This window comes from Asterias rubens, chromosome 17 (assembly GCF_902459465.1).
Source record: "Asterias rubens chromosome 17, eAstRub1.3, whole genome shotgun sequence".
Taxonomy (NCBI): Eukaryota; Metazoa; Echinodermata; class Asteroidea; order Forcipulatida; family Asteriidae; genus Asterias; species Asterias rubens.
Genome location: NC_047078.1, coordinates 5,229,029 through 5,373,207, shown reverse-complemented (window position 1 = coordinate 5,373,207; position 144,179 = coordinate 5,229,029). Strand labels below are relative to the sequence as shown.

General features: G+C 39.1%; 4 protein-coding genes and 3 long non-coding RNA genes across 16 annotated transcripts; 4 read left to right on the top strand and 3 right to left on the bottom strand.

Moving 5' to 3' along the window:
- The first annotated feature begins 40,633 nt into the window (after nt 1-40,633).
- LOC117301355 lies at nt 40,634-52,815 on the top strand. The gene is made up of 2 exons (XR_004520299.1): nt 40,634-40,682; nt 52,775-52,815. It is a non-coding gene; the product is annotated as an uncharacterized LOC117301355 (long non-coding RNA).
- Nucleotides 52,816-64,575: 11,760 nt separating this feature from the next.
- LOC117301353 lies at nt 64,576-67,020 on the top strand. Its single transcript, XM_033785279.1, has 2 exons — nt 64,576-64,787; nt 65,493-67,020. Exon 2 carries the CDS (start codon nt 65,508-65,510, stop codon nt 66,552-66,554), a length of 1,047 nt encoding a protein of 348 aa, XP_033641170.1. The 5' UTR covers nt 64,576-64,787; nt 65,493-65,507; the 3' UTR covers nt 66,555-67,020.
- A 254-nt stretch (nt 67,021-67,274) lies between these two features.
- On the bottom strand, nt 67,275-83,616 carry LOC117301354. Of its 10 annotated transcripts, XR_004520296.1 has the most exons (8): nt 76,613-76,900; nt 75,865-76,050; nt 74,837-75,205; nt 74,259-74,430; nt 73,497-73,609; nt 68,914-68,992; nt 68,552-68,719; nt 67,275-68,175 (listed from the first exon to the last, which is right to left on the bottom strand). XR_004520296.1 is itself a non-coding variant. In XM_033785283.1 (6 exons), the coding sequence occupies exon 6, from the start codon at nt 71,398-71,400 to the stop codon at nt 70,408-70,410; it is 993 nt and encodes a 330-aa protein (XP_033641174.1). In that variant the 5' UTR covers nt 71,401-73,609; nt 74,259-74,430; nt 74,837-75,205; nt 75,399-75,475; nt 75,865-76,050; nt 76,613-76,928; the 3' UTR covers nt 70,152-70,407. The 10 variants fall into 10 exon arrangements, 5 of the variants coding, with proteins under 5 accessions (XP_033641174.1, XP_033641172.1, XP_033641173.1 ...); XR_004520295.1 differs by lacking the exon at nt 68,914-68,992 and having other exon boundaries at nt 71,188-73,609; nt 76,613-76,904; XR_004520297.1 differs by lacking the exon at nt 68,914-68,992 and having other exon boundaries at nt 76,613-76,898.
- Nucleotides 83,617-95,069: 11,453 nt separating this feature from the next.
- On the bottom strand, nt 95,070-97,399 carry LOC117301352. The gene is made up of 3 exons (XR_004520293.1): nt 96,465-97,399; nt 95,621-95,733; nt 95,070-95,198 (listed from the first exon to the last, which is right to left on the bottom strand). It is a non-coding gene; the product is annotated as an uncharacterized LOC117301352 (long non-coding RNA).
- Nucleotides 97,400-112,194: 14,795 nt separating this feature from the next.
- LOC117301374 lies at nt 112,195-119,022 on the top strand. The gene is made up of 6 exons (XM_033785310.1): nt 112,195-113,162; nt 113,269-113,667; nt 114,823-115,065; nt 116,043-116,195; nt 118,264-118,379; nt 118,473-119,022. Exons 1-6 carry the CDS (start codon nt 113,144-113,146, stop codon nt 118,599-118,601), a joined length of 1,059 nt encoding a protein of 352 aa, XP_033641201.1. The 5' UTR covers nt 112,195-113,143; the 3' UTR covers nt 118,602-119,022.
- Nucleotides 119,023-119,645: 623 nt separating this feature from the next.
- Nucleotides 119,646-130,010, bottom strand: LOC117301375. Its single transcript, XR_004520303.1, has 2 exons — nt 129,640-130,010; nt 119,646-120,860 (listed from the first exon to the last, which is right to left on the bottom strand). It is a non-coding gene; the product is annotated as an uncharacterized LOC117301375 (long non-coding RNA).
- Nucleotides 130,011-137,694: 7,684 nt separating this feature from the next.
- On the top strand, nt 137,695-143,830 carry LOC117301610. The gene is made up of 4 exons (XM_033785633.1): nt 137,695-138,117; nt 139,342-139,584; nt 140,607-140,759; nt 142,094-143,830. The coding sequence occupies exons 1-4, from the start codon at nt 137,736-137,738 to the stop codon at nt 142,270-142,272; spliced, it is 957 nt and encodes a 318-aa protein (XP_033641524.1). The 5' UTR covers nt 137,695-137,735; the 3' UTR covers nt 142,273-143,830.
- The last annotated feature ends 349 nt before the right edge of the window (nt 143,831-144,179 follow it).

Below are 144,179 nucleotides of genomic sequence, written 5' to 3'. Positions count from 1 at the left end.
CGTGTACTTTTCGGATGGAACGAAAAAGCTGAGTAAAAACATCACTGCGTGCGCGTGTCTTTGGTAACGCAGCAGGTGTTACTGCAAGAAGGCATAGTAAAATTACTAGCATTCGGCTTCTACAGTTGAAATTGTTTGTTTTGAAAGTTGTTTCTTTCAATCAAAATGACAAAGTTCTATGTTTTTCATTCGTGCAATGGTGCGAATATGTTCATTCGTTGAAAGCTGGAATGTTCCATTCAACTCGGCTCCGCCTCGTTGAATAGAACATTCCATCTTTCAACGAATGAACATATTCGCACCATTGCACTCATAAACATTCATTATGTGTATAATATTTCACACTTACCCATAGCGGAATTATTATTATTATACAGAATGCAAGCACAGGTACTGTAATGACAGCGGGTAACACAGCTGGAGATGTTTTTACACAATCGCATCCGGTAATATGTGACTCTTCTGTCGGTTTCGGAACTAAACAAAGAAGCAGGGAGGCAACAAACAAAAAACACAAAAAACCGTAAGACATCTGGGCTAGTTACAATCCCGGAAAAATATGCTTGGGCCACCCGATCGCAACGCGACAATTAACATTTACTCTCCGTCCCCCCGCGCTCGATGTTGATTGGAACCAGAGTTAAAGACCGCGCAATGAAAGCCACTATTGAAAGGGGCACAGGGGCGTTCATAATTTAACTTTTGTTGACCGCTTTTATTTTAATCGAATTCTCCAATAAATAATCTAAAGTTAGTTTACACTGTATTAGCTCGTGTATTTTTCAGAACCCGCTACGAAAACATGACTGGAACTGCCTCTAGCTGCCGGGCAACCTCGGTAGTCTAGTTGGTAAGACACTGCTCTAGAATTGCAAGGGTCGTGGGTTCGAATCCGGCCTGATTAATATGCCTGTGTTTTTTTCACAGGACTCGGGAAAGTACTGAATTTTTAGTGCTAACCTACATCGGTGTATTGGGTAAAAACCAAAAATAATAGTCTTTATCCCCGATGCAAATTTAACATCAAGTTTAAGCTCATGTAATGTTTCCAATTGCTTTTTTTTTGTAAGTTACAAACAGTGTGGACACTGTGCATTGCTGTTTGTAAAAACCGACTGGTGACAAATGCACAACTTTAGAAGCTTATCGCCTGCTGCGTGTATTTATGCTACTCTCACACTTGGGCGAATATTCTTGCGATTATGAATAATATTTGAAACTCGCGATGAATTCGGCCAAAAGTTGCGATTTGATGGTGAATATGTTCTCGGTTGTCCTTAAACCTCTCCTTACCAATATCTAACGCATAACACGCACGCTTTACCAACAGTACCAATGTCTTACCAATGCTTACGAAAATCAATGGGGAATTAGCGTCTTCACAACATTCGCTGATATTTAGGGAGCGCTTCGTATTGCCCCTCTCACAGAGTGGCGAATGTTCTTGCGAAGACGAATATTTGATTTTCGCGTTGAATTCGTCCAAAGTGGCGGTTGGATAGTGAATATTTTTATCTCGGTCTCACCCCCCGATCGTCCTCGGTCGGTCCTCTCCCTTACCAATGATTTACGAATATATTACGAATCCTTACCAACGCTTGTCAATGGCTTTACGAACGTTGCCAACGCTTATGCACGCTTTCCCAACGTTACCAATGGTTACGAAAATCGACGGCGAATGACCATTTTCGCAACATTCGCTGAAATTTAGAAACCGGTCGGGGAATAATTTGTAAACGTTCCGAATTTTGTTACCAACGCTTACGAAGACACGGCGAATGTTGCGAAGTTTGAGCGATGGTCAAATATTTCCTTCCGTTAGCATATTCGCTAGCATATTTGCCGTGTGAGAGATTGACCGATCTTCGTAAGGAGGTGGATAATGACTTCTCGGGGAGCTTATGACCAAAAATTAAGTCCCGAAGAAAATAAATGATTAGAACATGCCACCTAGCTAGATACCTAAATAAGACTCTCAGGAACAAGAAAAACCATGTTTGCAACCTGTCGACGTGGCAGAGGGCGGCCATCTTGGATTTCAAAATGGACGCCATTTAAGTTATATTTTTCTTTAACTTTGGCTGTGAATGTCGTCAAATCATGATTTTTGAGGCTAAAATTACATTAGCCATTAAACAAAGGCAAAAAAGGGGTACAGCTGAATTGTTTCAGATGGTGGCCATCTTGGAATTCAAAATGGCTGCCTTTTTATTTATATTTTTCGTTAAATTTGGTAATGATTGTAAAATCCTGTTAATGGTGACTAAAGTAACATTCGCAATGACTATAAGGCTATACAAGCTAGCATTAATATATGTATAATATATATATATCAAATAATAAACCACAAGGGAAACTGACTGGGAACATTTGTTTTAAATGATTTTGGATTGAACAAAGAAAATTGACTAGAGCGGGATTTGAACCAACGACCTCCGGTTTAACGTGCCGGCGCTCTACCAACTGAGCTATCTAGCCCTATGTTGGTGGTCTCCCAATTTTGTCAATATCTTTGTTCAGGGGTGCCTGTCAGAAGCCATTAAACCGCAAACTGCCGTGTAGCCAGGGATCACACCCGGGTAACGATACAACCTGGGAAGCGGCAGACAGGGGATCACCTTAAGGGGATGCGACTTTTTTATATCAGATATCAAATAATAAACCACAAGGGAAACTGACTGGGAACATTTGTTTTAAATGATTTTGGATTGAACAAAGAAAATTGACTAGAGCGGGATTTGAACCAACGACCTCCGGTTTAACGTGCCGGCGCTCTACCAACTGAGCTATCTAGCCCTATGTTGGTGGTCTCCCAATTTTGTCAATATCTTTGTTCGGGGGTGCCTGTCAGAAGCCATTAAACCGCAAACTGCCGTGTAGCCAGGGATCACACCCGGGTAACGATACAACCTGGGAAGCGGCAGACAGGGGATCACCTTAAGGGGATGCGACTTTTTTATATCAGATATCAAATAATAAACCACAAGGGAAACTGACTGGGAACATTTGTTTTAAATGATTTTGGATTGAACAAAGAAAATTGACTAGAGCGGGATTTGAACCAACGACCTCCGGTTTAACGTGCCGGCGCTCTACCAACTGAGCTATCTAGCCCTATGTTGGTGGTCTCCCAATTTTGTCAATATCTTTGTTCGGGGGTGCCTGTCAGAAGCCATTAAACCGCAAACTGCCGTGTAGCCAGGGATCACACCCGGGTAACGATACAACCTGGGAAGCGGCAGACAGGGGATCACCTTAAGGGGATGCGACTTTTTTATATCAGATATCAAATAATAAACCACAAGGGAAACTGACTGGGAACATTTGTTTTAAATGATTTTGGATTGAACAAAGAAAATTGACTAGAGCGGGATTTGAACCAACGACCTCCGGTTTAACGTGCCGGCGCTCTACCAACTGAGCTATCTAGCCCTATGTTGGTGGTCTCCCAATTTTGTCAATATCTTTGTTCGGGGGTGCCTGTCAGAAGCCATTAAACCGCAAACTGCCGTGTAGCCAGGGATCACACCCGGGTAACGATACAACCTGGGAAGCGGCAGACAGGGGATCACCTTAAGGGGATGCGACTTTTTTATATCAGATATCAAATAATAAACCACAAGGGAAACTGACTGGGAACATTTGTTTTAAATGATTTTGGATTGAACAAAGAAAATTGACTAGAGCGGGATTTGAACCAACGACCTCCGGTTTAACGTGCCGGCGCTCTACCAACTGAGCTATCTAGCCCTATGTTGGTGGTCTCCCAATTTTGTCAATATCTTTGTTCGGGGGTGCCTGTCAGAAGCCATTAAACCGCAAACTGCCGTGTAGCCAGGGATCACATATATATATATATAAAACCAAATTAAACAATCATCTGGTTACGGCGGCCATTTTAAATTTCAAAACTGCCATCAAATGCATTTTTGCCCGTATCATCGTCTATGAGTCTCACAAAAACTTGGTGTTGTTTTCTATACAAATGTTCAATGAACCCAATTAGAACAATATATTGGATCATTTGGTTTAAGAAGCCATCTTGAGTTTCAAATTGGCCGCCAATAAAATGTGCTTGTTTGACATATCTTGATGTGTGGAGACTCATACATACGGGCAAGTTTTACGGGTCAGCAAGTCCAATAAAAACACATCCATCACAGCTAACTCTGACAAACTGGCCCAGATCTTGCCCAGAAATGACAGGCCCTGGCTTGGTCTGGGCCAGTTGATGATATATTGGCCTGACCTGACCGCAACGGTTCAGTTGCTGAAAGATCTGGGCCATGTTTGGACTAGACCAGCTCAGATCAAGATCAGAATGCCAAAGAATGGCAGATCTTGGCATGGTACTGCTAGACTAGGTAAACCTAATGTTAGGTCTGCGTCAGGTCATGCCACACACGTTTAGATGGCGTCAGACCTGACCCAGCTGTGGCCAGGCTGTAATGTTAATATTAGATTTGTGCCAGGAATGACAACACCTGATCTGGGTTAGGTTTGACCAGAACATGACGTCATATGATCAGTTTTTGGCCTGGTCAAACTAGGTATCCAACTGTTAGATCGGTGTCAGATCTGGCCACACCTGGTCAGAGTTTTAAATTCGGGCCAGGTTTGGCCGGGCAGAGGAATCTTGAGGTAAAATCTGTGCCAGGGCTAGCAACACAAGATCAGAGAATAACAGATCTGGGACAGCTGTATTGCCACAACTGATCATGTTGCCATACTTGTTTAGGGACCGGGAAACAATACTTTTTGACCTAGTGTAGGCTAGACATGATTTAAATCATGTCTAGCCTACACTAGGTCACATGATGTCAGATCTGGGCTAGGTGTGGCCAGATCAGGAATCCAAACGTAAAATCTATGCTAGATCTGGTCACATCAGGACTAGATCTGGTCACATCAGGACAGATGACGTAATTGTACCTTACGAGGTCTGGCAACACTAGCCAGATGATGTTAGATCAGCAGGACTTGGCACACAATAATATCATTAAGTCAGCTATGGGCCAGGTCTACGTCTAAGTACAAAATAATCTGATTGTTGTCCAATATGGCCTGGGTCTGGCTACACCAGAACCTGACTACGTTAGATGTTCACCCGATGAACCAAATGGATGGTGTAGGCCTTCATTGTCTGGCCATTTCCAGTCAAATGCCAGATCTGACCCTTGCCCAAAACACCCCTTTGATTATTGGTGTATAACCACGATAGCACATTCTTTGAGTAGGTTCAGCCAGATCTTGCAAAGATCTGAAACCATCAGATCAGGTGTGGCAAGACCTGGCATAGATCTACACTAATTTTCCAGGCTCGTTCACTTCTGGCCAAGATCTGACGCCATCTGACCTGGTTTGGTGGAAACACCTTGCCCAGAATTGCCATTATCTGAGCTGATGTGGCCAGAACAGGCACAGATCTAGAAATATCTGATACATTGTGGCCAAACCTAGCACAGGTCTGACATCAAGATTTATTGACCTGGCCTACCTCGGCCCAAATGTGATTTCAATTGACCCGGTATGTCCAGACCTGGCACAGATCTAACAAGATCTGACCTGACTTGGCTTAACCAAACCAGACCCAGATCTAATTCGGAATCGGTTAGTCTGGTCAGGCTCAGATATATCAGTAGCTGGCCAAGACCAAGCCAGGGCCTGTCGCTTCTGGGCAAGATCTGGAGCCAGTTTGTCAGCTGTGATGAATATGTTTTTATTTGGTTTGTTGAACAGTAAAACTTGCCAGTATACCTGCATCTATGCGTCTCCACAGACCAAGATATGTCGAACAAGCACATTTAATTGGAAGCCATTTTGAAGTTAAAGATGGCTTTTTAAACCAAATGATCCAATATAACCATCCAAATGGGTTCATTGACCCTGCCATTGACCATGCAAACATGGGTATAGACACCAACACCAAGTTTCTGTGAGGCTCATAGACCGTGATACAGGCAAAAATGCATTTGATAGGCGGCAATTTTGAAATTCAAAATGGCGGCCTCAACTTAATGATTCAATATTTTATTATATTGGTGTTATATGTATTCATTATGTTAATGCTAAAATCCCGGCCAAAAAGCTTGGGCCACCCTTTCCTAACGTTGTATACAACAATTCCCTGTGCACTTCTCATTCACATTCAAAACATTTGTCCCCCGCCCCCCGCTCCCACTCAATGTTGACTGTAACTCAGAACACAATCGGCAATTGGAACCAACATTGAAAGGGGGCAGGGGGCCCAACGAGATATGGCCGGAATTGTAGCTTGTATAGCTTGATAGTCATTGCGAATGTTACTTTAGTCACCAAAACACAGGATTTTACAACAACATTGCCAAAGTTATGGAAACAAATACATAAAAAAGGCGGCCATTTTGAATTCCAAGATGGCCGCCATCTGAAACAATTCAGTTGTACCTTTTATTGCTATATATGTAATTCTAGCCACAAAAATCACCGTTTTATGACATTCACAGCCAAAGTTGAAGGAAAAATATAACTTAAATGGTGGCCATTTTGAAATCCAAGATGGCCGCCATCTGCAAGATTTTCAAATTTGTCAACATGTATTTTCTTGTTTTGTAGGACCTAAAGAAGGTATCTAGCTAGGTGGCATCTTCTAATCATTTATTTTCTACGGATCACCATAAGCTCCTGGACCATAGTGAAGACACGGCGAATGTTGCGAAGTTTGGGGGATTGTTAAATATTTCCGTTTTTAAGCACATTTGCTAACATATTCCCCCCAGTGTGAGAGTAGCATTAAAGTGACACAGTGCTAGATTCGTTGGAATTTGTTTGGCTACACATAGAAAAAGAAGAACGGGAAAAGGAACCAAGTGTGACCAAGGCTTGTGCTAATTATTGTTATTCTATGTCTTTCCATCTGCATCTAGCGTGGCTGATTTGTTTGGAAATTTTGATAAGTCGTACTTAACACTGGGCAACGGCAGCCAATGTATCACCTCAAAAACCTTGACCAAAAACATTGAACAATAACAACATATTTTTATATAGAGACAAACGGTTTAGCTCTACCTACCATCAGTTCCGACAATCTGTCTAGATTTAATGACAGTCACTGTGACGTTTCCAAGCTTACTGGTGTTTGTTACACACATGAAGGTTGGGTTATTATCTTCCAGCGAAGCCTTAAGTGTTGACTTGGAGTTAAACGTGGCGTCATACTGGAAACAATCTGGTTGGAAAAGAAAATTTATGAAATTTGTAAACTTGCTTGTTCCAAATAACTAAAAGAATAAAGTAAAGCTGTTGAAAATGAGGTGACTATAGTGACAATTATGGAAATACAGGATTCAGTAACACCCAAAAGAAGATCATTACTGTTGTCTTTAGAAAAATCACAGAGAGGACGATTGTCCCCGAGCACAAAAACCGCTTCCCTCAGACATTAGAATAATCAATTATTAATAATGTGTCGATCCAAACTGATCCAAACTGTGTCGCTCCAAACTGATCCTAACTGTAGATTATCGGCTCGAAGTTTATTATATCGATACTCTTCTTAATTTAAAAAATTAACTTGAACGAAGTTTGACTCGGAGTTAACATAATATTTGGTTCTACGTTCGACGCAGCTAACTTTGCTTCAGTTGATCGGAGAAATAAAGCTGCCCAGTTTTAGACCTTGTGTTCTTGCTTGTTTCGCCATTGGCGACGCCTTCGCATTTCAGGGCCTTGTTCATTTCAGAGCAAGTCATTTTGTTGCAAGTCAAGTCAAGTCAACAGTCAATATTTTGCTAGTCCAAGTCCAGTCAAAAGTCAAGTCATTATTGGTCACCAAGAACAAAGAGCTAACTCCAGTTATAGCTTTTTCTCCCGTACTGCATCTCTTTAGAACTCCTTGCCTGGTGCACGTTTCCCTTCATTCCATGATCTTCCATCTTCAATTCCCACCTTCAGCTCCACTGTGTTTTTGCATGTCTATGTTTTCTTCCTTGTAGCCCTCAACCTACAGTGGCTTTAAGCCTTGTTTTAGGCAAACTTGAATACAAAAAAGTCAAGTTCAGTCGAGTCACAAGATACTTTGTCCAAACACAATGCAAGTCATAATCATTCTGTGGAGGGGGGTGACGAACGAGGCCTAAAATAATTTGAAACCTCGAAACATCAGTGGGTTCGGATTGACTCTTTAATTTGGTAACTGTAATTGGAAGTCGGAAAAGCAACCGACCAGCGACGGAGGCATTAGAATGGCATAACAAAGTTAACAGTAAACAATTAACAAGTAAAAGAGAAAAGAGAAAATAAAAGAAATCATTAGTATGATAAATACATGCAGTGTGTGTGCACCAAAATCTATCCAATTAGGTAAAATACTGAGTGTGAAATAATGCAACTCTCAATTAATTAATTTGCAACCCTTCTGTTTTGAAATATCCACCTGTATCTGTAAGACCTGTATTAAACAATTATATCCAGCAGTACAGTTAGTTTCTACCAGTCAAAACAATATACATGGGATTATCCAGATCTTGTCCTAAAACCCTTAAGAATTATCAGAACAATATATAGATTTATTCTAAAGTCTTAAAGTCATCAGCTTAATAATAATAGACAACCTTCTCCAAATAATACACCATGGCAAGCTAATTAACACACTATGTCAATACATGTACCAATTTCACAAGTCTACCAATGACGTAGAGGGCGCTGTTGTAGCATAACTAGACTATGGATCACCACGTCAAAATATGCCCACATTGCTCAATCAACTTAGACTTAATACGTATAACTGTACTGTAAATTACCCATTTCACAGATGCATTAACTACAGGAATTATTTCACCACATACAATAAACCTCAGGCTCGTGTTAAATAAACGCACATGTACCAGCAGAGCGCGGTTGCTATGGACGGCGCCATGACAGTTTTATCTACTTTACAACTTTGACTGAACTTTAATTACTGAAAAATAAAATACAATCCAGAGCTTGAATGGGCTGATGGATAAATCTAAATGATGTTTGTTATACCCGGTTTATTGCCCTAAAGTTTATATATTTAAATCACACTTGCAAAAAGAAGAAAGTTTACCTGTAATTGGAAGTCGGAAAAGCAACCGACCAGCGACGGAGGCATTAGAATGGCATAACCAAACTCCGCCGCATGGTGGCGCCCTCCTAACTCACCGTCTGCCTCTCGCTGCCTCAAGGACGGCACAACGCTGCCTCCACATCTTCTCCCACACAAATTTGTCGTCGCCCCGACGACAAGTCAAAACTTTATCGCTAAACTTTAAAACACTTAAAAACTTTTGTCAAACAAGTTAACAGTTAAATACAACACCTTTAAGAGTAACACACAACTGCTTTAAACTCCTCACTTTAAACTCCTACTTTAAACTTCTACTTTAAACTTCTCAACTCAACTGTTCTGGCAAGACTTTACTAGTGAGTAGATAAATGCACATACAATTATTATCACAATTTTGGAAAACTAAGCAAGGTTGAAATGCCCATGGGTCCTTTGAGCTTCCTCACCTCAACTGTTCTTATTCCAGTGATAAATACGACAGTATTTTGTCACACATTCCAATTCAGTTCTGTTTCCACATGTAATTGGGGATTGGAGCAGCAATAGTTCATACTGATAATTAGTCTGTATCTGAGCTACTCAAGTCTTTCTCAGTAGTGGCTGCCATCATATCTTTGACTTGAGTTAATAAGCGAACAACATTAGAAAACTGGTACCTACTTGGGGGTTTTCCTTTCGTCGTGCGGTTGGAGCGTCTCGGTTTCCTGGGCACTCCTGCGGCTGCCATAGCTTCGGTAGTCGTCTCAGCACTCCCAGTTGTGTCAGTTGGTGACATCTGTGGTCCTTCCACAGATGAGATGTCATGGGTAGTTCTGAGGATAAAGTTCTCACCTGGTGCACAGAGCTGATCTGCTGCAAGGGGCTCGTCTGAAGAAGAGGAGGCTGGAACTGCTACAAGGGGCTCGTCTGAAGGAGAGGAGGCTGGAACTGCTACAAGGGGCTCGTCTGAAGGAGAGGGGGCTGGAACTACTGCAAGGGGCTCGTCTGAAGGAGAGGAGGCTGGAACTGCTACAAGGGGCTCGTCTGAAAGAGAAGAGGCTGGAACTGCTACAAGGGGCTCGTCTGAAGGAGAAGAGGCTGGAACTGCTACAAGGGGCTCGTCTGAAGGAGAGGGGGCTGGAACTACTGCAAGGGACTTGTCTGAAGGAGAGGGGGCTGGAACTACTGCAAGGGGCTCGTCTGAAGGAGAAGAGGCTGGTATGGGGGCGTTGGAGGGTGGCTGTTTGGGAAGGGTTAGTGTCACTCCCCAGTTGTCATCGCTCGTTGATGATGAGGTTACACCATCAATAGTGTTATCGTCTTCTGTGCTCGGGGTGGTTGGGGGTCTGGCATCCCAAGGGCAATGTTTCAGCTCACAGCGATGAAGCACTTTTTGTCGTCCACTTGAGTTTCGCACCACATAAACTGGTTGTCCTTTGAAAGGCTGTTTCACTTTCATGTATGGGTCGGTTTCCCAATAGTCCTGAATCTTTGCCCTTCCTCTGTGAGATCGGTCTCGGACTAATACGAATTCTCCTGTACAAAGGGGCCTCTCAAACACATCTTTCTCAAATGCAGAAGTTCTTAATTCTACCTTCTTGTCTAAGTTCGCTGTAGCAAGGGCCCGCGCCTTATCAAGATTCTCACAATGCTTTTTAGCGAAGGAGCCAGCACTGACGCCGCTGAGTTGAGAACGATCCACTCCAAGAACAAGGTGCTGGGGTAAGCGAGCATTCCTCCCGAACATCAAGTAGAAGGGTTCGTAACCAGTACTAGAATGTTTTGTGTTATTGTAGACTGTCACTAAATGAGGAATAGAGTCGGTCCATCTTGTCTTCTTATGGGTTGGCAGGGCAACAAGCAAGTTATGGAGCGTTCTGTTAAATCTTTCACATTGCCCATTGCCCTGGGGGTGGTATGGTGTGGTGTGGGACTGTCCGATGCCATACAACGTGCAAAGCTCCTGCACTACCTGAGCGAGAAAACACTTTCCATTGTCAGAATGCAGACGCAACGGAGCACCAAATGGTATGATGAGATGTTTCACCAGCATTTTGGCGACAGTCTGTGCACGTTGATCCTTTGTAGGGATTGCCCAAGTGTACTTCGTGAAGATGTCTGTGAGTACAAGTACATTTTCATACCCATCAGATGACTGCTCCAGTACAGTAAAGTCCATAGCCACTACCTCAAGGGGAGCTGTGGCACGTAGAGTTCCCAGTGGGGGCCGAGTAGCACGAGTAGGACATCTGCTTACACTGCATCTTTCACACTGGTGACACCAAGTGTGGACGGAGATTTCCATTCTTTGCCAGTAGAAGAGGGGTTGTATCAGCTTCAGGGTTCGCTTTACGCCAAAGTGTCCTGCATTATCATGAAAAAGAGTCAAGATCTCCTCGTGTAGTCGGGCAGGGGTCACCAATCGTTCACACATACCGTCTCCTTGCAATATAGAACGTCGGTACAGGACTTCATTTTTGAAGAAGAGTTGGTTCATATGTTTAAGAACTGAAACAACGTCACTTGGTTCGTTCTGCCTCTCTTGTTCTGATGGACGTCTTTGTCTCTTTACGTAGGGGATGACCCGTTGGAGAATGAAATCTTCATCTTGTAAACTTCTCAGCATCTTTGCAGAATAGCCCGGTAAACTTTGGCTGCCTTCGTCAGTAGTTACTTGGATTTGATGGGCCAACATCTGAGGAAATTCTGTGGTTACACCAACTGGACCACAAGTGGCGCGGATGGTACAAGATGATAGCTCAGCATCTGGGGTGGACTGTAAATTGAGAGCTGCATCAACTGGTCGTGTGTCAAGTCGCGAAAGGGCATCTGGCGCTTGATTCGTTCGTCCAGGACGGTATTCTAGTTTGAAGTCAAATGCTGACAACTGCTGTACCCACCGCATCTCAGCTGCACTCAGGTTTGCGGTATCCAAGTATTTGAGGGGATTGTGATCAGTGAGAATGATGCACTTGTTTCCAAACAAGTAATCCCGGAATGCCTGACACACGGCCCAGCGTACGCCCAACAACTCCAACTTGAATGCCGAGTAATTTTTATCGTTCTTCTCTGCTGGTCGTAGTGATCGTGAGGCATAGGCTACCACTGACTTTGAGCCATCGCGTTGTTGTTGTGAGAGCACGGCACCAAGCCCTTTACTGCTTGCATCTGTTTCCACTGTAAATGGTAGCGAGAAGTCTGCAAACCTCAACACCGGGGCTTCAATCAACTTTGACTTTAGTGACTGTATCGCCGAATGTGCCGCCTCGTCAAGTTCTATTCTCCTCTGTCCGTCTCTGATTTTTCCTTTACGCGATGTCCCTGTGAGATATTTGAGAAGTGGTGCAGTGACGCTAGAATATCGGTGAATGAACTTGCGAAAGAACCCAGTGAAGCCAAGGAACGATCGCAGATCTGTGACAGTTGTTGGCACTGGCCAGTCTTTTACTACTGCAATCTTACCAGGGTCTGGCTTCACCCCATCTCCGGCCACGATAAGGTGTCCAAGATATTTCACTTGAGTTTTGAAGAAGTCACACTTTGAAAATTTCAGCTTTAAACCGTGTTTTTGTAATCGCTGAAATACCATTTCGAGACGCTGTAAATGTTCCTCATAACTGGCGGAATATACTATGATATCATCAAGGTATATTAAAAGACTCTGCAAGGCTTCATCACCAAAACATCGCTGCATCAACCTCTGGAACGTTGCTGGACTATTGCAGAGGCCGAAGGGCATGCGGGTGTACTCCCACAGCCCAAAAGGCGTTGTGAAGGCAGTCTTTTGGATGTCACTCTCTTCCATGGTAACTTGGTAGAATCCAGACGTCAGATCCATGGTGCTGAAATACTTTGCATTCCCAAGGGCCTAAAGAGACTCATTGATTCGGGGCAACGGAAATGCGTTCTTCGTCGTCAAACTATTAAGTCTCCTGTAATCCACGCATAAGCGAATTGAGTGGTCTTTTTTCCGCACGACTACAATCGGGGATGCCCATGGGCTTGAGCTTTCTCGGATGATCCCTTTGTCAAGCAGCTCATGGATGTGTGCCCTGACTTCTTTGTATTGTGATGGTGGAAGTGACCGGTATCGCTGACTAATGGGGGAGGCATCACCTGTATCAATGCGATGTCTGACGGTGTCAGTGTGGCCCAAGTCACCATCGTTCTTCGAGAATACACTGTCATACTTCTGGAGCAGCTTTTCGAATCTTGAAGCCTCTTCGTGTGAAAATTGATCTCCCAACTTCAGATCATGCAAAAATGACGGTGTATCATTCTTGTCAGACGTAGACATCGAAGAACAATTCACTGAGTTTTGCTTCATGTTATACTCGTGGGTTTCGTCCTCCGGTGTAATGAGTTCTCCGTTATATAGAGTACCGATGCAGGTATGACCTGGTAAGACAACATCTCGATCTGTGTCGTTCGCTACAATGAAGGAGAACTTTCCCCCATGGACACTGACTAATGACCTATTCAATTGAATACCATTGGGGAGATTGGATGATTCACCAGATTCCAATACTGCAACGTACGCTGTGTTATCTGGACCCGGGCTGGCTGAGGCTTGTAAAATCATCATCTGTTTGGCAGGGATTATAACAGCTGGTCCCCGACGGAGATATGCTCTACTAATCTGATTTTGGTTCGATGTAAATTCTTCACGTTTCTGCACTGTCTGCATTGCACTCTCCCACACTTTGTGATTGTCATGTGGCTCAATCTTCTTCAGATGGGTCTGTCCCTGAGATGTCATGAATTTGCTCCAACATTCCTTCAGGACGTTCATTCCAATAATACCTGATGCCATGGTTGATACCCGGGAGTCCTCAATGACGAGCACCACCCTGGATGGAACAGTGATGTCAAAGACTGAGATGTTGGTTTCAAAAACTCCAGTGTATGGTATGGAAGTGCCATTGGCTGATACCAGCTGGAAATACTCTGGTACGCTCATCAGTTGTATACCTCTTGGCTTGAAGTGTGTGACGTAGAAATTGTTGGTGATAGTTGTCACCATAGAACCAGTGTCCAAAAGACAAGGCACCTGTTGCTCACCAAAGAGTGCATTGACAGTAAAACAATCAGCAGTCGCCTTGGTCATAAATTCTCTTGTATTACAGTTAAGCAAGCCGTCACTTTTCCCCCTGGCTGTCTGGCTCGAAACAGACAAGGGAGCTAGTTTCCCATCTCATTCTTACGGCTCTGGGTGAATCGCTGACCGGGATACGACTGCTGGGGAGGTGTCGGGTGTGTCGGGAAAACATTTCTTGGCTGGCGGCGAGGGGCCGGGCAGTTACGAGCAAAATGCCCGAACTGGTCGCAGTTGTAACATCTGGGTGGGGATGGAGATTCGGGTCCGCCTTGCCAGTGTTGGGGCCCGCTGCTGGGGAAGGAGACATTGGCATGACTCGTGATGGCATCTAGTTTGTTGAGAATTCTCTTCGTCTGCTCCTCCAAACAGGTGACTCTGTCTCTTGAGTTTTCTAGAACCTGCAGAGCGGATGCGCTTCGAGGTGTGGTTTGATGATGAGCATGTTCGCGTTCATCTCTCTTCACTGCCCAGTTCTTCAGCTCGCAGAATGAAATCTCGGAAGTTCGGTCAAGGAGATCCCTGCATGAGTGACGCAGTCCCTCTGTCTCGATCCCATCCACGAATTGTTCCTTAATGATTGTGTCAGGGGTTTTGTACAGGCCTGGATCCTTTTTCTGCAATCGATGAAAGAGTCTCTCTAAGTCAATAGCATACTGGCGGATTGACTCACCTTGGCGTTGTCGGCGTTGCAAGAATTGGCGTTGTAGTTCCCCACTCGTAAGTGATTCTCCGTATGAGGACTGAAGATACTCCAAACAATCCTGGGCGCTTTTCCCACCAGAGAGGAGGGACCTTACTTCGATCTTTGGGCCGGCACGCAGGTAATCCAGCAAAAACTGTCCCCTCTGGTCAAGTGGCACGTTGTATCGTTGGAATGCGTTTTTCATTGACGATACAAATTCTTCTACTGTAACCGATTTTATGGAGGAATCTTCTCTGCCTTCGAAGGTGTGAAGCTTCCGATCAGGTGCCATCACGACATGTGTGAGACTGGGGGCTGTTGAAGGAGATATCTGTGGTTTTTGCTCTCTGATAACGACGGAGTAGACATGGTCCTCCCAGCTGTCTTCAGGGGGTAGAATCATGTTGTCTACCTTGGGTAGCACCACTTCCTCACCATCCTTATCGATATAAGTGACGCCGATGGCACCCTCGAAATAGTCCTCCAGCGACTGTAGTGAGAGCTTTCCTTGCTGAAGAGGGAACCGAAGAGACTTTCCACCATCCTTGCTGACTTTTACAGTAGCACTCATTTCAACAGCTTATTTACACAAGACCTGCAGCACACAGGACGGGACAAACTTTGATACCATTCAATGCCTACAACATCGCTTTTGTTGTTTGAAATTACAGCAGTCAATCCCACTTCTGACACGTGTGGAGGGGGGTGACGAACGAGGCCTAAAATAATTTGAAACCTCGAAACATCAGTGGGTTCGGATTGACTCTTTAATTTGGTAACTGTAATTGGAAGTCGGAAAAGCAACCGACCAGCGACGGAGGCATTAGAATGGCATAACAAAGTTAACAGTAAACAATTAACAAGTAAAAGAGAAAAGAGAAAATAAAAGAAATCATTAGTATGATAAATACATGCAGTGTGTGTGCACCAAAATCTATCCAATTAGGTAAAATACTGAGTGTGAAATAATGCAACTCTCAATTAATTAATTTGCAACCCTTCTGTTTTGAAATATACACCTGTATCTGTAAGACCTGTATTAAACAATTATATCCAGCAGTACAGTTAGTTTCTACCAGTCAAAACAATATACATGGGATTATCCAGATCTTGTCCTAAAACCCTTAAGAATTATCAGAACAATATATAGATTTATTCTAAAGTCTTAAAGTCATCAGCTTAATAATAATAGACAACCTTCTCCAAATAATACACCATGGCAAGCTAATTAACACACTATGTCAATACATGTACCAATTTCACAAGTCTACCAATGACGTAGAGGGCGCTGTTGTAGCATAACTAGACTATGGATCACCACGTCAAAATATGCCCACATTGCTCAATCAACTTAGACTTAATACGTATAACTGTACTGTAAATTACCCATTTCACAGATGCATTAACTACAGGAATTATTTCACCACATACAATAAACCTCAGGCTCGTGTTAAATAAACGCACATGTACCAGCAGAGCGCGGTTGCTATGGACGGCGCCATGACAGTTTTATCTACTTTACAACTTTGACTGAACTTTAATTACTGAAAAATAAAATACAATCCAGAGCTTGAATGGGCTGATGGATAAATCTAAATGATGTTTGTTATACCCGGTTTATTGCCCTAAAGTTGATATATTTAAATCACACTTGCAAAAAGAAGAAAGTTTACCTGTAATTGGAAGTCGGAAAAGCAACCGACCAGCGACGGAGGCATTAGAATGGCATAACCAAACTCCGCCGCATGGTGGCGCCCTCCTAACTCACCGTCTGCCTCTCGCTGCCTCAAGGACGGCACAACGCTGCCTCCACAATTCAAATAGCACACTGTGTTGTCCAGAAGCAGTTTGGGTCAGGCGTCAACCAAATCTTGAAATAACGAGTTTCAGACTTTTGAAATTGCATATAGTTTACTTTCTCTTTGAACATTCACAATAAGCAGCCCGTTTGAAAACTTGCTTTTGAAGTGGAATATCTACACGGAAGTGAAGTTCGCAAACTTGCACTTTTGGACGGTCTTATCAACTATTGTTGCCATGAACAACCAATTGTTCATCAACAACCATTCAACCATTTTATGGACTCATGATTTGGGGAACAGTTGTACAGAACTTCCTTTGATATTAACTCTTCGTGACCTAACGACCGGTCGACGACCACTAGCACTGGCGGCCTTGCACTTAGTATGATACTACAGCGCAGAGAAAGAGTCCTGTACAGGGCTAGGTCGACCCGTGTCGACCACGCACTTAAGGAAAGTATTTTGCATGAAATACAACCGGAACGAGCTTGAGACTAGACTCCACGGCCGTTGTCCAGCAATGTTGAATAACAAATTGGCACATGACCAACAGTTGTCCAAGCAATCGACTATAAAGACATAACTGTTGATAAAAATGTCCACAGCCTCGTCCAATTTGTTATGCCATGTTAACTTGTAGGCCCTATTTGTATACTTACAAAATGCATTTTGGTGCAAGTTCAATGAAGGACTTACCTGTTTCTGAGCCAATAATGCAGGATACTTGTTCAATATAAGGTTTAACGTGAATTTCCTCCCATGTGTTTGTCGTTGAAGACAAGCGGAACCAGGAGATGTTCACAGCCGGCTTTGTATGTTCGACACTGCAGGTCAATTCGAGAGCCTTTTTTCCGGAAGGTACTTCAACTTCGCATAACGGTAGATCCCTACTACATCCACTAACAGCAGGTCGTTTTGTCTTGCAGGACACTGCAACAACCAATTATTAAATGTGAAATTATGTAAATTGTGCATGTTGGTGTATTGACAGGGCTATTTCTGATAAAATACAAGGCAACGTGTTCCTTCAACCAATTATTATTATTATTATTATTAATTTTTTTTTTTGATACTGCGATTGAGTTCTCTTTGACCCAGATTGCAGCCACGTTGGATTGTTGCCAAAATGGGTGCCAGTGAGCGTACTTTTTTATTTACAGGAATGAAGAGGCTATTAAGTAGCCTGCACTCTGAAAAAGAAGTGTAAAAACTTGCTGAGTAAATGTGCTGGGTACGAAAGTTGAGTACCTTCTTACGCAATGTTGGGCAACGAGGCGATTTGGCTAGTGCCCTCGAGAAGGTAACTTGTACCTGTTTAAGTTGCATAAAACAATTAGCCAGTGAAAGCAACTTAGGTGTACAAAAACACGTTTCCTCGCCCCAGGGTCAAGTTTACCTTGCGACGTACTAAAAGTTGCTCTTTTTGTGGTAAAATGTTGCACGTAATTGGGTAAACTGCTCCTCGTGGAAACCATTTTACCCATAATGCAAAGTGCACATTACACACACACGGACGTATCGTACAAGTCTTATGGCACAAGTCATAATCAAAGATGGAAGGGGTGGACGTAATTCTGATGTTGCAGGTCGTTGATGTCTGATGTTCATTTAACCACGGTTGTCAAGAGAGAATTTTGGCTTTATGGTAGTTAGTCTGTTTGAGGAACAACAGTCTGTTGAAGGGAGAAATGCATCACCAGAAAAAGACGCGGATAGTAGCTTCAACAATTTCGTCAATAACAGGTCTGGCAAAACCAACCGGCTCTTTTCAGAGCCAACACAGCTTCTAAAAAGAGATTGTTACATATAGTCTGCTCGCAAGACTTTTGTGTTCGTGTTTCACCCCCTGAATGTACACAAACTCTCCGGTTGTTTTATGCAAGGTGATTATTAGGTTGTGATCACCATAGATTAATCGGAAATTATACTGTCCAGTCCAATTCAATGTATATGGCTTTTTTTAAATGTCTTATTAGTGTCCGTGTTTGCTGCAAAATATGCATTACTTCTTTTTCACTTAACACTAGGGGTTATGATGCTCAACTACTGAGTAAATGGGTCGTCGATTGTTGGGTACATTTTGACACAACAAAGTTGTGTAAGAAATTTGACGCATAGTTGGGTAGCCGTTTTACACAGAAATTGAGTAAATTACGACGCAACCCCTGTTGCGTAGCGTTTTACCCTCCAAACGACCATGTTCCCTCTTGAACACCACAAAGAGTAAAATGTTATGCAACATTAGGTATTTTTTTCTTAGAGTGTGGGGTCGATATCACAAAAGAATAAGACCAGTACTAACTTAGGACTAGTCCTAGGAGATATTAAAAACATAGGGACGAGTTATGACAAGTAACTCGTCCTAATTCGAGATAAAACTTTAGTCTTAACTCTGCGAAATCCACCCCTCATCTTTCATCTTTCCTGTTTGGCAACAATAAACAAAGTGTAGGCTATTGACAGCACCTAGGCTAGATTTGGCCAGACGTTGTTTTACACACAATGCGGTATGGCAAAAATGTTTGGTTCGATTTCCCTGTCGAGACCCCAAGTTATTAACAACAAATTGTCCAAACTGTCCGCTGGAATAGTTTGTCTAAATAACTCAAACAACAACGATGAGTGAAACTACAAAATAACTAAAATACTGAAGTCGTGCAGCTTAAGTTCTGTCTGGCAGAACTTGCAAATACTCAAGACTTACCAATTTCAGAACGAAACGGGACCAGAAATTACTTGTTTTCACTTCAACCTCCGGTCAAAAGTCTGTTAAACAGATGGAGGATTCGACTTTGACTTTTTGAAATATTAAACGTTGATTCAACACTAAACCGTCATCTACACACACTAAAGTCTAATACGATGGCAAAGTGGCTGATCGCGTGACCAGTCGCGGACCAATCGTGGGCCAAACGTGGGAGGGTCTCCATGATGAGCGTGTTATCTCCTAGGTCGGGATCAGCTGCTTTCTCTCCCCACGCTTCTTTTGAACATGTTCAAAATTATCGTCGTGGCCAACAGTAAGCGGAGCAAAGTCGTAGTTAGTCTTGGCCCAATACTATGGTGCTTGATTCTGGATAGTGTACTACACGCGGTTGAATCGCCAAAGCGCGCCCGCCACGGTATGATTTAGTTACGTGGACGGGTTGAAATCTAGACTACACTCTGCAAGCTACCATAGTCTTGGTAATCTCGCAGCACTGCGTGCACTGTGGGCGTTGCCGTATGCAAATAAGGTTGTGTAATGCATATTCAATATGTGAACAACATGGCAGCGACCAGCAGCATGAAATGAAGTCGGGCCACGGTCGGACTTACGGGACGAACGAGTGATACTATGGTTTGCCTATATAGCCATACTAAACGAACGAAATGCAGGGATTTAAATTCTACATCCCCTTTTCCCAGAAAACCAAATAATAATTATTGTCGTTATTCTGAAGAATAGCTGACTACAGAATGTCTGAGAGAACACTGACTAAGGAGGAATTAAGAAACAAAATGCTTGCATCTTCGTTACGTGTCGAATTTGTTTCATGGTTTTATGCTTCCCCGAATGATTTGTCGTGGGCAGATCACATGAACCACAGACAGACGAACTACCCGCAGTGCATATATTATACTCACATGGAGGTAGAAACCTCCATGATACTACCGTATATAGTAGTTTTACTACAGCAAACACTATTCACTGTACGTGTACAATTTAATTGTCGTTCATGCATCGACTTTGCACGTGTATTAATTGTGTCACAATCACATGAATACCTAATAGTCAGTATGTTATAATTAACAATGATGTATTGTGTCTAAAAACAATTGATACAGTTTAATTAGCTGTTCCGATCCAGTCGGAACAGCTATTGTTTTCGTCGAGATTTTTATTATTTTTAGCTGTTCCGACTTTTAGCTGTTCCGACAGGTATTGTTTTCGTCGAGATTTTTTAAACGTTTTAGAAACGTTTTTTTTCAAAACGCCATAGGTTTAACGCACGACTTTTTTGTGGCAAAATAATCTTAGAAACGGTAGAAATGAAAGACTTGAGTTCTATATTAAATCGAAGCTTAGTACGAAACTTAGTTTTTCTACGTATGATTTTTAATCTCTTAATCAATTAGCCGAGTTATTAAAGATATGAATATTTAATTAGGCAATCTTGTTAACAGCATATCTCCCAAAATAAACGTCCGATTTTAAAAAATTTTTCATATATTGATTCTCTGGGTATTGAAGATGTGCAAAATGAAGTAATTTTATATCTCACGTCATCTTGTAATTATTTTTATTAAATGTTTACAGTTATTATATAAGGAATAAAATCGCAACATTTGTGTTGAACGCCGAGGTTGAACGCGGGTGCTATTACCCAGGTGATCTGAGTTCGAATCCTCCAGGAACCTCGACGAAATCAATATATAGAGGTATACATTTTACATTTTTTTTACAATCAGAAATATGTACCTACATTAAAACGATCTGTACAACATGTTCTTTTCCCCCAAATTTTTGGCTCATGAGAAGCTTCTTTCCTGGAAAATAAAACGGTCCTGATTTTGTCCTCGCGCAGCACGATCTTTGGTGTACGTTCTTGTATCGAGGAGAGTCTACATACATGTACATGGCGCTACGTTACGAAGCATGGAGGGAAGAGAATGATAGTTGAAAGCTTGCCGTGTTGTTGAAGTTTTTGAGAAAGGAGTAAAAAAAAATGTCACGAAAACTATTTTAGTCTTAGTTTAAGCATGGAGGTAGAAATGGCACATGGTTTTAGCAAAGCATGTAGAAACGTATTAAGCTCTGAGCATGGCGCGTCTTTGACCGGGCTCGTTTCAGGCGACGAGCGTAGACGACGAAAATAGACCGCCCGGGATTTGGAATGATTTACGGGTAAAGTCACCTTGTTTGCGCCGAGGACCAATTGCCTGAACTAATTCCAGTGTTACGCGTTACTTTCGGAAATTAGACCATGATCGACAAACAAAAACTCTTTGACAGGAATACAAAAGCAGAGATTTGATTATGCTGATCGTTTCTCTGGTGGTTGAGTGGCTCAGTTTTATAGAGCTGCTTATAATAACCAGGCAAAACATTTTGCTTTACAAAATTGCAGAAATTGAGCAGAACACCTGGATTCACAACTTGAACATGAGGCATGGTTAAGCTGCTTTTTGTGTTTAAAAAGCTATTATGTAGTTTGGTCCTGGGCCAATGGCTTTTAAAGGAATGAATCGCAGCGCTTACGTAATCAGGGAACTGTGCTTACCAGGGAATGTGTTCTTCACGTCACAATTCGCATAAAACAAAATTGCTACAGTTGACTAATTGTGCTCAACTCCTGCGAAACTTTCACTGCGAAAACACTGACTTAAAAATTTGATTTGCATTCGCAGGAAAAACCGTGCTTTACTTGAGACAAAAGTACGCAGTGGCGACTAGTGTGCTTTAGTGTTAAAGTCGCGACTACAAATTATTATTTGAGTCGCGACTACTGTTTTTCTCTACTCCGTTATCATCGTGTCCACACATCGACTACAAAATTTGTCCCGACTACCTGTTTGGTGAACCAGTTGTGTTGGATACTACTATTCGCAACATAATTAATATTGCTCTTGCGGCATAACGGCACAAATCTTGAGAATCTGTACTTTATCTCGACAAGTGTCATAGTTAGGTTTGAAGTGCGACTAGTCGAGTAGTAAATTTCACTAGTCACACCCATTCGCAACATAATTAAAAATTTGTCCCGACTACCTGTTTGGTGAACCAGTTGTGTTGCTTACTGCTATTCGCAACATAATTTATATTGTCCCTGCGGCATAGCGGCAAAAATCTTGAGAATCCGTACTTTATCTCGACAAGTGTCGTAGTTAGGTTTGAAGTGCGTCTAGTCGAGTAGCAAATTTCACTAGTCACACCCATTCGCAACATAATTAATATTGCCCTTGCGGCACATAGCGGTACAAATCTTGAGAATCCGTATTTTATCTCGACAAGTGTCGTAGTCAGGTTTGAGGTGCGGCTAGTCGAGTAGTAAAATTCACTAGTCACCCATTCACAACAAATTAATATTGCCTTTGCGGCACAAAGCGGCACAAATCTTGAGAATCCGTATTTTATCTCGACAAGTGTCGTAGTCAGGTTTGAGGTGCGGCTAGTCGAGTAGTAAAATTCACTAGTCACCCATTCACAACAAGTTAATATTGCCTTTGCGGCACAAAGCGGCACAAATCTTGAGAATCCGTATTTTATCTCGACAAGTGTCCTAGTTAGGTTTAAATTGGAGCTTAGAACATAAACTTTAACCTTAAAGTAAAAAATGTAAACATTTTTCATTAATTAGCCACTTACAGCGAGGTGAAGATTTAATTAGTCAACATTGTTGGCAGCATATCTCCAAAAGTGTACCCCCGATCGTCAATGGTTTTTCAGTTTCAGACTTCTGGAATACTGTAGATGTGCATTCCAGCCTAAAATCACGGACGACGCCACAATGACGTCATTTATAGTGCGTTTTCGAACGTGTACAAAACATATGGAGATTTGGTAAATGCCATACAGTATGTACCTATCATGAGTTGTGACTTCTTGAGATGAGTCTACGCATTTGAATATAACTGGATGCAGTCGCTTCCATGTTATTGTTAAACATTCTCTATGGTAAATGCAATTCAGTATGTACCTATCATGAGTTGTGACTTCTTGAGAGGAGTCTACTCAAGTCTCCTTTTCTTGTTTTTCTACTTACGTTCTGGACCAATATACTTTACACACGAATGTGTAGGGTTTTCGTTTAACGAACGTGCGTATATAAATAGGGGTTTTTGACGACGACGACATACCATGGTGTCCACAGAATTACACTAAACTTCAACAGTTTGAAGATAATGACAGTTGAAAGCTTCCCTTAAAATATTACTTGCTGTGGTGTTGTAGTTTTTGAGAAATGAGTGAAAAAATGTCAAATTTAGACTCCGAGGTGGCGTCCTGCGTGGACGAACGTGCGTAATTGAATAGGGTTTTTGACGACGACGACGTCCTCGTCAAAACCCCTAAAGGCATCTAATACTACATTTCAACTCTACTTAATAGTTAAAGGCGTTAGCAGTTCATATTTAGTGACAATGTTCGCAAAATCATGACACGAGAATTATTTCGCCGGATCATAATCCCCTCTGTTGATATAGATACATGTTAACCCACTAATCATGAACGGCCCTCATAGCCTAGTGGTCATCAGTCGCGCTTACTTCACTGATATATGCAAGTTCGAATCTGCGCACGGGAAAATTATTTTTTTTATCCCCCATGTTTATGTGTGCATGCATGACACGATGATGTATGAAAAACACAGTAAGCGGAAAATGGTGATCATAAGCGCAGAGTTTGGTGGTTAAGAGTTCTGTGAAATCAAATCGTACTAGATCAAACATCAAACCACCGACCCCAAAAATGTTAAAACTCGTAATTAATTAACCACGTGACCCATATTTGCATATTTAATTGGGAAATCTTTGTAGCACCATATCTCAAGAAGTAAACCGCCGTTTTTTAGACTGTTTGTAGTTAAAGACTTCTTGGGGATTGGAGATTAATTTTGAAAAACCGTGACCTCAAGTTGACCTATACTGCCGGGTCAACCCAAAGTGTGGCAATATTGATTTTCAAACTGTTCTCAGTTAGAGACTCCTTGGGCGTTGGAGACTAGCCTTAGGTTACTATGACCCCATGTCGACCTCTACTTCCGGGTCAACCGGAAGTGGCACCATAACTCATTCAGCATTTTCATCTTTTGTTTCAATGATAGACTCCTTGGTAATTTTAGCTCATAATCCAAGCAAAAGAACACGGAACAGCTAATTTGTGTTTGTTCACAAACACCTAATGTCTAGTTAAAATTATTTCTTAATAAAAGGCAACACAAATTACTTGTTCATAAAATTGATTTCTTTATTGCCAAACACAAATTCTTCACAGAACAGTGGCCGTTAAAATGATCAGGTTTGAGAACAGGCCATAACAAGAATACCCCACAATTAAAGCCTGAGCGACTAGTGAAATTTGCTTCTCAACTATTCGTGCCTCAACTAGTCGCAACTTCAACACACTAGTCATTTTTCATACCCCAAAATGCATTGCGGCGTATTATTTGCTGCAGGTGCAATAGAGTAAAACTTACGCTGAAATGATTTAAGGATTGTGTCACTTTATGTCTAGGGCTGGGCGACTAGTGCGACACACTGTCAAACTTGTCGCACAGTCGAGATTATTAAAATCACTATTCGTGTTGCGACTACTTTTTTTCATTCCTTATTGAATAATCGTGTCGTGTACTACACAAATAGTAACAACTTCCTGTTTGGTGAACTGTCTATTGTATCGCTCACGACTATTCATGGCAACATAATTTACTTACGAAACACAGTCAGTGACACCAGTGACAATCCTTCAATCCTCTAAGCACGAAATTTACCATATTGCCCCTGCGGCAAACAAGTGGTGACTAGTGTCGTAGTCATGACTTGTTGAGGTGTGACTAGTCGAGTAGTAACTTACACTAGTGGCCCAGGCTTACTGATGTCTGGTTGTATTTCATAGGTAAATTATGTTGTCGTGAAAAGTCGTGACTGTGAGCGACACAATTTTGTCAGCAAGCAGGAATAGTCGCAACTATTTTAGTTGTTGTGGTGGCTCGATTTACGGAGTAGGTGAATAATGGCAGTCGTAACTCGACTAAGCAATAACTAGTTGCGATTTCGACATCAGTCGTAGTGTGTACCACTAGTCGCCAATCACAGGCTTTCCCACAGCAGCATTTAAAGTGCACAGTTATCACAGCAGTTATAAATCATTTAAAGTGCACAGTTATCACAGCAGTTATACACAATACTGTTTGTACTATGTACTTGTGTAAGCGGCTGAGCCTACGACTATGGCGTGTCAAACGTTGTATTATTCGATAATGTACAATGTATGTTTCTCATATATATGCGATAATTGTCACATATGTGCGATATTTATTTGATGTAATCAATAAATGTAATAAATTGTAATATATGTAATGTATGTGCGATAATTTGCAATATATATGCGGTAATTTTTAATATATGTTTCATAATGTTGTAGTACATATTATATGCGATCAGTTGTATGCGATGTTTTGTGACGCTATACATATGCGATAATTTAATATACATGTGCGATGTTCGTTCTTATATATGTGCGAAAACGGAATTGTGGGATATAGTATGGCTTCCTGTCCACTTGATCCCCGTATCCGTAATGTTTTAGATCGGGCCAGACTATACTGTGAACGGTATAGTATGGTTCCTATGGTTCAATGAGATGGGCGTAGGGTTTAATTGATGGTCAGGGTACGAGACTCGAGCAGCGTATTTCCGAAATAGCCAGCCGCGTATTCGGATAATAGAACACATACAGTACAGGGAGGTGACAAAATGTTGCATTTTGCTCAAATCTGAAGGTGAAGATCTGTTTTATTCGAACGAATTCTGCAATATTAGCATCATTTAGAATTGTTAATTGATAATATGTCAATTTCATAGCTTTACATGATTGAAAAATAATTTATAAAAAGTGAAAAACATTAACAAAACGTCAACAAATTACCCGTAAACAAAAAGGCAAAAATCTTTTTTTTTTTTTTTTTTTCATTTTTTAATTTATGTCAAAAAAATCATCACTGTTTAAATACAAAACCATAACTTGAAAAGAATTTATACCATTCGTTAAAACAAACCATTTTATTTGTAATCCAGAACTTTCAAGACTAATATAGTGGGCGTAACAAATTTTGGAGCTGGCTAATTTGGTTCACTAATTAGTGGTTAATTAAACACAGTTATTCTGACGCCATTATCAATGTACATTCCGCCCATTTACATAGGCGGTGGACTTAAACAAAAATTGAAAAGAATTTGTACCCTTCGTTAAGACAAAAAGTTGCTTTCTTATTCCAGAATCTTGAAGGAAGGTAGACTGGACGTATCAAATTTTGAGCTGGCTAAATTGGTCAACTATTATTGATTCTGCAATAAAAAGAAAATGTTTGTCTTAACGAAGGGTGTCACCACCTTTTGCTCGCGGCTGACATAACTATAAATGTGGTGACTAAGATTCCAAAAATATGAAAAATGATTTTGCAAACAAGACACAGTTGAATTTTAACAGCACAACAACCTTTAAAATTTATTGACAACAATTAAAGATAATCAATCATGAGTGTTTCAGATATAGCTCGGTAATTTACTAACTTTAACTGTTCCACAATTTAAACACTGGCTTGCATGAAATATTATTTGTCCATACACTTTACTTTTTGGTATCGTTTTGACTTCAATCCAAACCTCAAATCAGCTGTTAAAATTACTCACTGAAAGCAATATTCAGTTTTTCCCTCGCTTGAGTGTTTGTTCACTCAACTCTTTCAACGTTAAACACTAAGTTAAATCCGCAATTCAATGTAGATACAATTATATCAATGTTCCGCCAGTTATATTAACTTTCCTCTATATCCTGGAGGTTTATCTCATTGAAAAATCTTGCTCCGGGTACCCTTCCGTATAAGGGGCCAAGAAAAGGTTTTCCAGACTGCCCGGTCATTATGGGTTGCCACTCTAAATGCTCTCTCTTAACACGCACCCGGTTCTAGTGCCGGTGTACTTCATCGGGTTGTCTCGCGGACTGTTACCCGGTCTCTGCGGCAATCTATTAGATGGCCGTAGAGACCGGGTAAAAAGCATATGAAATAATAACCAAAACTATGCCAATATACATGTACATATAATCTTAACTTCTGCCACAAAATATTACGTTGAATCAGTTTGCTAAAACCATCAACCTAATTCAATTATAAATACAGCGTTAAAAAAAAAAACCGAAGCACTGAGCAAATTGTAAATTCCACATTTCTACATGGTGGTTAAGAGAAAACAATCTCTTTCTTGAACATGTAGGCTCTTATCATGTTAAGACAGTGAACTTACGGCCATTAGCTTGAGACGAACTCTGGAGGCTCAGCGTTGCAAACGGAGGTGTCTTTAAAAGACCGTTGGATATTAATTGCAGGCGGAATTTTGGCACTGTAATTTGCAAACTAGAAAATCTTGGGATAACATTTCACCCAAAGATAGCCTACTGCTACTGGTCTGTCTGATATTTTCAATCATGTAAAGCTATGAAATTGACACATTATCAATTAACAATTTCTAAGTTATGCTAAAACATGTATTTCAGAATTCATTCGAATAAAACAGATCTTCACGAGCAAAACGCAACTTTTGTCACCACCCTGTACTGTACGTGTTCTATTTTCCAATAACACGCGGCTGGCTATTTCGGAAATACGCGGCTCGAGTCTCGTACCCTGACCATCCATTCAACCCTACGCCCATCTCATTGAACCATAGGAACCATACTACACCGTCCACAGTATAGTCTGGCCCGATCCAAAACATTACGGATACGGGGATCAAGTGGACAGGAAGCCATACTATATCCCACAATTCCGTTTTCGCACATATATAAGAACGAACATTGCACATTTATATTAAATTATCGCATATGTATATCGTCACAAAACATCGCATACAACTGATCGCATATAATATATACTACAACATTATCAAACATATATTAAAAATTATCGCATATATATTGCAAATTATCGCACATATATTACAATTTATCGCACATATATTACAATTTATTGCATATATATTACATTTATTGCAGATTGCATACATCAAATGAATATCGCACATACGTGACAATTATCGCATATGAGAAACATCGCACATACATTGTACATTATCGAATAATGCAACGTTTGACACGCCATATACGACCACTCTTCTACATTGTGGGGTGCATTGCAGTTTTCATCTGATTCTCTGTGTCTTAGATAGTTTATGGCAGTTAAAAGACCATGTTACTCATCTCGCCCAACTCGTCCACTTAGTTGTTCATTTTCATCTTGGTGTTAAAAATAATGACAAACATCAACCCCAGTCCAAAAGCATTGGTTGCTAAGAGTATGCACACAGTTCCCTCAGGGTTGAAAAAGCTATGTAAACTCATCTTGAAAGTCAATCTCTGTATTGGTATGGTATGATACATGTCGACAATAAATTGTGATGCAGTGGTGGAACTTTGCAGCAAAATGTAGAGTACAGTTCTTCATATACGTCTTTCTTGATTAACAGTTAATATGACGTTCCATCTTTTCCTTTTCTCTTGAGACTTCCTCTGCAAAACAGCAAAATATCTCTTCCACAATTATATACGCTTGAATCTTGATTCTGTCACAGATTTGTCTGTCTTGAATCAAGAACTCCATTCCTTAATTGCAGAGCAGTCGATTGCCCATTCATCTGACAAGACGAGGCTTAAAAAGTATCGTACTCCAAGGTGGTCATGCAGCAGTTCTCTAAAAGCAGACTCCTTTCCTGGAAATGTGCCCTATCAGAAGAATGACATAAATACAAATCATAGAATAAGTTCAGTGATTATATTGGGTCTCATTGTGCTAAACCTTTTCTGCATCAAGCTTAATGTAAAATGTATATCTGTTTTGATTATTAATATTAAACCGTTGACCAGCGAGGGTTACGATCATCAATCAACCCAACTATAGAAATTGCAAACAAGTGTTAATTGCTTGTGCACAGAAGAAAAATGTAAGTTAAAAACAAAAAAAAGTCAGCCAATGAGCCATTTTCAAATCAAGGGATATGTATCTGTGTGCATTGAAGTGTTGGTGACTCGAGTCAGACAAATCCAATCTCACATAAAGCTGGGCTATGTTCGTTCCAAACCGAAACAAAACCAAGGAGTAGGCTCATACTTCCTTCGAATGCGAATGCGAAGTGGATTTTGGTGAGGCAATACTTTTACGAGCTGCCCTTCCATAAGTGAGACACAAGAAAATTGTGCTTCGCATGATGAAATAGCACTGCTATTTAGCAGGAAGGAGGTCTACCTACATAAATAACAAGAAGTTTTGAAGTATTCAAACATGACAAACAATGACTACTTATGACTTTACGTTTTCTAATTCTATACAGATTCGATCAATATAAACAAGATTCTCTCCACTCACCACTTTGTGACACTGACAGTTGCATAATGACTTGGGATCCATGACTTGCTCAGTTGCAAACGTCGGTTGTATGTATCATGCTCTAGTTTCCCCTAGTTTATTGACACCCGGACAAGGTCTAACTGCCTGCATGCAGCACTGACGAAGCACACGTATAACTGACGGAGTTTATCGCAACAACACCAGACCGTCCGCAGAGAGGGCACTAGCTGGTGTATTTTGACATAGTCGTTCATTAATTGCCATCTAGATAGCAGATCATTATAGCTTCGGCTCACTTGTTCATCTTTAGCATTCATACTCGTGAATATTTCCTATTTTCTTACGATTTTTCCTGCACGACAAACACGGAGCTGCCAATGCCGTGTAATCATAACATGAATGACCCCGGAGTCAACTAATACATTATGTTAATTTATTACAACGATCGCACGGTGATTGGTCCGTTACAAAGCTGAAGCAGAAAACAATGAAACAGTTAACACAGTGCTGCAGGATTGCCAAGACGATGGTAGCTTGCAGAGTGTAGTCTAGATTTCAAGCCGTCCACGTAACTAAATCATACCGTGGCGGGCGCGCTTTGGCGATTCAACCGCGCGTAGTACACTATTCAGAATCAAGCACCATAGTCTTGGGCCAAGACTAAGTCGTAGAGCGAACGCCACTATCATACAAGCAGCGTGGTAGCACCGTGGTGAGATCTCTGTGGTCGTAATAAAAACGCAGCACCGTCGGCCACCATTTCGAAGTAGAAAACTGCTTGGTCGGCATTGATCTTGGTGTAATCGTCAGTCTTTCGTAGTGACAGCGATTCAGAAACACCTTTTACGTAGAAGCAGTAAAATTGGGTGGAGTCTTCAATTTGCCAAATTGCTGGATTTTGACGGCGATCATACCCCGACTTGATATTTTGTCATTCATACTTACCGTTTTCAGAAACATCAAGAAACCCATCTTTTGGTGTTTTATACCACGGGATATACCTGTAGCTGTATCTGCCTTCTTTTGATTCAGTAACATTGACGATCACCAACGAACTATTTTGCAAGTTGTATTGTCCGTGATTACTCTCTTGATGGGTAGTAACTCCGTGGAAAAATGTTATTAAAGTTTTTCGGGGCTCTGAGCTTCCCTTTGGTGTAAAATACCAGTACGTCGCTTCGGTGTCTTCATAGGAAAAGCCGCCATTCACCATTGCAGGACAGGGTACAATTCCTTCACTGCCTCTCTCAAAGAAGACGCGATCACTTGTACACGTACATGGTGTATATAGCAAGCACATGGCGACGAGCACTGATATCTCAATCATGACTGATTTCTGAAATTTAAAAATTTAAATGGTGAGCTACAAACTAAATTTGATTTAATAAAGAACTAATACAAAATTGTAGATTGTATAATTAACCATTAAGGCCGAGTCAAGGCCCGGTCACACATGTCCCGAAAACGAGAACGAAAACGAGAACGAAAACGAGAACGAAAACGAGAACGAAAACGAGAACGAAAACTAGAACGATAAAAATGCCTGCCTGCCCTCTGTATGGAGCAGTTCAACCAATAGAATGCGTTTTCTTTGCGTCGTAATCGTTTTCGTTTTCGTTATCACTGCTGTAGTGTGACTCGGCCTACATGTTTGTGGTAATTTTCCACGTTGTATCATTATGTTGAAGTGAAGAGTAGAACCTTATACAAAAGTGTTGCACGCTTTGACGGGGGTCATGGCGTATTGTACACCCGAGGGGGAAAACGGCATCCGAGGCAAGGCCGAGGGTGCCATCACGAGGTAAACTTCCGAATGCAAAGCAACACTCTGGATGTTAATGCTTATTTTGATAAAGAGTGATGAGTTGTATTGGGACAGCGGAAACGTCAAAGTTCAGCTATGCAATTCTGCACACACATAGCTTGAACTGGGAGTTTGCAGCATGTGAGTTGCGGTTGCTCACCGTGGGAATTTCCAGAAGTTAACTTACTTTGATGGGAATTTCCAATGAAGAGAAAGAAGCTCGAATCTTGGGGAAGGCAATAATTGCATCAGATGTCATTAATTATAAGTACAGTGGTCACTTATGGTGTGTTTTGTCACCCTTGTACTGAGCAAGTAATTTAACTACATATGCTCCATTAAAGACACTGGACACTGTTGGTAATTGTCAAAGATCAGTCCTCTCACTTGGTGTATCTCAACATAAAATATATGTATAAAATAATAAACCTGTGAAAATTTGAGCTCAATTGGTCGTCGAAGTTGCGAGATAATAATGAAAGAAAAAACACGGAGTTGTTTGCTTTTAGATGCTTGATTTCGAGACCTCAAAATCTAATTCTGAGGTCTTGAAATCGAATTCGTGGACAGTTACTCTTTCTCAAAAACTACGTTACTTCAGAGAGAGCCGTTTCTCACATTATTTTATATTTAAAACCTCTCCCCCATTACTCGTTACCAAGTAGGGTTTTATGCTCTTAACTATCTGGAGTAATTACCAATATAGTGTCCCCTACCTTTAATATGGCATATAATTGATGAGTCACCACCTTTAGAATATTCCTAAAAATAAGGAGAGAACAAAACACCTCCTTAAATCATTCTCTCCTACCCGACATTCCGGCATGACACCCCTTGTGAATTCAACATAGCATAAGTGTGATAATTATATTACCAGGAGTGTCCACTGCCTTTAAGTGTCATCACACACTGCTTTTTTCGTACTGATTACTGAGATTGCTATTATACAAATGAAATGAAAACAACTTGTTGAACGTTGTGATCAAACATAGTTTAATTGACATCATAAATGGAAGAAACTTTATCGATTCCAGAAAGCAACCGACCATCAGAACCTATTGAAAATAATGGTACGCCTAACGAAGATTTGTTTGATTTTAAGAGAGTAGGCCTACATGGTAGATGACAATTATTATGCTTTAGACTATCTGCCAATCACCAAGTGAGGGCGCTGTTCACCAGGTTATGTCAACAACTTAAAAATAGGGGAAGCATGAGTGACGGTCACTGACAGCAAATACCTTGTGTTTTGCGTGTTTTTGATTTTGTATTTTAGATTCAGCCAAACTGTATTTTGTTTTTCATAACACATTGCCAGCATAAACCAAACTGTTCTGGAACAGGACGTACTGGACACGAGTTCCTCAAGGATAACGAGCGGTGTGCATGAGTTTTTGGAGGTGTTGCTTCTAGGGTAATTAGCAAAAATTCCAAAATGCTGACCTACCAAAAAATGAGAAGAAATCTGAAGTTTAGTTGTATGACAATGTATTTGATTTAATTTTCAAGAGGCTGAGAGACTTCTAAATATTTTTTGAGTATTTTTAATTTTTAGCATTTACCATTGTTTGCTATAGGAGTTGTGCACCCTTACCTCGTAGGTCTGCTGCCCTCTAGTGGCAGAGCTTTCAAAAAGTCTCCCATTGTTGATGATTTTTTCGAATACCTGACTGTCAGACCTTCAGAAACTCCTGAGTAATTACAAGCAATCCTGAGAGATCATCTTGTTAGGTGCTGATTGTCAGGGATTCCAACAAATTGCATGGAATCATGTCATTGAAATACTGTCCAACCAAACTTATCCTCTAAACCATTCGATGATTCAAAGCACAACTGGTAGTTATAGGGAACATATCTGAACTCACCTGTATTATGATTGTACTCTCTGTGATCGCAGTGGTTTATTTACTACAAGCGAACCCGTCAAGATGCCGCACAGGTGAACTGGAATAGTGAAACATTGACAGTAAACATTGAATTCACAAATCTTTGGGCACAAAGGGGCAAAGAGTAAATTAATACAAAAAGCTGAACTATAACAACCCATGAAGGTAGCTACAATTGATGTTAAAGGCATGGACACTATTGGTAATTACTCACAATAATTATTGGCATAAACCCTTTGTTGGTGACGAGTAATGGGGAGAGGTTGATGGTACAAAACATTGTGAGAAACGGCTCCCTCTGAAGTGCCATAGTTTTCGAGAAAAAAGTAATTTTCCACGAATTTGAATATTATCTCGCAAGTTTGACGACCAATTGAGCTCAAATTGTCACATGTTTGTTAGTGTATGCATATGTTGAGATACACCAACAGTGAAGACTGGTCTTTTACAATATTACCAATAGTGTCCACGGCCTTTAAAGAAGTTTACTTACATGTACAGGGTAAGTTTTTAAAACACAGTAAAGAGTTGCAATACGTACACGAACCTGACAATAATAACAATTGCAACTAAAAGAAAAGACAACCAGGAAATAACATTATTTGAAACTTCCGCATTTAAGTCAAACGATGAACCTTGACATAATTATTATGCAAATAAGTTCATAGACATAAGATACCTAAAACGTACGCAACAAACACCCCTCGAGCATCACCCCCCAAAACGAACGATCATGTTTACTAATTCACTTCATCCCGTATAGGATTAGTAACCAGCTTGTTTTGTCCTTGTGGTACCATGATGGATAAAGGGGGAAACACTAACATGGACTGGGTTTATTTCTTCCACCAGGGGTTATTCAAATTGTTCATGTAAGTTCCACGAGATAAGTGTGGTTTATATATTTGTAATCAAACCCTCTCTCCACGTCATCAACCCCCTCTATAAAACCAACTGAGAGCAAACTCGAAAAATTATTAAATATTTGACCCTTTAGTTTTTAAATATAATTCATCAAAACAGAAACATTTGTTTTCCCTTGCAGAAAGGTCAGGCCATTTATACTATCTTTTGCATTTATACCATCGGTTATTTGGGTTGGTAAGTTGTATGTAACAGCTAATTCTATTTTGTCCAAAAAATTGAAAAGTTAACAATCGTGATAGGAGAATTTGATGATCCCGGGTTTTGTTGATTGGAACCGTTGCCCATCAAACGCATGCACGAGTGGAGAAATAATATATTTTTCAAAACAAAAATTACTGCTAAGTGGTGAGTTCGGCATATTTTACATTGCGATTCATTTATTGTATGCATATACAAGTTAAGAGCTTTGTGTTGAATAATTAAACACAAAACCAGAAAACATAATTCGGAAAGAAAAAAACGTCGCCTTCGCCGATTGAGTGCAAGCACAGGCTCCATTCCAATGTGTCAACGGTTTTGTCAACGGCACGAATGTCTTGACAAAATGTCATGTTTGTTTTCTGCAGTAGTAGGCCCCTAACAATTTAATTTCAATCATAGATTCTGTGATTAGAGTGTTGTTTTTCACTCGTGGATTTTAAGTATGATAGGAACACATGATCGAAACAAACCTGTAATAATTGTCTTGCATGCGTAATAATTAATGTGCAAGAGCATGTTTCACCCCGGCATAACGTGCGGAACACTATGAACGGTGCGAATTGTTTAGGGTTTGTCTCAACAGCACAGAGGGTTAGTTAGCACAAATCGTCATCTTTATTCAGTTTGAATAAGGTACAAAATAATAATAATAGCACATGCGTGTGTACATCTCATGCGACTGTTGTGAAACGGTTTGTCATTTTGGATTGCTTTCAAGGGTGCATATACAACTACCGTAGACATTTACCGACAACAACAGCTACATAGGCGGCCAAACCGTCGAAGGCAAAGCAATACAAAAACACGTTTAGTGTTAAACATAAACCAACACATCGGTGGTGTTAAGTTTTCCCGAAAATATTTCACCATATCAAAACAAAACTTACCTCTTGTGCGAAAGAGTGTTTTGTGGTATTATTATATCCTACCAATGGTTGAATCGCTATCCGAGTGTGTGCTGACTAGCATAGCCTCGTGCATTTACATTAACATAATCTTTGCACAATGACGGTGGGCCAGGAGGTGCCTCACTGGATTGAGGAATGGATCATTGTTCATGTGTGAAAAACATCTGACGATCCATTAAAATTCCGATCGTTTACATTTTTATTTTCTGAAACCCTGGAAGGTCAGCTTAGTAGCTATACGCCCCTTTTGCTTCTTTATTTGTTCATTTTTCTTCGTTCCTTCTTTTTCTTCTTCTTCTTGTTTGTCTTATAAAAAGAGTGTTTCATAAAGGGGTCCTTTATTGGAATAGTCTTAATGCAGAACATAAACAGTCAGTGTTTTTTCTTTTCGTAAAAAGTTTAAGAAGATTTTGATTGATTTATACACTACTTATTAATTATATATCTTTTTTGTTTTAATACACAACTTTTTTTCGTAATTATTTATCTATAGCCCAGTCTCACTCATGCATAATGTACATAACGTCCATGTCCTCTTTGTTTGTTTGTGTATGCTTTTGTGTAAAGTGTCCTTGTCTTTAGGGAAGAGGGAAAACAGCTCTTGCTTCTTCTTTCTCCTACATCTTAAAGGCAGTGGACACTATTGGTAATCGTCAAAGACTAGTTCACAGTTGGTGTATCTCAACATTATGCATAAAACAACAAACCTGCTCAATCGGTCATCAAAGTTGCGAGATAATAATGAAAGAAAAAAACACCCTTTTCGAACAAAGTTGTGTTCGTTTAGATGATTTCGAGACCTCAAGTTCTAAATCTGAGGTCTTGAAATCAAATTCGTGGAAAATTACTTCTTTCTCGAAAACTATGGCACTTCAGAGGGAGCCGTTTCTCACAATGTTTTGTACCATCAACCTATCCCCATTACTCGTCACCAAATGAGGTTTTACGCTAATAATTATTTTTAGTAATTACCAATAGTGTCCACTGCCTTACGTCAAACTGTTTTTTTTATAATTGTTCATTAACTGGATTAAGTTTTCCTTAGTACAAGTTATTATATGTTTTCTGAACAATATTATCACACTGTATTAATTGATGTTGACATGAAATAAATGTATCTGAAAAGATAATTGGTACCACTCTGCAGTATGTCGTGGTTGAATGTCATGGCTTCTATCACATAACGATATGCACTGTCTGGCATTTGGAAGGGCGTGCATAATATGCAAGGCAGCGGTATTATAAATGCGGTCGATGTCATCAGTGAAGCAGCTGCAAGTCTGGTCTTGTTATTATTTTGTTAGTTCAGTTTGTATTGTATTTTTTGTGAACACATTTGCGGGTATACAACCATGCAATAAAGCTTTTTATGGCGGCTCTGAAAAGAGCCGCGGTTTGGTTTTCCACGTTTCGAACACAGCAAAGTGATGTCCCATATACTAAGGTGACGTTTGACGTCAGTCTACAGGCCTAGTCAACTCATACACTGCAAAAACTGGTGTTGTTTACATAACACGATCCAGACAGTACCTGCTGGTGGGCATCGCTCTCGGTCGCGCAGCAATAATATGCAAAATCTGCAAAATGATTGTCGTGTATAGAGTGTGACCCTGTGTGCAAATATGTCGGCTCAAGTTCAAGGTTCATATCATGTACTCAGACTGATTGAAAGATATGATATACACGAGAGGCACGTGACGCATCATGGCAATGTAACCAGAGTATAGGTTAAAGACAGTGGACACTATTGGTAATTGTCAAAGACCAGTCTTCTCACTTGGTGTATCTCAACATGCATAAAATAACAAACCTGTGAAAATTTGAGCTCAATTGGTCGTCAAAGTTGCGAGAAAACAACGAAAGAAAAAACACCCTTGTCACACGAAGTTGTGTGTTTTTAGATGGTTGATATCGAGACCTCAAATCCTTAATTTAGGTCTCGAAATCAAATTCGTGGAAAATTACTTCTTTCTCGAAAACCATGTCACTTCAGAGGGCGCTTTTTCTGACAATGTTTTATACTATAACACCCCTTACAAGTATTCTGCCTGCTCATTGGTTTAGAGCGCGTCACATGACATGTCTTAGTTTTGCTAGACGACGGCCGTGTGATAGTGCGTTGGTTTGCCGTGCGCTAGTCCGAAGACTAGCACACGGCGCGCAGTACCCAGACGTCCGTTGCGTGTACGAGGATGATCAATTAATAGTCTGTAACCATTTCGGATTGCACGACACTACATGCAGCACAGTAAAAGTTTTTGCAATCTGTATTCGCGTCGTCCGTGGATCGTAGCATTCAGGTCTGTAACTTAATAATAATAGTACAGTATTTAGAAATGTTTGGGGTGTTGCAAAACAAATATTGGCTGCTTTTACTCGTGCAATGGTTTAAACTATGACTCCCTCGGTGATCCCCGTAGCGTTCTATTTTCCCTCGGCTTCGCCTCAGGAAAATAGAACGCTCCGGGGATCACCTTGGGCGGAGTCATAGTTTTAACCATAGCACTCGAAGCAGTCAATGTTTATATACTATCAACCTCTCCCCATTACTCGTCACCAAGTAAGGCTTTATGCTAATAAGTATTTTGAGTAATTACCAATAGTGTCCACTGCCTTTAATGTCGACAGCAGCTGTTGTGCACAGGGGACAGGTTCAAAGGGCAACACTCCTACACAACGTGATAGGTCAAGTGTGTCGCGAACTATGCTTTCCCTTAGCCTTTCCGTTTAATAATAAACTTGAATGTAATTTCGTTGACACTGCTTAGAACTACGTTACGTTACTTCCTCAAAATACACAGCGTTTCATAATGGAGTTCTACCACCATGATGGTTTCATACTGCATACATGCAGTAATCATACCTAACAGACACAAGTTGGGGTTACACAACAGAACACTGAAATTAAGTCTATGAAATGTACTGATGGTTGGGCAACAATGCAATCAAATTGTACATTATTGTGGGCTGTTTGTTTCATAAATGATCCCTCTTATATCCTGCAACATATAAGTGTCACGGGTGTTGTTTAATATAAACAAAAACACATTTCCTGTCAGTCAATAACTGTTTTAAGAATGATGGAAAAGGGTGAAATGCTGTGCTCTTCGTTTGAACTGCGAACGATGCCAGAGTTGTTGTCTATTTTTATCACATATGTTGTTGTCTGATTGTACATGTATCATCTAACGTCAACCCTTTTTTGCAATAACTCGTGTCAATCCTCAATATTTGTTAACATTAAGTTTCAGTAAATCAAAGACAGTAATCACAAGGAAAACTAACAGGAGTGGGTGATTGAAACTATGGAAACAAATTTCCCTTAAAGGCACTGGACACTATACATTGATAATTACTCAAAATACATGTTAGCATAAAACCTCACTTGGTAATAAGCAATGTCGAGCGTTTATAGTATAAAACATTGTGAGAACCGGTTCCCTCTGAAGTGACGTAGTTTTCGAAAAAGTGATTTTCCACGAATTTGATTTCGAGATCTCAGATTTAGTATTTTAGGTCTCGAAATCAAGCATCTGAAAGCACACAACTTCGTGCGACAAGGGTGTTTTTCTTTCATTATTATCTCGCAACCTCAACGACCAATTGAGCTCAAATTTTCACAGGCTTGTTACTTTATGCATATAAGTGGGAAGACTGGTCTTTGGCAATTACTAATAGTGTCTGTGTCTTTAACAGATTTATGTAAAAGGTTGTTTTAACGCTACTTTTTTGTATTTGGTTGATTTGAGCAATACTAATACTAATATGTACACACATTACAAATAAAAAAATAAAAAATTAACTTAAACAACAGTGGGATGCCCGCAGAAAAGCATAACAGCCTGTCACGAGTTTAAAATGTTAAAGGTGTACCAAAACAATAAAAACAACACATAAACCGGTCTTAACAACAGCATAGATGTTACAGGAACGTTACAGAATCGGTAAGAAACAAAAATCCCGAACAACACAGATCTTCATAAAACTTACACGACCTAATGATGATGGTAGTTGAAAACACCCCTTGAAATATTTCTGTCTGAAATGTCATATTTGATGATAAATAAATAATCTAACTTCGCGTTTGGAGTTTATTGCTCATTGAGCGTTTTATTGATTTTTATTTTGGCATCGATGCAATGCAATTTTTTTCGCTATTCTCTCTTTACCCAGATGGCCGATCGATCTCAAACTTCTATTGGTTTGTCAGTTTATGTATAGGTGTATTACATAAAGCGTTTACACTGCCAGCATTTGTTTTGTTAGCAAAAACTAAATCTGAAAGAATATTAATTTTGGTTTTTACCAATACACCGATGTTTGTTAATGTTAGCACGTACAGTAGTTTTAGAAATCGGTTAATCGTCACGATTATTTTTAACCTCTCTTGTTTCGCTCGTCAGTTGGAGCTCTATTAAGTGCCTTAATGTTAACGTGTCATTGAACATTTTAGACTTTGTGATCACCGTGCAAATTCGACAGCGGTGCAAAGTTCCCAACATATCACAACTTTTAATGACAAGAGATAGATAGGTAGCTTAGTTTTTTGTTTTTACACTCGTGACCAATGATCAAATTACAGTAAAAATTACAACCGTAAGAAGATAAACATCTTGAATTTTTATACAAAAAAAGTGTAAGATATAATATACAAAGAAAACCAGATAATTAAAATGAGTGACAGAATTTACTTGCCAGCATTGAGTTTTACATTACAGTTATCAAATAGGCCTATGTTCGTTTTACCTACCGATTTCCCGCAGTAGAAAGGACTTAATACTCTATACTCGAATTCAAACACATGTAAATGGTTGGTGGTTTCTCAGTGGTTGCTGACACACAATGGTTCTTCTATGTTACATATTCTCAATTTAAAATACCAATGATTAACCAACAGTTGACAAAAGCCTCGCCCCCGGAATGCAAAACGAAAACAAAACAATTGATGTCATGCTCTAGAACAAACATTTCCCTTTGTGATATAAATAGATAGATAGATAGATAGATATAAACGTTTATTCAATGTTGCAAATAGTGTATAATACAGAGTAATATGGACAAAATAAAAGTAAATATAAAATATATTAAAAGATGAAACAATAAACAAAAGGCAACATCTAGGTCCGGGGAGAAGCACAGCTTTTGTTCCCCAGCCTATGAACAGACAAACCCAATAAACAGACAGACATTAAAAATACAGGACAAAACTAACAGGACAAAATTGACAGGTGTAAGACAGAAAATAAAGCCGTTACAATTTCTACATACAAAAATAAAATCAGAATCTTAGTATTCATTAAGAAAACGAGTTTTAAGTTTTTTGGTAAAAGTTGAGAGAGTACGCAATGATTTAAAAGAGTCATCCAGACTATTCCAAAATAAAGTGCCACGCTGGACAACACCATTTTTAGACAACGAGGTTCTACGATAGTTAACATACAGATTTTTCCTAGCAGCGCTATGGGTATAATAGGAGTGGATGTTTGAGGTAAGTGTAAAACTGGAGTTGAAACAAGCAGGTAAAAGATTATTCATATATTTATACATAAACTTTCCTAAGTTAAGATGATAAAGGTCAACGAATTTTAACAGTTTTAAATTACAAAAGACATAACATAATTTGATTTGAGAACGTTTATACATAATTTATTTGCTAAAAGCCAAGAAGTGATTACCCTGAGCTCAATATTAATGTTCTGCACAGCTAAGTCTACATTTTTATCTGAATACAACAAACTTGTGTCATCTGCAAACAAACAAAATGTAAAAACATTGACCTTTCCCTTCTAGACCTTATTACGAGTTTCTTTATCGTTATTACTTTAAAAAATCGTCACCGTTTTCACAAAGGGTCCTTACTTTATGTTTTGCAAACAAGACGGGCAAATTTATTTTCAGCAGCAAAAAGTTGGATGAATTGAAGTTTTCAAAAATGGCATCAAGCCTCCTACTTTTACCAGCTGAATCTGAACAATACTTCTAGCTACTTATGGTTATGGCAAGCTCGATGTTTTCCGTTAAAGACACTTGAAACCTTTGGTATTGTCAAAGACCAGTCTTTTCACTTGGTGTATCTCAACAAAAGATGCAAAACAAAAATTGTGAAAATTTGAACCCAAATGGTCGTCGAAGTTGCGAGTTAATAATCGAAAAATAAAAAAAAACAGTCTTTTCGCGCAAGATGTGTGCTTTCAGATGCTTGATTTCTGACATGATGTACAAATTACAGATTGTCACTGTGGCAAACATCTCCCGTCTCAATACGTTAATGCATTTTGACTCGTACGTGTTTGGGTCTTGTGCTTTTCATATTTTTAGATTGTTGGTTTTCCTTGCTTTTAGTTGCTAGCTTTTTATTCACCGTCTAATGATTTTGTTATGCGCTCGAACGTGTACATTCTAAAGGCGCAGTATAAAATCAATAAATTATGTATTATTTATTTATTTATCACATTTTAGTTCCCTTAACAGTCGAGGTATCTTCTAATACAATTTGTTTCGGTTTGACATCATTACTGCAAACTCAACGATTTTTCCAAGAGCATTGCTGTATGTTGTTGAGCTTATTGAGACGGTCCGTTTAACATTCTGTTCAAGTCAGACATTCACTCATGCAGACGTCTGCTACCCACTTTCGTGTGTACCATACACTACTGTGTACTTGAAAGGTTTGTGCTTGAACTCTGTGTGACGGTTAGACTTGACTCAAGTCCCAACCCCGTGCCATCCCCCGAAAACTAATGTTTTGTGAAGCACGGGTACCAGCTACAAGTTGCATCACCATAACAACACGGCCAAGTGGGTATGTCGAACCATACGTCACTATACATAATATCCCTTGAAATTTTGAAACTTAATAATATGTTGACAGACAAGCTCGCCTGGCATTTTCATGCCCAGCAGTAGGTTGCTACATGTCATGTATGCTCATTATTCTTTTGCAACATTGGGAAATCCCCCAGAACCTTGGATCCTGTGCCACTGGCACTTGATATAGATGTAGCAGATAAACCTGAAGCTAGGTCACTCAAATTCTCCATTATGTTACTCAATCGTATAATGGAGGAAGTCAAGAAAAAAAGGTTTTCTACTTTATTCATTAGAGGAGTAATTTAAAAAAAAAAAACGCTAATTGTGCCAATAAAACCACGGCAAGGTCACTTAACGCAGGGTTATAAACTGAAATACAATACAGATATAGCCTGTCTTTCGCAATAAGTTCTTATTATTTTCGCCTTTGTAATCACACAAATATGCAGCCATGATAGCTTTTTAAGGAGTGGTGACGCATCTCTGTGAGAGGGTGACTTTCCCAAAAAAACATAGTGACGTGTTATAAAAACAGCTTCGCATATGCGCTACTGTACTAAGCCCGGGAAGGGACAGTGGTAAGAAAAAAATATGCAGGGGCTAATTCGTTCGCACGGTTTAGTAATCCGTTCGAACGAATTAATAATCCGTTCGCACGGTTTAGTAATCCGTTCGCACGGTTTAGTAATCCGTTCGAACGAATTAGTAATCCATTCAAACGAATTAATAATCCGTTCGCACGGTTTAGTTATCCGTTCGAACGAATTAGCAATCCGTTTGAACGAATTAGTAATCCGTTCGCACGGTTTAGTAATCCGTTCGCACGGTTTAGTAATCCGTTCGAACGAATTAACAATCAGTTTGCACGGTCTAATAATCCGTTCGAACGAATTAGTAATCCGTTCAAACGAATTAATAATCCGTTCGCACGGTTTAGTTATCCGTTCGAACGAATTAGCAATCTGTTTGAACGAATTAGTAATCCGTTCGCACGGTTTAATAATTCGTTCGAACGATTTAGTAATCCGTTCGAACGAATTAGCAATCCGTTCGAACGAATTAGTAATCCGTTCAGTGGTTTAACTAAGGCATGAAATGGCGCTGCACGCATGCGTAAGCAATCCCCTCACAACAACTTTTTGCTTCAAGATGGCAGAGGGCCGCAACACAAGTTCTGACTCTGATGATGACCGTGTTGATAAGTTTGTCAATAGATGCATTGCTAATTGAAAAGACGAGGGTGGACATCTTGAAGCAAAGTGTTGTTGTGAGGGGATTGCTTACGCATGCGTGCAGCGCCATTTCATGCCTTAGTTAAACCGTGCGAACGGATTACTAATTCGTTCGAACGGATTGCTAATTCGTTCGAACGGATTACTAATTCGTTCGAACGGATTATTAAACCGTGCGAACGGATTACTAATTCGTTCAAACGGATTGCTAATTCGTTCGAACGGATAACTAAACCGTGCGAACGGATTATTAATTCGTTTGAACGGATTACTAATTCGTTCGAACGGATTACTAAACCGTGCGAACGGATTACTAAACCGTGCGAACGGATTATTAATTCGTTCGAACGGATTATTAATTCGTTCGAACGGATTACTTAACCGTGCGAACGAATTAGCCCCTGCATATTTTTTTCTTACCACTGTCCCTTCCCGGGCTTAGTACTACTGTCTGCCGTCTGACAGTACAAAAAAAATACTAAAACAAAAACATGAGTAGTGCAAAACCAATAGTATTTTGTGACATTATAAAGAGGAGCAAAAATATAGCATTTTTATTTTAAAGTCGGAAATCGGTAAGCTTAAGAAATATGAGTGTTTTCCCAAGTTGAAACAAACTGATTTTAAGAATAACGCCTAGAGGTAATTTATGCCTGGTCAGGTTATTGATAAGGGCCTATGTCAAAATTTAGATATGCGGAAAATGCGGAATCGGGAAGTGATGGTCGTTTTTAACAAATAAGAATCTGTTATAAACGAGTACAAAAACAAAACCCCCTTTAAGTTTTACATTTATTTGTTTGTCACCAAATTAACATTTTATGGCAAGATCATGGCTCGAATTGTGAACTATGTCTAGGGTAGCCTACTAAGGGCCATGACTTGTCTCCCTACCGGTCCCCGAAAGTCCGGTAAGTGTACAAGCTTTAGTAGCATAGGCTGACAGTGCATCGTGAACTGTCATTTCTCCGTCAGAACTCCTTCCCAAACACTTAATGCAGACCAACCTCTTATTTTACTGTTGCGTAATTCCCGTCACCATTTTTAACCGATATAAAAGACAAAGACGTTTGTACTCACTTTTCAAAATACACTTCTAGAGCAACTTATTTTGAAGTTTGTTGATTGTTAGTCATATCGGTAGGGCCGACGCCACAAAACTGGCGCCAACCCCAGAGCTCATTCAGCGCGCTTAACACTGCTAGATTGTTTGGTACGCCAACAAAACTGGCAACCGCCCAAGTCCCATATAGCACTTCAGGCCAAACTTTTGAAAAACACTAACTATGGCTTTTGATTACTTAGTAAACATTCACGCAAACACAATGTACATTTCCCGTGTACTTCACAGTCCCATTTATCAATGCATATTACTTTATAGTCTGTTTCAGGTCAAAGATCACAGGCTCTAAAAATAGATGCAGTTGCAAGCTGCACGTTGCAGTATCACAACAACATTGTGAAGTGGGTGAGCCATCTACATCACATCGACAGTCATGCATGTCACTAGTATTAACAAAACATGTCCCTTGAAATTACGAAAAAATCTTGCGAAATAAGTTATTATGTTTCACATTGAAGCGCTTAGGGACATGTTTGATTTCTATGTGTTATGCGCTATATAAGAATGGTTAATTATTATTATTATTTATTATTATTGGTATTCACACAAATACGCAGTAATACTCTGGTAGCTTTTGAGGAGTAGTGTATCATCATACACTTTTGCAGAAGGTAATGGTGAAAGACTTCTCTTGAAATATTACTCCATGAAAATATTAAAACAATTATCAATTCTCGATATCGAGAATAACGGAAACAAGGGTGGATTTTCCCGTTATTTTCTCCCGTCTCCGATGACCGACTGAGCTTAAATTGTCACAGGTTTGTTATTTTATATATCAGTTGTGATACACGAAGTGTGGGCTTTTGGACAATACTGTTTACCGAAAGTGTCCAATGGCTTGAGGCAGTATTTTTTAACATTCTAAAATTCGAATTGTCGTTATTGTACTTTTTACATTGTAAAACGAAAATGCTGTTAGTATTGTCCATTTTGTATCAGTATTCTTGACATTGACATCTGTATGATTATCTGAATTCCTGAAATTATTTGTCTGTGTATTACTTTGCTTTGTATATAAATATTTGTCTGGTCCAGACTTTTATTGCTGTTCTTTCCGAGCGCCCTGAGGCGGATTATTTCTGCTTTTGTTTTTGCGCTTTGTAAGTTTGTTTCTTTATTATTATCATTCATATTAGAATATTTCGAAACGAATGTGCATTTCAAAAAGTTAAAGGTTGCCATCTGATTTCCATTTAGCTTTGTTTATCAGCAATCTACCTCATTTAGGCCTATGTTTTGATGACAAATACAACAAATACCCCTCGAGCATCACCCCCCAAAACGAACGCTCATGTTTACTAATTCACTTCATCCCGTATAGTAACCAGCTTGTTTTGTCCTTGTGGTACCATGATGGATAAAGGGGGAAACACTAACATAGACTGGGTTTATTTCTACCACCAGGGGTTATTCAAATTGTTCATGTAAGTTCCACGAGATAAGTGTGGTTTATATATTTGTAATCAAACCCTCTCTCCACGTCATCACCCCCTCTATAAAACCAACTGAGAGCAAACAATTATTAAATATTTGACCCTTTAGTTTTTGAATATAATTCATCAATACAGAAACATTTGTTTTCCCTTGCAGAAAAGTCAGGCCATTTATACTATCTTTTGCATTTATACCATCGGTTATTTGGGTTGGTAAGTTGTTTGCAACAGCTAATTCTATTTTGTCAAAAAAATTAAAAAGTTAACAACCGTGATAGGAGAATTTGATGATCCCGGGTTTTGTTGATTGGAACCGTTGCCCATCAAACGCATGCACGAGTGGAGAAATTATTTTTCAAAACAAAAAGTAATGCTAAGCGGTGAGTTCGGCATATTTTACATTGTGATTCATTTATTGTAGGCCTATGCATATACAAGTTAAGAGCTTTGTGTTGAATAATATATGACCCATATGTATTGTATGGGTATATCATTGTGCTGTCATCTGTATACAATAAAGTAAACGTATGTTTGTATAAAATAAAAAATAAAAATGTATAATATATATGTTTGAAATAATAATCACAAAATATTGTACCCCCAACATATAATTAACAATTGTTTCACATAGGCTATAAAACGAAACAACAAATAGTACAAATGTTAACAAACTTCGTTAAAGAATTATCAACTCATTAATCAGTGTACAAACAAAACCCAATACGGCGCGACAAAAGTTAGAATACACCAAATCATATATTATTATTAGCAGTCCTTCTTGCTAATTTAATCACGACAACAATGGAGCTATAAAAAATAAGTTTGTAGTTCTGAAATTCTCGTCATTTAAATAACAACCAGTTTTCTCAATTGCGCAACGGTTGCGGAAGTTCGTGATTATATCGTTGATTCGTCCTATGACCCGCTTGAACATGTTTGGACACGATTAGAACGCTGCATACGACACTACGCAGTGGACTGCTACATTTTTGACCGGGATGTTCTTGCTTGACACGTCTTCGTTTTCATAAAAATGACTTGTGTAATAGTTTAATTAGTTACACAATACATTGTACGCTACATCGTCCAAGTTAAACAATCAAAAAGACATATTAAAACACTATAGCTCAAATATTTATGAAATTATTCCATTATGCACCATAAGCATGTACACCCCTTGCAGCATTATCGACCAATCTACTATTCACCGATACGTTCGGGGAAACTCCCACCTTCATCGAAGACCCACAATGACCCACATGACTGTGGGTCATGACCCGCCTTCAGAAAACGGGGTCATTATATACTACTCACGAATGTCTTGACAAAATGCCATGTTTGTTTTCTGCAGTAGTAGGCCCCTGACAATTTAATTTTAATCTTAGATTCTGTGATTAGAGTGTTGTTTTTCACTCGTGGATTTTAAGCATGATAGGAACACATGATCGAAACAAACCTGTAATAATTGTCTTGCATGCGTAATAATTAATGTGCAAGAGCATGTTTCACCCCGGCATAACGTGCGGAACACTATGAACGGTGCGAATTGTTTAGGGTTCGTCTCAACAGCACAGAGGGTTAGTTAGCACAAATCGTCATCTTTATTCAGTTTGAATAAGGTACAAAATAATAATAATAGCACATGCGTGTGTACATCTCATGCGACTGTTGTGAAACGGTTTGTCATTTTGGATTGCTTTCAAGGGTGCATATACAACTACCGTAGACATTTACCGACAACAACAGCTACATAGGCGGCCAAACCGTGTTAAGTTTTCCCGAAAATATTTCACCATATCAAAACAAAACTTACCTCTTGTGCGAAAGAGTGTTTTGTGGTATTATTATATCCTACCAATGGTTGAATCGCTATCCGAGTGTGTGCTGACTAGCATAGCCTCGTGCATTTACATTAACATAATCTTTGCACAATGACGGTGGGCCAGGAGGTGCCTCACTGGATTGAGGAATGGATCATTGTTCATGTGTGAAAAACATCTGACGATCCATTAAAATTCCGATCGTTTACATTTTTATTTTCTGAAACCCTGGGAGGTCAGCTTAGTAGCTATACGCCCCTTTTGCTTCTTTATTTGTTCATTTTTCTTCGTTCCTTCTTTTTCTTCTGCTTCTTGTTTGTCTTATAAAAAGAGTGTTTCATAAAGGGGTCCTTTATTGGAATAGTCTTAATGCAGAACATAAACAGTCAGTGTTTTTTCTTTTCGTAAAAAGTTTAAGAAGATTTTGATTGATTTATACACTACTTATTAATTATATATCTTTTTTGTTTTAATACACAACTTTTTTTCGTAATTATTTATCTATAGCCTAGTCTCACTCATGCATAATGTACATAACGTCCATGTCCTCTTTGTTTGTTTGTGTATGCTTTTGTGTAAAGTGTCCTTGTCTTTAGGGAAGAGGGAAAACAGCTCTTGCTTCTTCTTTCTCCTACATCTTAAAGGCAGTGGACACTATTGGTAATCGTCAAAGACTAGTTCAAAGTTGGTGTATCTCAACATTATGCATAAAACAACAAACCTGCTCAATCGGTCATCAAAGTTGCGAGATAATAATGAAAGAAAAAAACACCCTTTTCGAACAAAGTTGTGTTCGTTCAGATGATTTCGAGACCTCAAGTTCTAATTCTGAGGTATTGAAATCAAATTCGTGGAAAATTACTTCTTTCTCGAAAACTATGGCACTTCAGAGGGAGCCGTTTCTCACAATGTTTTGTACCATCAACCTATCCCCATTACTCGTCACCCAATGAGGTTTTACGCTAATAATTATTTTTAGTAATTACCAATAGTGTCCACTGCCTTACGTCAAACTGTTTTTTTTATAATTGTTCATTAACTGGATTAAGTGATCCTTAGTACAAGTTATTATATGTTTTCTGAACAATATTATCACACTGTATTAATTGATGTTGACATGAAATAAATGTATCTGAAAAGATAATTGGTACCACTCTGCAGTGTCGTGGTTGAATGTCATGGCTTCTATCACATAACGATATGCACTGTATGACATTTGGAAGGGCGTGCATAATATGCAAGGCAGCGGTATTATAAATGCGGTCGATGTCATCAGTGAAGCAGCTGCAAGTCTGGTCTTGTGATTATTTTGTTAGTTCAGTTTGTATTGTATTTTTTGAGAACACATTTGCGGGTATACAACCATGCAATAAAGCTTTTTATGGCGGCTCTGAAAAGAGCCGTGGTTTGGTTTTCCACGTTTCGAACACAGCAAAGTGATTTCCCATATACCAAGGTGACGTTCAGTCTACAGGCCTAGTCAACTCATACACTGCAAAAACTGGTGTTGTTTACATAAAACGATCCAGACAGTACCTGCTGGTGGGCATCGCTCTCGATCGCGCAGCAATAATATGCAAAATCTGCAAAATGATTGTCGTGTATAGAGTGTGACCCTGTGTGCAAATATGTCGGCTCAAGTTCAAGGTTCATATCATGTACGTACTCAGACTGATTGAAAGATATGATATACACGAGAGGCACGTGACGCATCATGGCAATGTAACCAGAGTATAGGTTAAAGACAGTGGACACTATTGGTAATTGTCAAAGACCAGTCTTCTCACTTGGTGTATCTCAACATGCATAAAATAACAAACCTGTGAAAATTTGAGCTCAATTGGTCGTCAAAGTTGCGAGAAAACAACGAAAGAAAAAACACCCTTGTCACACGAAGTTGTGTGTTTTTAGATGGTTGATATCGAGACCTCAAATCCTTAATTTAGGTCTCGAAATCAAATTCGTGGAAAATTACTTCTTTCTCGAAAACCATGTCACTTCAGAGGGCGCTTTTTCTGACAATGTTTTATACTATAACACCCCTTACAAGTATTCTGCCTGCTCATTGGTTTAGAGCGCGTCACATGACATGTCTTAGTTTTGCTAGACGACGGCCGTGTGATAGTGCGTTGGTTTGCCGTGCGCTAGTCCGAAGACTAGCACACGGCGCGCAGTACCCAGACGTCCGTTGCGTGTACGAGGATGATAAATTAATAGTCTGTAACCATTTCGGATTGCACGACACTACATGCAGCACAGTAAAAGTTTTTGCAATCTGTATTCGCGTCGTCCGTGGATCGTAGCATTCAGGTCTGTAACTTAATAATAATAGTACAGTATTTAGAAATGTTTGGGGTGTTGCAAAACAAATATTGGCTGCTTTTACTCGTGCAATGGTTAAAAACTATGACTCCCTCGGTGATCCCCGTAGCGTTCTATTTTCCCTCGGCTTCGCCTCAGGAAAATAGAACGCTCCGGGGATCACCTTGGGCGGAGTCATAGTTTTAACCATAGCACTCGAAGCAGTCAATGTTTATATACTATCAACCTCTCCCCATTACTCGTCACCAAGTAAGGCTTTATGCTAATAAGTATTTTGAGTAATTACCAATAGTGTCCACTGCCTTTAATGTCGACAGCAGCTGTTGTGCACAGGGGACAGGTTCAAAGGGCAACACTCCTACACAACGTGATAGGTCAAGTGTGTCGCGAACTATGCTTTCCCTTAGCCTTTCCGTTTAATAATAAACTTGAATGTAATTTCGTTGACACTGCTTAGAACTACGTTACGTTACTTCCTCAAAATACACAGCGTTTCATAATGGAGTTCTACCACCATGATGGTTTCATATATTGCATACATGCAGTAATCATACCTAACAGACACAAGTTGGGGTTACACAACAGAACACTGAAATTAAGTCTATGAAATGTACTGATGGTTGGGCAACAATGCAATCAAATTGTACATTATTGTGGGCTGTTTGTTTCATAAATGATCCCTCTTATATCCTGCAACATATAAGTGTCACGGGTGTTGTTTAATATAAACAAAAACACATTTCCTGTCAGTCAATAACTGTTTTAAGAATGATGGAAAAGGGTGAAATGCTGTGCTCTTCGTTTGAACTGCGAACGATGCCAGAGTTGTTGTCTATTTTTATCACATATGTTGTTGTCTGATTGTACATGTATCATCTAACGTCAACCCTTTTTTGCAATAACTCGTGTCAATCCTCAATATTTGTTAACATTAAGTTTCAGTAAATCAAAGACAGTAATCACAAGGAAAACTAACAGGAGTGGGTGATTGAAACTATGGAAACAAAATTCCCTTAAAGGCACTGGACACTATACATTGGTAATTACTCAAAATACATGTTAGCATAAAACCTCACTTGGTAATAAGCAATGTCGAGCGTTTATAGTATAAAACATTGTGAGAACCGGTTCCCTCTTAAGTGACGTAGTTTTCGAAAAAGAAGTGATTTTCCACGAACTTGATTTCGAGATCTCAGGTTTAGAATTTGAAGTCTCGAAATCAAGCATCTGAAAGCACACAACTTCGTGTGACAAGGGTGTATTTTCTTCCATTATTATCTCCCAACTTCGACGACCAAATGAGTTCAAATTTTCACAACTTTGACCTTAAGTGCATATGTTGAGATACACCAAGTGAGAAGACTGGTCTTTGACAATTTCCTAACGTGTTCAGTGCCTTTAATCAGAGATTTATAAAGCAATCAAACAAGGGGAAGCTATTAGGAAAGGGTGATATTTTTTATTGAAAATAAAGCAACACCATTCCTCAAGAGAGACTTGTTAAAAAGGAAAAAAAAAAAAAAAAAAAAAAAAAAAAAAACACTGGAAGACCGTTATGACTTACCTTTAGGCCGAAACTTGAATCTTGAGGTCGAAGTTGAAAGCAACTCTGGTAAAAAACAAATTTAAACGTTGTGAATTTTGGAAATCGCTGAAAATTGCCAAATATTGGATCGAGCGATTGCGTTGGCGTACGCCTATATAAATTCCTGACATCAACAATTTGCCGTATGATTTTCAAAACATTCACAAGTACACGCCCACACACATTACAAATAACATATTAAAAAATTAACTTAAAAAACAGTGGGATGCCCGCAGAAAAGCATAACAGCCTGTCACGAGTTTAAAATGTTAAAGGTGTACCAAAACCCAGAAAAGCCAGAAAAACAAAATTAGGCGAGAAGAGCATAAACACAACACATAATCGGTCTTAACAACAGCATAGATGTTACAGGAACGTTACAGAATTGGTAAGAAACAAAAATCCCGAAGAACACAGATCTTCATAAAACTCACACAGTCTAATGATGATGATAGTTGAAAACACCCCTTGAAATATTTCTCTCTGAAATGTCATATTTGATGATAAATAAATAATCTAACTTCGCGTTTGGAGTTTGTCGCTCAATGAGCGTTTTATTAGATTTTTATTTTGGCATCGATGCAATGCAATTTTTTCGCTATTCTCTCTTTACCCAGATGGCCGATCGATCTCAAACTTCAAGAGGTTTGTCAGTTTATGTATAGGTGTATTACATATAGCGTTTACACTGCCAGCAACTGTTTTTAGCAAAAACCAAATCTGAAAGAATACTAATTTTGGTTTTTACCAATACACCGATGTTTCTTAATGTTAGCACGTACAGTAGTTTTAGAAATCGGTTAATCGTCACGATTATTTTTAACCTCTCTTGTTTCGCTCGTCAGTTGGAGCTCTATTAAGTGCCTTAATGTTAACGTGTCACATGAACATTTTAGACTTTGTGATCACCGTGCAAATTCGACAGCGGTGCAAAGTTCCCAACATATCACAACTTTTAATAACAAGAGATAGATAGGTAGCAAAATTGACAGGTGTAAGACAGAAAATAAAGCCGTTACAATTTCTACATACACAAATAACATCAGAATCTTAGTATTCATTAAGAAAACGAGTTTAAGTTTTTTGGTAAAAGTTGAGAGAGTACGCAATGATTTAAAAGAGTCATCCAGACTATTCCAAAATAAAGTGCCACGCTGGACAACACCATTTTCAGACAACGAGGTTCTACGATAGTTAACATATATATACTGTACAGATTTTTCCTAGCAGCGCTACGGGTTTAATAGGAATGGATGTTTGAGGTAAGTGTAAAACTGGAGTTGAAACAAGCAGGTAAAAGATTATTCATATATTTATACATAAACTTTCCTAAGTTAAGATGATAAAGGTCAACGAATTTTGACAGTTTTAAATTACAAAAGAGAGGCCCAGAGTGCTCACAATAGTCCGCTTTGGAAATAACCCGAACTGCACGTTTCTGAAGAGTGAGAAGTTTATTACATTTAGGAGCTGGACTTCCCCATGTCAAAATTGCGTAATAAAGATAAGGTAAAATAAAAGAGTTGTACAAGGTCAGTAATATGCTACAGGGAAGGAAATTTTTAAGCCGATTCATTATACCTAAATTTCTAGATATTTTAACTGCTATAGTGCCAATATGCTTCTTCCAAGTCAAATTTTCATCAATATGAATTCCCAGAAATTTAGTACCCTTAACCTGCTCAAGATTGGCATTATTTAGAATTAAAGGAACAGACTGAGTGTACTTGAACTGGCTAGCACAAAATATAATATAATTTGATTTGAGAACGTTTATACATAATTTATTTGCTAAAAGCCAAGAAGTGATTACCCTGAGCTCAATATTAAGGTTCTGCACAGCTAAGTCTACATTTTTATCTGAATACAACAAACTTGTGTCATCTGCAAACAAACAAAATGTAAAAACATTGACCTTTCCCTTCTAGACCTTATTACGAGTTTCTTTATCGTTATTACTTTAAAAAATCGTCACCGTTTTCACAAAGGGTCCTTACTTTATGTTTTGCAAACAAGACGGGCAAATTTATTTTCAGCAGCAAAAAGTTGGATGAATTCAAGTTTTAAAAAATGGCATCAAGCTTCCTACTTTTACCAGCTGAATCTGAACAATACTTCTAGCTACTTATGGTTATGGCAAGCTCGATGTTTTCCGTTAAAGACACTTGAAACCTTTGGTAATTGTCGAAGACCAGTCTTTTCACTTAGTGTATCTCGACAAAAGATGCAAAACAAAAATTGTGAAAATTTGAACCCAAATGGTCGTCGAAGTTGCGAGTTAATAATCGAATAAAAAGTCTTTTCGCGCAAGATGTGTGCTTTCAGATGCTTGATTTCTGACATGATGTACAAATTACAGATTGTCACTGTGGCAAACATCTCCCGTCTCATTATGTTAATGCATTTTGACTCGTACGTGTTTGGTCTTGTGCGTTTCATATTTTTAGATTGTTGGTTTTCCTCGCTTTTTACTAGTTGCTAGCTTTTTATTCACCGTCTAATTATTTTGTTATGCGCTCGAACGTGTACATTCTAAAGGCGCAGTATAAACTCATTAAATTATTTATTATTTATTTATTTATCACATTTTAGTTCCCTTAACAGTCGAGGTATCTTCTGATACAATTTGTTTCGGTTTGACATCATTACTGCAAACTCAACGATTTTTCCAAGAGCATTGCTGTATGTTGTTGAGCTTATTAAGACGGTCCGTTTTAAGGTAAACATTCTGTTCAAATCAGACATTCACTCATGCAGACGTATGCTACCCACTTTCGTGTGTACCATACATTACTGTGTACTTGAAAGGTTTGTGCTTGAACTCTGTGTGACGGTTGGACTTGACTCAAGTCCCAATCCCGTGCCATCCCCCAAGAAAGGTTTTATGCCAATAATTATTTTGAGTAATTACCAATAGTGTCCACTGCCTTTAACATCAATTATAGCTACCTTCATGGGTTGTTATCAGACTAAAGTTCAGCTTTTTGTATTAATTTATACGGAAGTAAACAGTATAACCATTGACAGTAAACATTGACAGTAAACATTGAATTCACAAATCTTTGGGCACATAGGGGCAAAGAGTAAATTTACGGAAGCCGGATATAGTGCCAGGAGATAAGAAATGGAATATTTACTCTTTCCCCCTTTGTGCCCAAAGATTTGTGAATTCAATGTTTACTGTCAATGTTTCACTATTCCAGTTCACCTGTGCGGCATCTTGACGGGTTCGCTTGTAATAAATAAACCACTGCGATCACAGAGAGTACAATCAAAAAGGTGAGTTCAGATATGTTCCCTACTACCAGATCTGATTTGAATCATCAAATGGTTTAGAGGATAAGTTTGGTTGGACAGTATTTCAATGACATGATTCTATGCAATTTGTTGGAATCCCTGACAATCAGCACATTACAAGATGATCTCTCAAGATTGCTTGTATGATTACTCAGGAGTTTCTGAAAGTCTGGCAGTAAGGTATTAGAAAAAAACATCAATAATTTATTACTGTCAAGTTTAATTTGTCATAGGCCTTCGCGTATTATGCATCCTGAAAACACCCATTGCTTGCTACTTGCGTTCCTCAAAACTAACACAGTCTTCCGATTAGGTTTGTACACAACAGTCGCAAAGGATGTATTGACAGCCGCATATACTTACCATTTAAAAACTGCATAATGGTGATATGCTAGTCAAGCATTTTGTTACTCACAGCCAAACACATTCATGTGACGCACATGACCTGGGTAAATACACACTTTAGCGTTCGAGGAAGCAAATTATGTTTATAAGGATGAAAGGTGCGTCCGTATAAGCTTACCAGCGATCGTATCGTGTGTTTTTTTAAATAGAAATATGATGTGTAAATATAAAAAAGAAAGAAGAAAACAAGAAAAAAAGTCACCTTGATCACAATTTTGCAGTCAAATATCAAAAATTATAATTAAAATTTGAATATTGCGTGGTAGAAACACGATATGGAAACGTTTTCGGTAACACCATGTAATGACTATCTCTAAATGAGTTTGGGTGGTTCGGAAAAGAACCATTGGGTTCAACTAAACGTCGCGACGTTTCGATCAGTATGCTCTGATTACTTCTGGAGAAAGTATTATGTTGTTACCCGAAATTAGAGCTGACATATTGATCCGGACTCTTTTATTTATCTTTTTTATCGTATTTATTTATTTATTTTTTTTTATTTTTTTTTTTTTTGGGGGGGTCGGGCTATGAAATTTAGATGAAATAAATGAGTGGAAGTTATGTCGGTAAGTTAACTTATTCCACGAAACAAGTCGTCTTGGTGAGATAAATTATGTCGGTAATGAAACTTCGTGTGACAATGGTGTTTTTTCTTTCATTATTATCTCGCAAGTTTGACGACCAATTGAGCTCAAATTGTCACAGTGTTTGTTATTGTATGCATATGTTGAGATACACCAACTGTGAAGACTGGTCCTTGACAATTACCAATAGTGTCCACGGCCTTTAAAGAAGTTTACTTACATGTACAGGGTAACTTTTTAAAACACAGTAAAGAGTTGCAATACGTACATGAACCTGACAAATAACAATTGCAACTAAAAGAAAAGACAACCAGGAAATAACATTATTTGAAACTTCCGCATTTAAGTCAAACGGTGAACCTTGACATATTTTATGCAAATAAGTTCATAGACATAAGATACATAAAACGTATGCAACAAATACCCCTCGAGCATCACCCCCCAAAACGAACGATCATGTTTACTAATTCACTTCATCCCGTACAGGATTAGTAGCCAGCTTGTTTTGTCCTTGTGGTACCATGATGGATAAAGGGGGAAACACTAACATAGACTGGGTTTATTTCTACCACCAGGGGTTATTCAAATTGTTCATGTAAGTTCCACGAGATAAGTGTGGTTTATATATTTGTAATCAAACCCTCTCTCCACGTCATCAACCCCTCTATAAAACCAACTGAAAGTAAACTCGAAAAATTATTAAATATTTTTGACCCTTTAGTTATTGAATATAAATCATCAAAACAGAAACATTTGTTTTCCCTTGCAGAAAAGTCAGGCCATTTATACTATCTTTTGCATTTATACCATCGGTTATTTGGGTTGGTAAGTTGTTTGCAACAGCTAATTCTATTTTGTCAAAACAATTGAAAAGTTAACAACCGTGATAGGATAATTTGATGATCCCGGGTTTTGTTGATTGGAACCGTTGCCCATCAAACGCATGCACGAGTGGAGAAATAATATATTTTTCAAAACAAAAATTAATGATAAGCGGTGAGTTCGGCATATTTTACATTGTGATTCATTTATCGTATGCATATACAAGTTAAGAGCTTTGTGTTGAATAATTAAACACAAAACCAGAAAATATAATTCGGAAAGAAAAAAACGTCGCCTTCGCCGATTGAGTGCAAGCACAGGCTCCATTCCAATGTGTCAACGTGTAGAGATGGCAAAACTGATACACCTTCCAAGTGTAGAGAGGTGTGTGGATTATCAGTGTTAATTCCCTCCCCCCTTTTAATTTTGTAATAGAACTTTGACCCTACCTTTAGAATTAATGGATCAGTCCATGATTGCCACATCAGCAGAGATACTCTGGACAGGATGTTGGTCTGGTCATTCTTATACCAGTGATGACCAGTAACAGACATTAAAGGAGTTTCTTCTAGATATATATCGTGACAGTGGTTTTTCATTATTCTTTACAGGTATGTTGATTTTTATTTTCTTTATTAATTCCATTGTGCTTTTTAATAGAACTATCTAGATTATTGAAGTTCATTATTTGATTTGTGTTATGAACTTGATCAAGACAATGTAACTTGAAGACAGTTGGGAGTTTTCACTCCAAGGTTACAAGATCAAGAAAGGATTTGTTTCAGACTTGGAAGACAGTTGAAATGTAGTTTAGAGTTTCCTTTGTTAAGTCATAATGGACAGTGATAATGATTTGATTTAGATGAAGTGAAATTGCTTTCTTTAAATACTGCTTGGACTTTATTTAGTATTTAAAGGTTACTTTTATTTGCTAAGGTATCACTTTTCTAAGTTTGCTTTCAAGTGTTAAAGAGTACTTTATTCGTAATATAGACATTCATTACTAGTTTCTGTTTGAAGTATTTGTTGGAAAGAACTGTAATGTTCTTTCAGATATATTTTAGTTTGGAAGTATTGTTAACCAGTACGTTGACCGAACTCCATGTATAGAGAATATTGGTAGCCAAAGACCATTGTTTATTGGAGGTTCAAGATCTTCCTATACTAGACCACACAGTGTGAGCCCAGTGGCTCTGAAGTTGTTTATTGGGTGGTGTTGCAGTAGGACAGGAAGTGAGATCAGAAGGCAAGAACACCTATTTTCTTGTGAATACTTAAGTAGCTGTAGGCAAGAACACCTATTTTTCTTGTGAATATTTAATTAGCTATGCCTTGATCATTTACTGCAGGGACAAGATTGTAATGATTATAGGTTGAACCCCTGTTGAAGTGAGTTATTGTGTATGCATTTAAAGGTGTTTAGTTTTATGAAGTTTATTCTTTGAACCATTTTTGAACCGGATTTAGGCGCCTTGTCAAAACGTCCCGGGCGTTCCTCCGCTGACAGTCTGCGGACTGGACAGCAAATACCGCCGTTGCTAAGGACCTCGGACAGTCCGCGGAAGAACGGCCATGTGCGTTGAAGCGCGGCGAAGTTAATGAGCTATCCATGCCGGGCGCTATTGTTGGTATAACAATAAGTCTCATGAATAAACAAGTTGTATTTTCAGGTCATGAATATCAGCGGCTTGGACGCGGACCGGCCGTGCTCTTCCAGAATGGTACATTTTCAACTAGTGAGTACCATCGTCCTGGAAGCGGACAGGCTGCACCGACAAGATCATTGCACCACGCACGTTGGTAGTGCCAGCCGACCATCCTGCTCACGTGATAATCGCCAGCTACATGTTTAGACATTATAGTCAACCAAATCGGCGACTTTGAACCTCAACATTCCAGAGGCATTCAACAGGCATCAAACAGGCATTCACGAGGCTTGTATTTTTGAAAAGGCACAATATGTTGAGTCCCGGCTAAACAACTCAAAATGTTAATCACTTTATGAGTACGTCATCACCAAATAAATCCCTTACTATAAAAAAAACAAGTTTGATTCGATGTAAAATATTTGCCACCCTAGTTAATAAAAGTTTAATTTTGTAAAAACAAGTTTGCACTGGCTGCCAATTCCGATCATTTTAATGGTTTATTCACAATAAAAGGTTTTCGCGGCCAGAGGCCGAATTAAAACATTAATTTGTGCATTACACACGTTGGACCATCATGTAATTGTTTGGTGTTTAAATTTTATTTAGGATGAACTGCAGTTTAGCGGTAGTTTTGCATAATACGTTGTGGATGGGTCATTGATACAGTGATCGATACATGGGTATGGGGGAGGCTACGATGCATTGTTTGGGAAGTCAGGTTTTCTATTATAGCGAAACACTATGAAACGGCGTGGTAGTCACAGAGAAAGGATGTTTTGACCTTGCTCCAAAATATTGAAATTATTATTATTATTATTACTAAGATTATTTATTATTATTATTACTTATTCTGCCATTTCAACATTAGATGAAAATACAACAAATACTTCCAGATGGGCTAGGAGAAACAAAAGCAAAATAATTAATGTGGTCCATAGACCTGCCTAAACAAACCATTTCTACAATTCACATGTTTCGGTCATGTAACCAAGCCTTAAAAATCACTCGTACGAGAAAATGGCTTTACACACCCTTAGTTTGCTTTTGCCATGCAAAGGTAAAGCCATTGTTCACCACCTGGGTTCCTCCGCGGTTCCGCCGGCAGCCGGTCCGCGGAGCCGCCGTATGATCATGCTTATTGATATTTAAATAAGCTTGGCTTCACAATAGCTGACCGGTCGCTCCGCAGAGCCGCCGGAATATTCATGTTTATTGACATGTAAATGAGCCGCCGTGGACCTTCCCGGTTGCTACGGGTTCTTTTGTTACAAAAATCCGCGGACTCCCGCAGAATGCACGCGGAATGGAACAGCTTGGACGTTTTGACAAGGCGCCTTAGAGATCAGTACATTTAATTTAGTTATTTGTTAGAAGTAAGTTTGAGTTTTATGCATTACATCTTCAGTAAAGTAAGTACATAGTTTTAAGATTGACAAGTACTTAATGTTTTGATAATGGTTGATGTAACGTCATTCTTATACCAGTGATGACCAGTAACAGACATTAAAGGAGTTTCTTCTAGATATATATCGTGACAGTGGGTTTTCATTATTCTTTACAGTGGTCATCAACCCGATTTTAATGTGCTCCGTTTAGATTGCCAGTTTGGTAATTTGGCGGGTGCAACAAACGGTTTTGTCAACGGCACGAATGTCTTGACACAATGTCATGTTTTTTTTCTGCAGTAGTAGGCCCCTAACAATTTAATTTCAATCTTAGATTCTGTGATTAGAGTGTTGTTTTTCACTCGTGGATTTTAAGCATGATAGGAACACATGATCGAAACAAACCTGTAATAATTATCTTGCATGCGTAATAATTAATGTGCAAGAGCATGTTTCACCCCGGCATAACGTGCGGAACACTATGAACGGTGCGAATTGTTTAGGGTTCGTCTCAACAGCACAGAGGGTTAGTTAGCACAAATCGTCATCTTTATTCAATTTGAATAAGGTACATAATAATAATAATAGCACATGCGTGTGTACATCTCTTTCCTTCTTTTTCTTCTTCTTGTTTGTCTTATAAAAATAGAGTTTTTCATAAAGGGGTCCTTTATTGGAATAGTCTTAATGCAGAACATAAGCAGTCAGTCATTTTTTTTTTTTTTTTTCGTTAAAAGTTTAAGAAGATTTTGATTGATTTATACACTACTTAATAATTATATATCTATTTTGATTTAATACACAACATTTTTTTGCATCTATTTATCTATTGCGCAGTCTCACTCATGCATGTCCATGTCCTCTTTGTTTGTTTGTGTACGTTTTTGTGTAAATTGTCCTTGTCTTTAGGGAAGAGGAAAAAAAAGCTTTTGCTTCTTCTTTTTCCTATATGTTAATGTCAAACTATTTTTTATTTATTGTTCATTAACTGGATTAAGTTTTCCTTAGTAAAAGTTATTATATGTTTTCAGAACAATGTGATCACACTGTATTGATTGACGTTGACATGAAATAAATGTATCTGAAAAGATAATTGGTATTATAACACCCCTCACCAATATTCTGCCTTTTCATTGGTTTAGAGCGCGTCACATGGTATGTCTTAGTTTTACTAGACGACGGCCGTGTGATAGTGCATCGGTTTGCCGTGTGATAGTCCGAAGACTATCACACGGAGTGCAGTACCCATACGTCCGTTGCGTGTACGAGGATGATAAATTAATAGTCTGTAACCATTTCGGATTACATGACACTACATGCAGCACAGTACAGGTTTTCGCAATCTGTATTCGCATCGTCCGTGGATTGTAGCATTCAGCTCTGTAACTTAATAGTACAGTATTTAGAAATGTTTGGGGTGTTATAAAACATACATTGACTGCTTTTACTCTTGCAATGGTTAAAACTATGACTACCTCGGTGATCCCCGGAGCGTTATATTTTCCCTCGGCTTCGCATCGGGAAAATAGAACGCTCCGGGGATCACCTCGGGAGTCATAGTTTTAACCATAGCACTCGAAGCAGTCTATATTTGTATACTACTCTGCAGTATGTCGTGGTTGAATGTCATGGCTTCAATCACATAACGATATGCACTGTCTGGCATTTGAAAGGGTAGTGCATATGCAAGATGGCGGTATTAATACGGTCGAGGTCATCAGTGAAGCAGCTGCAAGTCTGGTATTGTTATTATTTTGTTAGTTCAGTTTGTATTGTATTTTTGTGGATACATTTGCGGGTGGTACAACCATGCAATAAAGCTTTTTATGGTGGCTCTGCAAAGAGCCGGTTTGGTTTTCCACGTTTCGAACATACAACACTCTGTTTGCATACTGTGGGTGCGTTCGTTTAGCTTCCCTGGGTCGACCCCGGTCTGCCCGGGTACGTTCGAATAGCTTTGGCGTCATTACAGGGGCTCACCCGGGTCAGCCCCCGGTGCCCTGCTTGTGGAGAAGGTCACTTGGGGTGACCTGAGGTGCATGCCGTCACCACGAGAGGGCGAGTGTGATCGTTCGAACAGCTCTTGTCAGGGGCTCACCCGAGTGAGCACCGCGGGGTCGACCCAGGGAAGCTTATCGAACGCACCCATTGGTTACATAAAGCGACCCAGACAGACCTGGGCATCGCTCAGCAACATGCAAATTATTATGCAAAATGATTGTGTGGTGTACTGTAGTAGTGTGTGACCCTGTGTGCAAATATTATTGTCGGCTCAAATTCAATGTTCACTCAGACTGATTGAAAGATAGTATACCCGAGAGGCACAGGACGCATACCACAGCATACATTGTCGACAGCAGCTGTTGTGCACAGGGGACAGGTTCAAAGGGCAGCACGCCTACACATGTGAGTCGCGAACTATGCTTTGCCTTAGCTTTTCCGTTTAATAAAAAACTTGAATGTAATTGCGTTGACACTGCTTAGAACTACGGTACGTTACTTCCTCCAAATACACAGCGTTTCATAATGGAGTTCTTCCACCATGATGGTTTCATACTGCATACATGTACATGCAGTAATCATACCTAACAGACACAAGTTGGGGTTACACAACAGAACACTGAAATTAAGTCTATGAAATGTACTGATGGTTGGGCAACAATGCAATCAAATTGTACATTATTGTGGGCTGTTTGTTTCATAAATGATCCCTCTTATATCCTGCAATATATAAGTGTCACGGGTGTTATTTAATATAAACAAAAACACATTTCCTGTCAGTCAATAACTGTTTTAAGAATGATGGAAAAGGGTGAAATGCTGTGCTCTTCGTTTGAACTGCGAACGATGCCAGAGTTGTTGTCTATTTTTATCACATATGTTGTTGTCTGCTTGTACATGTATCATCTAACGTCAGCCCCTTTTTGCAATAACTCGTGTCAATCCTCAATATTTGTTAACATTAAGTTTCAGTAAATCAAAATCACAAGAAAAACTAACAGGAGTGGGTAATTTTTTATTGAAACTATGGAAACAAAATTCCCTTAAAGGCACTGGACACTATTGGTAATTACTCAAAATATATGTTAGCATAAAACCTCACTTGGTAATAAGCAATGGCGAGCGTTGATAGTATAAAACATTGTGAGAACCGGTTCCCTCTGAAGTGACGTAGTTTTCGAAAAAGAAGTGATTTTCCACGAATTTGATTTCGAGATCTCAAGTTTAGAATTTGAGGTCTCGAAATCAAGCATCTGAAAGCACACAACTTCGTGTGACAAGGGTGTATTTTCTTCCATTATTATCTCCCAACTTCGACGACCAAAATGAGTTCAAATTTTCACAACTTTGACATTAAGTGCATATGTTGAGATACACCAAGTGAGAAGACTGGTCTTTGACAATTTCCTAACGTGTTCAGTGCCTTTAATCAGAGATTTATAAAGCAATCAAACAAGGGGAAGCTATTAGGAAAGGGTGATATTTTTTATTGAAAATAAAGCAACACCATTCCTCAGGAGAGACTTGTTAAAAAGAGAAGAAAAAAAAAAAAAAAAAAAAAAAAAAAAACACTGGAAGACCGTTATGACTTACCTTTAGGCCGAAACTTGAATCTTGAGGTCAAAGTTGAAAGCAACTCTGGTAAAAAAAAAAAAATTAAAACGTTGTGATTTTTGGAAATCGCTGAAAATTGTCAAATATTGGATCGAGCGATTGCGTTGGCCTACGCCTATATAAATTCCTGACATCAACAATTTGCCGTTTGATTTTCTAACGAACGTACTTTGTCTTAAGATAGATCAGTTCTGAACTGTATTTCACCTAATTGTGTTTTTCCTTTGCAGAATATAGAAACGGCTGACATTTTTTGTTATCTTACATAAAAGCAGTTTAGTTTTCAGCAATTTGTAACTTCCCTTCAAATAGCTGCAATGACTTTTAAAGGCATTGGACACTCTTGGTAAATACTCAAAATAATTATTAGTATAAAACCTTACTTGGTAACGAGTAATGGGGAGAGGTTGATAGTATAAAACATTGTGAAAAGCGGCTTTCCTCTAAAGTGGAGTAGTTTTCGAGAAATAGTAATTAAAACATTAACAAGTACACGCCCACACACATTACAAATAACAAAATAAAAAATTAACTTAAACAACAGTGGGATGCCCGCAGAAAAGCATAACAGCCTGTCACGAGTTTAAAATGTTAAAGGTGTACCAAAACCCAGAAAAGCCAGAAAAAAATTAGGCGAGAAGGGCATAAAAACAACACATAAACCGGTCTTAACAACAGCATAGATGTAACAAGAACGTTACAGAATTGGTAAGAAAAAAATCCCGAAGAACACAGATCTTTATAAAACTTACACGGTCTAATGATGATGATAGTTGAAAACACCCCTTAAAATATTTCTGTCTGAAATGTCATATTTGATGAGAAATAAAGAGTTTTTTTTTTTTGGGGGGGGGGGCGGGGGGGCGGTGTGAGACGGTAGCTCGGTAACATTGAAAAATATAATTGAACGAGACAGGATACTGCATAACCTATCATGCAACATTTATTTTATTTATTTATTGGTACATGTATATACAGTCTTAAATGACTACACGCGTATAGGCTAAGCAACTATTTAGGATATTTTGTAAGACTTAGAGGAATCCCGAAACGACGAGTTTAGCGTCGATCTGCGCACTTCCGGTTTTGAAAACGAGGCTCACTGTGTCACAACAACTCCGGTGTATAAACGTTACACTTATGATGTCTGCTCCCGCTACAGACCGAAGTACAACTTTCGTGTGAGATTACACCCAAATACAAGAACGAAATACGATTTTAGCGTGTTGAGGTAGAAGCCAAGCACAGGTAAGTTTAATGGAGGAAAAACCAGGATGCAAAATTGTGTCAATTGCAGATTTTGAGTGAAAATATGCTAACGATTTATTAATGATGTAGCCGTGTTGCACACACGGCGTACATGTTAAAACGTGGTGCTTCAACCCTGGCCCTGTCTACCCCAAGTTTTGCGGAGGCAGTTTTGCAAAAGTCTTTGTTGATATACTTGATTTTCATTTGTTTGAAACTGGTCTGGTACTTCTACCAAGTTAATAACCTCTATGTGGGTTTCTTAGTGTCAGAATTTGGGCCGCAAAAATAATAACATTGACGTCCGGAAATTGGGCACAAGTTCGCAGGGTGTTTCTTACACTCGGTCTAGTACAGTGTATGTGGCACACTTGGGGTAGAATAGCCCCAAATTCCACATTCGCATTTCGGAATGTCCTTTAAGTTATAAATTAGGATTATATATAACAAATCAAATTTGTATCATACCCAGCTAGAAGTTTGACAAATAAATTTCCTTAATTTTTTGAAGGATTTTTTAAAAGGTTCACTTTGCTCTTTGACGTCAAACTAGCTACATGTATTAAAAACATCTTTAAACCATGTCATGAAAAAGTGTTGTGAATCCCAAGCTAATAATACAGATTACTAATAATAGCACTGATTTGAGGGATGGCTCTGTTTTATGAATAAGTTGTATAAATCAAGTATACTTTTGTTTTGCAGGTGCTTTGTTTCGCCATGCCATCCAGCAGAGGAGTTGAATGTGCCGCATATGGGTGCAGCAATCGTTTTTATACCAAAGACTTGTCAAGGTCGCAGTTTCATTTTTTCTGCTTTCCCACTGATCGCAAACTCCGAGACCGATGGTGCACAAAAATCAAAAGGGATCATGGTCGAGACGGATTCTTTGTCAGTAAGTCTACCCAGATTTGCAATGTGCACTTTAATGATACTGACATCAAGAGAACCCTCAATGGAGTATGGATACTGAAGCAAGGTGCTGAGCCAAAAGATGTACTCTCTGACAGTTGGTCACCGAAAAAACGCAGAGTTCTTCATAGATCGACCTTTGAAGGTCCCTCAACTTCATGTGGGGTAGCTGATGAACAGACAACAAATGATGATGAACCGATGAATGAGGATGAGTCATTATCTGATACAATGGAGAATGATGTTCAGGTGAATCAAATCAAGGAGAATGAACAGTCAAATGATGTGAAAGAACTTAAGGAGTCAGTACAAAGACTGAAGAGGATGGTAAATTCTCTAACTGAACAGAATGAACGAAATAAGTTTGTTAATAGTCTTGAGGGAGATGATTCCTTAACAAAACACTACACTGGATTTCCCACTTACTCTTTGGTTTTAGCCATGTTGTCTTTTTTGAACCCAGGTGAGAGTTGTGAGAATGTCATAACACATACTGCAAATAGAGAAAGTGAGCCTTCCTGTTCAGTATACCAGCCTCCATCAGCCATGGACTTGGACCACAGCTATTCAGCTTCACACAAAACTCATAATAAACCTGGGAGAACATTACAGCTTTCACCCAAGGAACAATTCATTTTGGTCCTTTGTAGACTCAGGCAGGGTTTTTCTGTAAAGCATCTGGCATACCTATTTAGCATTTCAGAGTCAAGTGTTAGCAGATACTCCATCACATGGATTAATTTCATGTACTTCAAGCTTGGCTCACTTCCTATTTGGCCAAGTAAAAGTATTATCTCCAAAACAATGCCACAAATTTTTAGAGACAAATACCCAGATACAAGGGTCATTGTTTGATTGTTCTGAAATATTTGCACAGTTCCCAGATTCCCTGATGCTCCAAAGTATGTTTTGGTCAAACTATAAGCATCATATAACCTACAAAGGACTCCTGGGTATCGCACCTAGTGGTGCAATAACATTCATAAGTCAACTGTATCCTGGATCAATGTCAGATAGAGAACCAGTTATACGGAGTGGGTTTCTGGGACCCCAAGCTGTTTCAAAAGGGTGATGTTGTGATGGCAGACCGTGGTTTCACATTTGATGATTTGCTAAAGCCAATGGGTGTCAAACTAAATATCCCTGCCTTCCTCAAAGAAAGGAAGCAGTTTGAAGAAGATGAGACCATTGAGACACAGCAAATAGCAGCAGAGAGAATCCATGTCGAAAGGGCGATAAACAAGGTCAAGAAATTTCGTATTTTTGACAGTGCGATTCTTCTGACCATGCACGGCTCCATTAATCAGATTTGGACAGTGTGCTGTCTTTTGACAAATAGTTTTAATCCAGTAATCTCAATGTCTGGTAATGTGTAAAACAAACCATTCCTTGTAAAAAGATACAGACAAACTCACTGATATTCATTTTATACATAGCACTCTCATGCCTTTTATTTAAATACTACTTAAAGGTTTGTTAAAATACTAAGTAATGGTGCTTTTATGTTACACCTATATTTCCTTTGTTAGTAAAATCATGTTGTACATTCCTGTGTACTTTTAAATGATTTACTTCTTTTTTTTTATAATAGTCTTCAGTAACGCTATAATAATTTGGCCACTTGCTGATATAATGTATGGCTGAATTCTCAACGTGAGGTCACATGCATTACATAATAAGTCATCGCAAGTGTTTTTTCTAATATAAAGAACAGGTATTTTTCATTGTTTTGGAAGACCCTGTCCCAGAACAATTGTTCTCTGGAATAACCTATCAGTATTATTGTGTAATGATGACTTCACATTTAGAATCCAGCTACATGTATTTGTCAGCACTCAGCACTCAGCAAGACTATATTTTAAAGAAAATTAACTATTTTAAAATACACAGGAATGTGCAAAATTATTTTTTCCAACTGAATTATTGTATAAAGAATACAAGATGCAAAATTAAAGGATAATCAATTTGTATTTCAGCAAACCTTTCAGAAAAGAATTATTTTGGAGCATTCATTCATGTCAAAGAATGTTTTGTGTGATGCTTTGTAATGCAAGGCCTGAATAAATATGAGGGTTAACTAAAGTGTTATAATTGGCTTGCTGAGCATTTTTTTAACCGTTTTGGTTTGTTTTCATCTGAGTGCGTTGAAATAGTCTCTGAATTGAGGTGTGCACCACGGATTACAGGTTTTGACACTCGAGTCAAGTCCTTCTGTGGCCTAATTCTCATGTTCACAGTGTCTATGTGCAGATCTATTTCTCGCCGTGTAAGGTCTGGAAGGCTTTCAAGCCTCTTTCCCCAGTCAGTAGAACTGCCCCACTGGTGGTATGATCCTTTCTTGGGAATAGGGTCAGCAGAGTGTATGGTGCATATAGGCCCAGTTGGTACCCTTTGTGCCGTGAGACTCTCTCAATGCTTATGTGGGGTGGGATCAATGACTGTAGAATGCTTGCCATTTGAAACAGTCTGTTGAATTCTAAAATAGCAAATAAGAAAAGATGAAAAAACATATCAAATACAGACTTTAATTCATGCAAACAAGATTGCACTTGTCATCTGATATTTTCCCCAATACTTTCTCAAAGAAATACATGCTGCTAGCTGCAGGCATGTCATGGGGGGGGGGGGGGCAGCTGTAAGAGCCCTTTCCCTCATCCCCTCCCAATAACAGATTACCCCCTCATGACAGCCTTAAGTCTTTCTCCCCTGTATCCCTTCTAGGCAGTTACTCTAACCTTGGCCATTGACTAATATTACATGTATACCCTAAACCTCCCTTTCCCACAAACACATGGCATTCACTAGTTTTGACCAGCATCAAATGTGGTGTATTTTTTCTTCAGCATACATACCTCTGTATCAGCTGTGCCTTGGTTTTCAGGCCTTTGCAGGAATCTCCACGGCATTGAAGCCAAAACTTCAACTCATGACATTTAAGTTTGTGCAGGGCAGGTACAGATACATCCTGTTTTGCTCCTAGGATGTCCACTTATGTGTTCTGTGAGACCAGTGGACATTGCCTAATGAAGGATAAAATAAATATATGTCAACAATTTTCAAATTTTTTTCTATAATTTATGCAATAACGCCAAGGAATGTTTCTGATATAAATTTTCTAAAACAACAAACAAACTCAACAACTGTCAAAAATATGTCGGTCACGTTTGTAACCAACCGGAAATATAATGAAAACCTGGATATAAAAATGACCTACTTTGATATTTTGAAGTAGCTAGTCTGTCATCAACATTGTTTACACTTAAGCATACCACAAAAGTGTGAAACTTGTCAGTCTAAAAAAAAAAAAAAAAAAAAAGGGAATGTTTGAAGTGTTCCCTAATGACACTTGAATAGAGCATTAAAAATTCCAACGTAGTCCAAGTAAACATTTTAGAATTGATTTATAATAAACCCTTATTATCCATATTTACAATCACTTTGTCATTAATTGTTGAACTCATTGATTGTATTTTATGATAGTTTATTTTTTAGAAAATAGAATTAGCTGTTGCAAACAACTTACCAACCAAATGGACCGAGAGTATAAATGCAAAAAAATAAGTTAATGGCCTGACGTTTCGACCCTGCAGAGTCTTTCTCGAAGGCTAAATGACAACACAACAAACATGAACAGGTAACTAGGTGAAACATAAGCAGTGAGGTGGAAATACATGAATGGGGTTAGAAAGCATACAGAAAAAGCAAGGGGTAAACAGTGAATAGGGGACAAAAGGGGGGGGGGAAGGGGCTGGCTTGACCACAAGAAGATAGAAACACAAAGGACAATATCAAGGGTGGGGAGGTGGGGTAAAAAAGTAATTGATTAGTGAATGAGGCTCAGGCTAAAAGGCTGTGGGGAAAAAGGAGACGGCAAAACAAAAGGTTTATTAGTCGATTCCTTCTTGGATGTTCAGACCATGGGGTTGAATGGTCAGGAGGCGTCTAATCCAGAGTTTCTCCCTACTCAAACGCACAGTCTCTCTGTGGTTGCCTAGTGCCTCTATGCCCTGTAAGATCATGTCAGAAATTGAGTGATTAGGAAGATTAAAGTGATGTCCTACAGGTGTATCTAGCTTTTGGGTCTTGACTTTAGACATGTGGCCGTAGAAACGCCTCTTGAGTGTATGTAGTTCTTGTTTTACCTATATATTGAACACCACAGACTCTGCAAGATATGAGATAAATGAGATAAGTGGTGGTGCAGGTGACATAACCCCTCGTCTTATGGGCGGTACCGCCGGTGTTACTGGTGAAGGAGTCCGAGTTCCTGATGTGTTGTCTACAGACGATGCATTTGGAGATGTTGGAACACCTAAAAGTTCCCTGTGGTAGAGGGGGATTAACATCATCATTAATGGGAGGGACTTCTGCTCGGACAATAAGATCCCTGAGACTTGGTGGGCGTCTGTAGGCAACTATGGGTTCTTCCTGTATAGTCGATCTGAGGTTGAAGTCGATCTGAGGTGTGAAGAATATGATGGTTCGAACTGGTTATTTTACGAATGGGAGGAAGTTAGGGGTGGAAAGTGACAACAAAAGGAACTTTCCCCGTAGGACTCTGTTGTTTCTTGGGTCCTTTGGAAAGTACTGACTCCCTATAGAACGAGCCTTGATATTCTGGATCGCTCGATGGACTGCCAGAGAGCTATGACCCCTGGAAACAAGGTGTTTCTTAAGTTCCTGTGAGTGGTGGATAAAATCAGAATCATTAGAACAGATTCGACGGAGTCTGAGGGCCTGACTGTAGGCTATGCTGGTTTTGCAGTGTCGGGTTGACATACGTGGAATGTAGGTATTGGTGTTTATATGTGGGTTTAACGAAGAGATCTGTGGTTAAGCCTTCATCCGTTTTGAGAACCTTGACATCCAGAAAATGTGTATCCTTGGTTGAGTATTCGCTCGTGAATTTGATGGTCCTGTGGAAGGAATTCATGTGATTAATGAAAGCTGTGGGACGTGCTTCATTGCTTGTCCAGATGAAAAAGATGTCATCGATATAGCGCCACCAGACCCAGGGACGGCAAGGGGCTGTTGCCAACATGAGCTGTTCAAGATGGCTCATGAAAAGGCACGCCATTGATGGTGACATACGTGTGCCCATTGCAGTGCCCTGTACCGGTAGGAAATTCTTACCCATGAAAGAAAAGTTGTTTTTTGTTAAAACATGTTGCATGAGGGATACTATGTCAGAAATGGGCGGTGATGTGTGACCACTGTTAGACAGAGCTGAAGAGCAGGCAGCAATCCCTTCATCTTGGGGAATGTTGGTGTATAGAGAGGTTACATCAAAAGTACCGATGATGGCTGTGTTTGGGACCTGGTTCTGAATACCTGAGATTTTGCGGAGGAAATCTGGAGTGTCATGAATGAATGATGGAATCTGCGGCATTAACGGGTTGAGAAAACTGTCAACAAAAAGAAAGATGTTTTCAGTGGGGGAACCATTGCCAAAAATGATGGGTCTTCCTGGGTTGTCTGGTTTGTGTACCTTGGGAAGGAGGTAAAACCTGGCTGTTCTACAGTCGACCGGGGAGAGAAACTTGTGAGCTTTCTTGGTTAGGTTGTCACGGTCATGCATTTCGTCCAGTGTTTGTTGAATCTCCTTTGAGAAGGTGCCTGTTGGATCAGTGTCAAGTGGTTTATAATTAGTTTGGTTGTTCAGTTGTCTCATGGCTTCATCGATGTATTGCTGACGGCCCATGACAACAACAGCTTGTCGGCTGGCTTGATGATGATGTCTTTCCGTGCTCGTAGAGTCTTAAGAGCCTCACGCTCTTCTCTAGGGAGGTTGTCATGAGTCCTGTGGGTAGAATGATCATTCGAATTAATTTGTGAACTAACAACCTGCAGGTAAGTTTCAAGGGAAGGAACACGGTTCTTAGGTGGTACCCATTTACTCTTACAATAAAATGGCTCAGGATCCATGGATGGTGAGTCGAGGAAGAATTCACGGAGTCGAATTCTACGGTAGTAGAAATTGTTGTTAATACAAAGAGGAATACAATAACTTTATTTCACTCCTCCATTCCTCCATGGTTAATACTTATGCTCTTCCTGTTGGGCTTCATTGGGGTAGGGTCTCTTAGTCTTAGAGAAAGGCTACCCGACATGCCCAAGTTTTCGGTACTCCCATTTTGTGCCCAATTTCCGGACATCACCGGTTTTTTTTTTTTTTTTTTTTTTTCGGGGATCGGGAATGTTTCATAGCACGGAAATCGTTAGCAGAGATTAAAAGGCAAGAGTTTTGAAGTAAAGGTACCAGTAATTCACCGAATAAAATTGGAATTTGTCAACGACGAAATGTGGCAACACTGACCTCGAAAAGTGTCAAACACAAGGTGCTCCACATTAAGTGGTCGAGCTTCTGAACTTCAACAAGCAGTAACTCTACGTATTCGTCAGGTTCCACGTCACGTCAAGGATCAAAAACACAAACTCAAACGGTGCGTCAAAACCACGACAGAAATTGGTCAAATTATCCTTTCATTTTAAGTGACATGATTACGAATTTATAACATATCAACATCTGATTTATTCCATGCAACTTCAGCTGCAAAAAATAAGGTATAAGGTCAAAAACGACAGTACCTCAGCAAGTAATATTTTTAGGAAAGCTTTCTACCATCATTGTTTTCAAACCCTGTTAGTTTAATGTTCATCTGTGGACATTGTGTTTTATGTCGTGCAAAAAGTACCAAAACCCTTTAAATTGTTATTTTATAACAACAACATTAGAATGGCTCTTCAAGTTAAACAGCACTCTAAAAGGGTGGAGACAACTTATTGCAACAATATAATTTCGCCAGCTAAACAGACCATTCCTTTCAAGTCACAAGAAGGATCTTAGTCAGGATTTACATATTGGTTCACTGAATTTGGGCATATATTTCACAACGAAATTCCTTGGCATTTGAACTTGAGGTGGCTCTATATTCTAAAACTTACTATTTTGGGCGAAAAGTTTTCTAAAACAGTTACCCTTCTGTCCATGGCCTCGCATTAAAGTCAACAACACTGGCGAAAATGTAACGACTAACTTTCAATCATTGGTTGGTTTTTCCTTACTTCGCATAGAAACCACACCTCTTCAAAGAGCCAGAACCCTTCCAGAAGTAAAAACACATCTCTATTTTTTGAGAGAGAGTAGATTTTTGGCCACACAGCTGACAATAACCAGAATCATAAATTTAACATGGAATGTTTTCACAGGGAAAAACGAAAAGTTTGTTTCCAAAATGCTATATATGCCAATTGTTCTTTTTGTTTTTGGTAGACACCTTATTTTTTTCCCTCAGTCATAATTTTTTTTTTTAAATAAACACAAAGATGTGATTTAAAAACAGTGTTATACAAACAGTTATGGTAAAGTAATCAAAGTTATCTTTCTTTTTGTTCATAAAATATTCAAGATGAGAATTTGTAGTGCAATTTTCTGCTGAATATGTGGCGTTTTGGAAATAAACTCTTCACAATTTTTTTTTTCAAGGGTACAATAACTAGATATGCTTAAAAGAATTACATTTTGTTTAGACATCGGGGCTTACAATTGGCAAGATAAGTTCACTTTTGTTGACATAACTTTCAAAACTTGTTTTATTGGTCCTGTCAGTAATTGAACATGCAGAAAGTAGTCACAACAGTTATTACTGAGATACGGTTTCAAGCGGGGCACACACACTAGTGCTGACTTTTTCTTTGTCCTGAATGTTCAAGACCGGCCTTTGGAAAAATTGCAGTGTCTTCCCTCAACTTTTTGGGATAGGACAAATTAAAAACATAAAACGATGCAAAGTACACCTCAAATGCAGAAAACAAGGGTGTGGTCTTCATGACGGTCTCCTCTTCGATGATGACCTTGAATGTGGTGTCATCGTGTTGTTGGATGACAGGATGCGTTTGTGAATCTTCAACTGAAAAGTGTGAGAAAAAAAAGTAATACATATCAGAGAGTGAGTAAATGCATGGATGTATGAAGGCCAGTATTCGGTGAACGTGTTGCAATAAACCAACCAATGAACCCCCATATTGGCTTGCAAGTAAAACCCCGAGGCTTCTTAAGTACCGGCCAAAGGAGCAACGGGATCATGCTTCATGTAGTCTAGGTTTGGAGTGTACCACTGAAATGATGACTGGAAATTATTTGGCAAAATGAAAATCCTGATGCAATTTCACCTGTACTTGATTAAGTACATGTGCACATTCATTCATATAGCTTCACTTGCAAGTATGATGGAGGGTGAATGGGGATTATGAGCATGTCACTATTTGAAAAAATGTTTCCAAACAGTTCGATGAATTTGAAAACTCCAGCCCATACTTATGTGTCTGAAAACCACTTCCAACCTTTTCATCATCCTACCTGTTGAGTCAGCTGTCGACTCGATTCCAGGACTCGGACTCGATTATTTTCCCTGACTTGGACTCAACTTGAGTCACGTCGGCCAAAGACTTGGTCTCAGACTCGGACTTAACCTAGGTGACTCGACTACAACACTGCAGATTACTTTGAGTAAAGCCCGGAAAGCCGAGTGCTTAAATGCACAATGTGTCACCACTTACCCTGACGGTTTTCTTCAGTTGTTTCAAGTGATGCAGATTCAACCAGCTTCTTGATGATGGTGTGATCCTGCTTTTTTGGCTAGAGCAAAAAGCTGCTTGTGGTACTTCTGCAAACCAGTTGTCAGTTTCTTCCCCAGTTCTTCAGTTGATATGGCTTAAACTCTTTCAGAACCTGCACAATATTGATACAATATTCATAAATAAAACATAATTAAAACTCAACATAAACAAAACAAAATTGGCAATTGGAACAGTATATTAAACTGTACAGAAAAATTGTGCTTTTCCTATGTACAATGTATACTGCAGTTTGTACTCAAACAGTCCATATTAACAAACATATGCATCAAACACTTGTATTACAAACTATTATTATTATTATTTTTTTTATATATATATTTGTGTTTATACAATGTACATTTTATTAAATAAATTTTGCCAAATTGGGATTTGAATTTGAGGCTGTGATTTAATGTACTAGCGATCTACCGATTGAGCATTCTGGCTATATGTTGATGCTTTCCAAAAATACCAAATGTCTTTGCTCAAGACATGCCATTCAGAAAACATAAAGTTACCTCACTTCCCCCTTTAAGAAGGGCTGGAAAATCTGCTTTGATCTCCACCATCAGTGGATTTTTTTTCACAATGATGTCCCTGCGATCAGCAAATGTAAGGGTCATTAGACGATCGATCCGACTTTGGTCTGGGTTCCTCTTTGTGAGTTCAGTCTTCATTGCAGCTCTGTGCCTTTCAATTGAGGTAGCGTCTTCGCCCTCCGGTCGCTGACTCATGTAGTTTTTTAGGCCCCACATCAATTTGTCACTCTGCTTTTGAGGTGGTCCCGCTGTTGCATTTTTATCTGAAAGTGTGCGTTTTCCTGGAACATAATCCCTTCTTCTCCTTTCGTTCTGAAACCGCTACTGAATCCTTTGACGCCACAGACTCTGAAAACAAGATAATTGAATTATACTCATTTTAACAACGACTGTTTCACTAAAGATCGCCAGGTGCTCTTAGTTTGGTTTTTATTTGTTTTTCAGATTTCATTGCAAGAAATATAGAATAATAATACATGATAATAAGTTTTGTATACTGCAATGCAAGAGTGTATGCTTCAACCACATGTTAAACTCTTACCATGGACAAATTGTCATTGGACTTCACTTTTGGAAACGTCTCTAGGAAAGCTGTGACTACCTCGGTGTATTGCCACTCTTTTGTTGAAAAGAAGTAAAATTAAATGCCAAACCTGAATGGGAAATTAAAGGATCAAATTCACCACTCAGCATGAAAACTCATTGCAAGCCCTGAAAATCCTGAAAAGTGAAGTTTTAAAAAATGAGATACATGTAATTCCATTTCAAGTTGCTTGCAGGGATCCTCTTGTGCTTTTGCTAACTAAATGGAATGAAACAAGTGTTGTAATATTGTACAGTTGTGGAACTTGCCATTTGTAAGGAAATAGGATGCTGCTTTAGAATAAAGTGCATGGAGGCAGTTGATAATGTAGAACTACAGGTCCCTTGATTTAGCTCGACTCATATGTATGCATAAAAGAAGGATTATGTCCAACTTGAAAAATACGTAAGTTATTCAGACTTACTATGTATACTTTGTCACATCCTGATAAATAGCATCGGTGATCTGTGTTCTGTTTCCCCTATCTAGCTTTTCACCACCTCGCAGCTTCTGCTGCACTCCAGCACGCAGAGCGTACACCGGAAAGTTGAACTTGATTGGCCACACCCGAAAAGCCTTTGCTGTAGTTGCAGTGCTCAAAGTAGGGCTGCTGAAAACATAACATTAAAACAACAAATATTTGATTTCAAATCAATGTCATTAACTGAGCAACTATTTTTTTTAAATGGTCCCTCAGAAAAAATTAAATGACAAAAAACGTAGTTGGACAATTAAAATATGGACACCATTTTTGTAGAGGATTTTAGTTTATTTTGTTTCAATTTTCATTCACCACAAAGGTAAAAATATAACAAAAAGGAAGAAACAGACTTTAGAGACTGATTATATTTTACAGCGTTTTATTTAGATATTAAGCTTTATTAATACACTGCACAAGATACATCTTGACAGTATCTGTATTTATACTGGCCAGTATATTAGAATCCATCCGGTGCGAATAAAGGGGGGGGGGGGGGTACCCCCTGCGCCGAAACAAAAATGATTAAAAAATATAATAGGGTGTTATTATCAGACATAAAGTATAAAAAAAAAACCTGACCACATGCAAACAACTCTGGATCCGCCCCTGCCTTCACTTAATGTTTAAAGCCTTGCCTGTGGTGATTTTTAAGATGGACACATCCTTTTTATGTCTATCAGGCAAAACTTACCATTCAATGGCTTCAGGAGTTTCACTGCAGCTACTAGACGCAGAAGACACCACATCATCATTGGCATCTGCAGTCAGGACTTGCAATCTCGTCATATCCCTTACAAAATTTTCCCATGGTGTTTTCCCATGGGAAACCCATGATGATTTCCCATGGGCGATTCCCCATGGGAAACCCAAGGAGAAATTGGACCCCATGTATACATGGGAGAACTTCCCATGGGATATTTCCCATGGATTCACATGGGGTTTTACCCATGCACCCCATGGTGTTTTCCCGCTATACCCATGGGTTTTTACCCATGCACCCCATGGTGTTTTCCCCCTATACCCATGGGGTTTTACCCATGCAACCCATGGTGTTTTCTACCCTATACCCATGGGTTTTTACCCATGCACCCCATGGTGTTTTTCCCCCTATAACCATGGGGTTTTACCCATGCACCCCATGGTGTTTTCCCCCTATACCCATGGGGTTTTACCCATGCAACCCATGGTGTTTTCTACCCTATACCCATGGGTTTTTACCCATGCACCCCATGGTGTTTTTCCCCCTATAACCATGGGGTTTTACCCATGCACCCCATGGTGTTTTCTACCTTATACCCATGGGTTTTTACCCATGCACCCCATGGTGTTTTCTACCCTATACCCATGGGTTTTTACCCATACTCCCCATGGTGTTTTCTCTCATAACCCAATGGGGTTTTACCCATGCACCCCATGGCGTTTTTCTACCCTATACCCATGGGGTTTTACCCATGCACCCCATGGTTTTTTTCTACCCTATACCCATGGGGTTTTACCCATGGTTTTTTCTACCCTATACCCATGGGGTTTTACCCTAGGTGTTTTCTACTCTATACCCATGGGGTTTTACCCATGCACCCCATGTTTTTTTTTACCTTATACCCATGGAGTTTTACCCATGCTCCCCAGGCACCATGGTGTTTTTAACCAATACAGCTCATGGGGTTCTATTTGAACCCCCATAATGGTCTGCACTCCATTTGTAGGTTGACTTACTAGGCCTATGAAAGCAACTATATTAATTCAAAAGATGCAATCATTCTTTAGTTACAAGTGTGCTCTGGAACACGTTTATTTGATACTGATGCAACAATTATTGGAATTAGAATTAACTTTGAAGTTCATGAAGATCATGGCCCAATTTCATAAAGCCTGCTGTTAGCACAAAAATTTGCTTAGCATGAAATGTCTTCCTTAACAAAAACAGGATTACCAACCAAATTTCCACACGATTTCCAGTATAAGCAAACAACAGCCGAATGCCAGTAACAAGCAATACGCGACAAATTCAAATTTGGCTGGTAATCTTGCTTTCATCAAGGAAGAAATTTCATGCTAAGCAAATTTTGTGCTTAAAGGCTTCATGAAATTGGGCCCATATATATGTACAAACAATTATAGTGAATTTAAGAATACTGTTATCTTGACTTGAAAAACATTTCACACAAAGATTTCTGTAACTTTTTCTGTGAAATGCTTTTTAAAGGTGAAGAGTGTTTGAAATATTACTTTTATTCTCGACTCTGACCAAGCAAGGTGATTACAAGTAGTATGGCAAGATGGTAACAGTAGCACATAATTTTCAATGCATGACACAATTAGGCCTTAACCATTAAAACCAATTGAAATTGACAACAAACAAGTTAAAGTGTGTACTGCATTTCTTTTTGTGAAGAGCTCGTAAAGTTTAAACACGTTGTTGCAATAAAATTGACGAAGAAAGCTGCTTGTGTATCAATTATGTGTAGTATTCAACAACTGTGTGTGATCCTGAAACAAGAAGAAAAATAAAGAAACCTTGTATAAGTACAGGTACACACTATAATGCAAAACTGAGACAAATCTCCTTAATCTAGCTAAACTGAACTTGTGCAAAACCCTAGAAAACTCTGACTACACTAATGCCTGGCAAGAAATCACCCAAAAAGGCAAAAACACAGCCTAACTACACTGGCCTAGCTAAAGCCTAGAAACGACTGCAGCGAGACTAACTCTGGGCGGCGACTCACCAACCTACACAGACAAATATCTGTCCGCGTCACTGAATGACCGTAGCACCACTATACTAACTTGCAACCAATCACAACAAAAAGTAGTGCGTTGTAACGATCGCCACGTATATCAAAATACACCAAAAGGAATCAACTAAGAAGGACATTAGTAAACACCTGAACCTATCGCAGATAAATCCTAAACTCCTAGTTATTTAAACCACCAGCACTTATGAGAACTAAAGAGGGGCAATTCCTACGCAATATCAGAGCAACCCTAAACATGGCGCAGGCTACACGCTGAATGCATACAACTAGGCAGAACTGAGTTGGGAATTTCCAACAAACGATCTAAACCTACACTAAAGAGCTTAACAAGGAGTAATGCAAACCTACAGACCTAACCTGCCTTATCCTGAAATAATCCTACGATAGATAAGTCAGATCTACATACCTTATAACGGCATAAAACTTGAGAAAAATACGGGAATCTGGAGAGTAAACTCTAACGTTGAAAACTTTACGAACTCGTGTGTAGAAGTGGCTAGTCTAGAACTCAAGGCGCACAACCGCAAACTTCACACATCTTAGGAAACTATAGTAAACAACATGTCATGTCATGACACTTTTATCAGAGTCTATTTCACTAAATGATTTAATTAATGCAGAATTTATGTTAAAGAAATTTGTGTTTCTCGTAGAGGAGCTGTTTGGCAAAAAGCACATGACATGCAATTATTGAGGGGGTGGAAAGGGGTATTATTTTGGATCCTCCAGGTTCCCTCATTGGGCCTCCACGGAATTCCATGGTGAGGGCAAAAGGGAAATGAATGCTCCTACTAATCCCATAGGGATATGATGGTTGATTGGGAAAAAATACTCCCATGGGGTCCCCATGGGAACACCATGGTGATTGGATGGGAAAGGAATGGTCCCATGTCCCCCATGGGAACACCATGGTGATTGGATGAGAAAGAAATGCCCCCATGGGGTCCCATGGGAACACCATGGTGATTGGATGAGAAAGAAATGCCCCCATGGGGTTCCCATGGGAACACCATGGTGATTGGATGGGAAAGGGATGGTCCCATGTTCTCCCATGGGAACACCATGGTGATTGGATGAGAAAGGAATGGTCCCATGTTCCCCCATGGGAACACCATGGTGACTGGATCGGAAAGGAATGGTCCCATGTTCCCCCATGGGAACACCATGGTGATTGGATGGGAAAGGAATGGTCCCATGTTCCCCCATGGGAACACCATGGTGATTGGATGGGAAAGGAATGGTCCCATGTTCCCCCATGGGAACACCATGGTGATTGGATGGGAAAGGAATGGTCCCATGTTCCCCCATGGGAACACCATGGTGATTGGATGGGAAAGGAATGGTCCCATGTTCCCCCATGGGAACACCATGGTGATTGGGGGAACACCATGGTGATTGTATGGGAAAGGAATGGTCCCATGGGGTCCCCATGGGGTCCCCATGGGGACACCATGGTGATTGGATGGGAAAGAAATGCTCTCATTGGTTCCCCATGATATTACCATGGTGATTGGATGGGGAAAAAATGCTCCCATGGGGTTCCCTTGGTTATTGAATGGGAAAGGAATGCTCCCATGTAATCCCATGGGAACGCCATGGGATTCCCATGGGGACCAATAGCAAAGACCCATGGGAGGACATGGGGAAAACGTATTCCCCATAGAACCCCATGAGATCCCATGGGAATCCCATGGGATCGCCATGGGTATGCCATGGGACATTTTTGTAAGGGCATATTCACCAAGCTAATACTTTACAACGTTTTAAGTCCTTGTTGAAAGCTCGTTTGTTTCAAGCTTCTTTTTTGTAATTTGCCTATATTTTGTATCTTGTATCTTTCTCTAATTATTTATTGTTTTTGCATTAGGCGCTTTACAAATGTCTTATTATTATTATTATTATTATAACCAAGATGCGAAAACTTCAGTGTTATACCAATCGATCACACTATTGTTGATCCAACATTGATCCAACGTTGATTTAACATTGACATGATATGCAAATTGGGGGTCACGTGGCCTAGAAGTGTATTTTTGATAATAAAACACTTTGGTGTAGTTAAGTTATCCGAGGAAAGTTTCTGAACTTTTGTGTTTAATTCGAATGTTAAAAAACACGAACAACAAAAGTCCAAGCAAAAATTTGTAGTTTAAACATTTGAATTAATAATTAAGCAGTTTTTAGCTAAAAACGGAGTAAAACCACGACTAGAAAATTTAGGGATCTTGGTCTACATATATACAAGACATACAGTGTGAATAGATGTATAGACCTTGATAGGTTGTAGTCATGTATAGAGTTAGTATAAATATTAAAGTACGTGTAAATAACTAACTAGGGAATTAAAAAGCCATTGTTTCTACATGGTGATTGCAACGTTGGTTCTACGTCGGCATTTCAACGTTATAACGATTTGCAAATCCAACTATTATTGAACGTTGTTTCAGCGTCTAAACCTGACGTTGAAACAACATGGTGATTTTAACGTTGTTTTTACCTCGGCATGTCAACGTTAAAACGATTTGCAAATCCAACCATTATTCAACGTTGTTTCAACATAGAAACTTAACGTTGAAACAACGTACAAATGCCGACATTGAAGCAGAGTTAATATTCCCACGTTGTTTCTACGTCGGCATTTCAACGTTAAAACGATTTGCAAATCCAACTAATATTCAACGTTACTTCAACGTCGGGGTATGACGTTGTTTCAACGTTATTTCAACGTATTTTGCCCACTTGGATTCTTATTCACACAAACATCTTCCTCTTCTAACACTGCAAGATCAAGAAGCAATGGCTCGAGTACTTTCTTAAATCCATACTTTTTCCAGTGTTTTGATTTGTACACATGCGACCTAGACCTGTATTGTGGTATTTGTGTATTTGTAATTCTTGACCTTATTTCCAGGTGGATTTACAATGTTAAAGACATCATAATATAACACAACCTGTAAACTTGAAGAGTCAAAGGCGAACAATTCATTTTCTCTGAAGATAGTACCATCACAAAAGTCTTTTAATTTACCATCCTCAGACTTGTGACTCTGCACAACCTCTGCTAATACATCTTCATTTTGCAAGAGTAACTTCAATGTTTCCAAAATGGGTATATAAAATTCACATTTACCCCCAACATCTGCACCAAGTACAAATTCGATTGGTTCAACAAAGGGAAACTCGGACTGAACATAACTACTCAGTTTTCTGTTATCTTCGAAACTGTGAAAAATGTCTTCTAATTCTGTTGACTTAATAACAGCCAAGGCAGTCGCAATCTCATCTCGATTGACATCATCTTCAAGAAGAGCTGCATCCAACTGAGAATGCATCTTTGTTTTAGACATCTGCAAAATATTTACAATCTCTGACGCAACAAAACTACAAACAGACCCCGGTACTTTATGTAACTCTCTTAGTTTCAGAAGAAACAGTACAACCTTTGGCCTAAGATCTATTTGCATAGGAAGGCCTACGTTTTGTACATCTTGCATATCCACATCACCTTGATCTTGTAAGCCTACATGCTGCTCAGGTGCTCCTCCCATGATGCCATGATTTACCACAAGCTCATTGGCATCATTACCAACATTTTCAACTGCATTCACGTAATGTATGCGGTAAAAGTCTTTGTGAAGTACTCTGATGTGGTTGACAAAACGTCTTACTGAAGAGAGATTTCTGTGACATCCATTTATATCTAAAAATGGCATTTTCAATTTCGTGTACAAACCTATAATGGTTGAATAGTCTCCTGAATTGATGGGTTTCATAATCACAATAAACGCAAACAAACACATTGTTCTGGTCTTCCATAATGGCGCAGGCAAAAACAACAACCTTTGTTGTTTAGACACAGGGGAGGGCTGTTGCTCTACTATGCTATAACGCAGGCAGCATCAGTATGCGCGCGTGAATGTTATACATATACAACTAAAAAGTATCACATTGCTTACGACAGCTAACCTACATAATATACAGTACAGTACAAGCATGCCTATATAGCCTACGTGCAGTGTACACGATGTGCGCATGGCGGCTGTAATACAGCCTACCGTGCGTTAATGTACAACTAATGTGTATGGACTAACGTGCGTCAGTTGAGTCAAACAAACGTATGCAAGGGAAAAACGGCTTATAAAATTACAAGTCTGCCTCGAATGTATTGCATTTTAGCTCAAATAATTCACTACAACTGGGTAATGATCTTCAATCAAATTGTTACCCTTTTTTCAGAAACTTTACTGTTATGTGTCAATAGAAAGAATATCACACACGACGATGCGTCTGCTCAAATATTATTCACTAGTTCAACTGGGCAATGATCATCTGTCATCAATGCACAAAATGTTACCTTTTCAGAAACTTTACTGTGCCAATAGTAAGAAAGAATATCGTACACGACGATGCGTCTGCTCAAATAATTCACTAGTACAACTGGTTAATGATCATCTGTCATCAATCAAAAAATGTTACCTTTTTCAGAAACTTTACTGTGTCAATAGTAGAAAGAATGGCACACACGACGATGCGTCTGGCCTGCCAAGGGAACGCAAGACTGACACTGAATGCATAAAGTTTTTTTGAAGCGCGCATCTGTTGGCCAATCGGTGACTTCGTTTTTCGGTCCCCGGAGCCGATTGTTTAATTCGAAGTCACTGATTGGTTTACCATATATTTCTCACTGCTGTGTATGTGGTCCTTGCCTTCAACTTTGAAACTTCTCACAGAATTCTGGGTCAGTTCTACTTGTAAAGTAGCGGTTACGGAAAAGCGGGCACAAATTAAAGTGGAATGCGAATTTCATGCGATACTAAGGCAAGAGGGATTTGTTAAAAAAAGCACTGTGGACTGATATAACTTACCTAAAGGCCGAAACCGTGAATCTTTAGGTCGAAGTTGAATAGCCTCCACACTCTGGTAAAAAAAAGGAAATGAAACGTTGTGACTTGGCCCATTATTTGGATGGGTGGTTGCGTACAACCTACGCCTATACATAAATTCCTGGCATCAACACTTTGCCGCATGATTTTCTAACGAACATACATATATATTATCTTAAACACACTGAACACTATTGGTAGATGTAAAGGACTAGTGTATCTCAACATATGCACAACATAACAAACCTGTAAAAATTTGAGCTCAATCGGTCGTCGAAGTTGCGAGATAAGTATGAGAGAAAAACACCATTGTTACACACCGTTGTGTGCTTTTAGATGGTTGATTTCGAGGCCTCAAATTCTAAGTCTGAGGTCTCGAAATCAAAATTCGTTGACAATTACTTCTTTCTCGAAAACTATGTCACTCCAGAGGGAACCGTTCCTCACAATGTTTTATACCATCAATCTCTACCCATTACTCGTCACCAAGTAAGTATTCTATTTAACATCTCTTGTTTCGCACGTCAGTTGCGCTACCTAGTGCTTCCTCATGTTAACGTGTCACAAGAACGTTTAAGACTTTGTAGTTATCGTGCAAACTCGACAGGGATTCAAAGTTCTCAACATATCGCAACTTTTTATACCAATAAGTGAATAGATTTACACCCTTGGCCAATGACCAAACAGTAAAAAATTACAACCGTAAAAATACAGAATACCTTGATCATTTATACAAAAGAGTGTCATATAAAAAAAAAAAAAAAAAAAAAAAAAAAAATTAAGATGATTGGCAGAATTGATTTGCCAGCATTAAGTTTTACATTACAGTTATCAAACAGGCCTACTGTTCGTTTTACATACCGATTTCTCGCAGTAAAGGATTTAATAATTTAAACTCGAATCCAAACAAATGTAAATGGTTGGTGGTATTTCAATGGTTGCTGACACACAGTGGTTCTTCTTTTTCACATGAATGGTTCTCAATTTGAAACACCAATGATTAAATTAACAGTTGACACAAGCCTTGCCTCCGGAATGCAAAACGAAAACGAAACAAACGATGTCATGCTCTAGAACAAACATTTCACTTTGTGAATATAAATAAACATTACCTTTTCTCTCGTATGCGAGTTTCTTTATCGTTATTACTTTAAAAAATCGTCACCGTTTTCACAAAGGGTCCTTACTTTATGTTTTGCAAACAAGACGGGCAAATTTATTTTCAGCAGCAAAAAGTTGGATGAATTCAAGTTTTAAAAAATGGCATCAAGCTTCCTACTTTTACCAGCTGAATCTGAACAATACTTCTAGCTACTTATGGTTATGGCAAGTTCGATGTTTTCCGTTAAAGACACTTGAAACCTTTGGTAATTGTCAAAGACCAGTCTTTTCACTTGGTGTATCTCGACAAAAGATGCAAAACAAAAATTGTGAAAATTTGAACCCAAATGGTCGTCGAAGTTGCGAGTTAATAATCGAATAAAAAGTCTTTTCGCGCAAGATGTGTGCTTTCAGATGCTTGATTTCTGACATGACGTACAAATTACAGATTGTCACTGTGGCAAACATCTCCCGTCTCATTATGTTAATGCATTTTGACTCGTACGTGTTTGGTCTTGTGCGTTTCATATTTTTAGATTGTTGGTTTTCCTCGCTTTTTACTAGTTGCTAGCTTTTTATTCACCGTCTAATTATTTTGTTATGCGCTCGAACGTGTACATTCTAAAGGCGCAGTATAAACTCATTAAATTATTTATTATTTATTTATTTATCACATTTTAGTTCCCTTAACAGTCGAGGTATCTTCTGATACAATTTGTTTCGGTTTGACATCATTACTGCAAACTCAACGATTTTTCCAAGAGCATTGCTGTATGTTGTTGAGCTTATTAAGACGGTCCGTTTTAAGGTAAACATTCTGTTCAAATCAGACATTCACTCATGCAGACGTATGCTACCCACTTTCGTGTGTACCATACATTACTGTGTACTTGAAAGGTTTGTGCTTGAACTCTGTGTGACGGTTGGACTTGACTCAAGTCCCAATCCCGTGCCATCCCCCTAGAAAGGTTTTATGCCAATAATTTTTTTGAGTAATTACCAATAGTGTCCACTGCCTTTAACATCAATTATAGCTACCTTCATGGGTTGTTATCAGACTAAAGTTCAGCTTTTTGTATTAATTTATACGGAAGTAAACAGTAACCATTGACAGTAAACATTGAATTCACAAATCTTTGGGCACAAAGGGGCAAAGAGTAAATTTACGGAAGCCGGATAGTGCCAGGAGATAAGATAAGAAATTTTTTTCATGAGCGCGAGAATATTTGTTTGTACCATTTATCTGGCGGCCGCTACATAATGATCTGGCGGCCGCCACTTAATTTTCTGGCGGCCGCCACTTAATATCCGGCGGCCGCCATTTAATTATCCGGCGGAGCAGCAGGATCAGGGTGGAGCAAGTCGTTGTGGTAACACGAGAGCATCAAAACACGCACTCGAAATCCGCAAAGTAAAGAACGTGTAGTCCAGAATATTATGTGGCGGCCACCAGATAATTATGTGGCGGCCGCCAGATAATATGTGGCGGCCGCCAGATAATTAAGTGGCGGCCGCCGGATAATAAGTGGCGGTCGCCGGATAATAAGTGGCGGCCGCCGGATAATTAAATGGCGGCCGCCGGATATTATGTGGCGGCCGCCAGATAAATGGTACAAAAAAATATTCTCGCGCTCATGAAAAAAATATTTCATTTCTTATCTCCTGGCACTATCCGGCTTCCGTAAATTTACTCTTTCCCCCTTTGTGCCCAAAGATTTGTGAATTCAATGTTTACTGTCAATGTTTCACTATTCCAGTTCACCTGTGCGGCATCTTGACGGGTTCGCTTGTAGTAAATAAACCACTGCGATCACAGAGAGTACAATCAAAAAGGTGAGTTCAGATATGTTCCCTACTACCAGATCTGCTTTGAATCATCAAATGGTTTAGAGGATAAGTTTGGTTGGACAGTATTTCAATGACATGATTCTATGCAATTTGTTGGAATCCCTGACAATCAGCACCTTACAAGATGATCTCTCAAGATTGCTTGTATGATTACTCAGGAGTTTCTGAAAGTCTGGCAGTAAGGTATTAGAAGAAACATCAATAATTTATTACTGTCAAGTTTAATTTGTCATAGGCCTTCGCGTATTATGCATCCTGAAAACACCCATTGCTTGCTACTTGCGTTCCTCAAAACTAACACAGTCTTCCGATTAGGTTTGTACACAACAGTCGCAAAGGATGTATTGACAGCCGCATATACTTACCATTTAAAAACTGCATAATGGTGATATGCTAGTTAAGCATTTTGTTACTCACAGCCAAACACATTCATGTGACGCACATGACCTGGGTAAATACACACTTTAGCGTTCGAGGAAGCAAATTATGTTTATAAGGATGAAAGGTGCGTCCGTTTAAGCTTACCAGCGATCGTATCGTGTGTTTTTTTAAATAGAAATATGATGTGTAAATATAAAAAAGAAAGAAGAAAAAAAGAAAAAAAGTCACCTTGATCACAATTTTGCAGTCAAATATCAAAAATTATAATTAAAATTTGAATATTGCGTGGTAGAAACACGATATGGAAACGTTTTCGGTAACACCATGTAATGACTATCTCTAAATGAGTTTGGGTGGTTCGGAAAAGAACCATTGGGTTCAACTAAACGTCGCGACGTTTCGATCAGTATGCTCTGATTACTTCTGGAGAAAGTATTATGTTGTTACCCGAAATTAGAGCTGACATATTGATCCGGACTCTTTTATTTATTTATTTATTTATTTGTTTTAATTTTTTTTTTTTTTTTTTTGGGGGGGGGTCGGGCTATGAAATTTAGATGAAATAAATGAGTGGAAGTTATGTCGGTAAGTTAACTTATTCCACGAAACAAGTCGTCTTGGTGAGATAAATTATGTCGGTAATGAAACTTCGTGTGACAATGGTGTTTTTTCTTTCATTATTATCTCGCAAGTTTGACGACCAATTGAGCTCAAATTGTCACAGTGTTTGTTATTGTATGCATATGTTGAGATACACCAACTGTGAAGACTGGTCTTTGACAATTACCAATAGTGTCCACTGCCTTTAAAGAAGTTTACTTACATATACAGGGTAACTTTTTAAAACACAGTAAAGAGTTGCAATACGTACATGAACCTGACAAATAACAATTGCAACTAAAAGAAAAGACAACCAGGAAATAACATTATTTGAAACATCCGCATTTAAGTCAAACGATGAACCTTGACATATTACGCAAATAAGTTCATAGACATAAGATACCTAAAACGTACGCAACAAATACCCCTCGAGCATCACCCCCCAAAACGAACGCTCATGTTTACTAATTCACTTCATCCCGTATAGTAACCAGCTTGTTTTGTCCTTGTGGTACCATGATGGATAAAGGGGGTAACACTAACATGGACTGGGTTTATTTCTACCACTAGGGGGTTATTCAAATTGTTCTAGTAAGTTCCACGAGATAAGTGTGGTTTATACATTTGAAACCAAACCCTATCTCCACGTCATCACCCCCTCTATAAAACCAACTGAGAGCAAACTCGAAAAATTATTAAATATTTGACCCTTTAGTTTTTGAATATAAATCATCAAAACAGAAACATTTGTTTTCCCTTGCAGAAAAGTCAGGCCATTTATACTATCTTTTGTATTTATACCATCGGTTATTTGGATTGGTAAGTTGTTTGCAACAGCTAATTCTGTTTTGTCAAAAAAAATAGGAGTATTTTATGATCCCGGGTTTTGTTGATTGGAACCGTTGCCCATCAAACGCATGCACGAGTGGAGAAATAATATATTTTTCAAAACAAAAATTAATGATAAGCGGTGAGTTCGGCATATTTTACATTGTGATTCATTTATTGTAGGCCTATGCATATACAAGTTAAGAGCTTTGTGTTGAATAATATATGACCCATATGTATTGTATGGGTATATCATTGTGCTGTCATCTGTATACAATAAAGTAAACGTATGTTTGTATGAAATAAAAAATAAAAATGTATAATATATATGTTTGAAATAATAATCACAAAATATTGTACCCCCAACATATAATTAACAATTGTTTCACATAGGCTATAAAACGAAACAACAAATAGTACAAATGTTAACAAACTTCGTTAAAGAATTATCAACTCATTAATCAGTGTACAAACAAAACCCAATACGGCGCGACAAAAGTTAGAATACACCAAATCATATATTATTATTAGCAGTCCTTCTTGCTAATTTAATCACGACAACAATGGAGCTATAAAAACTAAGTTTGTAGTTCTGAAATTCTCGTCATTTAAATAACAACCAGTTTTCTCAATTGCGCAACGGTTGCGGAAGTTCGTGATTATATCGTTGATTCGTCCTATGACCCGCTTGAACATGTTTGGACACGATTAGAACGCTGCATACGACACTATGCAGTGGACTGCTACATTTTTGACCGGGATGTTCTTGCTTGACATGTCTTCGTTTTCATAAAAATGACTTGTGTAATAGTTTAATTAGTTACACAATACATTGTACGCTACATCGTCCAAGTTAAACAATCAAAAAGACATATAAACACACTATAGCTAAAATATTTATGAAATTATTCCATTATGCACCATAAGCATGTACACCCCTTGCAGCATTATCGACCAATCTACTATTCACCGATACGTTCGGGGAAACTCCCACCTTCATCGAAGACCCACAATGACCCACATGACTGTGGGTCATGACCCGCCTTCAGAAAACGGGGTCATTATATACTACTCACGAATGTCTTGACAAAATGCCATGTTTGTTTTCTGCAGTAGTAGGCCCCTGACAATTTAATTTTAATCTTAGATTCTGTGTTGTTTTTCACTCGTGGATTTTAAGCATTATAGGAACACATGATCGAAACAAACCTGTAATAATCGTCTTGCATGCGTAATAATTAATGTGCAAGAGCATGTTTCACCCCAGCATAACGTGCGGAACACTATGAACGGTGCGAATTGTTTAGGGTTCGTCTCAACAGCACAGAGGGTTAGTTAGCACAAATCGTCATCTTTATTCAGTTTGAATAAGGTACAAAATAATAATAATAGCACATGCGTGTGTACATCTCATGCGACTGTTGTGAAACGGTTTGTCATTTTGGATTGCTTTCAAGGGTGCATATACAACTACCGTAGACATTTACCGACAACAACAGCTACATAGGCGGCCAAACCGTCGAAGGCAAAGCAATACAAAAACACTTTTAGTGTTAAACATAAACCAACACATCGGTGGTGTTAAGTTTTCCCGAAAATATTTCACCATATCAAAACAAAACTTACCTCTTGTGCGAAAGAGTGTTTTGTGGTATTATTATATCCTACCAATGGTTGAATCGCTATCCGAGTGTGTGCTGACTAGCATAGCCTCGTGCATTTACATTAACATAATCTTTGCACAATGACGGTGGGCCAGGAGGTGCCTCACTGGATTGAGGAATGGATCATTGTTCATGTGTGAAAAACATCTGACGATCCATTAAAATTCCGATCGTTTACATTTTTATTTTCTGAAACCCTGGGAGGTCAGCTTAGTAGCTATACGCCCCTTTTGCTTCTTTATTTGTTCATTTTTCTTCGTTCCTTCTTTTTCTTCTTCTTCTTGTTTGTCTTATAAAAAGAGTGTTTCATAAAGGGGTCCTTTATTGGAATAGTTTAAAAAGATTTTGATTGATTTATACACTACTTATTAATTATATATCTTTTTTGTTTTAATACACAACTTTTTTTCGTAATTATTTATCTATAGCCCAGTCTCACTCATGCATAATGTACATAACGTCCATGTCCTCTTTGTTTGTTTGTGTATGCTTTTGTGTAAAGTGTCCTTGTCTTTAGGGAAGAGGGAAAACAGCTCTTGCTTCTTCTTTCTCCTACATCTTAAAGGCAGTGGACACTATTGGTAATCGTCAAAGACTAGTTCACAGTTGGTGTATCTCAACATTATGCATAAAACAACAAACCTGCTCAATCGGTCATCAAAGTTGCGAGATAATAATGAAAGAAAAAAAACACCCTTTTCGAACAAAGTTGTGTTCGTTTAGATGATTTCGAGACCTCAAGTTCTAAATCTGAGGTCTTGAAATCAAATTCGTGGAAAATTACTTCTTTCTCGAAAACTATGGCACTTCAGAGGGAGCCGTTTCTCACAATGTTTTGTACCATCAACCTATCCCCATCACTCGTCACCAAATGAGGTTTTACGCTAATAATTATTTTTAGTAATTACCAATAGTGTCCACTGCCAATACGTCAAACTGTTTTTTTTTATAATTGTTCATTAACTGGATTAAGTTTTCCTTAGTACAAGTTATTATATGTTTTCTGAACAATATTATCACACTGTATTAATTGATGTTGACATGAAATAAATGTATCTGAAAAGATAATTGGTACCACTCTGCAGTATGTCGTGGTTGAATGTCATGGCTTCTATCACATAACGATATGCACTGTCTGGCATTTGGAAGGGCGTGCATAATATGCAAGGCGGCGGTATTATAAATACGGTCGATGTCACCAGTGAAGCAGCTGCAAGTCTGGTCTTGTTATTATTTTGTTAGTTCAGTTTGTATTGTATTTTTTGAGAACACATTTGCGGGTATACAACCATGCAATAAAGCTTTTTATGGCGGCTCTGAAAAGAGCCGCGGTTTGGTTTTCCACGTTTCGAACACAGCAAAGTGATGTCCCATATACTAAGGTGACGTTTGACGTCAGTCTACAGGCCTAGTCAACTCATACACTGCAAAAACTGGTGTTGTTTACATAAAACAATCCAGACAGTACCTGCTGGTGGGCATCGCTCTCGATCGCGCAGCAATAATATGCAAAATCTGCAAAATGATTGTCGTGTATAGAGTGTGACCCTGTGTGCAAATATGTCGGCTCAAGTTCAAGGTTCATATCATGTACTCAGACTGATTGAAAGATATGATATACACGAGAGGCACGTGACGCATCATGGCAATGTAACCAGAGTATAGGTTAAAGACAGTGGACACTATTGGTAATTGTCAAAGACCAGTCTTCTCACCTGGTGTATCTCAACATATGCATAAAATAACAAACCTGTGAAAATTTGAGCTCAATTGGTCGTCAAAGTTGCGAGATTACAACGAAAGAAAAACACCCTTGTCACACGAAGTTGTGTGCTTTAAGATGGTTGATATCGAGACCTCAAATTCTCAATTGAGGTCTCGAAATCAAATTTGTGGAAAATTACTTCTTTCTCGAAAACCATGTCACTTCAGAGGGCGCTTTTTCTGACAATGTTTTATATTATAACACCCCTTACAAGTATTCTGCCTGCTCATTGTTTAGAGCGCGTCACATGACATGTCTAAGTTTTGCTAGACGACGGCCGTGTGATAGTGCGTTGGTTTGCCGTGCGCTAGTCCGAAGACTGTTAATAACCAACCGCATGTTCAGGAAAAACAGGATGGCTGACCTGTGATTAAAAACAGTACAGTAATCATAGAAGTGTAGTATCTCGCAACTTTGATGACCGATTGAGCAGGTTTGTTGTTTTATGCATAATGTTGAGATACACCAACTGTGAACTAGTCTTTGACAATTACCAATAGTGTCCACTGCCTTTAACATGTAGGAGAAAGAAGAAGCAAGAGCTGTTTTCCCTCTTCCCTAAGACAAGGACAATTTACACAAAAACGAACACAAACAAACTAAAGGGACATGGACATTATGCATGAGTGAGACTGGGCTATAGATAAATAATTACTAAAAAATGTTGTGTATTAAAACAAAAAAGATATATAATTAATAAGTAGTGTATAAATCAATCTAAATCTTCTTAAACATGGACTATAACGGATTATTGATATAGCCAATATTACTATTTTTGTACAAGAAATGTAAAATAAGGACTGATATTTTAGTAGTATTCAATAAAACCTTTTCCTTCATGCAAAAAAAAACACAAATTCGCGCGGCGTACTCCGACCCAGAAAACTCAGTTTCGGCAAAAGCCGGTGACCCACGAACCTTTCATACACAGTGTGTGACGTCACACCACGTACCGAAGCTCTGTACACAGTGTGTCAGGTCGATCGTGTGCGTGCATTTTACATGTACATTGAATGGGGAATAACATCGGACACTATAGGCTGCATTTTTTTGACACAAAAAACAGCGAAAATGTCCGATGGCAGCGGGTCTTGGGAAAACCACAGTATAGATGAGGAAAAGGCATTTCAGGGAGGCACTTCAGAGGAAACTGAGGGCTCTAGCCGCGATAAGGGGAGCTCACCGGACGAGAGAGAAGCCGAAGACGTGTTATGAGTACATTTAGTTAACCAGCCCGGGGACGATGATCGTCAGGCCGAAGACGATGAGCCAAACCCTGATGATCGACGGCTAAAGACAGACTGGTAAGGCCACAAAACGTTTCATGAATTATACTGAATGATGCTTCGTTTGATCAGTTTATTTCTGCTCCCAAAAATAGTTGAAGGCTATCCTTGACTAAATTAAAACATGAACGAACATGATGGACAAGGTTTATTGTTTACCTCCATTCACGTTATAATACATGTATGTGAACAACACATGCACTGACTTAGTCAGTAGAAATGTGAGGGGAGGGGTAATTTTTGTTGTTTTTCTCCACCAAGTAACTGCGTGGTGGTGGACACATGTGCATCTACACAAATATCTCAAACACAAACATGTATGTAACTGTTACTTTGGATTATGATTGCCTTCTGGCATGGGTATAGTTTTAAAGCAATTCAGGTACACACATGCAATATTAACACTTCACCATGCAAACCACAAATCTGTTGTTAATAATTTTGTATGAATTCTTTTGTTAATAATTTTGTATGAATTCTTTTGTTAATAATTTTGTATGAATTCTTTTGTTTTGTTTTACAGAAAACACTGCAATGTTGAATATCAGCAAGTGGTGAGCTTAGGACTATCTTGGCCGTTCAACCCCTGCCACTGACATCATGTTTGGTGGCAGCAACACGAAGGACATTTCCAAACCCTCGTGTACAGTACAGTGGAAGGATTTTCGTATCCACCAACGGATTAGGCAGCTTTGCTTTGGTTTATTTGTCTTCAGTCGTAACAATTTTCCAAGTTATAATGATCCGGAGGGAGTGAGAAATAATTTTATAAGCCATAATAATTTACGTATAAATGTACATGTATATTATTTCATTTTGTTTCTTTCAGAGGGGTGGGTGGTTCAAATTGAATAATTTAATTTGAACCACCCACCCCTCTGAAAGACACAAAATGTAAATTACTATGGCTTATAAAATTAGGTGTGTGGTTCAAATTGATTAATTTAGCACTTATGTGCAATAAACTTGTCCCCTGTTGTCAACAATACACTATGATTAACATGGTAACAACATTCAACTTGGTTAGCAGAAATATAAAAACAAAACAAGAAACAGAAGCCTACATGTACACCTCCATAATAACGACAACACTGAAACTGTATGTATTTGCAAACGACAATAGTTTATTTTTCAGTTTTAAATATCAAAATTGAAAAAAGGTTGCCTAGTGATAGCGAAATCATCGGAACATTCCGTCATCAAAAAAAGTTAACTATACAACCCTGTCAACGCCCCTCTCCCTAAAAAAGAAAACCTAAGCCATGTTATGTACCTAGTTAGCTGTGGTTCTCTTTGTAAATTAAGTTGTACATTAAAAGAATATAATAAAATCATTGTGTACAGACCATGTTATTCTGTTTTTAAACAAAGTTGATTGTACTACCCTGGTTACCCCCCCCCAAAAAAAATATATATAAAAAATAAAATAAAACCCACATCAATGTGTACAAGCTAGGGCCCAATTTCATGGATCTGCATCTGCATACCAGGCATTTTACGCTTACAAATGTAAGCGCAGAAATTTAGCCTTTGGACGTAAGCAGAGAACTGTGATCATAGCCCACAATTTGGTGGTGAACAGATCCATGAAATTGGGCACAGGTCATTCTTTCTTCAAACAAAGTTGATTCTACTACCATGGAACCCTCCCCCCTACCAAAAGAAACACCAAAAAATCAATGTGTACAGGCTAGGGCCCAATTTCATGGATCTGCACACTGTAAACAAAGAATCGGCACTTGCGGAAGCAGGGAATTATGTGCTTACATCAAGCGCGTTTCACAGGTTACCAGCGAATTTTGGCTTTTGCCGGTCATGGGTGCATACTTGGTTTATACCAGGCATTCTACGCTTACAAAGTAAGCGCAGAAATTTAGCGTTTGGACGTAAGCAGAGAACGGTGATCATAAGCGCAGAATTTGGTGGTGAACAGATCCATGAAACTGGGCACAGGTCATTCTTTCTTCAAACAAAGTTGAACCCACTACCTTTGAACCCCCACCCCCCCAAAAAAAAAAAAAAACTGCTGCATCCTTTTCCGGCTGGTGAAGGTTGATGTCAATGACACGGGGGTTACACATCAGCTGCGGATGGAGTTGTTTTCATGTCTTGTCACCCTGCTGACAATGAACATGTGCATTGTTCATGCATTCTTTGCGTATCTGTTTAATGAAAAATAAAAAACAAAACCAAATAATCGTTATGTGGGATTTCTTGAAAATTTACATGGCAGAAATACAATCTCGGAAGGTTTGACGTAACACCACAGACTGACAATCTCTCTTTGAGTTGGCATAGTTTTGAAAAGAACCTTACAGGAGTTAACGCAAAACCAGAACAAAAGGAGTCCACATGCAACAAAACCAAGGGGGCAGGTTTTCTTTATGTCTGATAGAAAACATGACCTCCAACCACCCCCTCCCCCAGATCTACACCTAGTACAAAACTGTTCTTGCGATTCAACACCCCATCCCCTCCCCCCCCCCCTCCACCGTGAACAGTTTTCAAAGGGGCAGCTGAAAAACTAAAAATGAAGAAATCATCTGATCCTCTGAAAATTTGCATGCATAGGCCTACTACTTACCTAAAGTGCTATTGAGAATCTTAGGTCTCCATTTCTAGTTCTGGCTAGCATGTCTCCGTCCTGCATTGTCTTCGTCCTGCATTCTCATTGTAGTGTAGAGCTGCGAGTTATTTCTGTACAAAAAAAATATAAAAACAAAATATAAATAAATAAATAAAAAAACTAGTGCTGAAAAAGAACTGGCCTTATTTTACAAATGCAAATATAGTAAACACTCCATGTAATTAACCGTGCCAAGCCAATAAACACAGCTATAGGAAAACTTCACACTAAACTTCTCTGGAATTGGTAATTCCTGAATTAGGAGAGAACAAAATCTGAATGACCATGGATGGGCAATTATATGGATGGGAGTTTGAACATATTTTTGAGCTGTGCCTTAAAAAAAAAAGAGCGAACAATTCTTAGGCAGCTTTGGCAAAAACAATGTTCAGCAATCCAGTATAGACCAATATAAATACATGTCAGTGAGGCCAATAAACTGTTAACTGTAACAATCAACTTTTTAAATGGATTAATATAGTGTTCACACATGGTTGAGCATGAACATGCCAGAAAGTGTAAACCAGGGCATAAACATGCCAAAAGCACTTGGGTGGCTGCATGGATTCATCACTCAACAGAGTCAATACACTATGTAGATATTTTATGGTAGTCGGGTCAGATTCAGAGCATGCACATCGTGTCATTTGACAAGATGATTGTTCCTTGCATGAAAAGGGTAGAGATTGTTTACTATTTTTCTTATTACAAATACATGTACATGTATTGGGCCTGAATTAATAATGGAGATAGTTTCTCAGTAGTAGATTTTTAAAGATTACATGTATTAACAAGTACTTACCAGGCTTTTCTCCCTCTCTTTTCTGTAATGCCACTTGATTCTTTTGCTGTTCCACGGCCACTTGCGACCAGGGCCACGGCAGAGGGACCCCGTCGACGTCGTACTCGTAGCATGCACATGCAGCACTGGCTGGGGCCTGGTGGTAGAAGATCCCCCTGAATTCTCTCGATGTTTAGAGGTTTAAATTTCGGAATCGATCCAGGCTTCCTACACAAACTTTGAAACTACAAGTGCATCCACAAAAAACCAAATAGTCGGCAGTATTTATAGCTGATACACTAGAAACAAAAAGCTTCGTAGCACACACGCACGCCTGTAGTGTGGATGACAACGCATACACAACACACGGAGTCCATGGCGTAATCTTTGTTTACTCTCGTTGCTTCATGGGTAATACGTCACCATTTTTTGACCGCGTTCATGACGTCCGCTGGTTTACAAATCCGCTTGGATTTCAGTGTTGGTTTAATAGCCGGGAACCAGTACAGGGCGGGAAATTTCAAAATCGAAGAATCGAGGTCAATTTTTTTCGGTCAAATTGTAGCAAAATTATTTGGAGAAAAACATGACCACAACAATGAATTGATAGCTGAACACAACATAAACAAGTTCTGATAGTGATTTTAAAGTAGTACCGTTATAGTCCATGTTTAAGCTTGTCACGAAAAGAAAAAAACACTGACTGACTGTTTATGTTCTGCATTAAGACTATTCCAATAAAGGACCCCTTTATGAAAAACTCTCTTTTTATAAGACAAACAAGAAGAAGAAAAAGAAGGAAAGAAGAAAAACAAACAAATAAAGAAGCAAAAGGGGCGTATAGCTACTAAGATGACCTCCCTGGGTTTCAGAAAAAAAAAAATGTAAACGATCGGAATTTTAATGGATCGTCAGATTTTTGTCACACATGAACAATGATCCATTCCCCCAATGCAGTGAGGCAAATCCTGGCCCACCGTCATTGTGCAAAGATTATGTTAATGCAAATGCACGAGGCTAGCTGCTTACTCGCTGACAGTTAGTTTTGCGCATGTGGGAAATTGTTGACGAGCGCCCTCTTGAGTCAAAATCGTAAACAAAACATAGCCTTTCAACCGTTGAAAACGATCTGGGGTCATCGCGATTTTTGACCAATTAAAAGCCAAGATGGAAAACTAAACATGAATATGCAATGAAGTTAGTTGCGATGGTCGGATTTTGAGTCGAATTGATCCTTCAAAATCTACGTAATGTGAATTTTCTTGTTGAGAAATAGACCTCACACGTAAGAAATATATAACAACTGATGTTTTCCACTCAAAATTGAGAAAGCAAACCCTTTGAAAACAATTCCCTGTTTATTTTTGTAACACATGACGACGTTCTGGTGAAGAATTTTTATCAAGGGTAATGTACACAAGCATTGGGCAATTGCGCTTTTTGTGACGTGTGCACATTGTATAAACATTGTGCAGTGTATGCGTTTGTTAAGTTTGTATGTGAAACATGTAGGCCGCGTCAGAAAAACGTCGGTGGAATCCCACTGATTTTGATAATTCCAGAGAGGGTTTGCTGCTATATAAACGGAATAATTTGATAAAATAATAATTTTCCTCTACAACAAACATTGTTTTAATATCAGGGAAATTCAATTTTACTCACAACAGTCTAACAAAACTCATCGTTGACGTCATTCGGTCTCGCTGTTAAAGTCATAGAAACATGCACAAAACAGCGATGGGGTCACTGCTATAAATAATTCATCTCATGTTGGACTTTCTGAAAATCTCGCGCATGCGCAAAACTAATTGGCACTCGATGTAGAGCTCTGAACAGCGGTGAAAACCTGGGAGGTCAGCTTAGTAGCTATATAGCTACTAAGCTGACCTCCCAGGGTTTCAGAAAATAAAAATGTAAACGATCGGAATTTTAATGGATCGTCAGATGTTTTTCACACATGAACAATGATCCATTCCTCAATCCAGTGAGGCACCTCCTGGCCCACCGTCATTGTGCAAAGATTATGTTAATGTAAATGCACGAGGCTATGCTAGTCAGCACACACTCGGATAGCGATTCAACCATTGGTAGGATATAATAATACCACAAAAAACTTTCGCACAAGAGGTAAGTTTTGTTTTGATATAGTGAAATATTTTCGGGAAAACTTAACACCACGTATGTGTTGGTTTATGTTTAACACTAAAAGTGTTTTTGTATTGCTTTGCCTTCGACGGTTTGGCCGCCTATGTAGCTGTTGTTGTCGATAAATGTCTACGGTAGTTGTATATGCACCCTTGAAAGCAATCCAAAATGACAAACCGTTTCACAACAGTCGCATGAGATGTACACACGCATGTGCTATTATTATTATTTTGTACCTTATTCAAACTGAATAAAGATGACGATTTGTGCTAACTAACCCTCTGTGCTGTTGAGACGAACCCTAAACATTTCGCACCGTTCATAGTGTTCCGCACGTTATGCCGGTGTGGCGGTTTCAACTTTCCGCTGTGTTCAGTTTTCCGACTGACCAAATACGGTAGCATACGTCATGCGATGCCTGCGCACAGCAAGCGAAAGTAGTCCGTTTTTAGTGCCGTATTGAGTCATCCATTACCCTCCGGTAGCTGTCATGGCGGCGTCCACGAGTCGAGTACAACTAGCGGCAAACGCGTGGATCGTACGTATGAGTTGTTTTTTATGCAAGCAGAGTGGGACCTGCCTAAAGTTGTACCCATGAATACATGTAAAGATGGGGCAAGAGATTATGTGACTACACAGAAAAGAATCGTAATATAAACAATTTGGGGGTCACTGCTGAGAGAACTACAGTACTCGCCAGGGTACTCGCGGCGGTATCTGACAGGTCACCCGGAAAACTGAACACGTCGGAAAGCTAAAACCGTTTGAGCAACGTGTCGAAATTTCCGGCTACGTCACTCGGAAAACTGAACACGGCGGAAGTCTGAAACCGCCACACCGGGTTGAAACATACTCTTGCACATTAATTATTACGCATGCAAGACAATTATTACAGGTTTGTTTCGATCATGTGTTCCTATCATGCTTAAAATCCACGGGTGAAAAACAACACACTCTAATCACAGAATCTAAGATTGAAATTGTTAGGGGCCTACTACTGTGCGGAAAACAAACATGGCATTTTGTCAAGACATTCGTGCCGTTGATAAAACCGTTGACACATTGGAATGGAGCCTAGTGCTTGCATGCACTCAATCGGCGAAGGCAACGTTTTTTCTTTCCGAATTATACTTTCTGGTTTTGTGTTTAATTATTGTTTCGGAACACGCTGTGCAACATCTTATCTACTGTTTTTAGCACCGCTTTTGGGAGTAACAGAGCGTCGGCCTCATTAATTTTAGTTTATTCTCATATCAATTAATTCTCATGTAAACTTTCTGGTCAACATCCGCCGGGGCGCGCGCCCCGCGTGACGAAGTCCCCTGGTAAAACATCCAATGTTATATGTTATCATAATTATCTGTGGAACCCTATACAAACTAAAATATTAGAAACGGTAATTTTATTGGTCTTTAATAACTACTCCTACATTCTTTCACTTAATTCACTTTCAGAAAACATTTGACTAGTTATTTTGAGGGTTTGTATGCCAGCTACCCCTAGATCCTCTCACTTAATGCACTTTCAGAAAACATTTGCCTTGTTGTTTTAAGGGTTTGTAGGCCAGTTTGGTTAATTTTGTATGGAGAAATTCGTAAAAAGTACCCGATTTAGCTGCACATGGGGGCTCTTTCGATAACAAAACCCGACGGCCGATTGCTTAATACAAAACGGATTTGGCAAAATCTACATCCCGAGTCCTGACCAAACTGCATTCTAACAATTTTGTTGCTCCAGAACTTTGAATGGAATGTTCGTTTACAGCTTCAAAACAGCCGTTGATGTTTCACAAAGTTCGTAACTATGAAAGCATACTATTCTTAAACGGTGATTTAATGTACTCTTTTGAAAAGAATCAGTAATGTACTTACTTTCTTTTTGGAAATGTTTAAACTTTTGCGTGTATACGTTCTGTGTGTGGGGGATGACATTATGGACTGTACTACTAATGGTGCAGAGTTAAATGGAACAAATAAAGTTCCACAACAATGGGTTGCTGTTTGTTGCGTTTAAAAAATGCTGGAAAGTTGGGTAGGCCTACATGAGTGACTTAATTGTAATAAACACATATGTAACAGATGCATGTTTTAAATATGGTGGCCCTGAAGGGACACAGCCAGTCGTGAATATTTTTGCGACATCGTATATTTATTCACGACAAGTCGCGAATATTTTGGCGACGTCGCGAATATTTTCACGACTAGTCGCGAATATGTTCACGACTAGTCGCGAATATTTTCACGACGTCGTGAACAATTCTGCGACTAGTCGTGAATAATTCTGCGATTAGTCGCGAATAAATTCGCGACTAGTCGTGAATATTTTTTTCAGTAGCTTGAGTGTGTAATTCTTACATGGCACGCGTAGAGAGCCAAGCTACTTATCCATGGCAAAAGATTTTTCAAATGTCACACCAATGTTTCTTGCTTTGTCGACAGAATAAACTGGTATACCATCAATTTGAATAGAAGATTGTGGAAATACAAGGAAATACAACAATCTAAAAATATGAAAAGCACAAGACCTTACAGGACTTCCCAAACACGAGTCAAAATGCATTAACATAGACGGAAGGTGTTTCCCACAGTGACAATCTGTAATTTGTATGTCATGTCAGAAATCAAAAGAAAGGACACATCTTGCGCGAATAGTTTGTTTTTTATTCGATTATTATCTCGCAACTTCGACGACCATTTGGGGTAAAGTTTTCACAGTTTTGTGTGCATCTTATGTTGTGATACACCAAGTGAGAAGACTGGTCTTTGACAATTACCAAAGGTTTCGAGTGTCTTTAACGGGAATACATCGAGCTTGCCATGAGTATTATAGAAGTATTGATCAGATTCACCTGGGAAAAGTAGGAGGTTTGGTGTCATCTTTTTAAACTTCAATTCATCTAACTTTTTGCTGATCAAAATACATTTGCCCGTCTTGGTTGCAAAGAAATTAAGTAAGATTTTTCGTGCAAACGGTGACGATATTTTAAAGTAATAACGTTAAAGAAACTCGCAAAATGTCTAGAAGGGAAAGGTCAATGTTTATTGATATTCACAAAGGGAAATGTTTGTTCTAGAGCATGACTTCGTTTGTTTTGTTTTCGTTTTGCATTGAGGGTGCAATGCTTTATGTGAACTGTTGATTCACTCATTGGTATTTCAAATTGTGAAATAGTAGAGTAACAAACTGCGTGAGTCAGCATTGTGAGAAACGGCTCCCTCTGAAGTGACGTAAGTGACGTAATTTTCGAGAAGGGAGTAATTTTCAACGAATTTGATTTCGAGACCTCAGAAGTTTATTTTGAGGTCCCGAAATCAAGCATCTATGAAAGCACACAACTTCTTTATGTGACAAGGATGTATTTTCTTCCATTATTATCTCGCAACTTCGACGACCAAAATGAGTTCAACTTTTCACAGGTTTGTTTGTTTGTGCATATATGCTGAGATACACCAAGTGAGAAGACTGGTCCTTGACAATTACCAAACGTGTTCAGTGCCCTTAATGTTCAGTGCCTTATTTCATAACGAACTATAAGGCAACACCATTCCTAAAGAGGGATTTGTAATAGTAAAGCACTGGGAGACCGCTATATAACTTACCTTTAAGGCCGAAACCGTGAATCTTGTGGTCGAAGTTGAATAGCTTTCACACTCTGGTAAAAAAAAAGCATAAAATGAAACGTTGTGACTCTTGGAAATCGCTGAAAATGGCAAAATATTTGGATCTGGCGATTGCGTGGGCCTACACCTATATGAATCCCTGGTATCAACAAATTGTCGTATGATTTTTCTAAAGAGTATATACTCTTAAGATGGATCAGTTCAGGACTGCATTTCATTTAATTGTGTTTTTCCTTTGCAGAATATATAAACGGCTGACTTTCTTTTATCTTACATTAAAGCAGTTTAGTTTTCAGCAGTTTGTAACTTCCTTTCAAATCGCTGCATGACTTTAACAGATTTGTGTGGAGATTTTTTTTTTAACGCTCCCTTTTTTTGTATTTGGTTGATTTGAGCAATGACAAGAACTCAAACCATCAAAGCATTATTACTAATATTAATATATATTCGGGCAAAACATGCACAAGTACACGCCCACACACATTTCAAATAGTATATAACAAACTTAATTTAAACAAAAGTGGGATGCCCAGGAGAGCATAACTGTCACGAATTGTCAAAGACCAGTCTTCTCACTTGGTGTATCACAACATAAGATGCACACAAAACTGTGAAAACTTTACCCCAAATGGTCGTCGAAGTTGCGAGATAATAATCGAATAAAAAACAAACTATTCGCGCAAGATGTGTCCTTTCTTTTGATTTCTGACATGACATACAAATTACAGATTGTCACTGTGGGAAACACCTTCCGTCTATGTTAATGCATTTTGACTCGTGTTTGGGAAGTCCTGTAAGGTCTTGTGCTTTTCATATTTTTAGATTGTTGTATTTCCTTGTATTTCCACAATCTTCTATTCAAATTGATGGTATACCAGTTTATTCTGTCGACAAAGCAAGAAACATTGGTGTGACATTTGACAAATCTTTTGCCATGGATAAGTTTGTCAATACAAAATGCCGTTCCGCCTCGTTTGCTCTACACAAGATCGGACAAATTCGCCAGTTCATTAATAAAACTACAGCAGAAAAGCTCATCCATGCTTTTGTAATTTGTCATCTCGATTACTGCAATAGTCTTATCTATGGCTTGCCCTACTCACAGCTCAGAAAACTCCAACTCATTCAAAACTCTGCGGCTCATCTCATCACCCAGTTAAGGAAACGCGATTCAATTACTCCAGCTTTGCAATCTCTCCATTGGCTTCCTATTCATGCTCGCATCATCTTCAAAATTCTCCTTCAAACATTTCAATGCAGTCTTGGAAGTGGACCAACTTAGCTGAAAGATCTACTAACTCCATACACTCGTACTAGAAACCTCCATTCTGCTAACAAAGACACCCTAGTTATCCCTCCACCAAAGCATATGGTCAACGTAGTTATCAGTTTGCTGCTCCTCACTTATGGAACAATCTCCCTCTACACATCAAACAAGCCACTGCGATCTCAAGTTTAAAGACTTCTTCTTGTTTCGGTTTGACATCATTACTGCAAATTCAACGATTTTTCAAAGAGCATTGCTGTATGTTGTTGAGCTTGTTGAGACGGTCCGTTTAACATTCTGTTCAAATCAGACATTCACTCATGCAGACGTCTGCTACCCACTGTCGTGTGTACCATACATTACTGTATACTCGAAAGGTTTGTGCTTGAACTCTGTGTGACGGTTAGACTTGACTCAAGTCCCAATCCCGTGCCATCCCCCGAAAACTAATGTTTTGTGAAGCACGGGTACCAGCTACAAGTTGCATCACCATAACAACACTGCCAAGTGGGTATGTCGAACCATACGTCACTACATAATTAAACTGAAATTCAATACAGATAATTATAGCCCGTCTTGCGCAAAAGTTCTGATTATTTTCGCCTTTGTAATCACACAAATATGCAGTCATGATAGCTTTTTAAGGAGTGGTGACGCATCTACCGTGAGAGGGTGACTTTCCCCAAAACCATAGTGACGTGTTATAAAAACAGCTTCGCTTATTCACTAGTGCAATATCATTTAGTGACATTATAAAGAGGAGCAGAAATATAGCATTTTTATTTTAAAGTCGGAAATCGGTAAGCTTAAGAAATATGAGTGTTTTCCAAAGTTGAAACAAACTGATTTTAAGAATAACGCCTAGAGGTAATTTATGCCTGGTCAGGTTATTATTAAGGGCCTATGTCAAAATTTAGTAATGCGGAACATACGGAATCGGGATGAAGTGATGGTCGTTTTTAACAAACAATAATCTGTTACAAAAACAAAACCCCCTTTAAGTTTTACATTTATTTGTTCGTCACAAAATTAACATTTTATGGCAAGATCATGGCTTGAATTGTGAACTATGTCTAGGGTAGCCTACTAAAGGGGGATTCAAAAAATTTAAGACCAAACAAACATCCTTGTCCCAGAGTTTTACTTTTGTCAATAAATAGACTTTAACCGATAATTGTGTTTTTGTTTAAAAAGCTAAAACTGATTTCAACAAGCTCTATAGGGTATTTTTGTTGTTCAGATTCGGCATTAACGCAAAGATTTGATTCATAAAAAAATAAAGTTCTTCAGTTGTCGTGTTTTCTCGCTCCGGTTCGCGCGAGACTTGCACAGTCTATTGTTCGCACTGCTTTTCGCGTCTCTCGAAGCATTCGCAGGAAGTATCCGGGCTTAGCACGAGTTGTGTTATTTTGTGCCAGTTTTGTACGTCTTCCCACAAGCTTCCCACGTTCACATCTTCATAGTGTCGAACTGTTTGGTCTCCACTACACTGTTAAAAATTACGTACATTTACAGTGGATTACAGTACATTTCTGTAATAAATCCACAGCAGAAACTTCTGTATTTAAAAAGTGTTGTACATTTACAAGAAATATACTGTGAAAGAGCAACACAGTCTTTAGACATTGTTAGAGGACAACATACATAATATCTGTAGTACAAACACATCGTTCGACCTTTCAGCGCTGTATGTGAACAATGAATTATGACTTAAAGTTGTCTGTGCGCACTGGCCAATAAGCTTTAGCCGTCTCTACGACGTCACGAGTTCAGTTCGGCGATGAGGGATGTTGCCCCCACGTAGCGAGAGCTGTATGTATATATAATAATATGAAACGACATTAACAAATGTTTCGCGCGCGGTGGCCGCGGGTCGGGTACGGGTCGGGTACGGGTCACGCCATCCACCATACACACACACATCACGTAAACACACGCACGCACGGCGTGATCACTAAGAATATTCATTACTTTCTAAGCCGCTGCGTGCTGTAATTGGTTCATGTAAATGACATGCATGACGTCGTATAGCTCATTAAAGTTTGTCACCGCGCCCGCGCAAACTTATTGTAATGAATTATCTACGTCCTGTCCATTCCTCTCCAGCAAGTCTTGTCCAATGAGAAAGTTTGTTCTTTAGACTCACTGTTCATGAAATGGTACCTTGTCTCATGGTGTGATTGCTGTATGCGTGTGCGGGTGTGTGGTTACCAGTGATTTGTAAATTGGCGGTCGCTCGAGGTCATAAGTCGTCTGGCCGTCGGCCAGATCAGTGTCATCTTGTCAGTTTGCAGTATCAATTATAATGTAAGTATTTTGTTTCATGTAAATATTTCTAGCTTTTTATTCACCGTCTAATTATTTTGTTATGCGCTCGAACGTGTACATTCTAAAGGCGCAGTATAAACTAAATAAATTATTTATTATTTATTTAAATATTTATCACATTTTAGTTCCCTTAACAGTCGAGGTATCTTCTGATACAAGTTGTTTCGGTTTGACATCATTACTGCAAACTCAACGATTTTTCCAAGAGCATTGCTGTATGTTGTTGAGCTTATTGAGACGGTCCGTTTAACATTCTGTTCAAGTCAGACATTCACTCATGCAGACGTCTGCTACCCACTTTCGTGTGTACCATACATTACTGTGTACTTGAAAGGTTTGTGCTTGAACTCTGTGTGACGGTTAGACTTGACTCAAGTCCCAACCCCGTGCCATCCCCCGAAAACTAATGTTTTGTGAAGCACGGGTACCAGCTACAAGTTGTATCACCATAACAACACGGCCAAGTGGGTATGTCTAACCATACGTCACTATACATAATATCCCTTGAAATTTTGAAACTTAATAATATGTTGACAGACAAGCTCGCCTGGCATTTTCATGCCCAGCAGTAGGTTACTACATGTCATGTATGCTCATTATTCTTTTGCAACATTGGGAAATCCCCCAGAACCTTGGATCCTGTGCCACTTGGTAAAGATGTAGCAGATAAACCTGAAGCTAGGCCACTCAAATTCTCCATTATGTTACTCAATCGTATAATGGAGGAAGTCAAGGAAGTCACACAAATATGCAGCCATGATAGTTTTTTAAGGAGTGGTGACGCATCTCTGTGAGAGGGTGACTTTCCCAAAAAAACATAGTGACGTGTTATAAAAACAGCTTCGCATATGCGTTACTGTCTGCCGTCTGACAGTACAAAAAAAAATACTAAAACAAAAACATGAGTAGTGCAAAACCAATAGTATTTTGTGACATTATAACGAGGAGCAAAAATATAGCATTTTTATTTTAAAGTCGAAAATCGGTAAGCTTAAGAAATATGAGTGTTTTCCCCAACTTGAAACAAACTGATTTTAAGAATAACGCCTAGAGGTAATTTATGCCTGGTCAGGTTATTGATAAGGGCCTATGTCAAAATTTAGATATGCGGAAAAATGCGGAATCGGGAAGTGATGGTCGTTTTTAACAAATAAGAATCTGTTATAAACGAGTACAAAAACAAAACCCCCTTTAAGTTTTACATTTATTTGTTCGTCACAAAATTAACATTTTATGGCAAGATCATGGCTCGAATTGTGAACTATGTCTAGGGTAGCCTACTAAGGGCCATGACTTGTCTCCCTACCGGTCCCCGAAAGCCCGGTAAGTGTACAAGCTTTAGTAGCATAGGCTGACAGTGCATCGTGAACTGTGATTTCTCCGTCAGAACTCCTTCCCAAAAACTTAATGAAGACCAACATGTTATTTTACTGTTTAGTAGTTCCCGTCACCATTCTTAACCGATATAAAAGACAAAGACGCTTGTACTCACTTTTTAAAATACACTTATAGAGCAAATTACGTTCACATCTTCATAGTGTCGAACTGTTTGGTCTCCACTTTTACACACGGAAATACGCTGCATTTTTCTGATAAGAAATATTCCTCATGAGTAATGTATGCTAGTATTATAGCTTCACGGACAGTATTGCCGAGAGTGCCACCATGAACCACACGTACTCCGTCAGAAACCATTCACATGATCATTACGCGGCTTTGTTACATGCACACCGACTTCAAAGAATACTGTTTAGTTTCCAGTTATCATTTTTCAACCAAATTGAACAACAAGAAGATGATATTTACATTGCAATTTTACACTTCTACAGATGAGTATTTTGAAACGGTTGAACACTATAGGCACTGCGCCCCAACAAATTGCGCCCACATCATAATTATAAAAAAAGTAGTTCCGAAATTTTCACAATTTATGGTTGACGGGCCTATGTAGAGATGGCAAAACTGATACACCTTCCAAGTGTAGAGAGGTGTGTGGATTATCAGTGTTAATTGCCCCCCCCTTTTAATTTTGTAATAGAACTTTGACCCTACCTTTAGAATTAATGGATCAGTCCAAGATTGCCACATCAGCAGAGATACTCTGGACAGGATGTTGGTCTGGTCATTCTTATACCAGTGATGACCAGTAACAGACATTAAAGGAGTTTCTTCTAGATATATATCGTGACAGTGGTTTTTCATTATTCTTTACAGGTATGTTGATTTTATTTTCTTTATTAATTCCATTGTGCTTTTTAATAGAACTATCTAGATTATTGAAGTTCATTATTTGATTTGTGTTATGAACTTGATCAAGACAATGTAACTTGAAGACAGTTGAAATGAAGTTTAGAGTTTCCTTTGTTAAGTCATAATGGACAGTGATAATGATTTGATTTAGATGAAGTGAAATTGCTTTCTTTAAATACTGCTTGGACTTTATTTAGTATTTAAAGGTTACTTTTATTTGCTAAGGTATCACTTTTCTAAGTTTGCTTTCAAGTGTTAAAGAGTACTTTATTCGTAATATAGACATTCATTACTAGTTTCTGTTTGATGTATTTGTTGGAAAGAACTGTAATGTTCTTTCAGATATATTTTAGTTTGGAAGTATTTTTAACCAGTACTTTGACCGAACTCCATGTATAGAGAATATTGGTAGCCAAAGACCATTGTTTATTGGAGGTTCAAGATCTTCCTATACTAGACCACACAGTGTGAGCCCAGTGGCTCTGAAGTTGTTTATTGGGTGGTGTTGCAGTAGGGCAGGAAGTGAGATCAGAAGGCAAGAACACCTATTTTCTTGTGAATACTTAAGTAGCTGTAGGCAAGAACACCTATTTTTCTTGTGAATATTTAATGAGCTATGCCTTGATCATTTACTGCAGGGACAAGATTGTAATGATTATAGGTTGAACCCCTGTTGAAATGAGTTATTGTGTATGCATTTAAAGGTGTTTGTTTTATGAAGTTTATTCTTTGAACCATTTTTGAACCGGATTTAGAGATCAGTACATTTAATTTAGTTATTTGTTAGAAGTAAGTTTGAGTTTTATGCATTACATCTTCAGTAAAGTAAGTACATAGTTTTAAGATTGACAAGTACTTAATGTTTTGATAATGGTTGATGTAACGTCATTCTTATACCAGTGATGACCAGTAACAGACATTAAAGGAGTTTCTTCTAGATATATATCGTGACAGTGGTTTTTCATTATTCTTTACAGTGGTCATCAACCCGATTTTAATGTGCTCCGTTTAGATTGCCAGTTTGGTAATTTGGCGGGTGCAACACCTATACGTACAAAGGTTTTGTGGTTTTGTGAGTTTATGTTCAAGTCTATTTTTAAGTACTAGTCAGGTCATGTAATGTCAACGGCCGCCATATACTGTGCTCAAACGTGCAATTTATTTGTAGTCGTTGGTGCAACGGGTATATATATGTCTTTGACATCAGTAAACACGAGCCATTTGCTCTCCAGGGAACTACGCAAATGGAGCTCCATGAAAGTTCGTAGCGTTGAGAGTTCATTTCGTGGGTACAACTTTATTTAGAACTTGAGGTCTCGAAATCAACTATCTAAACGCACACGACTTTGTGTGACAATGGTATTTTTTCTTTTATTATTATCTCGCAAGTTCGATGACCGATTGAGCTCAAATTTCCACAGGTTTGTTATTTTATGCATATGTTGAGATACACCAACTGTGAAGGCTAGTCTTTGACGATTACCGTGTCCACTGCATGCCTTTAACTTTTCTTAAACCTTGGACTGCATTTTTAAAGACCATGTGTTTCTTTCTAACTATGGTGGAACTGTATTTTAATCAATTATATTTCGTGTTGTTTTATTTACACAGGTAACCTAAAGCCATTTTGATTTTAATTTGTAAGTTTTCTTTGGCACTGTGTTAACTGTGTTTTAGTCTGGTTTAACTGTGTTTGGGTTTTAGTTTTATTCTGGTTTAGTTTTGTTTTTTTGAGTCTCAGTTAGACATCTTGGTTTAGGTTTGACGGGTTAAATTTAAGGTTTATAAGGAAGAAGGTTTAGATCCTGAGTTCGGTCTAAAGGTTTTTGATTTGTAGTCACTAAAGTTGTTATTTATTTTTGTGTTTGAGAAACCTACATTTTGAGTCACTTTTTCTTTTTTTGTTGCATCTCCTCGCGTCTTTTACCTCTCCGATCTTGGTTTTTCTCATTTGTTCGAGCGAGTACCCCATAGTTAGTATTTTTCTTAGGTTTATTCATTTTTTTTCTAAGTGTACCCTTTTTCCAGGTTACATATATAGGCAATAAGAAACCATGGTGGTAGAACTCCATTATGAAACGCTGTGTATTTTTTTAGTAAGTATAGGCCTAACGCAAGAATGTTTCTAAGCACTGTCAAACAAAAATATTCAAGCAAATCCCTGTCAGTATGACGTTTTGTAGGCGTGCTAGTGCCCTGTGTCTCTCGTGCCTACATTATTTCAATCAGTCATAGTACATGATATGAACCTTGAACTTGAGCCGACAGTATTTTTTGCTCACAGGGTCACACACACTCAATCATTGTGCAGATAAATTTGCATATTATTGCTGCGCGAGAGCGATGCCCAGCAGGTGCTGTCTGAGTCGCTTTATGCATGGAGCATGCTTTATGTAAACAAAATATTGTATGCAAACAGCCAGAGCTTCATGGCATGGTTGTACCCGCAAAACATAGCGCCTCTGCGACGGGCGTAGCAAAACCGTATTCATGCGCCAGTATTCATGCGCCCGAGAGCCATGAATTTGCGAGTGCGTGCTCGATTCACAAAATGGGGATTTCCCGGCCAATTTTATACTACGTGTCATAGAAACATAGGCCTAAATGAAGTAGATTGTAGAGAAACAAAGCTAAATGGAAGTCAGATTGCAACCTTTAAGTTTTATAAATGCACCTTCGTTTTGAAATAATTTAATAATAATGATAATAATAAAGACAAAACTTATACAGCGCAAAAACAAAAGCAGAAAGGATCCGCCTCAACTCAAGGCGCTGTGAAAGAACAACTGTTACAACAAAAGTCTGGACCAGACAAAATTAATTTTATACAAAATGTATTGCCTTTTTTCTGTTACGCTTGAGCAGAGAATTGGTAAACATCAGGATAACACATTGGTTTATTTATACGTATATTTATAAGTACTAGTCAGGTCATGTAATGTCAACGGCCGCCACATACTGTGCTCAAACGTGCGATTTATTTGTAGTCGTTGGTGTAATCAGTAAACACCAGCCATTTGCTCCAGGGAACTACGCAAGTGGAGCCCCTTGAGAATTCGTAGCGTTGAGAGTTCATTTCACAACTTTATTAGTAAATTTAATGAGGATTGTTTGTTTTAATTTTGAAAAAAACAAAGTGGATTACATCAAATTCATCGGTGAGACGTTGGAGACCAAAGCAGATTGAGCACATGTGCACTGCATGATGTACAGTACATGTTGATGTGCTCTGTGTAGCTCACTTTAAAGTTTTAATGTTTGCAATGTATAACTGCAATACCCTCCTCTGTTCTTTAGATGTCTAGATTTAAATCACAACAATTTCCGGCAGCAAGACTTTAACTTGTAAAATCATTATTGTGTTCATGTTGTCTGCACTGTAAAACGTGTTAAAACAAATAAGTAACGACTTTTAAAACATGAATGTAAGATGATGTCAGCCGTTTATATATCTGCAAAGGAAAAACACAATTAGGTGAAAATAGTCTGTGTTTTAGTCTTGTTTAACTGTGTTTTAGTCTGGTTTAACTGTGTTTTAGTCTGGTTTAACTGTGTTTTAGTCTGGTTTAACTGTGTTTGGGTTTTAGTTTTACTCTGGTTTAGTTTTGGTTTTTGAGTCTCAGTTAGATATCTTGGTTTAGGTTTGACGGGTTTAAGTTAAGGTTTATAAGGAAGAAGGTTTAGATCCTGAGTTCGGTCTAAAGGTTTTTGATTTATTCTCAATAATTTTTAGCTGTGTTTAGCTATTGAGTTTATTTTATGTGTTGACAAGAGACGGTCGTGTTGCCTTTTGTGACCTCTATGCCGATTCATATCGTTCTCTCGCCACCATGTCCCAACACCAACACCTCTTTGTTCTGTCACTCCTATGTTCCGAAATCCCTTTGTCCTGTCATGTTTTGCAAAAATACCTCTGAGTTATGGGTTTTATTATTATTCTTTGTAGTCTCTCCTCTCCTTCTTTAGTTCTTTTGGTACTATTTGTTAAATGCCTTTGATTATTTTTCACAGAACTCTGGTAAGTACTGAGTGTACTGTGCTAATAAGACACATCGGTGTTTATTGGTAAAAACCAAAACGAATTATTCTTTATCCCCGATACAAATTAGCCTCTAATATAATAAATCGTTTGCTGCTAAAACATAGGATGTAACGTCGGTTGATTGAAACAACGTTTTATTTCTGAGTTATTTCTTTATTGTTCAACTTCTCCAACATACTATTGTCTTATGCCACTGCCTTGCACTATACAACTGCCTTGCACTATTACAACTGCCTTGCCACGTCAACTATAGGGTCAAAAACACAAAAAACAAATAAACAATATTTGTCTTACAACTTCAAAACGCCTATGCGAAAAACCAACAAATCCAGGAAAAAATTGGAAATTACATAAACTGGCCACGAGAGGGCGCTGTTGCTTACAGCTCAAACAAAGTTATATAAAACAGGCCCTAACTATTTTACCAAGCACACCTGGCATGAAACTAACTACTAACAACTAACCCATTACAGAAAACCATCCCCAAAATTTCAGTTATATACTGTGAAGGGAACCCATAAAAATGTCCCGAGTCCACCAAGCCTAACGTACATGAAACGCTCCCGAAATGGCATGACCTAGATTACAAAGGTACGAAACTATCCCAAAATAAACGTACCCCGTTTAACCCCGAGAATAACCACCCAAATCACCAATAATTACAGCAAAACCAACAATGATAAATTAGCAATGCCAAAAATGTCATCTTACCGCTGGTTTGGGATCCAGGGTCCTCAAAATCTGAACACACCAACAAAAGAGAGAACATTTTTTTACTCCAAAAACCGACTCGTTGCAAACGTCAAGATCTTTGATCCCGGAGTGGCGTTGCTACGCATAGCGCCCTCAATTGTTCAAATTATTAAACTTATCCAACTCGCAACATAGGATTCCAGGAATTCAAACTGCTCCTAGCCACTGGGCAATCACGGTGACTAGTTGGTATGACACTGCTCTAGAATTGCAAAGGTCGTAGGTTCGAATCCCACCCGAGTAATTTGATGCCTGTTAGAACGTCGAACTTGTTTTGCCGACGTCTGCACGTCCAATGTTCGTTAGACGTTTTAGTAAGGGAACTCTACCTCCTATTTCTCGTACCGCTCAAACTAAGTGTTTTAATTTTATTTTTGGAGCTCATTTTTTTTGGTTCTTTATTAATACTATTTTTAACAGGATATTCACCATCAAACATGATTGGGATAGCAGTATTCGTCGGCACTTTCTGTGTTGCATGCACCAGTGTCATCTCTCCGAGGCGCTTTGAATTTGAGAGAGGCAGTCGAGGGGTTGTACCTTGTCCTGCTATGGTGGATAGAGGCTACTCAGCAAGTGACATCGAAGCGATCTACTGGTTTTTCGTACCGGAGGGAAGCTCGCATTCCCCGGAAAGTATAATAACATATTTCCACGGAGTGACTACCCATCAAAGCAGTAACACTGAGCGGTATGACGTTCAAAATACTTCGTTGGTGATCACCAATGTAACTGGGTCAGCAGCAGGCACATACAGCTACAGATATGTGTCATGGTTAAAAGTATCCGAAGATGGATCAGTTAAAGTAACTGAAAAGGGTGAGTAACCAAATTCGGTTTTTATACTTAATAGCGCTTTATGACACCCCTCGTGGCGTATTAAAGCGCTCTGTATATACCTGAAAGCGTGGAGCCAAGTGTTGAAAACTTGTATGAAACATTATTTCTTATCTAGCACATTGTAATGGGTTATAACGTGATGCGGTGCATAATGTTGTCGATCACGCCAGTAGTGACTCGTTCTTAAACGTCCGTTTAAAACCTTGCAGGATCGTTGCCTTCGGCTCGAGCCTTTATCACACGGCCGCCGACCCTGCCGGCTTTAAACGTACGTTGAAGAACTCGTCGCTACCCTTTTATTCCCATAATTAATGGTAGTTTAAGACTGAGAACGAATATATAGGGTTTTCTTGGTCAAATTCGACAAAAATGAGCAGCCAATTTCATTTTCATGCGTTCGAATTAAAACCGTTTTACCTTTCCAGTTGTTACTGCGTTTTCAAATTCAGACTTCGGCCATTCAATTTCGTTTTCAGGCATTCGAGTTCCTTTAGCACTTCAGTAGAATTCGATTTCGCGCGAATTAGAAAAGCTTGGTGGTTGATAATTGACTGCTCATTTGCCGAAATTGACCGAGAAAGAGCAGCCAATTTAACCACTAAGCTATTCTCTTCGCGCAATAGCGAATGCTACTTAAAAGGGTCATTTGATTTCGTTTTGGGATTAGTCAAATGTAATGTTGCGTCATTCGAATTAACAAAATAATCATTCAATTTAACAATTCATCAAAGCAGCATTCAAATTCGCAGACGCTTCTTGAGGCGTGTGTGTCACGAAAAAGAATGACGCTACGCTTAATTGAACAGAGTGCTAAAGGAATTTGACTCGACCCAAAACGAAATTAAATGGCCGAATTCTGAATTTGAAACACAGTAACAACTGGAAAAACAAAACAGCTTCAATTCGAACACATGGAAATTAAATTGACTGCTCATTTGCCGAATTTGACCGAGAAAACCTATACTTACTGCTGTTTAACAATATTTTACTTCCTCTTTTTTGTAAGATGTGAGCGAAATTGGGTAAATGTTGGGCAAATCATTCGTGCAATTATACCTTTGAAGTATTTATTCCTAAAACTGAGTTGAAACAAAATTCAAGATTTCACCCATTTCAATTACATTGTCCTTTCAGTGTCCTGCAAATCAAAACGCCCTAAGGTTTCTCAGTATATCGACGATCAACTGTCATGGGAAGGTACAGATTCATCGAACACAGTTGAAGTGCCATCCGACACAGCTGAACTCAACTTGACATGCAGAGCAGAACATGCTAAGCCGGCCATTAACATCAGTTGGTTCGTCTGGTTTCCATTTTTTAAAAGATGGGAGGAAATTCCCGCCAAACCTCGTGTTCAACCTGCTTCCTGCGAAACCGGTTAGTTTTACCTGCCATACAGAACATTCTTGCTGCTGGCCAGAATTCAGAATTAGTGCAGCAGCCGATTTCACGAAACGCTGGGATTAATCCTATCTCGTGTTTAATAGGATGAGTAACTCGTCTTAACTTGGGATGGGTTCAATGCGTCCTGACGTCTAATAAGTATACGGAACTTAACTCGTCCTAAAAAGTCCTACGATTAATCCTAAGTTAGGAAAAGTTAGGTGAAATCGATGGCAGATTCTTGTAATGTAGCACCAAGTTTTTTTCATTTTGTTTTTAACTTTAAAGTTGAAGGAGAGACGATCATCCATTCATTTTTATCTGCAGGCTGGATTGACATATAAATCAATGTTTAGTAGAAACTCGCATTTTTTCGTACTTTTGTTTTGTCTAACGTCTCTCGTGTAAGTTTTTCTTACAGCTCACAGGAAAAAGACCAGCTCACACTACGACGAATGTTACGGTTGAGTTGTTTCCAGATCCCCCTGTCACTCATGGCCATTTGCGAAAATTTAAAAAACTGTAAACTAAATTGTTAGTCATAAATTTTGGCTTAAAACCAATTAATTTGATTCACCAACACGTCATCGTCGCCGCAACCCACCATCAGTTACCGTTCCTTGTAGTCAGCCAATCAACTGAGAGCCGTCTGGACCTCGTTCCTTGTTATCAGGCTCCGTCAAGACAACGTCTAATTTTGCTCGCTAGACCCAGTTACCGGCTGCAGCCATTCCCCATTTGCCGTCGTGTTGTCTGTCGCTGATGGTCATTCCCGCCCGTCAGCAAATTTTGGTTATCGTTTTTGCCATCGCTTCGCCGCCAAAGTTTTGGGATTTTACGTCCGTCGCCTTTCGCTTGGCCTGTGCCGCTACTATTTGAGCCATTCTTTATTAGCAGCTTTATGTTTTTTTTTTTACCGAGCAAATTATTAATTGTATTTTGAATTAAATCCATTTTGTTTCTTTTCTTAGAATGTTTCTTTGTAAACGGCACGTTTAACTCCGATGTGACATTCATGGCATCACTTGAAAGAAACAACGTATCCTTCAAGTGTGTAGCACACACCAGTAGGCTTGAAGACATCGAAGTGACGATCATAAAAAAACAACATGTTTGTGTGACTGGTAGGTATTACAGGGCTTATCTACGATTTTTCAAAGATGGGATGCGTTCAGAAATCCCGAAAGAGTCACTTGACAATAAAGCTCACACAGAGGAAGCTTGTTGTTAAGTTGGCAATTTCAATTCCAAACTCTCACAGAAAAACACTGGTTGAAATCTACCAAAAACTTGAAGATCCAAGTTGCCCAAATTAGGCCAGAGGTCGATTTCATAAAGAGTTAGGACTCGTCTTGTCTCGAATTAGGACGAGTAACTCGTCTTAACTTAAGATTAATCGTAAGGTCCGCATTCTACAGTGCAGGGTTGTCCTAAGATTAGTCTTAAGTTAGGAAGAGTTTTGTGAAATCGACGGCTGGTTGATAATTCTTTAGTTTGTTTGTGGGTTCACATTGGCTTGCCCTGCTCGGTTTAGAATTACATTCAGAATTAATGATTACTTACAAAAACATTATACTTGTTCTCTAGCCCACCGTCTTTATGTCGGCTTGTTTCTGTCTCAGGCCCTGTCCAGTCCATGCTTTTGCATTCCGGTGACGGTATTTTTCTTAATCGCCCTCTTGGGGATCGAGCTTTTGAATAGGCGTGAGATCTTTTCTTCCACGGTTAAAAAAGAACGTCCCTGATAAATATCCCACCCGATGTATAAAAAAACAGATGAGCAGCCAGCAGGGCCCATTTTCATAGAGATGCTTAGCACAAAAAAAAATGCTAAGCATGAAATATCTTCCTTGATAAAAACATACTTGTTCTCTAGCCCACCGTCTTTATGTCGGCTTGTTTCTGTCTCAGGCCCTGTCCAGTCCATGCTTTTGCATTCCGGTGACGGTATTTTTCTTAATCGCCCTCTTGGGGATCGAGCTTTTGAATAGGCGTGAGATCTTTTCTTCCACGGTTAAAAAAGAACGTCCCTGATAAATATCCCACCCGATGTATAAAAAACAGATGAGCAGCCAGCAGGGCCCATTTTCATAGAGATGCTTAGCACAAAAAAAAAATGCTAAGCATGAAATATCTTCCTTGATAAAAACAGGATTACCAACCGAATTTCCATTTTGTTGCATAACCTAGTTTTTCTAGTTACTGGTATTCAGCTGTTGTGTATGCTTATCTTGAAAATCACGTAGAAATTTGGTTGGGAAATCCGGTTTTTATCAAGGCAAACATTTCGGGCTAAGCAAGAAATTGGACCCCGGTGTACTGGCCCGCTTCAAGCTGTTCCCTTTTGGGCCATTGTTGTCCAGACCACAACCATGGCTACCCACCTGAAACCAAACAATAGACACAACCTTAATCCTAATGAGTCAAAAATCTAGGGGTGTTTTTTTTCTGGTAAACTTAGCAATGCTGATAACCCCGATGTTTTTTTAAATCTGTTTGGATGACTTTTAATTACAAGCTTTTTATTAACTATGCTATATATTGTTGCAGCCCCACCCCATATAAGTACAGTGATGTATCGTACTGTATTAAGAAACACGTTGCCTTGGATCGGTCGAGTTGGTCTAACACCGTCCGGTCGGCCATTTTATGGAGTCAACATTTTGACTCCACAAAATGGCCGACCGTGTTTCTGAGCGACGTAAAAGGAAAACCGTGCAATTTCGAGTGATACTTGTATGGATCATTATATTCTGCTTGTAAAATATCTTTCTAACCACAGGCATTTCATAACAAACGGTTTCAAACGCTTTTCAAAGACCAACTCTTCCGTTCCTTTGATGTCAATGATTTTTTGTTATAAATAATATGTATGTTTTTTTTTACCGTATCGGAAGACCTGATATATCAATTGTGTTATCTATTTTTTATGGGTTGTGGTATTTGCTCCTGTTTTACCAGTTTGTATGTGCTTATTTTGGGGTTTTCAGGTTTTAGCTTTTTGATTATTTTCTTATTGCGTAATGGTTTGTTGTTGATTATTTTGGCAGGCCCTTGTGTACGATTTATGGAATGGGCGAAATGTAAAGTAATGCATTATACTAAATAGTACTGACTACTTATTTATATCACCCTTTATAAGACAAAAATTCCAGTTACCGCAATATCAATTGTATAGTTGTTTTGTTTCAGCTAACCCACAAGAAGTCGCAGATCGTGCCAATTCTGGCTTGAATGAACCAACGACGCCGATGACAAAGCTCACTAAGGGAATAGGTACCTTTCTCATTCTGGTGACTGCTACGATGGTAGGTTGTACATGTACATACAGTTTTATTATTGTTGCTTTTTCCATGCATGGATTAAAATTAAAACAAAAGCTTCACCTTTCTTATTTTCAGAACTTTGTGCTGGTGGTCCTATTTTTGTTTTGGAGGCATAGATTTTCGAAGCGATTGGACAACAATCCAAGACACCACGATGAACGAAAGATGGACAACTTATTAGACATAAGGGTTGATATGAAGTAAATTCTTTAGAAAAATAAAGAAGTGGGAAAACGGTTCCAGAAACAACAGTCTGTTGAATGAAAAGGGTCAGTATATATTAGCCAGGAAATCTTGGATAGCATGCAGCCGCATGACTTTGGTAATTGAAGAATAGTAAAGCCTCGGTCACAACCCACCGTGCGTGTTTTTGTGTCCGTACGTTTTTATGAGAGGCCACGGCCGCCACGTTTTTCTGAAAACTTTGGGAGGGAGTGGCAAGAGCAGGGAGGGAGAACTTCTTTGTGCTTTTTTGGGTGGTGTTTGGGGAGGCTCTCTGCTATCATTGTCCTCGGGCCCAGTGGGTTGGCATGAATCTGTGAGGGTGCACTCTGTGCCAATTTTATTTTTTATTTTATTTTTCTGAGGGTTTTTAGTCCATTCTGTTTTTTTTATTTTCAATTGTTGTCCCTTCCTCTTATCGCTGCGGTGTTTTGTTGTGGGTGTAGTTTTTTGTTTTCAATAGTCTGGTTTTGCTTGTGTTTTAATGATTTCTATTGTGTGATTCTAAAATGTTTCAGTGTAATCTCCTTTTTATATTGTATACACACACAGAAAAAATTACACAGGTTGTGTAAAATTTTACATAATTGCAATGTGCCATACGAACCTTCTAATAGTTATGTAAAATTTTACATAACAGGGGTTGGGTAAGGTTTTTCATAGAAGTTTTGTAAACTTTTACCTCGAAACTATGTTCCTTAATTTACCTAATATCGTGGTAAAAGCCATTAGGTAAAATCTTACAAATTCTGATGGTAAAAAACAACATAGTTGCTGTGTAGAATGTCTCGATTTTTACATTGTAATTTTTGTTTTACTATTTCCCCATGTTAACATTTTACTAATATTTTAGGTAGTTTTTCTATTTACTGTGCAAAACAAACTATTTTTTTACTTTTACACGATGTAAAGATTTACTTAATCTACTATCTATTTACTTCAGGTATAACAAATAAAAAAAGGTTAATAAAAAGGTAAAATAAAATGTTCAAAGAAAGTGAAGTAAATCCACACATGGACAAGAAATTTATAAATATAAAACTTCAATTTATTCTCAATTACTTATTGTAAAATAATTCAGTATACAAAGAATCGCATTGCAGGATTTGGCAATCTTTTAAAGTTAACATGTACTGAAAACAGTACTGTTTGTCCACATACTTCAGTTTTGATTTGTAACAACAGTAAAACACCAAAACAGTTATAGGTCAACATGTGTAACAAAACCAGATCAACTGGTCATAGAAAAAGGAGTTCAAAATACAAAAAACCTACAGAAAACCTGAATCCCATAATTAAAGTGTTTATAAACACTTTAATTATGGGATTTAGGTTTTACCTCTTATTGATGAATTGATTTAACACCTTGTATTATGTCTTTTAGTTCTATGCAAACATTCATTTCTATGTATACAAAACTCAAAGGCCAAATGGCTATTACTTTTTGGAGGGGTGGGGGTATGAAAAAATTACTGACACATGTAAATTGTTGAGAACATTCTTGGACTGATAATTATTTTGTTTTTATGTTGGGGAGGTGTACATTTTAAACATTGAGATTTTCCTTTCACCAATATAGTATTAATTGTCAGTCTTGTATCGACAATGCAGTCCAAAAATTAGCGAGAATTTATATTTTCAAGCCTGCTGTGCTCCTGTCGGACTTGGCTAGCACTGAACATACAATACTTAATAATACTACATCAGTAAAGGGCAACATGTATGTCCTTTATCGAAACAGACTCTTACAAAAGCTTACAGCATTAAACATAAGTCAATAGTCAGATAAAACACAGTTAGGTTTTTTTCTAGCTTGCATGTAAATAAAGACAAGAACTTTTAGCTCTTAGGCATTCTGTTAGTAAACTTGGTTATTAACTTAACTTTTTGAAAACCTGAAACACCATGAACTTGTGAAGAGCTCACATTTTGCTGGAGCAGAATGCTCGGAAATCCCTGATTGCGCTGCTTTTAACTGTTTTTCCCTTTATGCCATACACAACCGCTTCAAGAAACTCCCAAGCACCATAGCACTTATCCTGCTACTGTAGATCGCATACAAAATACAACTTAAAGCACACATCAAGGGCCTTGGTAAGCGATGGTTGCAGCATAGCCTTCCTCGATGACAACGAATACTTGCTGTGGTGAAATGGGAGTTCCACCAAGTGCCAGGATGTATGGCTGAGAATGCGACTTGCAGTCAATCTCCTTCAGATATTGATCCAGGCTCATGTTTTCCTGAGGAAGTACAAAGAAAAAACCTTGCATAAAAAAAATCCCTTATAAACATTGTTAGCAACACACATCCAAAAATAACTTACTGCAAAGTCAGTCAACTTGCACAATCTTTTCTTGCTAATATTGTCAGCCATGTGGGCATGACCTTTATTCTGTTTTATTTCAATTAAATTAGGTTTGAACAAAGAAATTGACTGAGCAAAGTCAGTGAACCCAGCCCATGCAAGCAACATCCTTGATCTGGATTGGTTAAACCATGGAAACAATATATTATGAATAATAACATGGTCCATGTGAATAGTGCAATAGAAAGCTTGCCATTCTGATGGCCGGCTTCATGTCAACCTGCAATTTGCATGTGCCGCAAGGGGATGGGATGCGCAAAATATAATTAGTAGGTTCACTGTATGCAACAAAACCAAAACAGGCAAAAGTTGGTGAAGAACAAACTGAAACTATGAATGAATGCCTCGGCCATGGTTAGTTTAGTCATGGTGCCAGCACAACAAAGGCCAACTCCCTTTGGCTGGCCCTAAAGATACTTGAACAGCGTATGTGTTCCATCTTTCCTACTTGAAGATAAATATGTTGATCCACTTGCTCTCATAATCATAGAAAAAAAAGGTGTAGTCTGTATTCCATCAGCCACCCAATTATACCTTGCATTATATGAGCAACAGACATAGTACATTACCCAGTGTTCCACGAGTACAAGTTCTTACCTTGACAATTGATGCATGGGCAAACAAACCTTTCCTAACTTTTCTATTCCATTTTGGAGATAGCCGAGTATCCAAACAAATTGACAAAAACTAAAAAGGATCATAGCATACTAACCATTCCTGGATCCAACAAGCGTGGATATTCTTCCAGAATATCAGCCATGGTTTTCTCTGTCCCTTCTTTGACCCACTGCATTCTGTAATGAGTCGTTTCATGCATGTAGTGCCTGACCTTTGCCGCGTCCACCTGCCAGGTATTTGCCTTCATCCACTCAATTTGCTGTGTTGGTTCTGCAATATCTGTATGAAAACAAAGTTATCAAGAAATTATTAAACATTATTCCGACCCAAGATGCTATGTGCAAGTAGCCAATTGCCATCCAATTTTAATGATCTTTTTATATCATGTTCATCAGTGCATACGCATGGAACCCGAAGTGCATCTAGGGGTGATTTGTATACTATATACAATCAAACTTCTTTATCCAAAAACAGCCTTATATCAAGATGTATTTTTTTCTGGATTAATCTTAACCTCGATATTAAACAGTCCCTTACACTTAAATCATTTACCAAAAACCTGAAATATTACCTTTTGAGCATGTATTGACATGTATTAATAAATGTAAATTTTAGTTCCTCATGTATCAAGAAATGTACTATTTCTACACTACATCGTATAATCATTTAAACTAGTTAGTCTGGGGTCACCGTCTGCTTGTCTTGTCCAAGTCCTTGTCTGTCATAGGGAAAGGCATAAAAGCGTTACGCTTCACCTGTTTTCCTACATGTTGGTTAAATTAACTATTGTTTAAATTTTTTGAATTGTATACATGTATGTATTGAATACTTGAATTGTGTATGCTATTTATGTGCCAGCATGAAATAAATGTTGTTGAATTGAATTGTGTACACACGCGTTAGTTTTTACGCGATGGTAGCTGAGCGCATGTGCACTGCCGTTTTGTTACAAGCTACCAAAGAACTGCTGTAAATTTGGCCAATCACTATCTTACAAAGTGCCGGATCAATGCTGGTCTTTATACCGCCGTTAATACACCCCCATGTGATCGAGTCTAGACCAATCAGAAGCCGTCAACTCTCCAAGGCATTTATTAATGCTGTATAAACACTGTGTACTCAGTTTGTTACCCCCCCCCCCCTCCCCACGCCACCGCCACCACCGTCCAGTGAAAGTGAGAAAAACATTCGCTGGGGGAGGGCAGGGGCGAAACACAGAGCACAGATTGTTCATATGCCAGAAAAGGGCAAAACTTAATAATAAACTTTCAAAACTCCCCAGTGGAAATTCCATGTTATGAACTGGGTTTGTTACTCTAATTCCTTGGAACAATTAACCCACTTGTCAACGAGGAACTTGAATGGGGTATTTTTACTGTCAGTTATTAACACTAAAATTTGTAAACATTACATTGCTTCTTGGCGCTCTGGCGGTCTGGTGATGTTTCTCGGGGCCTCTTTCTGGACGACTCCCCAGATGACTGACACAAGTTGCTGACCCTTCGTAAGTAGCAAAGTCTGTCTTCTAGAGCTCCGCACGCTGGCAAATGGGATGCCCCTCGGCAGTAGAAACTTTCCTGTTGCATAATGAATTGTCATCTGATTAATAACCGAGTTGACAATAAACACACTCTTCATTTATGTAATGTTGCAGAGATTTATAAAAGATGCCAACGTTAGTCACCAATGTAAACACGAACACTTACTATCAATCTAGCGAATGCATGAAAAGTACAAATGCCTGGAAACTATCTTTAGAACACATTACAAACCTATTCCGGCAAGTACAAATATTTTCTTGGATAAGTGTTTGGAGTCATACACCAACCACTTTATGTGTCTGTTTGTAAATGTATTTTTATTATAAATACCTACACCCATAAATATGTGTACACAAGTGAAATACTACAATATTTTTTAAATATAAACACGAACAAGTTTGTTTACCAACACAAATGCCGCACCAACAGTGAAATCGTTCCCATAATATGGCACCGCCCTATTATAGGCTTCTTTATGATTATCATGACCAATCCACAAACCTAAATGGAAGTTCATATTTTAAGTGTTTCTAAGTTGTTGTGCTGAAAAGATTATCCATTGAGTTCAACTTAACTTACATAGCCAGTGAAGCCCTGTGGGTCTTTGAGGAATGGAAACTCCTTTATGATTTGCTTTGCCAGTTCAGCTTTAACATACGAAGAAGGCCTAGAAAGAGAAAGACAAAACGTTACACATTGTTAAAAAGCAATCCAAACAGTTTTGACATGCATTAAAGAGGAGTAAGTGGAAAGTCATGCTTAAGTCTCATTGAATAGTGTCTTCCTTTAGTGACATAAGTTTAACATCTTATATGACATAACTTCATTACCAGCGCCCTCTGTCCGCAGAGGCAGGATGTTTGTCATTGTTTAAAGAAATAAACTTTTCGATGAAATTTAGAAAGGGATGTCATGAAATGAGTTTCTATATATTTAGGAGGAGTAGACAGTTGCACAAAATATGTTTCCAAGTAAAATTCATTTCATGGGTCCTTTATTTAATCAGCATACAAACACATACATACAGGCTTCTGACATTGCTGACTTACTTGTTTCCAAAGCGCTTTACGAGGTGTGCACATAACAATTGCACCAGCCTCTACTTTTCAGCCTTCGATACACATTTGTTCGTCTGAATGTGTTGTACAAGTTTTTGTCCATCGGATGAATCACTCAGTATCTTTGTTACATCCTAAATTGAGAAAAAAGGAATAAATTATCATTGAAAAATTAAATCTGCAAATAGTGTACTCATTCTCAAATTCAACACAACAAATTTTATGTGACAAAGGGGTATTCCTCATGTCTTTACTCACCCTAGACTATTGCTACAATGCACCCCTTGATATCTTAAAAGACTTCCAAAGGTTCTGATAACACAATGACCAACACACAAGCGGGGGATGTCCCTCTTTCGCATATCTTGCTACATGGTGGTGTTTTATTCTTGATAATCCAAACGTCATACTGGGTGAGTCAAGAAAGCGTAATCCAAACACATACGGAAATGTGTCTTTTCAATCAAAATAAATCAATTACTGGTCTGAACAATGAAAGTTTCCCATCCTAGATTGAGCAGGATTTACTGACCATGATTCTTTATGTAACTCAATACAGCTTTGCTTTGAAGGTGGGTGATTGATAAAGCAAACTGTGCCCAAGATATGGTTGCTTCGTCTGCTCATGCATGGCTTGTTCACTGAATTTGGCAAGTCACAGTACAATTGCTTGACACATGGTCTGAACGCTGTTAAAAGTACAACCAGCAAATAAGCCGATGGCAATTCTGAGTGTCTGTAACTCTTTTAATCGTAGCAGGGTTAATACAAATTACTATTAAACTAAAACTTACAAACATTTGCAGCTCAGCCTTCATGACTTCATCGGATGTACCAGGATTAGCCTCTTCTGTGAATAGAGGACTGCAGGTGGCTCGGCTGGATGAAGGAGAAAGACCCTGAATGGGACTAGGAGTCTCCAGCACTAGCAAGGTAGTTGCATTACTGTCGATGCTCACAAAGCTACCCATGTCTGATGCTGATGACATACTCTCTCGATACTGGCTAGCTGACACGTCCCCCAATGTTATTGGAAGGCCAACAACATACTGCATATTGAAGTGAAAAAAGAAGAGCCACACATTATTAATGTGTATAACAATACTAATAACGCTCAGATGAGTAGCCCTGTAAAAATGGTAAAATATTTGGCAAACATTTAACACTCGGGACTGTACATGTAAATTAATTTTTCACCGTGATTTACAGTTTTCCCAGCTAGCACATTATATTAACGAGTTTTCCACTTCAAATGAGACATCTAGAATAGAGCTAACTGAGCTTTGCACAGGCATTTAAAAGGCTAACTAATACATGTACATTTATTTGCAAATGCACTTCACACTTCATGACAAAATATTAGTAACGAGAGAAATTTCAGCTATTCTTTGCAGCTCTGCAATTTCAATTAGTGCACACCTGTGTATATTGGTGTCCTTGGCCACGGTCATCAAACTAACTTGAAACGTGTGACAATAAACCAAACTGGATTTCTCACATCATAGCACTTAATTGTATGGAGTGGCTTGTGGTCAAACAGGTTTTCTGGAACTTTGACTTGAACAGGATGGTTGGATTCTTTCACAGCATATGCACTGTAATGTTCGTGGAAGTACAATGTGGTCCACAGTTTGACAATCAGTTTAAGGCTGCCATCAGCAATCACCATTTGCTCAACATTTGCAAACTGTGGTTCATCATCCCACCTCATCAAAACTTGAACATTTGGTCTGTAGGTATAACCGTTGATTTCAGCACTACTAACAACCGTTACATCTTGGTCTGGAAGGCACCGAAGAGCTCTTACTACTTCATCAGAATTTTCAAGTGCTGAAGCCTTTACCACCACTAGGTTTCCAAGTTCCACAGATCGGCTGCCAATGTCTTGTTTCATTAGGAATTCAAATCCCTGAGCTTGCTGGTGTCTATCTGCTAGGGTCTTTGCTATATTCTTGAAGTTATTAGAAGCTTTTGCCCACTTTTTCAGCACCCTGTGTTTTGCCTCCATTCTCATCACTGAGTACTGAGAAAGTGGCCCAAGACGTCTTATAGCAGTAGGATAATGAGTGCAGTTGTGTTGCCTAGGTGTCAGATTCCTATCTGGAAAAAGCCTCAGGAAGAGCACATGATGATCTTCAATTTTTGATTTCAGGAAGTAGGTTGCCAGTTTGCTTATTTTGGGTGCACTTACAAGCTTGAAGATTTCCACTATCTGTAGCAACAAGTCCCAGTACTCAGACTCTTCCTCTACTTTGTCCCCAATTAAAAGGGGGAAGTACGTCATGAGGCATTTCATTTGAGCAGCCTTCTGGCCACTAGGTCCACCTGGATTAGCTATCTGATGTGCAGACACAAAGCTTGGTTGGTTCTTTTTATCCATGAAGCCATAGTTGAAGGACTGCAGCCTGCTGTTGAAGTTTTCAAGAGTGATTTGTCCCCTTTCAAGTATTTTGTTGAGTACTAATTTCATCTCAAGTGGTAGAACCCCCTCTAGAAAGTCATGCATTATATCTAATGCCAAGTTATGAGTGACATGATAGTATGGCAGTGAATTCAATATGCTCCTGTTGCGTATTCCTGTTGCAGATGAATCACTGGCTTCAACGTCATCATCATAACCTTCCTGGCTTCTTAGAAGGCCTTCATCTTCAACTGGTTCTCTCTGAGCATGCCTTTGATACATTTTGCATATTCGACAGTAGTAGTTGCCCATGAAACTAGTGACATACATGTACCCAAGCATGGAGTTCAATGCAAGATTGTCCCCCGTCACTTAAAGTAATTTTGGCTTGACACTTCCGACATACACATCGGGACAGTTGATTGGTATTCCTGTTCTATCCATGTCCAGTAGCTCTTGTGTAATTGGAGACAAGATGCTTTCCATTCCATATTTCGTGACAAATCGTGTTGGAGCTACAGCAACCACCAGAATGTTTCGTAGACTAGCTTGGTACTGCATAGGTAAGCATGGGAAAGATATATACACCCCAGTAAGCTTGTGGATGCCTTTCCTTGAACCCAAAGGGTTAGCAGTTTCAAAGTCATCTGAGTACAGGCAGATGGGTATGACAGTTTCTCTTGACCTCCCAAGGCTCAGGCTTTCTTTGAAGTACAATCCATCACAGTATGACTGCAATACACCATCATCCTCTGACTGTGCCTCTTGTAAAATTGCTGACATGTAGCCTGGCTGCTGGAGAAATCTGGTTATCACTTTACCTAGAGGAATGTATTGAAATGATTCTACTTGTTGCTCCTGATAATTGCGGCCAGTACTTTTGTCAGTTTGAACTCTAAAAACTCTGCCCAGTTCCATCACCATGGGCTCAACTAGTAAATCTGCATCCTTTATGTATTTCTTTTGTTTATATTCAGTTTCAAAGTCACCATAAATACCTTTGACACTACCCAGCATGTTTTCCAGACTGTTCATCACTTCTTCAGTTGGTTGCTCCCCATTTCTTATTGCTGTAAATAATGGTAACAACTGTTGTTCCATTTGTCCTACAACATTACCTAACACCTCCTTTGATTCATTAATGACATACTGCATAGTTGTTGCTGCAATTCCAGTGCCTCGCAACCTTGCTACATAAGCTGCTATGGAAGCCTTCATATTTCCAACTAAGTTTGTGATTTCTTCTCTCTCTGCATCATCCTGATTTTCATCTACATGCACATGGAAGTCTTGTTGCTCTTCAACATGGTGGACATGAACATTCTGTTCTGGTTGATCAACAACTGGCCTTTCATGTACGTCATCATCTCGATCCATGTGATTTTGTTTCAAATGACGCTTGTAAGTTGAACCACGCCAGAACATTTTGTGGCACTTTTGCTCTGCACATACCAGTTTTGTACAAGTAGAGGAAAGGATAACATGTACAAACTTCAGATGTGCAAAAAGACCTCGGATTCCTCCTGGTACTCTAATCAAACACTTGCAGCATGTAAATGATTTCATGGTTTGTGTCACTGATGATGCTTTGTGTTAATCTGTAGATTTAAGGAGATAATTAAAAAAAAAAAAAAAAAAAAACTTGTGTACTGTTGTACTGGCGTTGTAATTTGACCTTAGGGTCACGATGATTGCCAATTTTAAACAAACTCAAAATTCAAACTCAATTCAATTCAAGTAAGCTGAACTTCTCTCCAATGAACATGTCTAAGCACATGTTGAAATCCTATTGTAATCATGTCACTATATCTTACCTCAGCACGATGCAGGGACATAAATTTGAGACGGATGCCCAGCTTTGGAATTACTTCCTTCTCTGTCTCATCTGTCAGTAGGGAAAATGACTCATCATCAAATCCTTCTTCTGCAAAACCAAAAAGAAAATAGATTGCTTTTGTTCAACTTGTTTGGCTGATCTGGGGGAAGGGGAAATCTTGCAACAAACATCCAAGACATCCAAGATTAAAACTAAAAACAGGGGCCTTATACACTACATGATCGCCATACTCTTGACAATGCATACACTCTTGACAGGCCATGGCCATTAAAAAACAAAATTAATAGACCCGACCTACCCTACCTATCTCTACTGATGACTGATGAGTAGAGCGTTGGGACAGTTAGGCGGTGCCCTTCGTATACTAACACTCCACCGAACTGGCCTCATTAATACTAAAGTTATTATATACCCCTTCCAAAATAAAGCCGGTAAAGAACACAAATGAGTAAAAGTTAGCTCCACCGAATTGGCTTTGGTGACCTACAGAAGAAGAGAAAAATCCCACAAAAACAGGCACAGAAAACACAAATGAGAAGCAAGTTAGCCATGACTCGAGGGTCCGAGGGAATGTCATGATGAACGTATTGATCCATCGGGCTAGGCCTAACTGTCTTTCTCATTTGTGTTTTCTGTACTTCGCTGTTTGTTTGTTTTTTGTTTAGTTTTTTGAGGGCCTTTTTCTTATTCTGTGGGTCACCCAATCCAAGTCAGTGGAGTGTTACGTGTCCTACGCTCGACTTAGTAGAGATACCTAGGCCCCAACCCCACTAAACGGTCGTATAGCACAGCGAACGTCAACGCTGCACCCGTAGTATAAGTTAACTTATACTATTATAGGCCCTAGCCCCATGTGGCCTGGATAACAAGTCCCTGCCCTGTACTCACCCCTCCCCCATCCATTGCTCCATGATTTAGCACACCGAGGCCCAAGCCCACCCATTTTTTCCTGAAAACAGTGAAAGCTAGAAACAGCTAGGCCTACATCATCAGTCTACTCTTTAGCTATTTTACTTTTGACATGACACCATGCACATTCACGTGTATCAATCATGTGTATGTTGGTAGCCATGATATAATTTAATTGTGCATGTCAAAAAAAAAAGATGCTCAAATGGTCATCATGTTTACAAAATCAAAATCAGCAGAAGCAATTAATTCGAAATTGTGATCAAGTTGGTCTATAAACTAATAAATACCTTCGAATATTTGTACCAGACTTCCAAAGCCCCAGTCACACAAGTTTTGTTTCATCCTTTCCATCTCTAACGCATGAACGTCAGCTGTCATCGCTAGTTGTAGCATGGAGGATTGGAGTAAGTAACTAAGGCAGCGCAAGCAACATCGCGATGACTGCGTTTCCGGCCGTGCGTGGCGCCTGCACGTGGGAATTATACCCCCTAAGTCGGTAATGTTTACACAACGTTATGAACATCTTACGCCAAATTTGGTAAAACTTACTTGCGCTCGGTACAATCTTGACCAAGGTTACATAATTCTGGTAAAAGATTACACAGTTCTGGTAAAACAACCAGAATACATTGAAAACAAGACAATTTTTACTTAGATAGATAGTTATGTATTTTCATTTAGTAATATTTTACCCACATTGTGTAATATTTTACCAATTCTCTTTTACACACTTTTTTTTACCATTCATTTTGTGTGTGTAATTATATTTTTATCGTTGGCAGGGGTCTGGTTTTACACATCTTTTGATGACAGTTTTACATTTTTGTTTTAACCTTGCCCTGTACAACTTGTAACTATTGTATATGTCTAAAGATTTAAAATTAAATTAAATTAAATTCAACGCACGTCACTCGCCTGGCCGTGAGTGGTTGCGTGCATCGTTCGTTGCGCACGTGGTGTGGGTTGTACATGCTTACAACGTGCTCAGCTGAAAGTGGCAAAATCGGGTGGTTTGAGCACATGAACTCATGGTACTCATGAGTTAATTTTATGAACTCTATTCCATGAACTCATGATTCAATGTTATGTATTCGTGTGGGAATAAACATGTAGAAGTTTATTGTGTCAAACAAAAAGTCAAATTATTTTTGTCTTGTTCTTATTGTGACCCACTCTCCGATCCACCAGCAGCACCCTTCTCATGATCAGACTCTCTGGCGTCACCATCTGACTCTCTTTCGCTCTTCCTCTCATCTTCCCCTCTAGCCCTCTCATCTTCTGCGGCCCGTTTCTGTTGGGCCTCTCTGGTCGTATTCGCTGCCTTTTGAGCTGCAGATGCGACCTGTCTTCTGTGTCTTCTTCGGCATCTTTGAGAAGAAATGATTGCACTCGTCCGACGGCTCGGTTTCTTTATACTGCAGAAATCAGTACGCACAATTTGTGTTGTAAGTGTGGAGCACGTCCTTTATACTCGTGCAAGTGATCGTTTGATTACGGAGTCGGTGCGATGTGCGCACATTGGCTGTAGAGAGGGCACGCGCGTCACCCGTACTGGGGCTGAATCCGTCGCTCGAACGCAGCGAAAGTTCCTCATGCTCTAAAAGTGCTACGTCGTGTCTGCGTGCTCCATAATCCGTACTTAGGTGGAACTCACCACGTAAGGATCCACAAATCTACGATGGCCTTCATGGCGATTCAAAGTTAAAGAAACAATGGCACTTAGCAATGTATAAAGTGTTTGCCCTGGATCGTCAATCCTTTCTCCACATCCGTAATTAAATAACAATTGTTGATCTAAGTCGTTTTGAAACTCTAAGAGCTATGGATGAACCACTTGAAGTAAAGGCGCCATTGGCAGCAGTCAGTCTCAAATTACCACCTTTCTGGCCGAAAGATCCAATAATCTGGTTTGCCCAAATGGAGGCACAGTTTCAAACTCGAAATATTACTAGTCAATCAACTAAATTTGCGTATATGTAGTATCTTCACTTCAACCAGAAATCGCACAGGAAGTAAGAGATTTACTTATAGATCCCCCTACATTTGATCAATATGATAAGATTAAGTCCGAACTTATCAAACGAACTTCTGAGTCCGAACAAAAACGACTGCATCAGTTGTTAATTTCCGAAGAGCTTGGTGATAGAAAGCCTTCCCAACTTCTTCGCCGCATGAAGCAACTTCTAGGGGAAAATAAACTAGAAACTAGTATATTGAGGCAATTGTTCCTGCAACGTTTGCCTCAGAACGTACACTTAATTCTAGCATCCTCAAGCGATGGTTTGGATCTCGATCAATTAGCTATAATTGCAGATAAGATCGTTGAAGTGGCATCCCCATCACCTGCAATAGCCGCCTGTACAATAGCCGCGGGCTCAGATACACCATCTCAAGCATTTGATGCAAAATTTGACAAATTACAAGCTCAAATTAACCAATTAACGACAATAATTCAAGGCCTAGTTACAGGTAGCCAAGAGAGTAGGAATAGTCGTAGTAGAGATCCCTCAGGGAATAACAAGTACCAAAGTCCATCCAGGCAGTCTAGAGACGTGCCAAGGGCAGGTTCAGAATGTTGGTACCATTGGCGGTTTGGAGACAAAGCAACCAAATGTGTCAAACCATGCTCATATCCTGATTCAAACTCAAATAGACTACCTTACCAGGAAAACTAGAACGCCAGCATTTAGGGACGACAAATTTGTCTGGCCAATCCAAAAGTCGTCTATTTTACGTTACCGACAAGTTCACTGGTACTAAATGTTTGACCGACACTGGTGCCGAAGTGAGTGTTTTACCACCTAGCATTAGGGATAAACAGAATAGTAGCCCTTATACATTGCAGGCAGTTAATAAGACTCAAATATCAACTTCCGGAGAAAGGTCAATGACTTTAGACATAGGCTTAAGACGAGCTTACAAATGGATTTTTATCATCGCATCTGTACCTATACCAATACTCGGTGCAGATTTCCTAAAGCATTTTTCTTTAGCAGTAGATGTTAAAAATCGTAAACTTATTGATACATTGACTGAATTAAACGTTTCAGGCTGCAGAGCATCAATAGTTTCACCCAGCCCTGTTTTTGCCATATCAGATAGCATTGGTGTACCTCTTTTACTTAGAGAATATTCAGATGTAACTCGGCCGAATGTTCAGGAACATCCCGTTAAACACAATGTCACGCACCATATTACCACCACGGGTCCACCAGTGAATGCACGTCCCCGACGATTGTCCTCAGACAAGTTACATATAGCCAAAGCAGAATTTAATCACATGCTTGACTTGGGAATAATCCGTCCCTCAAAAAGCCCATGGTCTTCACCTTTGCACATGGTACCTAAGAAAAATGGCGATTGGAGACCTTGCGGTGACTATCGTGCTTTAAATAATGCCACAACACCTGATAGGTACCTGATTCCCCACATTCACGATTTTGCATCAACCTTACATGACAAGAAGATTTTCAGTAAAGTTGACCTAGTCAAGGCTTACCACCAGATACCTGTTGAACCCGAAGATATACCAAAAACGGCAATAACTACACCTTTCGGCCTTTTTGAATATATAAGAATGCCATTCGGGTTAAGAAATGCTGCGCAAACATTTCAAAGATTTATCGATCAAGTATTACACGGCTTGGATTTCACCTATGCTTATATTGACGATTTGTTGATTGCGAGTGAAAATGAGCGACAACATGAATATCATCTTAGACTACTTTTTGACCGCTTACGAGAATACGGGGTGGTAATCAACCCTAGTAAATGCGAATTCAAAGTAACTAGTCTTGATTTCTTAGGCCACCATATTGACTGTCATGGTATCAAACCTTTGGAAAAAAAGGTGAAGTTAATCCAAGACTTTCCAGTACCAAATTCACTCCGCAAATTGAGAGAATTTCTGGGATTGATTAATTTTTATCGGCGTTTCATCCCACATTGCGCTGATATTTTGCAAGTCAAAAGACAAAGCGATTTCACTTACTGAATGTGAATTGGCATCTTTCCAGAGAGCAAAATCAACTCTAGCTGAAGCTACTATGTTAGTACACCCAGCTGTAGACCTACCTCTCTGTCTAATGGTAGATGCATCCAACCTTGCAGTTGACGGTGTACTTCAGCAATGTGACAACGACGTTATGAGACCAATTTCATTTTTCTCTAAACGTTTACAACCAGCAGAGACTAGATACAGTACTTTTGGTCGTGAATTGCTGGCTGTATACTTAGCCATACGTCATTTTAAGTATGCTTTGGAAGGTCGTAACTTCTATATTCTGACTGACCATAAGCCACTTATGCTTTTAATGCAAGGCCCGATAGATACTCACCAAGAGAAGTACGTCATTTAGACTATATTTCTCAGTTCAGTACTGACATCCGTTACATTAAAAGTAAAGAAAACCTTGTAGCAGATGCTCTATCCCGATATGACATAAGTTTAGTTACTCATCCTAGCCTTCCCGGTAGTGATGTGAACTTTGAACAAATCGCCCTTCAGCAAAATACAGACCCAGAGCTATGTAAGCTATGTGAATCGTCTAGTCTTCAATTTGAATAGGTGCCTATTCCCACTTCACACAATACCATAATTTGTGACACATCTACTGGACATCCACGTCCATACGTCACTCCTGAATTTAGACGTAACATTTTTGAGTCGATACATAACCTATCTCATCCAGGTATTAGAGCAACACAACGCCTAATTATTCACAGATTCGTATGGCCATCAATTAACAAAGATGTCAGACTTTGGACCAAACATTGTATCCAGTGTGGCGCAATAGAGGTAGAACGCCCCTGCGCGAGGAATGGAACGATCCCAAAAGCAGGAGTCCGCATAGCGCGTGCTATTGGTTAGCGCGATCACGTGTGCACGTGGCCAAATGCTGTAAAACGGCGACGTGCAGAGCAAAGATCATAGAGCGCTCTATAATCTTTGGTGCAGAGTGGTGAAGGGCTGGACTGATAATCAAGTGATATTGATTGTTCTTGCCACACTCTGACTGCATTGTCTCCCGTCTACTAGGTAAGTGGACTGAGGGGCTGCTGCGTGTTTGCATGGTGTTTGGGAATCGGTTGACTGTAGTCGGCTGTAACGGTTCTTGTATGAGCTAATTGAGGGGACCTTGTAGTGTAGTTGAGGGACCATACCGGGGTCAAGTTCGCGCAAGGACCAATGGTTAACCAATGGTTGATTTGTGTCAAACAGTGCGCGTGCGCGTTACTACTGAAGTGCGAACGGCTCTAGTCAGTCGTCAATATAGACATTTCTTTTGTTGATCAACAAACCGCCTTGGTTGGCATGGTCGGCCGGATGTTTTAACCACATTCAGCATTTTTTGCAAGGTTTCAATTAAATAAAATACCTCTCATAATTATTTGTTTTGTTTTTAACAAAATCAACAAATTCGGTTACATTGTTACCAAAAATAGCGATCTTTTCTTAATTTGTACTTACGACTTTCCATAGTTTTCCAATCTGGGTTGGCAAAAACTCGGGCTGTGACGTTGAAAAAGAAAGGTCTATTGCTAACCAGCGATGCGACCATGCCCAGTAGGCTCGTTCCGAATAGTCGACTAGCGTCGTCCAACCATCGTAGACTAGACAGAGTTCGGGCAAACGTAGTCAAACTATCGTCGACTATAGTCCTTCCGCGAACTTGGCCTGGGTTGTGCGGCGAATAGGTTCCTCTTTTTAGGGGCATACTGGGTAGTGCGGCGAAAAGGGTTCCTTTAGGAGCTCTCTGAGGGGTTTATTGCCATTCGTGGTGATATCCTCAATGGTCCGATAACGAGATTACATTGTCCAATCATAGAGCTTGTGGGTTGCTGGATCGTTGCTGGCGTGCCGTTGGCCTGTTGCTGCTGAGCTAAAGAGCGCTGTCCCCCCCCCCCCCCTTACTGTTGATGGTACTGCTGTCTGCAGATCATTTGTGCTGAAAGGGCGCCCTCTGCTGTCTGTCTACCGTAATTGAGGGGCCACTTTCAACCCCTGCATGTACCGTTTCTCGGGACGGTATACATCCATCCCAACGGACTCGTCTCCAGCCGCTCGGAGACGTTCTCGTCGTTGCCGTGTGCGCACCGCCCTCTACGTCGGAGGGTGAGGCGCCACACCAGTGTCAACGTGCCAAGGTACATCGTCACACAGTGACTCCGATAGGTACCTTTGCAACACCTGACACTAGATTTAGCCATGTTCACATTGACATTGTTGGTCCTCTACCCCCATCCAACGGTTGTTGCTACTTACTCACATGCATAGACCGATTTACAAGGTGGCCTGAAGCAATACCCATTGCTAACATTACAGCTGAAACTGTAGCAAAAGCATTTACTGAAAGATGGGTAGCTACATTCGGTGTTCCCGCAATAATAGCCACAGATAGAGGTAGACAGTTCGAATCAAACTTGTTCCAACAACTATCCCAATTAATAGGCAGCAAACACATTCGCAATACTGCGTACCATCCAGCAGGAAATGGATTAGTGGAATGTTTCCATCGGCAACTTAAATCTGCTTTCAAAACGCAGAGCGAGCCTAACAGATGGACTGAATCACTACCACTTATTTTACTAAGTATCCGCTCATCATTAAAAGTGGATATTGGTTGTAGCGTTGCTGAGTTAGTGTTTGGATCCACTCTGAGATTACCTGGTGAAGTCTTAGTCCCGGTCAGTAATTTTGATGGTCTAGACCCAGCCGTGTACGTTGACCGTTTGCGCCGACACATGTCTGAATTAAAACCAGTCTACAAGACATAATCAACGCAAAAGTCACATTCATACCGATTTACATTCATGTTCCCATGTGTTTGTACGCGTAGATTCGGTAAAAAAACCATTACAACCACCTTATGAAGGCCCGTACCGAGTCATCGACAGAAACAGTAAATTCTTTATAATCGAAAAAAAAAATGGCAAACAAGATTCAGTTAGCACTGATAGATTAAAGGTTGCTCACATTGTCTCAGAGACAAAATCTTTAACAACACATGTTGTTGAACAACCAACACCAGCCAGTGCCCCTGAACAGAAGTCGGAAAGAATTCGGTGGCCAAGTAGATATGTACATACCGTAGTTATAGATAGATGAAATTTTGTAAACAATTGTTGTATATTATAATTATCGATCACTTCCTTGTGAAGTTGTGATCTTGGAGGGGGCTAGATGTAGTGAATTCCATTAACAGCTGCCAAGCATGTGTTAGCTTTTAGTGCTCGCACTGGAGACTTTTACCATTCCCCTACTGTATATGACCATCTGGGAATGTCAGCTGTAAATGGTGAACAATGAACTCCAAATAGTGTAGTATAAAAGCCTATTGTAAGTTCCTTTGTGTACTACGCCTATTGAGCAGGCCCTAATCTTTTTCCTTAGCCATATAAAAGTGAATGCAGACAATTGGTCGCCCTCACTCTTCTCCAGCTTTTGGTACAGAAAGGTTGTATCTCTCTAACTTATATACATGTAGTCGTAGTATTTATTAAGGTTAATTTATAGTGGTTGTCCAAAGGCTGACTGGAAACTGAATTGGTATATTATTATAAAAACAAAATAAGCAAGCTCAAACCTGTGACAAAGTATTACTTGATCTGTAGAGAAACTGAGTGAGATCATGGAGGCTGGACACCACGAACAATGGCGACTCCGCACTTTTGGTCAGGCGGTTGAAAGGAGGTCAAGGTGCTATTGCGCATGCGTATATTTTTACATGGAGAATTGCCCGCGAAAAATACTAAACGCGGCGTTTACGTTTCAAGCTGATTGTCAGCATTATGTTTATGTGTTGTTTGGTGGAAAGAAAAGAACAAAAAAGCACCCTCAACCAAACTAATTAATATTAGCAACGTCTATTATGCACGAACTAACACATCCTTGGCGTAATTATGACCCGTGCAGCCTGAATTCAGCAAATGAAATACACACCCACACGATTATGACTGAACACGTGTTTATAATAGTGAATATAAATGCATAGTGTTTTAGTTATAAACTCTGTATGTGTTTATGTGTTTAACGTATAAACGCGTCATGCGTCACCGGTTTTACAGTGTAACAATTTAATTTCAATCTTAGATTCTGAGATTAGAGTGTTGTTTTTCACTCGTGGATTTTAAGCATGATAGGAACACATGATCGAAACAAACCTGTAATAATTGTCTTGCATGCGTAATAATTAATGTGCAAGAGCATGTTTCACCCCGGCATAACGTGCGGAACACTATGAACGGTGCGAATTGTTTAGGGTTCGTCTCAACAGCACAGAGGGTTAGTTTTTTCTCGTACCGTTCAAACTAATTGTTTTTGGAGCTCAAATTTTTGTGTTCTTTAATAATACTATTTTTAACAGGATATTCATCATCAATCATGATTGGGATAGCAGTATTCGTCGTCACTCTCTGTGCTGCATGCACCAGTGGCATCTCTCCGACGCACGTTGAATTCGAGAGAGGCAGTCGAGGGGTTGTACCTTGTCCTGCTATGGTGGATAGAGGCTACTCAGCAAGTGACATCGAAGCGATCTACTGGTTTTTCGTACCGGAGGGAAGCTCGCATTCCCCGGAAAGTATAATAACATATTTCCGCGGAGTTACTACCCATCAAAGCAGTAATACTGAGCGGTATGACATTCAAAATACTTCGTTGGTGATCACCAATGTAACTGGGTCAGCAGCAGGCACATATAGCTACAGATATTTGTCATGGTTAAAAGTATCCGAAGATGGATCAGATGAAGTTTCTGAAAAGGGTGAGTAACCAAATTCGGTTTTCATACTTATAATAATAACGGGTTCTTATATTATAGCGCTTTATGACACCCCTCGTGGCGTATTAAAGCGCTCTGTATATACCTGAAAGCGTGGAGCCAAGTGTTGAAAACTTGTATGAAACATTATTTCTAATCTAGCACATTGTAATGGGTTATAACGTGATGCGGTGCATAATGTTGTCGATCACGCCAGTAGTGACTCGTTCTTAAACGTCCGTTTAAAACCTTGCAGGGTCGTTGCCTTCGGCTCGGGCCTTTATCACACGGCCGCCGACCCTGCCGGCTTTAAACGTACATTGAAGAACTCATCGCTACCCTTTTATTCCCATATTAATTAATGGTAGTTTAATACTGAGAACGAATATAAATAAAGGTTTTCTTGGTCGAATTCGACAAAAATGAGCAGCCAATTTCATTTTCATGCGTTCGAATTAAAACCGTTTTACCTTTTCAGTTGTTACTGCGTTTTCAAATTCAGACTTCGGCCATTCAATTTCGTTTTCAGGCATTCGGGTTCCTTTAACACTTCAGTAGAATTCGATTTCGGGCGAATTAGAAAAGCTTGGTGGTTAATATAATTGGCTGCTCATTTGCCGCAATTGACCGAGAAAGAGCAGCCAATTTAACCACCAAGCTATTCCTTTTCGCGCAAAATCGAATGCTACTCAAAAGGGTCAGTCGATTTCGTTTTGGGATTAGTCAAATGTAATGTTGCGTCATCCGAATTAACAAAATAATCATTCAATTTAACAATTCATCAAAGCAGCATTCAAATTCGCTTCTTGAGGCGTGTGTGTCACGAAAACGAATGACGCTACGCTAAGTTGAACAGAGTGCTTAACGAATTTGACTCGACCCAAAACGAAATTGAATGGCCGAATTCTGAATTTGAAACACAGTAACAACTGGACAAACAAAACAGCTTTAATTCGAACGCATGAAAATTAAATTGACTGCTCATTTGCCGAATTTGACCGAGAAAACCTATACTTACTGTTGTTTAACAATATTTTATTTCCTCTTTTTTGTAAGATGTGAGCGAAACTGGGCAAATGTTGGGCAAATCAGTCGTAATCTTATTCCATCTTATAATTGTTGGCTAAACAAAATATGTTGCAACTTTACCTTTGAAGTATTTATTCCTAAAACTGAGTTGAAACAAAATTCATGATTACACCCATTTCAATTACATTGTCCTTTCAGTTTCCTGCAAATCAAAACGGCCTAAGGTTTCTCTGTATATCGACGATCAACTGTCATATGAAGGTACAGATTCATCCAAAACAGTTGAAGTGCCATCCGACACAGCTGAACTGAACTTGACATGCAGAGTAGAACATGCTAAGCCGGCTGTGAACATCAGTTGGTTCGTCTGGTTTCCAATTTTAAACAGATGGGAGGAAATTCCGGCCAAACCGCGTGTTCAACCTGCTTCCTGCGAAACCGGTTAGTTCTACCTGCCATACAGAACATTTCTTGCTGCTGGCCAATCCCATGTTCAGAATTAGTGCAGCAGCCGATTTCACGAAACGCTGGGATTAATCCTATCTCGTGTTTAATAGGACGAGTAACTCGTCCTAACTTGGGATGGGTTCAATGCGTCCTGACGTCTAATAAGTATACGGAACTTAACTCGTCCTAAAAAGTCCTACGATTAATCCTTAGTTAGGAAAAGTTAGGTGAAATCGATGGCAGATTCTTGTAATGTAGCACCAAGTTTTTGTCATTTTGTTTTTAACTTTAAAGTTGAAGGGGAGACGATCATCCATTCATTTTTATCTGCAGGCTGGATTGACAAATAAATCAATGTTTAGTAGAAACTCGCATTTTTCGTGCTTGGTAGTTGTCTTCTGACCTCAGATTCTGAAAAATACAAAATGTCTCTCCAACGTCTCTCGTGTAAGTTTTTCTTACAGTTCACAGGAAAAAGGCCGGCTCACACTACGACGAATGTTACGGTTGAGTTGTTTCCAGATCCCCCTGTCACTCATGGCCATTGGCGAAAATTTTAAAAACTGTAAACTAAATTGTTAGTCATAAATTTTGGCTTAAAACCAATTAATTTGATTCACCAACACATCATTGTCGCCGCAACCCACCGTCAGTTACCGTTCCTTGTAGTCAGCCAATCAACTGACAGCCGTCTGGACCTCGTTCCTTGTTACCAGGCTCCGTCAAGACAACGTCTAATTTTGCTCGCTAGACCCAGTTACCGGCTGCAGCCATTCCCCATTTGCCGTCGTGTTGTCTGTCGCTAGTGGTCATTCCCGCCCGTCAGCAAATTTTGGTTTTCCGTTTTTGCCATCGCTTTGCCGCCAAAGTTTTGGGATTTCACGTCCGTCGCCTTTCGCTTGGCCTGTGCCGCTACTATTTGAGCCATTCTTTATTAGTAGCTTTATGTTTTGTTTTCTTACCGAGCAAATTATTAATTGTATTTTGAATTAAATCCATTTTGTTTCTTTTCTTAGAATGTTTCTTTGTAAACGGCACGTTTAACTCCGATGTGACATTCAAGGCATCACTTGAAAGAAACAACTTAACCTTCAAGTGTGTAGCACACACCAGTAGGCTTGAAGACATCGAAGTGACGATCATAAAAACTCAAAATGATATTGTGACTGGTAGGTATTACAGGGCTTATCTACGATTTTGCAAAGATGGGATGCGTTCAGAAATCCCGAAAGAGTCACTTGACAATAAAGCTCACACAGAGGAAGCTTTTTGTCAAGTTGGCAATTTCAATTCCAAACTCTCACAGAAAAACACTGGTTGAAATCTACCAAAAACTTGAAGATCCAAGTTGCCCAAATTAGGCCAGGGGTCGATTTCATAAAGAGTTAGGACTCGTCTTGTCTCGAATTAGCCCGAGTATAAACTCGTCTTAACTTAAGATTAATCTTAAGGTCCGCATTCTACAGTGCTGGGCTGGGACACGTCCTAAGTCCTAAGATTAGTCTTAAGTTAGGAAGAGTTTTGTGAAACCGACGGCTGGTTGATAATTCATTAGTTTGTTTGTGGGTTCACATTGGCTTGCCCTGCTCGGTTTAGAATTACATTCAGAATTAATTATTACTTACAAAAACATTATACTTGTTCTCTAGCCCACCGTCTTTATGTCAGCTTGTTTCTGTCTCAGGCCCTGTCCAGTCATTGCTTTTGCATTCCGGTGACGGTATTTTTCTTAATCGCCCTCTTGGGGATCGAGCTTTTGAATAGGCGTGAGATCTTTTCTTCCACGGTTAAAAAAGAACGTCCCTGATAAATATCCCGACCGATGTATTAAAACCAGATGAGCAGCCAGGGCCCATTTTCATAGAGATGCTTAGCACAAAAGAATTGCTAAGCATGAAATATCTTCCTTGATAAAAACAGGATTACCAACCGAATTTCCATTTTGTTGCATTACCTAGTTTTTCTAGTTACTGGTATTCAGCTGTTGTATATGCTTATCTTGAAAATCACATAGAAATTTGGTTGGGAAATCCTGTTTTTATCAAGGCAAACATTTCGGGCTAAGCAAACTGTTGTGCTTAGCAACGCCGATACCCAAATGTTTTTGTTTTGTTTTATCTGTTCTGATATTTTTGCCTATAATTAAAATGTTGTATCATACTGTTTTAATGTTAACGCAATTTTTTTACCGTTTCGGAAGTTGTGTTAGATCTTGTGTTATAATTTTTATGAATTGTGATTTTTTCTCTCGATTTTACTAATTTATACGTGCCTAATTTGTGGTTTTCAGGTTTTTAGTTTTTTTGATCATAGTCTTTTTACGTAGGCCCTATTAGTTTGTTATTGAATGTTTTTTTTTGCTATGCCCTTGTGTACGATTTATGGAATGGGCGTAATATAAAGCCATGCATTAAAATAATATTGCTGGCCACTTTTTATATCCCTCTTTATAAAACTTATTCCAGTATACCTGAAGAAGAATAATATGGTTGTTTTGTTTCAGCTGACCCACAAGAAGTCACAGATCGTGATAGTCTTGGTTTGGGTGAACCAACGCCGATGACAAACTGCACTTATAGTATGAGTATCCTGATCATTCTGCTGATTGCTACGAGCTTGTTGGTGGTAGGTTGTACATGCAGTTTTATTTATTTATTATTTTTTTTTTCATGCATGGTTTAAAAGTAAAACTAAAGTTTAACCTTTCTTATTTTCAGACCCTAGTGCTGGTGGTCATATTGTTTCTTTGGAGGCGTAGATGGTTAAAGCAGTTGGAGAAAAATCCAAGACACCATGTAGGACCGCAGATGGTAAACTTAAGGGTTGAGCTGAAGTAAACTGTAACCATGCACCCCATGGTGTTTTCTACCCTATACCCATGGGGTTTTACCCATGCACCCCATGGGGTTTTCTACCCTATACCCATGGAGTTTTACTCATGCTCCCCAGGCACCATGGTGTTTTTTAACCAATACAGCTCATGGGGTTCTATTCGAACCCCCATCATGGTCTGCACTCCATTTGTAGGTTGACTTTCTAGGCCTATGAAAGCAACTATATCAATTCAAAAGATGCAATCATTCTTTAGTTACAATTGTGCTCTGGAACACGTTTATTTGATACTGATGCAAAAATTATTGGAATTAAAATTAACTTTGAAGTTCATGAATGTCATGGCCCAATTTCATAAAGCCTGCTGCTAGCACAAAAATGTGCTTAGCATGAAATGTTTTCCTTAACAAAAACATTAATTTCATGTAAGAACCCGTTTTGGGTAACACTGATGAACAATGAACATTGCCCATCTCACTTCATCTTCTCAGGACGATAAATTTGTGCTTGTTGTTATCGTACGAATTTATACATTGCAAAGTGATTTGCAAATGGAATAAAAAGATTACTTTGGGGTTCAAAAAAAAAAAATAGAATCAGTTGTTCTATCTTCTATTCTTTTTGGACCACTTGCCATAGGGTGTGCACGCACACCGATGATAAGTGTTCTCAGTTTGTGCTCGAAGCTTATTGTCGTTGTCGACGGGCAACCTGTTAAGCCGGAGAACACAATAACCGTAATAGCAACCACATTGTCATTGAGTTTTGCCCCCCCCCCCCCTCCACAAAAGAGTACAATCTGGAACACATGAAGGTTTAAAATAAACGAAAATACAGCTATAAAAGAAATGAGTTAAGAAAAGTAAACATTTAGAACAAAAAACACAAAATAGACTGAACAATTAACTTGGATAAATAAAATAATATAATCAAATAACACTAGCGTGAAAGTTCATCTGTGTTGGTATTTAGATCCAACTTGACTTACTCTTGATCACAACACTGACAATAATTGTATACCTACAAACAAATAATGTTAACAAAATTTATGACATTGTGTTTAATGTTAACTGGAAAAGTATCATTGAGCCTTGTTTCAAATTGGCTGTTTTAGTTTTCCCTGGCTAAAAATACTGCATAAAATTATGTAAGAATTTGTTTGAGACGGTACCTTTTTGGGCTGGTTGGTTTTTTGGTTGTTGCACCCCGTGTCACACCGGCGAAGGGAGCTGCTGACGCTTGCGGGCGTCTTTCCGGTTCACTGAAGTGTACATCACACCATTCCCTGCGTCAGACAATATTTTATTTTATTTCAGCACATCCAAAAGTGCAAGCGCCGATAACATGATGGATAAAAACATTTAATTTCATAAAATAGCACAATAAAATTATTCAAACAGACAAAAAAGACATGACTAAAATGGCGAAATTATCTTACATCAAAATAGTTTTCAACACAAGTTACACTCTGGACCCGACCTCCCTTTTCAGATAAAACAAATTCTTCATTGGTTTTATGGTTGAAGAGTGAAGTGGACAATTTCAATACTGGGATTCGAATGTGTAATTATACTGTAAGTTATAAAGGACAAGCGATGAATAAACCCATGTTTAGTGTTGTTGACTTTATTATTTGGAACGTAAAACAGGTCAGGATGCCGCAGGTTGGGCCCGGGAATCTTCAGGGGGAAAAGGAAAACAAATCACTGGTGAAGTAAGAGTTCACACATTTGAAAAGAAAAGTCAGATCCAGAGTC

Coding starts and splice junctions, on each gene's coding strand:
- LOC117301353 (XM_033785279.1), top strand. CDS start 65,508: ATGCCATCCAGCAGAGGAGTTGAATGTGCCGCATATGGGTGCAGCAAT.
- LOC117301610 (XM_033785633.1), top strand. CDS start 137,736: ATGATTGGGATAGCAGTATTCGTCGTCACTCTCTGTGCTGCATGCACC. Junction 138,118..139,341: donor AGATGAAGTTTCTGAAAAGG/GTGAGTAACCAA, acceptor TTGTCCTTTCAG/TTTCCTGCAAATCAAAACGG. Junction 140,760..142,093: donor TCAAAATGATATTGTGACTG/GTAGGTATTACA, acceptor GTTTTGTTTCAG/CTGACCCACAAGAAGTCACA.
- LOC117301374 (XM_033785310.1), top strand. Junction 113,668..114,822: donor AGTTAAAGTAACTGAAAAGG/GTGAGTAACCAA, acceptor TTGTCCTTTCAG/TGTCCTGCAAATCAAAACGC. Junction 116,196..118,263: donor ACAACATGTTTGTGTGACTG/GTAGGTATTACA, acceptor GTTTTGTTTCAG/CTAACCCACAAGAAGTCGCA.
- LOC117301354 (XM_033785281.1), bottom strand. CDS start 71,400: ATGGGCCGTCAGCAATACATCGATGAAGCCATGAGACAACTGAACAAC.